At 42.2% G+C, this 144,179-nt stretch overlaps 2 protein-coding genes across 3 annotated transcripts; one reads left to right on the top strand and one right to left on the bottom strand.

Annotated features, from left to right (window-relative positions):
- Nucleotides 1-49,118: 49,118 nt before the first annotated feature.
- On the top strand, nucleotides 49,119-107,780 carry LOC118400256 (apoptosis-stimulating of p53 protein 2-like). Of its 2 annotated transcripts, XM_035796931.2 has the most exons (20): nucleotides 49,119-49,662; nucleotides 68,462-68,609; nucleotides 72,926-73,039; nucleotides 75,893-75,963; nucleotides 76,491-76,592; nucleotides 78,455-78,614; nucleotides 78,749-78,930; nucleotides 80,219-80,383; nucleotides 80,624-80,665; nucleotides 90,874-90,921; nucleotides 91,574-91,769; nucleotides 94,643-94,753; nucleotides 94,983-95,107; nucleotides 95,312-95,717; nucleotides 102,075-102,913; nucleotides 104,545-104,682; nucleotides 105,020-105,153; nucleotides 105,353-105,519; nucleotides 105,659-105,858; nucleotides 105,989-107,780. In XM_035796931.2, exons 1-20 carry the CDS (start codon nucleotides 49,636-49,638, stop codon nucleotides 106,028-106,030), a joined length of 3,417 nt encoding a protein of 1,138 aa, XP_035652824.1. In that variant the 5' UTR covers nucleotides 49,119-49,635; the 3' UTR covers nucleotides 106,031-107,780. The 2 variants fall into 2 exon arrangements, with proteins under 2 accessions (XP_035652824.1, XP_035652833.1); XM_035796940.2 differs by lacking the exon at nucleotides 80,624-80,665.
- Nucleotides 107,781-114,402: 6,622 nt separating this feature from the next.
- LOC118400248 (zinc finger protein OZF-like) lies at nucleotides 114,403-118,252 on the bottom strand. Its single transcript, XM_035796919.2, has 2 exons — nucleotides 117,603-118,252; nucleotides 114,403-115,409 (listed from the first exon to the last, which is right to left on the bottom strand). The coding sequence occupies exons 1-2, from the start codon at nucleotides 117,976-117,978 to the stop codon at nucleotides 114,403-114,405; spliced, it is 1,383 nt and encodes a 460-aa protein (XP_035652812.2). The 5' UTR covers nucleotides 117,979-118,252.
- Nucleotides 118,253-144,179: the final 25,927 nt, after the last annotated feature.

The raw sequence follows: 144,179 nt of genomic DNA, 5'->3' as shown, positions 1-144,179 counted from the left end.
CCTCCCTGAGAGTGAGCGAGAGAGAGAGCACCTAAAACCCTCGACTATTCACTGCCAAGTAGGCTTCTCCTAGCTTCTCTTGGCCAACCTCAGGAGGTCACTGACTGAAGCTGCACTGAGAGCACTTCAACACAGGGGAGCAGAGCTAAGTTATGCTATCTCCCTAGCCAGATCAGCCCTGCATACAGCACTGTTTAGGCTGTTAGGAAAACGCCACTAGCGCTCGTTAGCAATCGACATCTGGGGGTAGGCAGAGTGTGTGTTCAGAGAAAGTGAGAGAGAGCGTGCATCATTTTCCAAATCTGTGTTTTATATCCCCCGTCCGTCTCTTTCCTCCTCTCCCCCTCTCTAAACTACCTAAGGGGAAAAACACACACGGAGCAAGTCTTGTTCTATCTGAAGGGAATTTTTAGCTCTCTCCCTGTCTGTTATTCATCAAACCAGCCTATCTCTCGCCTCTGGATAAAAAGAGGGCCTAGGAGAGATCTGAATTCAGGGTATTTTCTTGAGTGTGACTTTTGTTCTGTCGTTTTTTCCCCTTCTCTTACTTTGATGCTGAGAACGGAGACAGAGAGGCAGAAACAGCACTAACAGGCACATTTAGGATGAAGCTGAGGAGTGGTGGAGAGAGAAAAGAAAAGAGGGGGAAATTATAGGGAGAGCGCGAGAGGGGGGTAAATGATAGAAAGAGAAACATAAGATGTGGAGAGAGAGAGCGAGAGAGAGAGAGAGAGAGAGAGAGAGAGAGAGGGAGACAAAGAGAAAAAGAAAGAGAGGGGAGTAGATGACAGAAAGAGAGAGACAAGATGCAGAGTGAGAGAAAGGGGGAGAGAGAAAGAGACAGGGATATAGAGAAAGAGACTCAAGACAGTGTGTGAGAGAGAATGTGAGAGAAAGGACAGTGCTGGTGAATGATATAAAATATGTTGGTATCAGAGGCAGGTCAGGAGTGTAGTGTTTGAAATGGTGACCCATGTGACAGCCTGTTCTCTGTTGAGGGGTGGAACACCTAACTGAGGAGCCCATCTCTACAGAAACCCTGTTTGTTTTTTATTTAATCTAGCTAGGACAGCATCTCTTTAATTGGCTAGATGACATTTTCACTATATAGGAGATAGATACTGATTTTGGGATTAGGTGGATCTCTTTATCTTGTACCATTATCTCATTCTCAATCCCCTTGTCACTATCTTATTCTGGGCATTTGGAGTGAACTGATTGGCCCAGTAGTGTCAGGTGGTCTTAGACAGCAAGCTTGTGAGGTCTTGTTGACTTCAGTAAAATTGACGTAATGTGACATGCGCACTTGCCCACTCGCACAAGCACACACAGGTCATACCATGTTACTCATGGCAGAACAATGGGCTCATGCATGGACTGCTAGATCAGATGTGTTCATCCACAATGGATCATTGTTTTCTGAGTGATGTTGGACTTGACACAAGGGCTCTATTCTCTCTCTCTCTCACACACACACACACACACACACACACACACACACACACACACACACACACACACACACACACACACACACACACACACACACACACACACACACACACACACACACGCACACACACACACACGCACACACACACACACACACACACACACGCACACACAAATTAAATTCACATATTCGCAAATGAACACATTAACATGCACATACAGTACACACCCTATGCACAATCTATGTACAAATTAGACATATTTTCCGAGCTCTCTTAACAGACACTCTGTACCCTCAACCTCCATCTGTGCAAAACGACTTAAAGGGGAAGTTGACCCGGCTACACTTCTGGGCACTTCTGGCTGTTTGTCAGTACCCCAGACAGTTTGTAGGTCCATTGTTGGAGTATTTAGATTTCTGTATTATTATTATATCAAAATGCTGAAATTCCAAAATGACCTAAAAAGCATAAAAATAGTGTAGTTATTATTACATAAAAAATGATTGGTGTCTTGGCATTGATTTGCCAAAGTCCTACTTCGTGCTAGTGCAAAGGTCTTCCATATAGTTTGTTATCTCGTAGATACTCTTCTTCGTGGTTCTAAAATGGATAATTACAGGAGGCAGGGCGAATGAGCGTCTTAGTATCAGTCTTCATGAAAGGAAATCAGAACAAAAGGGACTGAAAACAAAGGCAGTAGCTAGCTAGGCTAGCGGCTAGTAATCTCGGAAGTAATGTAAGTGTAGGCGAATAGCGTGAGTAGTCGAGTAGCTGAATGACGTTGGCCAAAATTAAGTGCATTGTACCCGGGTGCAATAATGTTCCAGTCAGATACAAATACACTACACATTTCCACTCCTTTTCCTGGCTGCAATGGAGCTTTGCGTCAGGCATGGCTGCAGGCCATCTGATATCTTGCTTATGGTGTCGATTCGACGCCTGAAGTCATTCAACAGCTGCGGTTGACCATGACCAATGATCACTTTGTGGCCACTGACTACAATCAGGACCGGTTGAAAACTGCTTCTGTTCCCACTGTCTTTCCACTGTGGACGGAAAAGCTCCAACCAGTCAAGGTACACTACGTTAACAAAAGTATATGGACACCTGCTTTGTAAAACATCTCATTCCAAAATCATGGGCATTAATATGGATTTAGTCCCCCCTTTGCTGCTATACAGCCTCCACTCTTCTGGGAAGGCTTTCCACCAGATGTTGGAGCATTGCTGTGGGGACTTGCTTCCATTCAGCCACAAGAACATTAGTGAGGTCGGCCACTGATGTTGGGAGATTAGGCCTGGCTCACAGTCGGTGTTCCAATTCAGCCCAAAGGTGTTTGATGGGGTTGAGGTCAGGGCTCTGTGCATGCCAGTCAAGATCTTCCACACAGATCGACAAACCATTTCTGTACAGACCTCACTTTGTGCACAGGGGGTTTGTCATGCTGAAACAGGAAATGGCCTTCCCCAAACTACTTCCGCAAAGTTGGAAGCACAGAATCGTCTAGAATGTTATTGTATGCTGTAACATTAAGATGTCCCTTCACTGGAACTAAGGGGCTTAGCCTGAACCATAAAAACAGCCCCAGACCATTATTCCTGCTCCACTAAACTTTACAGTTGGCACTATGCAATCGTGCAAGTAGCGTTCCCCTGGCATCCGTCAAACCCAGATTTGTCCATCAGACTGCCAGATGGTTGTTAATATGTGTATGTGAATAACTCACGTCAGAGAGTTAGATAAGATACAAGCATAATCCTTTACTCATGTATTATATGTTACAGGTCACTACACCCTAATCAGACACTCATAATGCACCTGTTTATCTATCCTATAGATCGGTGTCCCACTAGCGCCATCTCTCGGTTGGCATCATGTCCATTATCAACATCTTCCTTTTCATGTAGAATTAGCTTGAGCACTTCATACCATTTTAATACCACAGGTGAAAATACCTATTTACATTATCAACACCGTATTTTATTTTTAAATACAAATAATTGTCCATCTCTTAAGGGACATAGACAGGGGCGGTCTTATGTTAGCCCTTGTCCTAGTGTGGCGCACTGGTAGCATATTGGGCACCTCTGGGAGCCTCATGGCCTCTCCTTCCTCTTCCACATGTTCCTGAAATTGTCGAGGCACAGTCGGCAGAGATAACTGCCCTGGTGGGGTCTTCCACGTCTCCTCATTAGGTGTCCTGCCCACACCACACAGATGATATTCACAATCTTCCAATGTGGACCTCCTGCGCCCTATGCTCTCCTAAACTGTGCCCTATTCTCTCCTGAACTGTGCCCTATGCTCTCCTGAACTGTGCCCTATGCTCTCCTGAACTGTGCCCTATGCTCTCCTGAACTGTGCCCTATGCTCTCTTGAACTGTGCCCTATGCTCTCCTGAACTGTGCCCTATGCTCTCCTGAACTGTGCCCTATGCTCTCTTGAACTGTGCCCTATGCTCTCCTGAACTGTGCCCTATGCTCTCCTGAACTGTGCCCTATGCTCTCCTGAACTGTGCCCTATGCTCTCCTGAACTGTGCCCTATGCTCTCTTGAACTGTGCCCTATGCTCTCCTGAACTGTGCCCTATGCTCTCCTGAACTGTGCCCTATGCTCTCCTGAACTGTGCCCTATGCTCTCCTGAACTGTGCCCTATGCTCTCTTGAACTGTGCCCTATGCTCTCTTCAACTGTGCCCTATGCTCTCCTGAACTGTGCCCTATGCTCTCCTGACCTGTGCCCTATGCTCTCCTGAACTGTGCCCTATGCTCTCCTGAACTGTGCCCTATGCTCTCCTGAACTGTGCCCTATGCTCTCCTGAACTGTGCCCTATGCTCTCCTGAACTGTGCCCTATGCTCTCCTGAACTGTGCCCTATGCTCTCCTGAACTGTGCCCTATGCTCTCCTGAACTGTGCCCTATTCTCTCCTGAACTGTGCCCTATGCTCTCCTGAACTGTGCCCTATGCTCTCCTGAACTGTGCCCTATTCTCTCCTGAACTGTGCCCTATGCTCTCCTGAACTGTGCCCTATGCTCTCCTGAACTGTGCCCTATGCTCTCCTGAACTGTGCCCTATTCTCTCCTGAACTGTGCCCTATGCTCTCCTGAACTGTGCCCTATGCTCTCTTGAACTGGGCGTATGTCCCTCCGGTTCCTTCAATACTTTCGGCCCTTTTACTTCCACTTCATATGACCTATGCATCAGGGATGCAATCTGCTGAGGGCCCAAAAAGGTGACCCCCCCCCACTGAAATATGCAAAAAAAATCCCTGCTAGGTGGAAATGCAGGTTTTAACTAATTAAACAACAAAGAATATGATCTACATGATCAGTCTCTGTGTGTAAAATAAAAAAAAGTGGTTAATGTGAACCCGACTCATAGCTAAAAAAAATGTAAAGAAAGCAATCTAATGTAATTTGTTGCCTAGACTTCACTGCAAATGTCATTCAAGTCTTGAGAAAAAAACAATACACTAATATTGCAGTTAGCTATGACAGCCTTTATAATAGAACGCTTGTGACCACACACATCTAAATATTGCACTTGGGAAAAAAACATCTTAAAGTAGAAAAAGCATGAAACAAATAGGCATTCTATTTTTTTGCTCTATTATAGTGGCCACTATAGACATCGATAAAGTGCACAAGGCTACATGTGCGCAAAAATAACGTTCACAGAGTAAAATAAAGTACAATTCCACCTCACTCACACGTTACTGTCAAGTTCAACACAACAAAAACAATATCTTTGGGCTACAATGCACATTATTCACTATCTGCCTGTAGATCTGTTCTACAATGTGTCAGCAAAAGTGAGAGAGGGAAAGTGTGCGGTGTTCCTTTCACCTCTATAGTGGCTAGAGGTCAACCGATTAATCGGCATTGTCGATTAATTATGGCCGATTTCAAGTTTTCAAAACAATCGGTAATCTGCCTTTTTGGACGCCGATTATGGCCGATTACATTGCAATCCACGAGGAGACTGCGTGGCAAGCTGACCACCTGTTACGCAAGTACAGCATCAAAAGGACCTTGTGGCTGCAAGGAGCCAAGGTAAGTTGTTAGCTATCATTAAACTTATATTATAAAAAACAAATACATTTTCACATAATTACTAGTGAACAACACATAGTTGATGATATTACTATATTACTTGTCCTGCGTTGCAGGGGCGGCAGGGTAGCCTAGTGGTTAGAGAGTTGGACTAGTAACTGAAAGGATGTCATAAGGTGAATGCACCAATTTGTAAGTCGCTCTGGATAAGAGCGTCTGCTAAATGACTTAAATGTAAATGTAATGTAAATGAAAGGTTGCAAGTTCAAATCCCCGAGCTGACAAGGTACACATCTGTCATTCTGCCCCTGAACAGGCAGTTAACCCACTGTTCCTAGGCCGTCATTGAAAATAAGAATTTGTTCTTAACTGACTTGCCTAGTAAAATAAAATATAATCAAAGTGGTGCCTATTAATTTACCATTGAATCATAGCCTACTTCAACTTTGCCAAACGGGTGATGATTTAACAAAAGCACATTTGCGAAAAATCGTTGCACAAATGTACCCAACCATGAACATCAATGCCCTTCTTAAAATCAAAAAACAGAAGTATATTTTTTTTAACCTGCATATTTAGTTAAAATAAATGCAAGTTAGCAGGCAATATTAACTAGGGGAATTGTGTCACTTCTCTTGCGTTCAGTGCGAGCAGAGTCAGGGTATATGCAGCAGTTTGGGCCACTTGGTTCGTTGCGGACTGTGTGAAGACCATTTCTTACAAACAAAGACCGTAATTAATTTGTAAGAATTCTACATAATTATGACATAACATTGAAGGTTGTGCAATGTAACAGCAATATTTATACTTAGGTTTGCCACCCGTTCGATAAAATAAGGAACAGTTCTGTATTTCACTGAAAGAATAAATGTTTTGTTTTCGAAATTATCGTTTCTGGATTTGACCATATTAATGACCAAAGGCTCGTATTTCTGTGTGTTTATTATAATTAAGTCTATGATTTAATATTTGATAGAGCAGTCTGACTGAGCGGTGGAAGTTAGCAGCAGGCACGTAAGCATTCATTCAAACAGCACTTTACTGTGTTTGCCAGCAGCTCTTAGCAATGCTTGAAGCACAACGCTGTATATGACTTCCAGCCTATCAACTCCCGAGATTAGGCTGGCAATACTAAAGTGCCTATAAGAACATCCAATAGTCAAAGGTATACGGAATACAAATGGTATAGAAAGAAATAGTCTACGCCTCATAATTCCTATATTAACTACAACCTAAAACTTCTTAACTTGGAATATTGAAGACTCATGTTAAATGGAACCACCAGATTTCATATGTTCTCATGTTCTCAGTGTCACGCCTTGATCTTAGTATTTTGTGTTTTCTTTATTATTTGGTCAGGCCAGGGTGTGACATGGGTTTATGTTGTTATATTTGGTATTGGGGTTTTTGTATTATTGGGATTGCGGCTGAGTAGGGGTGTTGTATGGGCTTGGCTGCCTGAGGCGGTTCTCAATCAGAGTCTGGTGATTCTCGTTGTATCTGATTGGGAACCGTATTTAGGTAGCCTGGGTTTCGCTGTGTATTTCGTGGGTGATTGTTCCTGTCTCTGTGTAGTTTCACCAGATAGGCTGTAATTAGATTTCACGTTCCGTTTGTTGTTTTGTATTTTGTAATAGTTATTTCATGTATCGTTCCGTTTTCCTTCATCAAAGATCATGAGTAACAACCACGCTGCATTTCGGTCCGACTCTCTTTCGACAAACGAAGAACGCCGTTACACTCAGCAAGGAATTTAATCTTTAGCTTTTTTTACATGGCACATATTGCACTTACTTTCTTCTCCGACACTTTGCTTTTGCATTATTTAAACCAAATTGAACGTTTCATTATTTATATGTGACTAAATAGATTTTATTGATGTATTATATTAAGTTAAAATAAAAAAGTGTTAATTGTTCATTCAGGATTGTTGTAATTATCATTATTACAAATATAAATATTAAAATCGTCCGATTAATCGGTATCGTCTTTTTTTGCTCCTCTAATAATAGGTATCGGTATCAGCGTTGAAAAATCAGAATCGGTCGACCTCTAATTGTGGCATCCAGCTTAAGCCAGGCCCAGCTCCAGCTACACTTGATCCATGAATCCACTTGTTTAACAAGCAACACCCCATTTCAACTAATTCTCTCATTCTGAAAATTAACCACATACTGTTGAGGGAAAACATTAGTTAACAGATACTGGTTATTTTGTTAGCTAGTTAACATTTCACACAGATTGCCAGGGTCCAGTAAGCAACTAACGCATTATAATTTGAACGGCAAGGAGTCGTATACCAGCTAATACTATAGCGAATTGGTTAGGCTATTAATGTTAGCTCATCTGATGTTGTGACGTTAGCTAGCTAACGTTATAGCTGTCTGACTTTATTAGCAAGCTAATTTTCACACCATAAACTCAATTATTTGATCAGATGAGGTCGCTAATGTTGCTCAACATTTCTCTTGCTAGCTAAAGGAGAATTTGATCCAGCTTGCAAGACACTTAACCATGCTAATACTTGTTCCACCACACTTTCTCCCTCAAATCACCTCAAATTCCCAAATTCTAGTTGTTTTTCAGTTACAGCTCATGAAGTACGCTTCATCACCTTCTCACTCCCATCTCGGTGGTCAGGTTTCTGACCGAACATTACCTCTTCCGAACATTACCTCTTCGTTATAAAGAGGGGACACGCTGCTGTAACTGCCTTTTTACTCTATGCTGTCTTTCCAGAGCGTGTGCCGATGCCGTAACTAGCAAATTGGTTGTCTCTTCTCTCTTCAGTCGCTTGCTGCGCTGCATTCTGTTATGTAAACGATTGGCTGAGCCTTGGATATAGCCAGTATTGCTCCAAACGTAGGTCACGTAGAATCACGTAGGTCACCTATTTTGGATTCAAAACGGCGAAGTACGCCACAAAGGTGACTAGTATGCATCCCTGATGCAAGTTTGCATCCCTGGCTTGTGGTGACAGCACAGCTTGGCCTTGTTTTATTACAGGCAGATTTTTTTGCATGTTGGTCATAGTGATGTTTTGACTTGGCTGCACGCTTGTGTACCTAAACATCCCTAATGGCATTTGCTGTGAGGAGCTTGGGAGTTGTTGGCAACAGAGAGCGAGTGCGTCTGGACATTAAGCGCTGTACAGGACTGCTGCCGAAGTCCTCTGTGGGAGTATTTCTCCACGCCAAAATAGCTTGCCAAACAAATGTGCCTTCCTGCACAGCCTTTGTTATGAGAGTCTTTGCTAGGGTGAGGAGGTTACATAATGGAACTCCCAGGCTTTTTCAAACAAAGAGTCTTGACTCCTGAACTGGGGCCCATTATCCGTAACTACACCACTATCAGGCATGCCATATCTGCTAAACTGCTGCTTACAACAGTCAATGATGCAAGCGGCTGTTGTCTCAATCACTTTCTCCACCTCTCAAAAATCTGAACAGAGTAGTCCACTATAATCAGAAAATGAATGTTCTTGACTGTGAACAGATCCATTCCCACTTCAGACCAAGGATGTGCTGGTACAGTATGTCATGTGGCTGCAGCGTTTCCTTTTGCTGCTTAGGTAGATTAGCGTTACATTTGCTGCACACAGCCACAAAATGCTTAATTTCTTGGGTTATGTTGGGCTAGAATACTGAGTCTATGGCTTTCCTGGGACTGGCTTCGACCCCTGAGTGCACTGCATGGATACGAGAGAAAATCATTGGGCGTAGAGTTTCTGGCACTACCACCCTGTCGCCTTTGTAGATGACCTCTTCCTGCATTGTGAGTTTGTCTCTATGTCCAGTAGTCCCTCACCAGGATGGGTGTACTCTTTCTTGTGTCCAGCCAGCCTCTTAGGATAAACGACTGAAGCATTCAACAAGTCGAACTGGTCTGACAGACTGATCCCCCACCAGGTGAAGCTCACATGGCCGAGCCCCCATCCCTTCAAAAACATCATATGTTTCCCGATTCTGCCTGTTCAGGGACGGTGTTCGTCCAGTTCGAGATGAGTAATCGCTGTTCTGATTTCCAGAAGCTCTTTTCGGTCATAAGAGATAGTAGCTTCAACATTATGTCCACAATAAGTTAAACAATGCAACAAAAAGAATAGCACAATTGGTTAGGAGCCTGTAAAATGCCAGCCATCCCCTCCGGTGCCATTCTTTCTCAGTACAGACCTCACCAATCATTATTCCTGGTTATACCCGCCTGGGAGGGAATGGAAGAAGGAGAAGAGTGGTGGAACAGACATGATGATAGAACAATTAACCATACTGTCTCGCATTTTTCTTTGTTCAATTTCATTTTCACGCCCTTTTCAAGGAGGGGACCCAACGTTCCTCCTCCAATCATTTTCCTGTTATACATCTTTCAAGAGAGCCGAGAAGCCGTGTGGAGTTTTCCAAACAGGCCAAGAACTGGGTAGAGAAGAGAGATTCTGAAGAGAAGACATTCAACTAGAATCTGACAGCAGGCTGTCAAGTGGCTGTCAAGCGGAAGGAAGTTAACAGAGCATATACAAAAGACCCAGACTTCAAAGTTGATACACCAGACCTTCCTGAACGCCACCTCTCCTACTCAGCCTTCCCCCAAAAAATATTCTCCCAAGCAGCTGACACCCTGTCTGCCCTGGCCTGTCTCCCCGTCTGGTACAGGTACCAACCACCACACTGCCCCCTCTCTCCTGAGCTTTTGCTCGCCTCCAGCACACACACATACACACCGCAGACTTTGGACTGATCTGAGTTTTAAATGGCCTAATTCATTTGTGAAGCTTATTATGTGAGCTTACTCAGAAACTCTTTAATTAACTAGTATAGGCCTACTATTCATTTATTTTATTTCAGACATGTATAGCCTACTGGATTAATAGAGATATACTTCCTCAAGTTATTTTGTTAGGGTGAGTGACTCAACTTACAATGGCAAGCCCCAAGTCGTTTTATTTCTTTCTTGTGCTATATGCTATTTGCGCCATGACTCCTGCTCGCTTTGTTGACTATGAATTTGCTTGTTTACCCGACCGTGAGACAGATGATGTTTGTTCCCACACTTGCAACTCTTTCTCTCTATTGGTTACACAGCCTCACATCCTATTCTAACCACCTCTTGCCGACTTTGAATTCATGTTACCTGACGTAATTGCTGTACAACATGATCTTGTTGCCATCTGATGCACATTCAAATGTCATTAAAAAAATAAACACTGCAAAGCCTTCCCTGTCCTCTGCCACTCCCTGATTGTTTTACTTCTAATGATATCTGGAATTGTGCATGTACACCCTGGCCCATCTACTGTTGCTAGCCCCAATTCTGACTTGTGCTCTGATTTCTGCTACACTGATTTCTGCTATCGTAAAAGCCTTGGTTTTCTGCACATTAACACGAGAAGCTTATTACCAAATATGGATCAATTGAAAGTGAGTGTGGGTTCACAGCTCCAATCAGATGTGTTGGTCATTACTGAGACGTGGTTAAGAAAGAGTGTTCTGATCACCCATGTGAACCTTCCTGGTTCTAACCTTATTCGGTAGGACAGATATTACAAAAGGCGGTGGAGTGGCAAACTTTACCAAGGAACACCTTCAGTGCTCAGTTGTCTCCAAGTCTTTGCGCTCTCCTGGCCCCTTACACTAAGACTGAAGTTTACCTGCTAGGTGACCTAAACTGGGACATGCTTAATCCACCTGACCAAGTCTTAAAACAACTCCCTAAATCTCTCTCAGATTACATCCAATTCCACAAGGTATGACTCCAAACACACAGAAAAGGCTACTCTCCTTCATGTTATCCTCACAAATAATCCTGATAGGTATCAGTCTGGTGTTTTCTGCAATGACCCTAGTGGTCACTGTTTTACAGCCTGTGCTGTAATGGCTATTTGTTGTGCTTGTTGCATCGCTGCCATGCTGTGTTGTCTTAGGCCTCTCTTTATGTAGTGTTGTCTCTTTTGTTGTGATGTGTGTTTTAACCCACTTTTTTTTATCCCAGCCCCCATCCCCGCAGGTGGCCTTTTGTCTCTTCGTAGGCCGTCATTGTAGATAAGAATTTGTTCTTAACGGACTTGCCTAATTTTTATAAAGATTTAATAAATACATTTTTTTTAAACTCCTAACATCGCCCTGGTTGAAAAACCAACTAAGGTGACATTTTTCAACTTTGCAACTAAATCTAGCTAGCCTAATGATGGCAGTGTGATGTTGCGGAATGCCATTCAATTACATGTCATGCAATCATTGGTGGTTGCGTTCAGTGTGACTGCTATGTACTGTATACTACCAAGAACAGCACCATTCTCTACCTCGGGTGTATTCATTCCGGTAAACTCATGAGCATAGAAATCAGAATGAATAGAACAGGCTTGGAATCTCTAAACCTGGCAATTCGACTGGTCAACTCATAGTTACACTTGCGATAGCTGCCTTGTCACATTTTATTTGTCACGTTTCGCAAACAACAGGTGAAGACTAACCATGCTTAATTACGGGCCCTTCCAACAATGCAGAGAGAAAGAAAATAGACAAATAGAAAAGCAATAATAACAACACGTAATAATAAAAGTAATAAATACACAATGAGTAACAATAACTTGGCTATAGACAAGGAGTACAAGTACAGAGTTGATGTGCAGGGGTACAAAGTAATTGAGGTAGATATGTACATATAACTAGGAATAAAGTGACAGATAGTAAACAGTAACAGCAGAGTATGTGAGGATTCAAATACGTTGGTGCAAAAAGGGTCAATGCAGATAGTCCGAGCAGCTATTTTGTTAAATATTTAGCATTCTAATGGCTTAGTGGTAGAAGCTGTTCAGGGTTCTGTTGTTTCCAGACTTGGTGCATCGGAACCGCTTGCCGTTCACGATGCAGTAATTTCCATGGTAATGTAGAATGTCCATTCAAATGATGCTAACTGATGTGGCTCATGCAATGGAATGTGTTTTTTTATGTCAGTTGAGTTGATTCAACAAATACCAGCACATATTGATGGGTACACTTCCTGCATTTACTTCCTGCTTTGGTCCTATGGGTACACTTCCTGCTTTTACTTCCTGCTTTGGTCCTATGGGTACACTTCCTGCTTTTACTTCCTGCTTTGGTCCTATGGGTACACTCACAATATACCATCATTGTCTTGAATGGGTACACACGTTCTATTCAATGGGGGGATTCAATTAATCTGGCCGGGGCAAGCATGAGCCAGCACATGGAGTAATGAGTAGAATTGGGATCTTCCCTGTGTTTTACATAACCCCACGGTTCTCGAACCTTGTACCTAGAGATCTACCGTCCTATAGGTTTTCAATCCAACCCTAATCAAGCTCACCTACTGGAGTGAAAACCTACAAGACGGTTGCTCTCCAGGAACATGTTTGTAAACCCCCTGTCTAACTAATGCTGAGTGACGGTGTGAATGGAATAGTAACTGTGTAATTGTTGTTTTATAATAACATTAAATGGTTTCGAAAAAATGTTTAACTAGAATGTTATTTCTTGAAAGTGTTATTTGTATATGAGGCTATGAGCCTGGGGTAAGGTTGGTTGGATGTAATTGCTGCCACCACAGAACCTGGGAGTACCCGTCGTTGGCCTGTTCTCCCCCTCCGCATCGACTCCAGGGTGATCAGACGAAGGACCAGTCGGTATTGTCTAGATAGACAGAAAATAAATACATGGCAGTGATATATACAATAGGCAGGCCTACACAACATAAAATAACAGTCTCAGGGATCATTAAGCATATTCACTTATAAGCCGCATTGATGATGTTACAATACATTTAGCTAATTTAGCAGATGCTCTTATCCAGAGTGACTAACAGGAGCAGTTAAGTTTAAGTGCCTTGCTCATAGGCACATACAGATTGTTCACCTTGTCGGCTCGGGGATTCGAACCAAAGAGCTAGCTGCTGCAATACTATTGACAGTTCTCGGTCTTGTATACTTGAAGACTGTATAGCCAACTCAAGTGTGAGGCTGTTTTTCTTCCTCGAGTGTGTGGGTTTACAGGCTCTTTAGGATATTATTGGTATAAAAGCTAAACTGGCAACTGCAAGCAACATGTTCTTCTCTACTACCAGTATTGACTTTATACTTCTTACACTGTTCGGTAATATAAATTCTTGTTTATATAGACCCAGATTGTGAAGTGCGCGTCCCATACATACTATTTCTATGGTGCACATCCACTCGTTCTAGACACTGGTTACCTAGCCAGGATGTCATCATTGTCAGACAAACTTGGAAGGGACTACAATAGCCTGTCACATTATGGGATGCAGGCAGGATACTCAAAAATACAGTTGGATGGGTGTCATTAGGTAGAATATTTATTATCTTAGAGAGTAATATAAATATCCTGTGAGTAATATTAGCCAAAACACTTACGCTTCAAAGAGCTTCCCATTTGGAATGGCAGGTGTGGCACGTCGTTTCCAGTTGTTCCTGGGCATTCTGAAGAACGTCTCCAACACACCAGGATTGATGAGACAGAAGAAATTGTGTTTAGTTACATGCTCCATCTTCTGCTGCATCGTCAGTCCGATGTTCTACCTTCTCAATTATCGGAATAAGCTGGTCCCATTCTCGACAGCCGAGTCATTCACTGTCTGTTGGTGGAGGTTGGCATCTCCAGCAACTGCACCAGCAGTCACTCACTGTGCGTTCTGGGAAGAGCATGTGTTTCCTTCACACCTACTCCCTCATTTCTTTCAGTCAGCCCGCAAATGAAACTCAGCCTCAGAATAATCCATCTCAAACCGATATGGCACAAGAGTACCAAGGCAGGTCTCCAATTCCCTCTTCATTCTTAGTCTGACATTCTTCACTGTAATTAGAATTGACGATTGTTTACATCCTTCAACCACACCCACCTCGGATGTCCCGACCTTGGTCAAAAACAACAAAATACTGGTAAATCTTAGCATACTAAAATAAGATAGATGAAAAGTTGTGCAGAGAAAGTAATTTAAAGGACTATTGGGGTCATGGGAGAGCGTTGTGTTTGGGAGGTATTTATGATGGACTTTGATGTTGACTTTGATGGGAAAGGCAGGGGTAGTATCAGCTTATTACCTACATCGAAATACTCAAGCAACGGACATAAAAACTGTCTGGAGAACAGCCAGGAAATTGTTATAAAGGACCCGGTAGTGTTTTTGGGTGAACTTTCCCTTTAAATGAATAATGAGTCATTTTTAATAATTCATTTGCATATAAAAAGGCAGTGTCTGTGTAGGTGGCAAAGACAGATACTAGATCAGTGTACACCTACTAGCAGAACCTGAGAGAGAGGGAGATTTCATTTTTGTTTATCATCTATTCCACTTGCTTTGGCAATGTAAATATGTTTCCCATGTTAATAAAGCCCTTTGAATTGAGAGAGAGAGACATCTCTCTCTATGATGTGAGAGTCTGCATAAAGTGTGCATACGTCATGAATGAGTGTGTGTGTGTGTGTGTGTCAGATGAGCTATCAGGTGATTGCTAGCTAGCAGGTGTGAGTGGACAGGGGGAGAGGGTTAAGGCCCCTCAGGTGGAAAATGGGCTTTAGACACTCAGTGATCTGAGAGATGTGTGCATATGCAAGCATGAGCATAAGTACAAACAAACACATTCAATCACCCACGCATACTTTACATACCAGTACGCAGCCACCCACACAAATAACTCCCATACGCAGCGGATTCACTTACAAATCTCACACAAATAATGCTACCCCCACACAATGTGCACAGACACACGCCCATTATTCATGCCAATTGCTGTGTAACAGATCAGTGTTATGGACAGTGTGTGTGTGTGTGTGTGTGTGTGTGTGTGTGTGTGTGTGTGTGTGTGTGTGTGTGTGTGTGTGTGTGTGTGTGTGTGTGTGTGTGTGTGTGTGTGTGTGTGTGTGTGTGTGTGTGTGTGTGTGTGTGTGTGTACACTTGCTGGAGCTGTTTTGAGGCCATTTGGGTCATAGTATTTCCTCCTTTCATACTTATCCCAGATGAAGAACTCTACTCCTCTGAGATCAGGAGTTAAGGAATAACACTGTGGTACACACACACACACGCACGCACACACACACACAAAGAGAGACACAGAGACACCAACAGACACACCACTCGCTCCACTAGCTTTATTGTATTATGGCTTGGGGGTAGAAACTTTGATCATAAGACAATAGCACCGCTACTGAACCAGGAGGAAGAGTGGAGGGAGAGAGAAGAGAGATGGAACTGGAAGAGGCGATGGATAGGGGGCAGAGAAGGAGGATAACAGGAGGTGAAAGGTGAGAGGATGGAATGGCGTGAGGAATAGGGGAGAAGTGAGAGACAGGGGAGGAAAGGAGGAAAGAATTGGAGAGACTGAAATTCACAATGCGGAACAGCAAGAGATAAAAGGAGGACACTGTCAGAGCAGCAGGAAGAATACAGACCCTTGACAAAAAGTGTGTGAATCTATTTGGGTGCTTCTACTGTAGGCACATCTTTATTCACGCTGGAATTTATATGAGATGAGTCAGAAGTGTGTGTGTGTGTGTGTGTGTGTGTGTGTGTGTGTGTGTGTGTGTGTGTGTGTGTGTGTGTGTGTGTGTGTGTGTGTGTGTGTGTGTGTGTGTGTGTGTGTGTGTGTGTGTGTGTGTGTGTGTGTGTGTGTGTGTGTGTGTGTGTGTGTGTGTGTGTGTGTGTGTGTGTGTGTGTGTCTGTGTGTGTGTGTGTCAAGACAAATAGAGGGAAACTATCTGACAGAGAAGTAAAAGAAGAGGAGGAGATGGGAAAGATGGGAGCGAAGAAAAGAAAGACCGACAAAGGAACCATGAAACGGGAATGGCACTTCATCAACACAAGAAAAAATTGAACTTCATCAACACAAGAATTTGAAGGACAACTTGAAAGCTAAGCAACACACAGCCTTACATTTTAAATTGTCCAACTACCCACACAGTGAATATACTGTACATAGGCCTACATATTCGTTCTACCTCTATGCCTTTGAGCTACTGTCAGACCTAGTAGTAGCCACCAAAAACTGATGACCACACCAAAACAAAAGCTAGATATCAGGTATGTAACAGAACTATCTTGACACAAGCTGACGGTGTGAATTCAGTCCGAGTTTGAACAGGAACATATGTTATTAAGAACTGCTGTCCCGTCCTCGTTATCAGAACAGCAGGCAGACCAGGTACCATGCTGTCATGCTGCGTTATAAATATGCACTCAAAAGGTGCTGTGTCCAAATGTGTGTCTCATCATAATATTAGTTCCAAAGTGAATTGGGAAAAGGAACTGTGTTTTGTAGAGTAGGGTGTTGGTCAATTGCAGATGCACACAGAGGGATTCATTATTATAACTACACACACACACAAAAGGGACACTGGTCTGTCTGTGGCTGTCTGAAGTTGTCTGGGAGGAGGGCGTCATACAGTTGTTTGGCCTCGGTGTTCCCCATGTCCACTATTCTCTACACACACACAAACACACACAGGGAGAGCGATCTTAAAGTCTTCAATATGTCATAACAGCTGGCAACCTGTTATATAATCTTAACATTACATATATTTAGACCTGTTGTGAGTCCCTACATAAGAGTGTCAAAACCCACAAAACCTACCACGCAAGGCAAAACCGTTAATTACACCATAAACATACTGTTGACATGTAGGCTATATTATATAAAATGCTTTGAAATTGGCCATATTAAATCGTCATTGCAATTGCGCACACATTGATGTCAGACATTCATCTTCCTCGGTGCTCTATTGCTGATGACTGGGATGCATGCAAGGGCAGATTTCAGGAGCAGGACAAGACACTCTCTTTTTGACTGATGACTGATGACTGATATCAGGGCATGTACGTGATAGGCATATCTGGCTTACATGATTATGATGGGCACAATGCTCCTTGACAGTGTCATGTGTATTTCATGTGGATCCAAGATGGCGTAGCAGTCGGACGTATGTTTTGTCTTGTCCCGTCCTGTCTAGTGTAAATATAGTTTTCTTCGTTTTTTTTTCTGTATATATTTCGTACATATTTTAATCTCACTCTCAAACTAGAGCTGAATATACTCTCCTGCAACCCGCATCACCCAATGTGGTACGGATCCGCCTTTTCTATACTTTACATTAGATCCGGAGCCACCATCAGAAGCTAGCCAGCTAACTAGCTACTAGCTCGTACTCAGTTAGCCATTGCTAGCGGTCTTCTAAGCTAACTAGAACACCAGCGACATCAACCCAGAGCATATCAGACTGCTCTTTCTCTACCACATCTCCGGATTCCTACCGCAAGCTCTGAACCTTTACACCGGATCATCACAACTAGCTAGCTGCAAGTCCGAGTGGCTACTCCTGGCCAACGTCTCTGGCCCAAAACAAGCTACAGTTAGCCTTGAGCTAAGCCCATCTCCCGACTAGCCGAAGAGGCCCAACGATACCTCTTTTGCCAATTGGCCTGGACCCTTTACTGCCGACACGGAGCGCCGCCGATCCATCACGACTGGTCCGCCGACATAATCGTCCGAGGTGGTTTCAACAGGCTTTTTCGTTGCGACATCGCCAAAGACCCATCTGCTGGCCAAGGCCCCGAGCTTTCTGAAACGCTGTGTCTCCAGCTCACCCAGCGCACTAGAGCTCCTGTAGCATAATCCTGGGCTACAATTACCCGGGCCACGACCGGTCTGTCGATGTCACCGCAAGAAGAGGAATAAACAGACTCACCCCATCGCGACGTCCCCCAAAGGTTACCTCTCTAGCCCTCGCTATCTCCCTACTTGCTATTCGGCCTGCTAACGGCTAGCTTGTCTAGCCCGGGCCTACGAACTGTTAGCTTGTTAGCACAGGCCTGCTAACCATCTGACTCACCTCATCCCAAACACTTCTGAACCCATTTACTTTCTATCTCTCTTTGATTTTTATTTGTTTATACCTTCCGGAAACCTGCCTCACCCACTGTGATACGGATTCGCTATCACTTTTAATTTTGATTTATTTTTATGACACACTCAAGAACCTCCAGACGCTAACCAGCTAACTAGCTACAAGCTATTTAGTCATTGTTAGTTTAAAAAAATAAAAAAAATAAAAAAAAAAACCTGGATAACACTCGCCAGCCCAGCTTCCCTGCCCATCCACCGCTGCCCCCTGGACACTGATTTCTTGGCTACATAGCTGACGCACGCTGGACTGTCCATTAATCACGGTACCCCATTCTGCTTGTTTGTTTATCTGTCGGCCCAGTTGCCTAGTCAACGCCATTTTACTTGCTGTTTGTTGTGCTAGCTGATTAGCCTCGCCTACTGTTTTTAGCTAGCTTTCCCAATTCAACACCTGTGATTACTGTATGCCTCGCTGTATGTCTCTCCCAAATGTCAATATGCCTTGTATACTGTTGTTCAGGTTAGTTATCATTGTTTTAGTTCACAATGGAGCCCCTAGATCCACTCTGCATACCCCTGTTACCTCCTTTGTCCCACCCCCACACATGCGGTGACCTCACCCATTACAACCAGCATGTCCAGAGATACAACCTCTCTCATCATCACCCAGTGCCTGGGCTTACCTCCGCTGTACCCGCACCCCACCATACCCCTGTCTGCGCATTATGCCCTGAATATATTCTACCATGCCCAGAAACCTGCTCCTCTTATCCTCTGCCCCCAACGCTCTAGGCGACCAGTTTTGATAGCCTTTAGCCGCACCCTCATACTACTCCTTCTCTGTTCCGCGGGTGATGTGGAGGTAAACCCAGGCCCTGCATGTCCCCAGGTACCCTCATTTGTTGACTTCTGTGATCGAAAAAGTATTGGTTTTATGCATGTCAACATCAGAAGCCTCCTCCCTAAGTTTGTTTTACTCACTGCTTTAGCACACTCTGCTAACCCTGATGTCCTTGCCGTGTCTGAATCCTGCTCAGGAAGGCCACCAAAAATTCAGAGATTTCCATACCCAACTATAACATCTTCCGTCAAGATAGAACTGCCAAAGGGGGCGGAGTCGCAGTCTACTGCAGAGATAGCCTGCAAAGTAATGTCATACTTTCCAGGTCCATACCCAAACAGTTTGAACTACTAATTTTGAAAATTACTCTCTCCAGAAACAAGTCTCTCACTGTTGCCGCCTGCTACCGACCCCCGTCAGCTCCCAGCTGTGCCCTGGACACCATTTGTGAATTGATCGCCCCCATCTAGCTTCAGAGTTTGTTCTGTTAGGTGACCTAAACTGGGATATGCTTAACACCCCGGCAGTCCTACAATCTAAGCTAGATGCCCTCAATCTCACTCAAATCATCAAGGAACCCACCAGGTACAACCCTAACTCTGTAAACAAGGGCACCCTCATAGACGTCATCCTGACCAACTGGCCCTCCAAATATACCTCCGCTGTCTTCAACCAGGATCTCAGCGATCACTGCCTCATCGCCTGTATCCGCCACGGAGCCGCAATCAAACGACCACCCCTCATCACTGTCAAACGCTCCCTAAAACACTTCTGTGAGCAGGCCTTTCTAATCGACCTGGCCCGTGTATCCTGGAAGGACATTGACCTCATCCCGTCAGTTGAGGATGCCTGGTCATTCTTTAAAAGTAACTTCCTCACCATTTTAGATAAGCATGCTCCGTTCAAAAAATGCAGAACCAAGAACAGATACAGCCCTTGGTTCACTCCAGACCTGACTGCCCTCGACCAGCACAAAAACATCCTGTGGCGGACTGCAATAGCATCGAATAGCCCCGTGATATGCAACTGTTCAGGGAAGTCAGGAACCAATACACGCAGTCAGTCAGGAAAGCTAAGGCCAGCTTCTTCAGGCAGAAGTTTGCATCCTGTAGCTCCAACTCAAAAAGTTCTGGGACACTGTGAAGTCCATGGAGAACAAGAGCACCTCCTCCCAGCTGCCCACTGCACTGAGGCTAGGAAACACGGTCTCCACCGATAAATCCATGATTATCGAAAACTTCAATAAGCACTTCTCAACGGCTGGCCATGCCTTCCGCCTGGCTACTCCAACCTCGGCCAACAGCTCCGCCCCCCGTAGTTCCTCACCCAAGCCTCTCCAGGTTCTCCTTTACCCAAATCCAGATAGCAGATGTTCTGAAAGAGCTGCAAAACCTGGACCCGTACAAATCAGCTGGGCTTGATAATCTGGACCCGCTATTTCTGAAACTATCTGCCGCCATTGTCGCAACCCCTATTACCAGCCTGTTCAACCTCTCTTTCATATCGTCTGAGATCCCCAAGGATTGGAAAGCTGCCGCAGTCATCCCCCTCTTCAAAGGGGGAGACACCCTGGACCCAAACTGCTATAGACCTATATCCATCCTGCCCTGCCTATCTAAGGTCTTCGAAAGCCAAGTCAACAAACAGGTCACTGACCATCTCGAATCCCACTGTACCTTCTCCGCTGTGCAATCTGGTTTCCGAGCCGGTCACGGGTGCACCTCAGCCACACTCAAGGTACTGAATGATATCATAACCGCCATCGATAAAAGACAGTACTGTGCAGCCGTCTTCATCGACCTCGCCAAGGCTTTCGACTCTGTCAATCACCAAATTCTTATCGGCAGACTCAACAGCCTCGGTTTTTCGGATGACTGCCTTGCCTGGTTCACCAATTACTTTGCAGACAGAGTTCAGTGTGTCAAATCGGAGGGCATGCTGTCCGGTCCTCTGGCAGTCTCTATGGGGGTGCCACAGGGTTCAATTCTCGGGCCGACTCTTTTCTCTGTATATATCAATGATGTTGCTCTTGCTGCGGGCGATTCCCTGATCCACCTCTACGCAGACGACACCATTCTATATACTTTCGGCCCGTCATTGGACACTGTGCTATCCAACCTCCAAACGAGCTTCAATGCCATACAGCACTCCTTCCGTGGCCTCCAACTGCTCTTAAACGCGAGTAAAACCAAATGCATGCTTTTCAACCGATCGCTGCCTGCACCCGCATGCCCGACTAGCATCACCACCCTGGATGGTTCCAACCTTGAATATGTGGACATCTATAAGTACCTAGGTGTCTGGCTAGACTGCAAACTCTCCTTCCAGACTCACATCAAACATCTCCAATCAAAAATCAAATCCAGAGTCGGCTTTCTATTCCGCAACAAAGCCTCCTTCACCCACGCTGCCAAGCTTACCCTAGTAAAACTGACTATCCTACCGATCCTCGACTTCGGCGATGTCATCTACAAAATGGCTTCCAACACTCTACTCAGCAAACTGGATGCAGTCTATCACAGTGCCATCCGTTTTGTCACTAAAGCACCTTATACCACCCACCACTGCGACTTGTATGCTCTAGTCGGCTGGCCCTCACTACATATTCGTCGCCAGACCCACTGGCTCCAGGTCATCTACAAGTCCATGCTAGGTAAAGCTCCGCCTTATCTCAGTTCACTGGTCACGATGGCAACACCCATCCGTAGCACGCGCTCCAGCAGGTGTATCTCACTGATCATCCCTAAAGCCAACACCTCATTTGGCCGCCTTTCGTTCCAGTACTCTGCTGCCTGTGACTGGAACGAATTGCAAAATCGCTGAAGTTGGAGACTTTTATCTCCCTCACCAACTTCAAACATCAGCTATCCGAGCAGCTAACCGATCGCTGCAGCTGTACATAGTCTATTGGTAAATAGCTCACCCTTTTCACCTACCTCATTCCCATACTGTTTTTATACTGTTTTTATTTATTTACTTTTTTGCTCTTTTGCACACCAATATCTCTACCTGTACATGCCCATCTGATAATTTATCACTCCAGTGTTAATCTGCAAAATTGTATTATTCGCCTACCTCCTCATACCTTTTGCACACATTGTATATAGACTGCCCATTTTTTTTCTACTGTGTTATTGACTTGCTAATTGTTTACTCCATGTGTAACTCTGTGTTGTCTGTTCACACTGCTATGCTTTATCTTGGCCAGGTCGCAGTTGCAAATGAGAACTTGTTCTCAACTAGCCTACCTGGTTAAATAAAGGTGAAATAAAAAATAAAATAAATAAAAATTTCTACAATATATTTAATATATGATGAACGAAAACGTGACTAAATATTTAATTACAATCAAAGGATTGAAGAAAAAAACTTTGAAACGAAAGGAATCTTGGCAGGGAAAAAATTACTTTAAATAAATGTGGGTTTTGACACTTTTGCAGGTGCTGTAACCAGCCATAAAATAATGCAATAAACAATCAAGTCAAATTTTATTAGTGACATACACACGTTTAGCAGATGTTATTGCAGGTGTAACGAAATGCTTGTGTTTCTACCTCCAAAAGCGCAGTAATATCTAATAATTCACAACGACACACTCAATAAACAAACCTAAAAGCAAAAGAATGGAATTAAGGAATATATACATTTTAGGATGAGCAATGTTGGAGTGGCATAGACTAAAATACAGTAGAATCGAATACTGTATTTACATATGAGATGAGTAAAGCAAAATATGTAAAAAGTGATTAAAGTGACAAACATTCCATTATTAAAGTGAACAGTGATTTCAAGTCTATGTATATAGGGCAGCAGCCTCTAAGGTGCAGGGTTACGTAACCGTGTGGAAGCCGCCTCGTGATGGCCATTTAACAGTCTGATGACCTTGAGATAGAAGCTGTTTTTCCAGTCTCTCTGTCCCAGCTTTGATGCACCTGTACTGACATAGCCTTCTGGATGATAGCAGAGTGAATAGGCAGTGGCTCGGGTGATTGTTGTCCTTGATGATCTTTTTGGCCTTCCTGTGACATCAGTTGCTGTAGGTGTACTGGAGGGCAGATAGTTGTGGATAGGGGCGTGCTCCCTCTGGTGTTTCCTGATTTCCACAGTCAGCTCCTTTGTTTTGTCGACATTGAGTGAGAGGTTATTTTCTTGGAACTACACTCCCACTCACCTCCTCCCTGTAGGCTGTCTCGTCATTGTTGGTAATCAGGCCTACTACTGTTGTGTTGTCTGCAAACTTGATGATTGAGTTGAAGGTGTGCGTGACCAGGCAGTTCTGGGTGAACAGGGAGTAAAGGAGGGGGCTGAGCATGCACCCTTGTGGGGCCCCTGTGTTGAGGATCAGCAAAGTGGAGGTGGTGTTTCCTACCTTCACCAACTGGGGATGGCCCATCAGGAAGTCCAGGACCCAGTTGCACAGGGCGGGGTTCAGACCCAAGGTCCCGAGCTTAATTATGAGCTTGGAGGGTTCTGTGGTGTTGAATGCTGAGCTATAGTCAATGAATTACATAGGTATTCCTCTTGTCCAGATGGGATAGGGCAGTGTGATGGTGATTGCATCGTCTGTGTATCTATTGGGACGGTAAGCAAATTGAAGTGGGTGTAGGGTGTCTGGTAAGGCTAGGTAGAGGTTATATGATCCTAAACTAGCCTCTAAAAGCACTTCATAATGACAGAAGTGAGTTATACGGGCGATAGTAATTTAGTTCAGTTGAATTTATTTTGGGTAACAGACATATACAACTAAATGTACAATGTGGATCCAGAGGATATCACCTGAAAGTATTAATTAAAATGCCTGTCTCCAAAGTGGTCCTCGATGGTAAAAACAATAACACATATATTGATTAGAAGGCAAGACAAAATTACAAACAACCATAAATACATTCATTTATATTGACATCCTAAAGTGGCACTATTCACTGCACTTCTCCATAACCTTAAAAATCAACCATATTAATTTCACATCACACCGATCCTTCAAATAAATACACATGGCCAGCAGTAGGGGGCACAAGGGGCAGTGGAGTGGTTTCTCTTATTTAGACAAACTTGTCCAAATGAAAACCTGTGCCTGCTTTTCAAAGCTATTTTTACTTTTTCTTTCCTTGATCTCTAAGGGAAGGCTATTCCATAGACCAATGCCTGTATGGAAAAACGTGCGCATCGCAGGACTGTTTACTCTTGGAATTTTAGAAGACATAACACAAGCTCTGGAAGGATGACTGGTTAAAGACCATATGGTTAAAGACCATATAAATGTGGTTTTTCATGTAACCTGGGGCACGATCATTTAAGACATCAAACATATGATTACGTTTAAGTTGGTCCACTCTGGACTCATTTACATTTACATTTAAGTCATTTAGCAGACGCTCTTATCCAGAGCGACTTACAAATTGGTGCAAACACCTATGACAACCAGTGGAACAGCCACTTGCATCTAAATCTTGTTGGGGGGGAGAAGGATTACTTACCCTTACTTACCCTATCCTAGGTATTCCTTGAAGAGGTGGGGTTTCAGGTGTCTCCGGAAGGTGGTGATTGACTCCGCTGTCCTGGCGTCGTGAGGGAGTTTGTTCCACCATTGGGGGCCAGAGCAGCGAACAGTTTTGACTGGGCTGAGCGGGAACTGTACTTCCTCAGTGGTAGGGAGGCGAGCAGGCCAGAGGTGGATGAACGCAGTGCCCTTGTTTGGGTGTAGGGCCTGATCAGGGCCTGGAGGTACTGAGGTGCCGTTCCCCTCACAGCTCCGTAGGCGAGCACCATGGTCTTGTAGCGGATGCGAGCTTCAACTGGAAGCCAGTGGAGAGAGCGGAGGAGCGGGGTGACGTGAGAGAACTTGGGAAGGTTGAACACCAGACGGGCTGCGGCGTTCTGGATGAGTTGTAGGGGTTTAATGGCACAGGCAGGGAGCCCAGCCAACAGCGAGTTGCAGTAGTCAAGACGGGAGATGACAAGTGCCTGGATTAGGACCTGCGCCGCTTCCTGTGTGAGGCAGGGTCGTACTCTGCGGATGTTGTAGAGCATGAACCTACAGGAACGGGACACCGCCTTGATGTTAGTTGAGAACGTCAGGGTGTTGTCCAGGATCACGCCAAGGTTCTTAGCGCTCTGGGAGGAGGACACAATGGAGTTGTCAACCGTGATGGCGAGATCATGGAACGGGCAGTCCTTCCCCGGGAGGAAGAGGAGCTCCGTCTTGCTGAGGTTCAGCTTGAGGTGGTGATCCGTCATCCACACTGATATGACTCCAAAGGCAACAACAAGCCCACCTCCAGGAACTCCTGTACCCCTATGTGGGGGACATTAAGCGTATACCTCTATTTCAGCTTTGTTGATAGCCCACTATACCACGCAGAGCAGGCATAATCAAAATGACACTGAATCAAGATTGAGATAAGCAGTTTCTTAACTTTAATGTTAAAATATCTAGTGTTACGATATGAACATTTATATTTGTTCGCCGTTTTAGAAACATTTTTAGCAGCAATCAGATCTCCAGAAAGGGTTTGATCTAGGGACACACCAAGATAAGATACACTTGTTTTAGACTCAATCTCCTTGCCTGCACAATTTAATGTCATCTTGTTAGCCCTAATCTACCTTTTGTTCCAAACAAAATCGATTCAGTTTTTCCCAAAAGTTGAGACAATTTGTTGCCAGACAACCAGTCTCTAACAAAATGCAATTCCTTACTCAGGGTGTCCTCTATGTAAACGGTATCCTTCCCTGATACCGGTATGGATGACTCTTCAGCATGAAGCAACTTTATTGTATCTGGCATATCATTAACGTACTGTATATAAGAAATAAGAGAGGCCCTAAAATTGATCCCTGCTGTACTCCACGGGATATTTCTTTGGCCTCTGACAGGATATCACCAGCATTATAAACAGTTGAAGTCAGAAGTTTACATACACCTTAGCCAAATACATTTAAACTCAGTTTTTCACAATTCCTTACATTTAATCAGAGTAAAAATGCACTGTCTTAGGTCAGTTAGGATCACCACTTTATTTTAAGAATGTAAAATATCAAAATAATAGTAGAGAGAATGATTTATTTCAGCTTTTATTTCTTTCATCACATTCCCAGTGGGTCAGACGTTTACATACACTCAATTAGTATTTGGTAGCATTGGCTTTAAATTGTTTAACTTGGGTCAAACGTTTCAGGTAGCCTTCCACAAGCTTCCCACAATAAGTTGAGTGAATTTTGGGCCATTCCTCCCTCCTGTGGAATGCCCTTTAAAATCTGTAAGTCGCTCTGGATAAGAGCGTCTGCTAAATGACTTAAATGTAATTGTAAATGTAAAATGTTCCACAGTTTACGAGGCTGATGTAAGTTGTCTATATAATTTTGGAATTTGACCTTATCCATTTTGTATCTTGCCTGGTTTCTACAGTTAATATAACCATCATAATCTTCTTGTAGATTTGTCCTTCTTGTTCAGAAATCGTTCCTGTAGATAATGTTGAAGGAACGCTAATCTTATTTAATTTGATTGCTGAGAAATTTGGCGAATTGATTGCATCCAAATTGGCCCTTTTTATTTATAGCAGAGGCTCTGCATCTGTCCTCGTCTTCCTAGACCTTAGTGCTGCTTTTGATACCATCGATCACCACATTATTTTGGAGAGATTGGAAACCTGAATTTGTCAATCGGACAAGTTCTGGCCTGGCTTAGATCTTCTCTGTCGGAAAGATATCAGTTTGTCTCTGTGAATGGTTTGTCCTCTGACAAATCAACTGTAAATTCCGGTGTTCCTTAAGGTTCCGTTTTAGGACCCGTATAGTTTTCACTATATATTTTACCTCTTGGGGATTTCATTCGAAAACATGCTACCTTTCACTGCTATGCAGATGACACACAGCTGTACATTTCAATGAAACATGGTGAAGCCCCAAAATTGCCCTCACTAGAAGCCTATGTTTCAGACATAGGGAAGTGGATGGCTGCAAACGTTCTACTTTTAAACTCGGACAAAACAGAGATGCTTGTTTTAGGTCCCAAGAAATCATCGGATGGGGCCACAGTGTCTGCTGACCCCTGTCTCAGCCTCCAGTATTTATGCTGCAGTAGTTCATGTGTCAGGGGGCTTGGGTCAGTTTGTTATATCTGAAGTACTTCTCCTGTCTTATCTGGTATCCTGTGTGAATTTAAGTATGCTCTCTCTAATTCTTGCTTTCTCTCTTTCTTTCTCTCTCTTGGAGGACCTGCGCCCTAGGACCATGCCTCAGGACTACCTGGTATGATGACTCCTTGCTGTCCCCAGTTCACCTGGCCGTGCTGCTGCTCCAGTTTCAACTGTTCTGCCTGTGGCTATGGAATCCTGACCTGTTCACCGGACGTGCTACCTGTCCCAGACCTGCTGTTTTCAACTCGCTAGCAGGAGTGGTAGAGATACTTCTTAATGATCGGCTATGAAAAGCCAACTGACATTTACTCCTGAGGTGCTGACTTGCTGCACCCTCAACAACTACTGTGATTATTATTATTTGACCATGCTGTTCATTTATGAACATTTGAACATCTTGGCCATGTTCTGTTATAATCTCCACCCGGCACAGCCAGAAGAGGACTGGCCGCCCCTCATCGCCCGGTACCTCTCTAGGTTTCTTCCTAGGTTTTGGTCCTTCTGGGGTTTTTTCCTAGCGACAGTGCTTCTACACCTGCATTGCTTGCTGTTTGGGGTTTTAGGCTGGGTTTCTGTACAGCACTTTGAGATATCAGCTGATGTACGAAGGGCTATATAAATACATTTGATTTGATTTGATTTGTAAAATTCAATAAACTTTAAAATTACCAAAACCAAATTGAACACTAGCTAATAATCACTAGACAGTCAGGGATCATCGGAAATTCCAAAAAATGTTGGATAGAGGACTCTTTTTGAGAAAAAAAGAGGAAATAACACATTTTCAGTTTGGCCTTCCGGACCTAATGAAGACCAAATGTTCAATAAATATAGTACCCGCCATCCAATTTGGACCAAACATTTTCCTACCAATGAGTATGACATGAGGAAGGCAATAAAATGGTAAAAAGCCACCCACAGAACCCCACACCAATCCCATCACAAGAACCAGTACACAGTATCAGTTCTTTATGTCCAACAAGTAATATGGATCTGCGGCTTGCACTATTGCTTCTTCGTCCTATGTAATGTATTCCCTGTGAAGCTGGTGATGTTTTTTCCCCCCTGTTCAGAGAAATTTGCCATTTAAATGACTTGCATTTCTTTATTTATTATTATTATTATTATTAAGTGTGAAAGTGCCAGGTTTTGCCCACTAGATGCTGCTGCCTTTTATACATTTTGCTAGTCTCTTGTGTTTATTCAATGGAATACAACATCTTCTTTGCAACTTCAGGTAGAAAACACAAGGACACACACAATCTATTTTCATCATGAGCAAAAGTTATTGGTGTTCTACCCAAAGTTGCAAAGACAATGTTGTGATCCATTTAATAAACACAAGAAACCAGCTAAATGGATAAAGGGTGTGGCAGTTGCAGGAATAGCAGCATCTAGCGGGCAAAATCTGTTACTTTCACACTCATTTATGGTAAATAATGTAATCGACTTCAATAGCAAATTATTCTGAACTGGGGGAAAAAAATACATTACCAGATTCACAGGGAAGACATAACATAGGATAAAGAAGCAATAGCCTACTCCAAGCTTCAGCTCCATATGTCTTGTTAGACATAGAGAACTGATACTGTCTACTGGCTGTTGGATTGGGATTGGCGTGGGGGGTCCGTGGGTGGCTTTTGATAATTTTAGTGGATCCTCATCTTACTCATTGTTAGGAAGAATTATGGTCCAAATTGGATGTTAGGTACTATATTTATTGAAGATTATATGCATCCTATCAAATAAAAAGAGACAATTTGGATGCAATCAATTAGCTTAATTTCTCAGAGATGAAATGACACTTAAATCAAATAATCATATCTATATTGAACTACAGAAACAATTTCAGCATGGTGGGTGTTGAAGTCCTCTTGTGCTTTTAAGGTAAAATGACTCACATTCAAATGGTGGGCAAGGTCTTCAAAACAAATGGAATGAAGAGAAACTGAAAAAGTCACAACCTGACTGCTTTGAAATGATATAATTACATTCTAGGCAGTTTGTACTTGGTAATGACACACACACACACACACTTGCCAGACAGATGAGGATGGTGGCGTTGGGAGAAGGAATGAATGAGTTGGAGTTGGAATAATCATCCATCAGGAAATAATCAGGGTTAGCAATTAACATTGAGAGAGAGAGAGAGAGACTCACGCTCTATCTATCCCCACAGATAACAGCTATGCACGCTCTTCAACAAACCACAGATAGGCCTACATTTTGCATTTGCGTGCACAATGATTTTCATTTTTTCCCCCCCTCTGTCACGGGCCTTTCCTTAGAGAGCCTTTTAAGGTCTCTATTTGATTTGGTCAGGGTGTGATTTGGGGTGGGCATTCTATGTTATATTATCTATGATTTTGTATTTCTATGTTTTGGCCGGGTATGGTTCTCAATCAGGGACAGCTCTCTATTGTTGTCTCTGATTGAGAACCATACTTAGGTAGTCCTATTCCACCTGTCTAGGTGGGAAGTTGTCTTTGTTCATGACACAGCCTTTAGTTTCACGGTTTGTTTTGTAGTGTTTATTGTTTTGTTCGGCGTCTTTTCGAAATAAAATAATATGTACGCTCACCACGCTGCACCTTGGTCCTCTTCCTTCAACAGCCGTGACACCTTCACAAATATACCCCCCCCCATTGGTCTTACTCACACTGCCTCACATCCTCCCATACTGAACACCCCCAAAACTATCCACAGACCACACTGTCCGTCACACAACCCCATACACGCATTCCCATTTTACCTGGATCTGTTCTTGGGTCCATTGGTCCAGGTTGACAGATTTGACTCTGGAGATGTGGATGCCCAGGTTCCATCATGCCCATCGCAGGCCTACACAGACACACATAAACTCAGCAAAAAAAAGAAACTTCCTCTCACTGTCAACTGCGTTTATTGTCAGCAAACTTAACATGTGTAAATATTTGTATGAACATTTCAAGATTCAACAACTGAGACATAAACTGAACAATTCCACAGACATGTGACTAACAGAAATGGAATAATATGTCCCTGAACAAAGGGGGGGGTCAAAATCAAAAGTATCAGTCAGTATCTGGTTTGGCCACCAGCTGCATTAACTGTATCTCCTCCTCATGGACTGCACCAGATTTGCCAGTTCTTGCTGTGAGATGTTACCCCACTCTTCCACCAAGGTACCTGCAAGTTCCCAGACATTTCTGGGGGGAATGGCCCTAGCCCTCACCCTCCGATCCAACAGGTCCCAGACGTGCTCAATGGGATTGAGATCCGGGCACGTCGCTGGCCATGGCAGAACACTGACATTCCTGTCTTGCAGGAAATCAAGCACAGAATGACCAGTATGGCTGGTGGCATTGTCATGCTGGATGGTCATGTCAGGGTGAGACTGCAGGAAGGGTACCACATGAGGGAGGAGGATGTCTTCCCTGTAATGCACACCGTTGACATTGCCTGCAATGAAAACAAGCTCAGTCCAATGCTGCTGTGACACACCGCATTAGATCAGGACAGACCGTCCACGTCCAAATCGATCCCGAGCACAGGCATCGGTGTAATGCCCATTCCTTCGACGATAAACGCAAATCTGACCATCACCCCTGATGAAACAAAACCGCGACTCGTCAGTGAAGAGCACTCTTGACCAGTCCAGCGACGGTGGGTTTGTGCCCATAGGCGACGTTGTTGCCGGTGTTGTCTGGTAAGAACCTGTCCTGCAACAGACCTACAACCCCTCAGTCCAGCCTCTCTCAGCCTATTGCGGACAGTCTGAGCACTGATGGAAGGATTGTGCATTCCTGGTGTAACTTGGGCAGTTGTTGTTGCCATCCTGTACCTGTCCCACAGGTGTGATGTTCGGACATACTGATCCTGTGCAGGTGTTGTTACACGTTGTCTGCCACTGTGTGGATGATCAGCTGTCCGTACGTCTCCCTGTAGCGTTGTCTTAGCCGTCTCACAGTAAGGACATTGCAATGTATTGCCATGGCCACATCTGCTGTCCTTATGCATCCTTGCAGCATATCTAAGGCAGGTTCACGCAGATGAGCAGAGACCCTGGGCATCTTTCTTTTGGTGTTTTTCAGAGTCAGTAGAAAGGCCTCTTTAGTGTCCAAAGTTTTCATAACTGTGACCTTAATTGCCTACCGTCTGTAAGCTGTTAGTGTCTTAATGAACATGCACCTGTGGAACCTTCATTAATTGTTTGTGGTTCATTGAACAAGCATGGGAAACAGTGTTTAAACCCTTCAGAATGAAGATCTGTGAAGTTATTTGGATTTTTTCGAATTATCTTGAAGAGACAGCGTCCTGAAAAAGGGCTGTTTCTTTTTTTGCTGAGTTTAGTAATTATTCTGGTAACGATTTTGTTACAGTCCAGCATTGACACCAATTCCTTCAACTAAGCGTGGTTCTGTCTGAAGAGCATTGATTAGGCCATTAGTCAGAACCCCCTGCCATAGATCATCCACAGACAGATTACAGAACCTAAAATCAGCCAACCTAACAAACACATCCACTAAAACACACACACAGGGCACTGGAGGCTCAATGAGTGACAGTGGCTCTTTCCAACTCGGGGTAACAGGCAGTCGAGCTTGAAATTAAAGCCCCTACCGTCAACCAGAGGACAGGGCCTTACATACGTATGTGTGTGTGTGTGTGTGTTACAGGGGAGCTGGTGGCCGTCGGGGGTAGCAGACAGTTCTCCAGAAGACACTGACAGGTTATCTCAGGAGCTTCTCACTACTGGCCTTATCTGTGAGACCATTATTTAAAGCTGTCAATAATTAAATCCACACTGAAAGTGCTTGAAGAACAAGTGGCTGTAGATAAAGTTGCACTCAACCACTCAAACAGGTTTAGGCTCGATATTTTTGTCATACCCATGATTTGATGATTGGCATGCCTATCTGATCCTAGATCTGTGGTTAAGGGGACAACTTCTACCTCTAGTGCTGATGAACAGTGCTCTGCTTCTCCCTGGTGGGGGCTGGATGCTGTACAGTCCAGGTTAGGTCGTGGCTAATCTCGTTCCCAGACATTTCCACCCAAATGGGCGAATAGGTCTGGTGGACCAACGCATCAAACTGGCCAATACAGAAAGATAGGGATGAACTCCCTACGCATAGGCATTGGCTTAAAAAATCGGCTTCCCCCTAAACCCTCCCAAGTATGTGTCTTCTGCGCACCACAAGTTTCTGCCTCCATTTGGAGCTCGCCTCGCTGTCGTGTGATTCGCTAAAATTAAAGACAAATCATTTACTCAGTAAGGTCACTGAAATACAATTCTATGGTCCAACTTAGGCCACTTTTTAATTGTTGATGTTCCAGGATTTTGTGCGCAATAGCCTGGGGACGAGGTTAGGTTGCACAGAAGACCAGCCGTGTTCAGATTAGTTAAGGACTGCAGGAACTCACACAGCACATGCAGTACATATTCTACAAGCAAGAATGCCACATGCATACACACTAGAGTGTACACCTTCCCTTTCAATGACACTTTGATACACATCTAGATATATGGGCTCCGATATGATACATCAATGATACGTTTTATTGCAAAGTGAGTCGGTCGATTTGGTTTCATTAGAGGAACGAAACGATGTGGTCGATTTGGTTTCATTAGAGGAACGAAACGATGTGGTCGATTTGGTTTCATTAGAGGAACGAAACGATGTGGTCGATTTGGTTTCATTAGAGGAACGAAACGATGCGGTCGATTTGGTTTCATTAGAGGAACGAAACGATGCGGTCGATTTGGTTTCATTAGAGGAACGAAACGATGCGGTCGATTTGGTTTCATTAGAGGAACGAAACGATGCGGTCGATTTGGTTTCATTAGAGGAACGAAACGATGCGGTCGATTTGGTTTCATTAGAGGAACGAAACGATGCGGTCGATTTGGTTTCATTAGAGGAACGAAACGATGCGGTCGATTTGGTTTCATTAGAGGAACGAAACGATGCGGTCGATTTGGTTTCATTAGAGGAACGAAACGATGCGGTCGATTTGGTTTCATTAGAGGAACGAAACGATGCGGTCGATTTGGTTTCATTAGAGGAACGAAACGATGTAGTCGATTTGGTTTCATTAGAGGAACGAAACGATGCGGTCGATTTGGTTTCATTAGAGGAACGAAACGATGTGGTCGATTTGGTTTCATTAGAGGAACGAAACAATGTAGTCGATTTGGTTTCATTAGAGGAACGAAACGATGCGGTCGATTTGGTTTCATTAGAGGAACGAAACGATGCGGTCGATTTGGTTTCATTAGAGGAACGAAACGATGTAGTCGATTTGGTTTCATTAGAGGAACGAAACGATGCGGTCGATTTGGTTTCATTAGAGGAACGAAACGATGTGGTCGATTTGGTTTCATTAGAGGAACGAAACGATGTGGTCGATTTGGTTTCATTAGAGGAACGAAACGATGTGGTCGATTTGGTTTCATTAGAGGAACGAAACGATGAGATTCGGTTCGATATGATGCGGTTCGATGCACTAACATGTGTGTGTGTGTGTGTGTGTGTGTGTGTGTGTGTGTGTGTGTGTGTGTGTGTGTGTGTGTGTGTGTGTGTGTGTGTGTGTGTGTGTGTGTGTGTGTGTGTGTGTGTCAATGATGTATATGTCTATTGTGAATGTAGGCACCTGATCCTGTATCCATAAATAGCCTGCATCTTAGAATAGGAGTACATGTGGGGATACCACCCACACATCACACACAAATACTTGCCCATAAATCATCAGGGAAGCTCAGAGCAGTGTGGTAAGTGAACAGAAATAGAATTCATAGATATCCTCTCAGACCAAATTACTAGGCTACTTCTGTCACCTGAAGAAAATTAAGTGCAGTGGTATTATGGATAACACAAAGTACTGTTTGGTTGAGAGCATCAGATTGAGCCTCCGTCAATTCCCTGACTCTCACAGAGTTAATGGGTTTATGTCACCACCTGTTGGCAATGACAGGAACAGTAGACAGGTCTCATGATGAGGACACAGAGAAGATGGCTTCTCTGAACTGGCATGATTTTCTCTGTCTTGGTACAGAAAGCTTGGCAAGAAGGCTAGCTTGGCACAGAGTGTTGTTTTGACTCTCTCTCTCTCTCTCTCTCTCTCTCTCTCTCTCTCTCTCTCTCTCTCTCTCTCTCTCTCTCTCTCTCTCTCTCTCTCTCTCTCTCTCTCTCTCTCTCTCTCTCTCAGCATGCTGTATGAAGGAGAGAGCAGCCAACTTCTGTCTCTACCGAATGTAGGCTTAGCCAAAGTAAACCATAAATACACTAGTAACTAACCCAACACCACCAGTGTTGTTTCTAATTGGAAGCAAATTAAGCATAGTGGGCAGAACAAGCAAGGAGGTGGGCAGAGCCAAACATGAGCTCGTAAGATCCTAGTGGAACCTGTCCGTAACAGATTCTAGTTTTGGGAACATAACTGTATTGAGATCTAATGTTTCATCGAAGAGGAGGTAAGCAGAATGTCGGACAAGTTTCATCTAGCTCCGTCTTCTTCCTCTTCCGCTCTTTGAGCGTTGGGCCAGTAACTGAATGGTTGCTGGTTCAAATCCCAGAGCAGACTAGGTGAAAAATCTATTGATGCCCGTTTGCGCAAGGCTGTTAACCCTAATTGCTACTGTAAGTCGCTCTGATTAAGAGCTTCATCTAAATGATTTAAACACAAAATTTCGACATACCCTGAGAAACACGTACCAGTCCCAGCACAAGGGAGTAGGCTAGTTTAATGAGATAAAGGCCAGCATTCTTTTTTTTAGCTATCACACTCTGACCATTATTTGCGTTGTTTGTTTCTATGTTTTGTTTGGTCAGGGTGTGATATGAGTGGGCATTCTATGTTGCATGTCTAGTTAGTCTGTTTCTATGTGTTTTGGCCTGATATGGTTCTCAATCAGTGGCAGGTGTTTGTCGTTGTCTCTGATTGGGAAGCATATTTAGGTAGCCTGTTTTGTATTGTGGTTCGTGGGTTATTGTCTATGTGAAGTTGCATGTTTGCACTCAGTATTTATAGCGGTCATGGTCGGTCGGTCGGTCGGTCGGTCGGTCGGTCGGTCGGTCGGTTTGTTTTGTTTGTTGAGTGTACTTTGTGTTTTTTCCGTCTTTTCATTAAAATATGTATTCACATCACGCTGTGCTTTGGTTTCCTCACTACGACGATCGTGACATTAGCCTAGATAGGCTTACAATCCTCGACACATAGCAGAGGTACACAAAAACACTGGTTCAATATTTGTACACATTCACGTGCCGCATGCACATGCGGTAACACCTGAGCATACAGGGCAGTGTGCACACTGTACAGAAACGGAGACACAGGCAGGCAGGGTGAAATTACACCTGAGCAGCTCTGGCGAGTCACTTACTACACTGTAGGAGTCAAATCTGCCGGCCAACATCCTGTCTAATCACCATTATTACAGGTCTGTTACACATCGCTCTGGGTGCATAGGAACACACAGCCTAGCCCTCCTCTCCCTGTTTCACAGCAGTTACCCTTGTCACTGTGGTCAGTGGAGGTAAAGGACACAGATTTGGAAAACAGAGAATGACAGAAGTTGATTGAAGGAATAGGAGTGGTCATAGCTGTGGGATTAGGGTTGCTAAGGGTGCTGAAGCACCCCCTGAATTATCTGAATACATTTGTTTTACCATTTCCTACATTGCAGAACAATAGTGAAGACTTCAAAACTATGAAATAAACACATATGGAAACATGTAATAACCAAAACAAAGTGTTAACCAAATCTAAATCTATTTTAAATGTGAGATTCTTCAAAGTAGCCACCCTTTGCCTTGATGACAGCTTTGCATGCTCTGGGCACTCTCTCAACCAGCTTCATGAGGTAGTAACCTGGAATGCATTTCAATTGTGCCTTGTTAAAAGTTCATTTGTGGAATGTATTTCCTTCTTAATGTGTTTGAGTCCATCAGTTGTGTTGTGACAAGGTAGGGGGGTATACAGAAGATAGGCCTATTTGGTAAAAGACCAAGTCCATATTATGGCAATACCAGCTCAAATAAGCAAAGAGAAACAACAGTCCATCATTACTTTTGACTGACCTTCATGTATTATCCGGAAAATTTCAAGAACTTTGAAGGTTTCTTCAAGTGCAGATGCAAAAACCATCAAGAGCTATGATGAAACTGGCTCTCATGAGGACCGCCACAGGAAAGGAAGACCCAGAGTTACGTTTAATAGAGAGGATAAGTTCATAAGAGTTACCAGCCTCAGAAATTGCAACCCAGACAAATGCGTCAAAGAGTAAGAGACACATCTCGACATCAACTGTTCAGAGGAGACCGCATGAATCAGGCTTTCATGGTCAAACTGCTGAAAAGAAACCACTAACAGACACCAATAACAAGATACTTGCTTGGGCCAAGCAATGGACATTAGACCAGTGGAAATCTGTCGTTTGGTCTGATGAGTCCAAATCAGAATGGCAGATTAATTAGGACAGATTTCTAGTTTTCATAACAAATCGGTAATTGGCATTTTTGGACAACGATCATGACCGATTACATTGCACTCGACGAGGAGACTGCGTGGCAGGCTGACTACCTGTTATGCGAGTGCAGCAAGGAGACAAGGTAAGGTGCTAGCTAGCATTAAATGTATCTTATAAAAAACAATCAATCTTAACATAATCACTAGTTAACTACACATGGTTGATGATATTACTAGTTAATATAGCTTGTCCTGTGTGGCATATAATCGATGTGGTGCCCGTTAAATGTATCATTGAATCACAGCCTACTTCGCAAAACGGGTAATTTAACAAGTGCATTCGCAAAAAAAGCACTGTCGATGCACCAATGTGTACCTAACCATAAACATCAACGCCTTTCTTAAAATCAATACACAAGTATATATTTTTAAACCTGCATATTTAGTTAATATTGCCTGCTAACATGAATTTCATTTTAACTAGGGAAATTATGTCACTTATCTTGCGTTCTGTGCAACAGAGTCAGGGTATAGGCAGCAGTTTGGGCCGCCTGGGTTGTTGCAAACTGTGTGAAGACTATTTATTCCTAACAAAGGCAGCCAACTTCGCCAAACGGGGGATGATTTAACAAAAGTGCATTTGCTGAAAGAAGCACAATCATTGCACAAATGTACAGTGGGGTAAAAAAAGTATTTAGTCAGCCACCAATTGAGCAAGTTCTCGCACTTAAAAAGATGAGAGAGGCCTGTAATTTTCATCATAGGTACACTTCAACTATGACAGACAAAATGAGAAGAAAAAAAAATCCAGAAAATCACATTGTAGGATTTTTAATGAATTTATTTGCAAATTATGGTGGGAAATAAGTATTTGGTCACCTACAAACAAGCAAGATATCTGGCTCTTACAGACCTGTAACTTCTTCTTTAAGAGGCTCCTCTGTCCTCCACTCGTTACCTTTATTAATGGCACCTGTTTGAACTTGTTATCAGTACAAAAGACACTTGTCCATAACCTCAAACAGTCACACTCCAAACTCCACTATGGCCAAGACCAAAGAGCTGTCAAAGGACACCAGAAACAAAAACTGCACCAGGCTGGGAAGACTGAATCTGCAATAGGTAAGCAGCTTGGTTTGAAGAAATCAACTGTGGGAGCAAATATTAGGAAATGGAAGACATACAAGACCACTGATAATCTCCCTCGATCTGGGGCTCCATGCAAGATCTCACCCCGTGGGGTCAAAATGATCACAAGAACGGTGAGCAAAAATCCCAGAACCACACGGGGGGACCTAGTGAATGACCTGCAGAGAGCTGGGACCAAAGTAACAAAACATACCATCAGTAACACACTCCGCCGCCAGGTACTCAAATCCTGCAGTGCCAGACGTGTCCCCCTGCTTAAGCCAGTACATGTCCAGGCTCATCTGAAGTTTGCTAGAGAGCATTTGGATGATCCAGAAGAAGATTGGGAGAATGTCATTTGGTCAGATGAAACCAGAATAGAACTTTTGGTAAAAACTCAACTAGTTGTGTTTGGAGGACAAAGAATGCTGAGTTGCATCCAAAGTACACCATACCTACTGTGAAGCATGGGGGTGGAAACATCATGCTTTGGGGCTGTTTCTCTGCAAAGGGACCAGGAAGACTGATCCGTGTAAAGGAAATAATGAATGGGGCCATGTATGGTGAGATTTTGAGTGAAAACCTCCTTCCATCAGCAAGGGCATTGAAGATGAAACGTGGCTTGGTCTTTCAGCATGACAATGATCCCAAACACACCGCCCGGGCAACGAAGGAGTGGCTTCGTAAGAAGCATTTCAAGGTCCAGGAGTGGCCTAGCCAGTCTCCAGATCTCAACCCAATAGAAAATCTTTGGAGGGAGTTGAAAGTCTGTGTTGCCCAGCAACAGCCCCAAAACATCACTGCTCTAAAGGAGATCTGCATGGAGGAATGGGCCAAAATACCAGCAACAGTGTGTGAAAACCTTGTGAAGACTGACATTTTTATCCCCATAATGCAACACATTTTGAAGGCTTGACAAAAGTGATCCTCCCATTTTTCTTTACTGAACTTCCTCTTTAGTTGGTATATTTGGTTGAGTTGGGGATCTGAATCCAACATATATATTTGTTAACTTGACGACAAGTTAATAAGGATCCGCCCCTTTTTTTCAATTTTTGCATAAAATGTCATACCCAAATCTAACTGCCTGTAGCTCCGGACCTGAAGCAAGGATATGCATATTCTTGATACCATTTGAAAGGGAACACTTTGAAGTTTGTGGAAATGTTCAATTAATGTTGGCGAATATAACACATTAGATCTGGTAAAAGATAATACAAAGAAAAACGTGCATATTTTTATTTTTTTACCATCAGCTTTGAAATGCAAGAGAAAGGCCATAATGTATTATTCCAGCCCAGGCACAATTTAGATTTTGGCCACTAGATGGCAGCCTTGTGTGTGCAAAGTTTTAGGCTGATCCAATGAACCACTGCATATCTGTTCAAGACTGCCCAAAGACTGCCCAAACATGGCTAATTGGTTTATTAATACATTTTCAAGTTCATAATTGTGTACTCTCCTCAAACAATAGCATGTTATTATTTTACTGTAATAGCTATAGTAAATTGGACAGTGCAGTTAGATTAACAAGAATTGAAGCTTTCTGCCCATATCAGATATGTCTGTCTGTAACGGCTTTCCTCTTCCTCTTCTGAGGAGGAGTAGCAAGGAACGGACCAATACGCAGCGTGGTAAGTGTTCATCTTGGTTTTTAATAGAATAATGAACACTGAACAAAACAATAAACGACAACGTGAAAAAACAAAACCGAAACAGTTCCGTGTGGAACAAAACACTGACACGGAAAATAATCACCCACAACTCAAAGGTGAAAACAGGCTACCTAAAGTATGGTTCTCAATCAGGGACAACAATTGACAGCTGCCTCTGATTGAGAACCATACCAGGCCAAACACAGAAATCCCAAATTATAGAAAAAGGAACATAGACAACCCACCCAACTCACGCCCTGACCATACTAAAACAAAGACATAACAAAAGAACTAAGGTCAGAATGTGACAGTGTGCTGGGAAATGTTCATGTTACTTACAACCTCATGCTAATCACATTCACCTACGTTAGCTTAACCGTCCCATGAGGGGGACACCGATCCTATGGAGGTAAACCCCAAAGGGTAGCTCTAGATACATCAATTCTCCAATAGGTGCTGTCCAGCCTATAGATTTTTTTCTGACAGTGGATATAACGTTGAAGAGCTGAAGTTGTTTTAAAGGTACAAATCCAACATCAAGTTTGTCTATATTGAACTCTGGTTACCATGATTACAATCCTGTGGTTGAAATTTAACCCTCAAAATAACGTTGATGACTTTTTTTCAAATCCAATGTATTTGACTGTACGTTTGTTTATTCCATGTGTATTGTTTGTGTCGCACTGCTTTGCTTTATCTTGGCCAGGTCGCAGTTGTAAATGAGAACGTGTTAACAACTGGTCTACCTGGTTAAATAAAGGTGAAATAAATAAATAAATAAAAATGTGGTTTGTGATGTTTTCAACTCTCAACTATACAAGTAATTCCTTAGTCTCCCCACTAGGTGTCTCTCTTTACCAAGACACTATTCCCCTCATTTCAAAAGTTTCTACATGACGTGTTAATGGAAAAATCAGTTTCTATCTATTTTCTACTGCAGTCTCAAAACATATACTGTAGCCTCCTTTTCTAATTACAAATGTATATACATCCCACCACAATTTGAGATATTTCCTGGTATTCAATAATCTTCGGTTTTACATGTATAATTAATTACTGAAGATTGTGCCTCGTGAGCTTTGGTACAACAATATTGCAATATCACAACCCAAAACATATTTTTTTTGTATTTTGTCTTTGTTAACAATAGCCTCAAAATATGTCAAATCATGTCAATTATGGACTGTCATCGCTTGAATCCATGATTTTGAGAGTGTTTACGTGTCCTGTCTGTCTCTCTGATATTTGAGACCATCTGTGAGAGAAAAGTGTTGTTTTGCAGGAATGATCAAGTAGGGAGGTCAAGGAGGTCCAACCAAAAGGGTTCGTCGTCCAACTCAGCTGACTCCGTGGCTGTGAAGATGAGTCATGATGACTGCTCATGGAAAGGTGAGATTCATAATACTCAACCCAGTAGCAGTAAAAAAAACACGATATGACATGTAAGCCTATCCTTTTTTACATGGTTGATGAATATTTTAATCTACATGCTAAATAATGTGTCAGAGGCACTCAAATCTGCTTCCATACGTGGCCAATATGTTCCAATGAAAACAATACTGAATAAAAATATGAATGCAACATGATTTTACTGATTTACAGTTCATATAAGGAAATCAGTCAATTGAAAAAAAAGATTATTGGGCCTAATCTATGGATTTCAAATGACTGGGAATATAGATATGCATCTGTTGGTCACAGATACCTTTAAAAAAAATGGGCCTCAGGAATTTGTCACGGTATCTCTGTGCATTCAAATTGCCATCAATAAAATGCAATTGTGTTCATTGTCCGTAGTTTATGCCTGCCCATACGATAATCCCACTGCCACAATGGGGCACTCTGTTCAGATCGTTGACATCAGCAAACCGCTCACCTACATGACACCATATACATGGTCTGTGGTTGTGAGGCTGGTTGGATGTACTGCCAAATTCTCTAAAACAACGTTGGAGGCTGCTTATGGTAGAGAAATTCACATTAAATTCTCTGGCAACAGCTCTGGTGGACATTCCTGCAGTCAGCATGTCAATTGCATGCTCCCTCAAAACTTGAGACATCTGTGGCATTGTGTTGTGTGTCAAAACTGCAGTGGACTTGTATTGCCTCCAGCACAAATCAAATCAAAGTTTATTTGTCACATGCGCCAGTGACCATACAGTGAAATGCTTACTTACAGGCTCTAACCAATAGTGCAAAAAAGGTGTTAGGTGAAGAATAGGTAAGTAAAGAAATAAAACAACAATATAAAGACAGGCTATATACAGTAGCGAGGCTATAAAAAGTAGCGAGGCAACATACAGACACCGGTTAGTCAGGCTGATTGAGGTAGTATGTACATGTAGATATGGTTGCAGATAGCCCGGTTAACCAATGTGCGGGAGCACTGGTTGGTCGGCCCAATTGAGGTAGTATGTACATGATGTATTGTTAAAGTGATTATGCGTATATGATAAACAGAGAATAGCAGCAGCATAAAAGAGGGTTTGGGGGGGGGGGAGACACACAATGCAAATCGTCCAGGTAGCTATTTGATTAGCTGTTCATGAGTCTTATGGCTTGGGAGTAAAAACTGTTGAGAAGCTTTTTTGGCACTCCGGTACTGCTTGCCATGCGGTAGTAGAGAGAACAGTCTATGACTGGGGTGGCTGGGGTCTTTGACAATTTTTAGGGCCTTCCTCTGACACCGCCTGGTGTAGAGGTCCTGGATGGCAGGCAGCTTAGCCCCAGGGATGTACTGGGCCGTACGCACTACCCTCTGTAGTGCCTTGCGGTCAGAGGCCGAGCAATTGCCATACCAGGCAGTGATGCCGCTGTAGAACCTTTTGAGGATCTCAGGACTGCCAAATATTTTTAGTTTCCCGAGGGTGAATAGGATTTGTCGTGCCCTCTTCACGAGTGTCTTGGTGTGCACCTGTGTAACGATCATTCTGTTTAATAAGCTTCTTGATATACCAAATCTGTCAGGTCGATGGATTATCTTGGCAAAGAATAGATGCTCACTAACAGGGATGTAAACAAATTTGTGCACAACATTCTTTCAAAATAAGCGTTTTGTGAATATGGGAAATTTCTAGGATATTTTATTTCAGCTCATGGAACATGTGATCAACACTTTACATGTTGTGTTTATTTTTTGGTTGAGTGTAATTTAATTACTAGTTGAACTACATTAATAACTCCAACATTACACATCCTTTAGTGATTAGCATAACAGTTTACAGTATCGTCATCACAATGACATAAGATAGATTTCTTAAAACAGATCAATATCTTTGGTTTTGTACTGTTGATTTTATCACACGAGCTGGGGTGCACAGGACGTAGAATGCAGAGTTAATTTTCGAACTCTCTACCCACTGAGCACATGTCATCATTTCAATGTTGAAATTTAGGTAATAATTGGTTGAGACTTTAATCAATGAGATGTATTTATTCACACACTCAAAAAATAATTCCCAATGTGTTATCACTATGCTTCAACCATCTAAAAGCACAACCAGTTTACAATGGAAAATTATGTTTGATTTATGTTTTATCTAAATGCCCTTTCATCTATTTTAAAAACACAACAAGGCTCAAATGAGAATACAACATCAGATACACTTTTGGAAAAAGTACAAATCACCCAGTAAAATCAACGTGAGTAAAAGTCTAAAAGTATTTGGTTTAAAATATATTTAAGAATCAAAAGTAAATGTAATTACTCAAATATACTTAAGTATCAAAAGTATAAATTATCTCAAATTCCTTATATTAAGCAAACCAGACGGCACCATTGTGTATGTATATGTATACAGTATATTATGTACATTTGTAATAGTGTGTTATATGTGAAAGTGTGTTTGTATTATAAATTGTATTTGAATGTTTAAGGACTCTTGGAAGATTACTCCAAATGGGGACTAAAAGAGATCCAAATCAAATCAAATCTCGACAAACAGAAAAAAAACCATCTCCTCCCTACCTTATAGGCTTACCCAGTGTCGAAGGCTTGGCAATCTACGAATGTCATTAAACTTGTATGTTTATTTCTTACAGAGGTCTCTTTCCATTCATCATTTGGCCGCTGCGCAGTTTGGATTGACTGATTTTATTTGTCATTTAAAGAAATACATACAGTACATAAAGATACACAAAGATTTTCCTTTTCGGCACATTTGAGAAATTTTACGGACATCCATATACATTCAGATCCGTCCTGACTCAACCAGCTCCATCAATAAACAAGTGATGTTGGCCAAATGAGCAACATTTATGTTCCCTTAAAAACAGCTAAATCAAATTACAAAAACACTATTCCTTGTGTTTTGATATGGAGCATATGCAAAACTTTATAGCCTATTTTTTTGTTTTTTAGACTACTTTCCCAAAACAATAATTGTCCACCTCACAGTTCAGCTTTCATAGATGTGAATACTAAATGTATTGGGGGGTCGACATCTGGAGAGAGAAAAATCATGCTTTGTGGTATTTCGCGAAGGCTCTATGTTAAACAGATCGCACTATACGTTTTTGTGCATGTAGATATGGTTGTCCTTGTTTGATAGACCCATTGGACGTCTTTCAGCGATGTTCCTATCAGCGAATTCATTGCTAAATATACAAGCTGACACAGTTTTTCCACTCTCTGAAAGACTACAACTGGAGTGCGGTGGTGCTTCATGCTCTGGCCTGGTCCCTCCCATAATGTGGGCCTTTTTGAAAGGGATGCGGACAGACCGCAATGGCTTCAAATGATTCCTCTCATCACCACAAATCTGACATTGGAGTAATTTTTTATGTACTACTAGCTACATGGTGACATTCAATACATGTTTCAACCAGAGTAAAAAAATATTTTCATAAGCATGCCATATATCTTTCTATTAGCCTAGTTATCATTCTAAATTTAATCTCTGTGCCTGTGCACATGTATGCATGGTCAACTATTCTACCCTAATGTTGATGTTATGCTGACACAGTTCAACTGTCATTCACACTGTATAAAATATATATATATATATTTTGCCTTTCAGACAATACTGTGTGGTGCCTGGGCTTCTTCCTGCAGTGGATTCTATATTTTTAATATAATATAGACGAAAACAGAATTCCTTTGCCTGCGTGTGTCATCGAAGCAGAACGGTATCCCTTGAACTGTATCTCTTTTGAAGATCATGCTGGATTTCAAGCAGAAGATGACTCAAGATGAGCTGAGTGGCAGTTTGACCATGACAACACTCCGCCCACCTGAACTTTACTTTGTCCTCAATTTGTGGAAACAGGAGGCTCATAAAAGGTCCATGTCCAGTTGCAGGGGCTCAGTTTGAATTTAAAAAAAAGCTCTGTTAATAAAATAAATACCTTTTTTACTCCATTAAGTAATCCAACAATGTGTACGCCACCATCTTGTCTATTTCAAGTCTTCTCTCATTGATCAAGACAGGTGGGTGTCCACCCCAAAGTGTTGCATGTCATGATGACTGACACCCGCCTCGATCAATAAAAATCTTTGGTTAAATCACATTATCTGGTACAACAATCTGTAGCTACAGTTCTCTGCACTTTACTACACCTGAGACACACTCAAACTCACTGAACTGTACTACAATGTTCATACTGTAGTTTTTTGTGAGTTACTTTTCCCATATAACATTCTTGTTGAATACCCAATTCTCTTTTTGAGTTAGTATTAAATAGTGTACACTCTCCTGTATTTTAGATTTTCACAGACATTATTTGGACATACATGTATGTATTTGAATGTCTATCATTTATTCAATGCTACAGAGCCGTGTACAGCTTATATAAATATATTCTGTGAATCTATAAAGGCAGACAACTTTCGAAGGTTGATAGAAAAGATCCATACAAATTTTATGTTGGTTCTACGTGAACCATACTGGCTGCATTTACACAGGTAGCCCAATTTTTACATTTTTCCACTAAATGGTATTTTGACCAATCACATCAGATATTTTTCAGAACTGATCTGATTTGTCAAAAGGCCAATTAGTGGAAAAAATATCAGAATTGGGCTGTTTGTGTAAACACAACCATAGTCCTTTATCCGGCTTCGCTACACTGACAATGGTGTTTGGCATGGTGGGCTGTGGAAGCTGACACTCTTTGTGCTTGTGGCGAATGGTCTTGTCTGAGGTTTATGGCCAGCTGGATAAGATTCTGTCTAAAGTTGTGTAAGGCTAATAGACCTTAACCACCAACTGTTTGGACCTCTTGCAGAAGATTTTCTGGTACTGCACGTCTCCTGGAAAGACATGGTTGTGTTATGTGGTGTTACCATTTTACAATTTTTGTGGAAGGGCGTAAGGCAATTGTCCTTAGGTGTGTTTACAGACATATTCAATATCTCCCTATCCCACTATGCTGTCCCCACTTGCTTCAAGAAGCTCACCATTGTTCCTGGAGCCAAGAAAACAAAGGTAACTGAACGAAATGACTATCACCCCATAACACTCACTTCTGTCATCATGAAGTGCTTTGAGAGGATAGTTAAGGATATATGACCTCTACCTTACCTGACATCCTAGACCCACTTCAATTTGCTTACCACCCCAATAGATCCACAGACGATGCAATCGCCAACGTACTGCACACTGTCCCATCCCATCTGGACAAGAGGAATACCTATGTAAGAATGCTGTTCATTGACTATAGCTCAGCATTCAACACCATAGTACTCTCCAAGCACATCATTTAGCTCTGGCCCTAGGTCTGAACCCTGCCCTCTGCAACTGGGTTCTAGACTTCCTGACAGTCTGCCCCCAGGTGGTGAAGGTAGGAAAAAACACCTCCCATTTGCTGATCTTCAACACAGGGGCCCCACAAGGGTGCATGCTCTGCCTCCTCCTGTACTCCCGGTTCACCCATGACTGTGTGGCCACACACACCTCCAACTCAACCATCAAGTTTGCAGACGACACAACAGTAGTAGGCCTGACTACCAGCAATGACGAGACAGCCACTCAACAACAACAAAACAAAGGAGCTGATCGTGGACTTCAGGAAACACCAGAGGGAGCACGCCCCTATTCGACGGGACCGCATTGGAGAAGGTGGAAAGCTTCAAGTTCCTCAGCATACACATCACTGACGATCTGAAATGGTCCACCCACACAGACAGTGTGGTGAAGAAGGCACAACAGCAACAGCGCCTCTTCAACCTCAGGAGGCTGAAGAAATGTGGCTTTGCCCCGTAAACCACTCACAAACAATTGAGAACTTCCGGTCGGTGTACGACGTCACCAGAATACTAACCACGGGTCCTGGGATTCACCATTACGGACACCTGGAACTTATCATTACGCGCACCTGTTAATCATTATGATTCAGGCCTTGACTCCATTACCTTCATCATTTCCTCCCCTTTATATGTCACTCTCCGATGTTCACTTACCAGTCGGCAGCTCACCATTGATTTGAACACTTTAAAACTGTGTTTTGACATTGGGCTATTTATCAAAATGTGTTATCAACAGGAATCAACAACTGCATCATTTTAAACTTAAGTTTTAGGAATATAAAAATAAATATCCAATGGTATTGTACTTAATCAGGTAAAACCTTCTGAATATAATTTACACTGTAAATGTAAATATTATCCACAAAACATAATGTGCCCCTTATAATTACACACATATCAGTTATGCAAGCTAACAACCAGCATAGACAACAAGCTACTGTAGCTTGCTAGCGAACTAGCTGCATTGTTCCATGCATGTTTGGCTGTGGTCTTGAGGGCGGCATACAACCTGAGAGACCCAGTTGCCTGTCAGGCATCGTTCAGGACTTATACGCCCAGCATCACGATCAATGCAGCCACAGGGCTCATTGATGAAGTGATTATCTTGCATCTGAACAAATAATGGATGATGCGTGATCTCGACAAAACCACTTTTGTTATGTGGTGATCATGAGTTAAATAAGTCATGATCTCGACATAATGAGGGAAATATTTGTTTTATTCATATGTCCTGGACTTCCATCCTTATGTTATCTTGTACACTTCATTTTATAGATTTGTATTTCAATATACTTTAATTTACAAATATTATTATATATTATGATTATGGTGAGGTGTGAGTGTGGAGAAGAAAATAATGACATGTCTCAAGCTGGACACATTGTCAGCTAGGATCTTTAGTCTCCAGAGAGTATTAACAGGAAGGCCAAAAAGATAACCAAGGACATCAACCACCCGAGCTATGGCCTATTTTCCCCGCTATCATCCAGAAGGCGAGGTCAGTACAGGTGCATCAATGCTGGTACCGAGAGACTGAAAAACAGCTTCGATCTCAAGGCCATCAGACTGCTAAAACTTCTTCAGGATCGGTGGGTCCCCTGCAGGACGGTTGAGCTTACGTAGGCTAATGTGATTAGCATGAAGTTTTAAGTAACAAGAACATTTCCCAAGACATAGACATATCTGATATTGGCTTCAATTCTTGTTAATCTAACTGCACTGTCCAATTTACTATAGCTATTACAGTGAAAGAATACCACTCTATTGTTTGAGGAGAGTGCACAGTTTTGAACATGAAAAGTTATGATAAAAAAAATGGAAGAAAAACATTATGGCCTTTCTCTTGCATTTCAAAGATGATGCTACAAAAACAATAAAAAAACAGTTGTTTTTTATTTGTATTATCTTTTACCAGATCTAATGTGTTATATTCTCCTACATTCCTTTCACATTTCCACAAACTTGAAATTGTTTCCCTTCAAATGTTACCAAGAAAATGCATATCCTTGCTTCAGGGCCTGAGCTACAGGCAGTTAGATTTGGGTATGTCATTTTAGGTGAAATTTGAAAAAAGGGGTCCAATCCTTAAGAGGTTCAGCCATCACTAGCATATTAGAGGCTGCTGCATATAGGAATAGACTAGAAAGCACTGGCCACTTTAAGGAATGGAACACTTAATAGTGTTTACATATCTGGCATTACACATCTCATATGTATACTGTATTCTATACTTCTATGGTATCTTAGTCACTTAGTAATGTTTACATATTTCTCATAATTTGTATATACTGTATTCTATACTATTCTACAGTATCTTAGTCCGTTCCGCTCTGACATCACTCATCCATATATGTATATAGTCTTAATTCATTCCTACTTAGATGTATGTGTATTGGGTATATGTAGTGTAATTTGTTAACTATTACTTGTTAGATATTACTGCACTGTTGGAGCTTGAAGCGCAAGCATTTCGCTACACCCGCACTAACATCTGCTAAACACGTGTATGTGACCAATCAAATTTGATTTGCTTTGATTTGCTTTTAAGCACCATGTTCCCCTTATCCTACAGTCGATGGAGAAACCAACTTGAGTGTTCAGAGATAACACTTCCGTTATTCCGACTGGCATGGAAGGTGCTAGAGTCTTCCGAGGGTTAAGGATAATTCGTCTGAAACTAGGGAATTTGGTGCAGTGTGCTTCCTCACTGCTCGCACCCGGTTCAGCTTAATCGAACTCCATCATTGTCCGAAACGAGGCGGGGCTTAAATTCCAATGGGATGAGTTGGATGAGTTTCCTCCTGCTACGTCACTCTGGGATAGGCTGCTAGCACTCCGCCGAACTCGTACGCTGTCAGCGGTGTTTCAGGGCTGGATAGGCACCTACGGCCTCGGAAAACTATTGCAAAATATATACACAAAATAATCGCACATATCCGTGTTATTTGATCGGTTTGGGTAATGGTCAGGCAATAATTTGAGATTCGAACGCAATGCGTTTCCGTCCACGACTACAAACTTCTAAGCAATACAATCGCCACTAAAAACTTTATTTTCCAGAAGGCCTTGCATTTTGTTACAACAGGTCCACGGAATAGAAAGAGAGGAGACTGATTAGGGCTATTAGACAACGAAATACATTGTATTATCTTTGGCCTTTTTTACAATTGAACAACAAGAAGAGGACTCATCTACACGATTATATCGGACAGGCTACGGGACAGGATCCGGATTAAAAATACATTGAGCTACAACGCCCCCAGCTCTCCTAGATACTACGATCCAAGGAATTATTTAACTGGTTAAATGCGGTACGAGGCTAAAATGATGCCGGTGAGTACTTCTGCCTTTAATTGCTTGAAAAAAGTTGTCACTATACTCGCCTATTTGCTTCTATGTTAGAGATATCTAACTCCACATTGTAGCGTTCTCGTCGGGCATTAAATTGACACATGGGGCCTAGCCATACTGTTGGTTACATTGTTGTGATCTCCACCAATGTGTTTTCAGATATAAAGAAAAAGTCAAGTTGCATTACACATTATACATTACAATTTAAACCGTTTTCTATGTATGTATTGTGTGTGACTTTCTTTCTGTAGGGTTGATTCAATTTAATGGTAGGCTGCCTAATTCATGACAAATTATAGACATTTAACAGATTTTCAGATAGTGTTCGTTCTTTTAAAAACGGCAAGTCTTGATGTTTTTGTAGAGCCTGCTAGGCTAAAACGTTTATGGTGGGAAGCCTTTTAATTATTAATTCACTAGGAATCTATTATTATTGTTTACATTGGAAAAAAACCCATCCACAGCACTAAGGACATGCAGAGAAGCCTAATGCGTAATCAATCACCCGAGTGTCTACATTTATGTCCATAGGAGATTGATCATTTCTCATCGATCTTTGTTCAAAAGCTCATTAATCGGATAGTTTTGACACAGATACATAGTTTTGAACGTGGCAGTTATTGTTTTTCCTTGAACAAGTCACCAACCAACTCTGGAGTAGAGGGCTGCATTCCCGACATTTAAGTGCAGGTCCCAACAGATAATTTCCGCGGGGTCTTTTTTTACATGCTGCGGGCGGTCAGACAGAACTTTGGGATGAAACAATTGTTTTCTACCTATTGTTTTAAAGCAGCTCTGTTACTTTATTCACAGACTCGGAATTGGCTGCGTCAAGTTCAAGTAGCCATTATAGCCTGACGAAGACAGCTTGTCTGTCGAAACATTGGTTATTCAATTATTGCATCCGAGCTCCTAAAGTGCGGCTATATCTGAGATACTGACGAGATGCTTGTGTCTCCGCCCTAAGAATGGAATTTGTTGACCACAGAGCGGAACAGCGGGCTGTCAAGGGCACACCTACTCTTAGCTTGGAATTGTTAGATACATCCTGTCATTTGAATACTTTTTTATATTCGGTGAGGGGTGTTGATGTCATCTGTCTGTGTTCCTTGGAGAGTGAGATGTTATGCTAGCTTTCTGAATATGCAAAGACAACTTCAAATTCCAACAGCCCCCCCCCCCCATACAAAAACTGCTTGCTTAATAATTATCTGCTTAAAGTGGACAGAGTGAATGAACCCTCTTGCTTTGCCTCTCCTCTGGCTATATGAAAGAGTAGGCTGCCTTTGTGTATGCATGGGTGTAGAATCAGGTGGCAGTTATCTTTTCAAAGGAAATTAACTAAACAAATGATTAGGCAATAGTGAACTACATTGCCGAGAAATAAATATTGATCCCCATCTGAAAATCGTCCCACTACTAAAAGACAAGTTTTGCATATAGCCTATCTCAAGAGAAAGTGCAAGTGTCCGTTCTCTCTCAAACTCTGCTCTCTTCAAACTGCATCTAGCCTATTGGCTGATATAGCCCAGTAATACCGATAGCCTAATATATTGGGCCACGTGAGAATCTCTAGTAATTTAACCTAATTTAACCTAACCTACTGTTAGCACATTTTGCCTTTAGGGTGCAAAATTGCTGGGACCATGGTTGGCAAGTGAGCTGTGTCACATACACCTAAAATAACATTGCAGGACTGTGGTTGGGTTCGGGTGCGGGTGGGAGTTGGACAAAAAGCGAGCGGGTACGGAATAAAAAGCTGCTGACAGGAGTGGGATGAAGTGATCATTCCCACACATACCAGTTGGTAATGTGGACCCCTGCCAACATGAGAGATCCATTCCTTTTGCTGCAGTGCTGAGCTCCATCTTTCATCACTTTTATTAAAATAGAGTATTACTTACTATACAGACAGGTATCCTGCAGTGTGTGCATCTCTCCCCTCATTCCTCTCTTTCCAGTAACTGGATGAGTGAGTGAATGATTCATGTTGTCAGGCAGCAGTGACCGAGTACTCTCAGGATGACTCCCATCTGCTAGATATAATAATAATAATATATGCCATTTAGCAGACGCTTTTATCCAAAGCGATTTACAGTCATGTGTGCATACATTCTACGTATGGGTGGTCCCGGGAATCGAACCCACTACCCTGGCGTTACAAGCGCCATGCTCTACCAACTGAGCTACAGAAGATATGACCTAGCGCCACTATTCACACCCAGCCATTTATCACCAACCTCCATTCACATGGAGATCAATATATATATATATCTCCTTATTCTTACCATACCATGTAGCTCTTTATAGGCACAGGTGACCTTGGGCCCGCTGAGGTGGGCCCACTGGGGTGTGTCTGTATGTGCACGTCTTTTTGGTGTGTTAGCATCTACTCTGTGCTATTAGTACGATCAGCATAATCCCTATCACAATATAGCCACAGAACGTGAGGTATGGTCTGTGCTTGTATAGTTCTCTGGGAGTTAGAATGTAGCAGCATTGTGGCTGGCTTGAGTGGGGGAGGGTGATAAAGGGGGTCACTGTTTTCTTAAGACAATGGGCAGCGACTCTTTATGATAGTATGGAATAGGTGATTATGTGTGTCTTGTCGGGCTATGAAAAGAGATGCTCTCCATTTGTTGGCCCATTGTGGGTGTAGGCTAGTTGCACACAATAGTTTTACTCTGATTTACCTTCTCTTACAGCTAGCAGTGATTAACACATTTGGTCTTGAGCTGTGTACACAGTTTTGTAATCAAAGCTTCTTTTTCTGCAGGTTTCTTTTAGGGAGGTTAATGCCATGTTACAGTTTGAGGGTACAGAGCTCTGGTTAGCCTAACTTTCTTTTTTGGCCAAATCTCATGTTGAATTATTTAAAAATGTATACTGTTACAATGAGTTCTTAAACCTATGCACATTTGTTCCTAAACAGCAATGAAGTGTTCAATGTTGACTTAAACATATTGTCTTAATCAACCAAAACAACAACCACATCAAACTAGGCTTGTGGTGATATAAGGGTAGGAAAATTAGGTAATGATGTGGGCAGCTCTGCTCTACTTTGCTGTATGTATTTGTATTGTCTTAGTCCAAACAGTGTACAATATTTAAGCAATAAGGCCCGAGGGGGTGTGTTGTGGCCAATATACCACAAGCCCGAGGAGCCTTATTGCTATTATTAACTGGTTACCAATGTAATTAGAAGAGTAAAAATAAATGTTTCGTCATATCCATGGTATACGGTCTGATATACCACTGCTTTCAACCAATCAGTATACTGTGCTCCAACCACAGTTTTATAAATATATTCATTAATTTTAAGCCTGAGACCCAAATTAGAAATTCTGTGTTTTCCTAGGACCCAAGTTTTCAAAAACATGCAACTATATGTACATTTCATTGCCCTTATGCCCATTAACAATTCAACATAGACTACAGTGCCTTGCGAAAGTATTCGGCCCCCTTGAACTTTGCAACGTTTTGCCACATTTCAGGCTTCAAACATAAAGATATAAAACTTTTTTTTTTGTGAAGAATCAACAACAAGTGGGACACAATCATGAAGTGGAACGACATTTATTGGATATTTCAAACTTTTTTAACAAATCAAAAACTGAAAAATTGGGAGTGCAAAATTATTCAGCCCCCTTAAGTTAATACTTTGTAGCCCCACCTTTTGCTGCGATTACAGATGTAAGTCGCTTGGGGTATGTCTCTATCAGTTTTGCACATCGAGAGACTGAATTTTTTCCCCATTCCTCCTTGCAAAACAGCTCGAGCTCAGTGAGGTTGGATGGAGAGCATTTGTGAACAGTAGTTTTCAGTTCTTTCCACAGATTCTCAATTGGATTCAGGTCTGGACTTTGACTTGGCCATTCTAACACCTGGATATGTTTATTTTTGAACCATTCCATTGTAGATTTTGCTTTATGTTTTGGATCATTGTCTTGTTGGAAGACAAATCTCCGTCCCAGTCTCAGGTCTTTTGCAGACTCCATCAGGTTTTCTTCCAGAATGGTCCTGTATTTGGCTCCATCCATCTTCCCATCAATTTGAACCATCTTCCCTGTCCCTGCTGAAGAAAAGCAGGCCCAAACCATGATGCTGCCACCACCATGTTTGACAGTGGGGATGGTGTGTTCAGGGTGTTGCTTTTACGCCAAACATGACGTTTTGCATTGTTGCCAAAAAGTTCAATTTTGGTTTCATCTGACAAGAGCACCTTCTTCCACATGTTTGGTGTGTCTCCCAGGTGGCTTGTGGCAAACTTTAAACAACACTTTTTATGGATATCTTTAAGAAATGGCTTTCTTCTTGCCACTCTTCCATAAAGGCCAGATTTGTGCTATATACGACTGATTGTTGTCCTATGGACAGAGTCTCCCACCTCAGCTGTAGATCTCTGCAGTTCATCCAGAGTGATCATGGGCCTCTTGGCTGCATCTCTGATCAGTCTTCTCCTTGTATGAGCTGAAAGTTTAGAAGGATGGCCAGTTCTTGGTAGATTTTCAGTGGTCTGATACTCCTTCCATTTCAATATTATCGCTTGCACAGTGCTCTTTGGGATGTTTAAAGCTTGGGAAATCTTTTTGTATCCAAATCCGGCTTTAAACTTCTTCACAACAGTATCTCGGACCTGCCTGGTGTGTTCCTTGTTCTTCATGATGCTCTCTGCACTTTTAACAGACCTCTGAGACTATCACAGTGCAGGTGCATTTATACGGAGACTTGATTACACACAGGTGGATTGTATTTATCATCATTAGTCATTTAGGTCAACATTGGATCATTCAGAGATCCTCACTGAACTTCTGGAGAGAGTTTGCTGCACTGAAAGTAAAGGGGCTGAATAATTTTGCACGCCCAATTTTTCAGTTTTTGATTTGTTAAAAAAGTTTGAAATATCCAATAAATGTCGTTCCACTTCATGATTGTGTCCCACTTGTTGATTCTTCACAAAAATATACAGTTTTATATCTTTATGTTTGAAGCCTGAAATGTGGCAAAAGGTCGCAAAGTTCAAGGGGGGCGAATACTTTCGCAAGGCACTGTAATATGAACAACATCAGAAGCCTCCTCCCTAAGTTTGTTTCACTGCTTTAGCACACTCTGCTTACCCTGATGTCCTTGCCGTGTCTGAATCCTGGCTCAAGGCCACCCCCCAAAAAAATCTGAGATTTCCATACCCAACTATAACATCTTCCGTTCCAGATAGAACTGCCAAAGGGGGAGGAGTTGCAGTCTACTGCAGAGATAGCCTGCAAAGTAATGTCATACTTTCCAGGTCCATACCCAAACAGTTTGAACTACTAATTTTGAAAATTACTCTCTCCAGAAATAAGTCTCTCACTGTTGCCGCCTGCTACCAACCCCCTCAGCACCCAGCTGTGCCCTGGACACCATTTGTGAATTGATTGCCCCCCATCTAGCTTCAGAGTTTGTTCTGTTAGGTGACCTAAACTGAAATATGCTTAACACCCCGGCAGTCCTACAATCTAAGCTAGATGCCCTCAATCTCACACAAATCATCAAGGAACCCACCAGGTACAACCCTAAATCTGTAAACAAGGGCACCCTCATAGATGTCATCCTGACCAACTGGCCCTCCAAATACACCTCCGCTGTCTTTAACCAGGATCTCAGCGATCACTGCCTCATTACCTGTATCCGCTACGGAGCCGCAGTCAAACGACCACCCCTCATCACTGTCAAACGCTCCCTAAAACACTTCTGTGAGCAGGCCTTTCTAATCGACCTGGCCCGCTTATCCTGGAAGGACATTGACCTCATCCCGTCAGTTGAGGATGCCTGGTCATTCTTTAAAAGTAACTTCCTCACCATTTTAGATAGTTCTGCATTTTTTGAACGGATGCAGCTTAAGAACAGATACAGCCCTTGGTTCACTCCAGACCTGACTGCCCTCGACCAGCACAAAAACATCCTGTGGCGGACTGCAATAGCATCGAATAGTCCCCGCAATATGAAACTGTTCAGGGAAGTCAGGAACCAATACACACAGTCAGGAAAGCTAAGGCCAGCTTCTTCAGGCAGAAGTTTGCATCCTGTAGCTCCAACTCCAAAAAGTTCTGGGACACTGTGAAGTCCATGGAGAACAAGAGCACCTCCTCCCAGCTGCCCACTGCACTGAGGCTAGGTAACACGGTCACCACCGATAAATCCAAGATTATCGAAAACTTCAACAAGCATTTCTCAACGGCTGGCCATGCCTTCCGCCTGGCTACTCCAACCTCGGCCAACAGCTCCGCCCCGCAGCTACTCGCCCAAGCCTCTCCAGGTTCTCCTTTACCCAAATCCAGATAGCAGATGTTCTGAAAGAGCTGCAAAACCTGAACCTGTACAAATCAGCTGGGCTTGACAATCTGGACCCTCTATTTCTGAAACTATCCGCCGCCATTGTCGCAACCCCTATTACCAGCCTGTTCAACCTCTTTCATATCGTCTGAGATCCCCAAGGATTGAAAGCTGCCGCAGTCATCCCCTCTTCAAAGGGGAGACACCCTGGACCCAAACTGTTACAGACTAATATCCATCCTGCCCTGCCTATCTAAGGTCTTCGAAAGCCAAGTCAACAAACAGGTCACTGACCATCTCGAATCCCACCATACCTTCTCCGCTGTGCAATCTGGTTTCTGAGCCAGTCACGGGTGCACCTCAGCCACGCTCAAGGTACTAAACGATATCATAACCGCCATCGATAAAAGACAGTACTGTGCAGCCGTCTTCATCGACCTTGCCAAGGCTTTTCGACTCGGTCAATCACCATATTCTTATCGGCAGACTCAGTAGCCTCGGTTTTTCGGATGACTGCCTTGCCTGGTTCACCAATTACTTTGCAGACAGAGTTCAGTGTGTCAAATCGGAGGGCATGCTGTCCGGTCCTCTGGCAGTCTCTATGGGGGTGCCACAGGGTTCAATCCTCGGGCTGACTCTTTTTTTTCTGTATATAGCAATGATGTTGCTCTTGCTGCGGGCGATTCCCTGATCCACCTCTACGCAGACGACACCATTCTATATACTTCCTGCCCGTCCTTGGACACTGTGCTATCTAACCTCCAAACGAGCTTCAATGCCATACAACACTCCTTCCGTGGCCTCCAACTGCTCTTAAACGCTAGTAAAACCAAATGCATGCTTTTCAACCGTTCGCTGCCTGCACCCGCACGCCTGCCCAGCATCACCACCCTGGATGGTTCCAACCTTGAATATGTGGACATCTATAAGTACCTAGGTGTCTGGCTAGACTGTAAACTCTCCTTCCAGACTCATATCAAACATCTCCAATTGAAAATCAAATCAAGAGTCTGCTTTCTATTCCGCAACAAAGCCTCCTTCACTCACGCCGCCAAACTTACCCTAGTAAAACTGACTATCCTACCGATCCTCAACTTTGGCGATGTCATCTACAAAATTGCTTCCAACACTCTACTCAGCAAACTGGATGCAGTTTATCACAGTGCCATCTGTTTTGTCACTAAAGCACCTTATACCACCCACCACTGCGACTTGTATGCTCTAGTCGGCTGGCCCTCGCTACATATTCTTCGCCAGACCCACTGGCTCCAGGTCATCTACAAGTCCATGCTAGGTAAAGCTCCACCTTATCTCAGTTCACTGGTCACGATGGCAACACCCATTCGTAGCACGCGCTCCAGCAGGTGTATCTCACTGATCATCCCTAAAGCCAACACCTCATTTGGCCGCCTTTCGTTCCAGTTCTCTGCTGCCTGTGACTGGAACGAATTGCAAAAATCGCTGAAGTTGGAGACTTATCTCTCTCACCAACTTCAAACATCAGCTATCTGAGCAGCTCACCAATCGCTGCAGCTGTACATAGTCTATCGGCAAATAGCCCACCCATTTTTATCTACCTCATCCCCATACTGTTTTTATTGACTTACTTTTCTGCTCTTTTGCACACCAATATCCTGTACATGACCATCTGATCATTTATCACTCCAGTGTTAATCTGCAAAATTGTAATTATTCGCCTACCTCATGCCTTTTGCACACAATGTTTAAAGACTCCCCTTTTTTTTCCTACTGTGTTATTGACTTGTTAATTCCATGTGTAACTCCGTGTTGTCTGTTCACACTGCTTTGCTTTATCTTGGCCAGGTCGCAGTTGCAAATGAGAACTTGTTCTCAACTAGCCTACCTGGTTAAATAAAGGTGAATTTTTATTTTATTTTTTAAATGAAATAGCTATTCATGTTTATTTTTCCCCCTTAAAAACACTCTTACATATCTGTCTAGGTTGGAACTGTTGCTGTTAAAATACAATAAATAATTACAATTCCTAACTGATTGATCACATCAATCAGATGTAGACCAGAAAACACACTCACAGTCCTAATGAGAGGTGTGTGTGTGTGTGTGTGGCTGGTTGAAGTTTTCAACAAGCAGGAATATTCTGGGCTCAGGTTTTGACAGTGCAATTCTGAGGTCATGCTCAGCATGGAGTCTGTTTCTTAACTATGCCAGAGTTGAGAACCTTGACTCGTATAGGTTTCTGGTGCCAAACTGGATCAGAACATCTACTGCTTTCTCAGCTAGGCAGGAGACTGCTTCCTGCTGTAGATGAGCAACCCAGAACTGTGCGTGTTTGCCTCAAAAAGCATCTTGCGTCAATCAGTGTATTCCAGTTCAGAAAAAAATGAATATTTTGTATTTTAACAGCAACAGTTTTTTCCCATCTGCATCTGTACTGTTACTTAGTGAAACACTAGCAGTAGCTAGATAGCTTGCTTTGGATAACGTTAGGTAGCTAGCTATTAGTTGTGTACAAGGGGATTGTTTGAAAGATAAACTCGCATCGACTACTATGAGAAATAGTACTCCCTTCTGCTTATCGTCACCTGTTACAAAATGACAAAAATGCCTTGCCAGCTGATTTACTTTTCCACTGTCGAAGCACTGTTTCCTGAATTCTGCCCTGTTCTGAAAGAACTCTGGGTTTACCGTCATGCTGTGGATGTTTGGTCAGGACCTGTCATTTTAATCTGTTCGTTTTGAGAGACTCATTACTAAGCACTTCCCTGTACAAAACACATTGTGGGCGCTCCTCGTTATTTCTCAAAGTTTGTATTAAACCAAGAGAAACACATCGCTGTATTTGCGTTTTTATTTATTTATTTATTTATTTATTTATTTCACCTTTATTTAACCAGGTAGGCAAGTTGAGAACAAGTTCTCATTTACAATTGCGACCTGGCCAAGATAAAGCAAAGCAGTTCGACAGATACAACGACACAGAGTTACACATGGAGCAAACAAACATACAGTCAATAATACAGTAGAAACAAGTCTATATACAATATAAGCAAATGAGGTGAGATAAGGGAGGTAAAGGCAAAAAAGGCCATGGTGGCAAAGTAAATACAATATAGCAATTAAAACACTGGAATGGTAGTTTTGCAATGGAAGAATGTGCAAAGTAGAAATAAAAATAATGGGGTGCAAAGGAGCAAAATAAATTAAATACAGTTGGGAAAGAGGTAGTTGTTTGGGCTAAATTATAGGTGGGCTATGTACAGGTTTCATGACAATTGAGCTCAGTCAGAACTTGTGGATAACTTGAGTCCATTGCATGATGGCGAGTGGGAATGACAAGCCAGTGGCTGACAGCGCATCTGCTGCTGAAGAAAACTGCAGAAAAAAGATGTGGTAAACCGAAGCACACCGGCATCTTCCACCCACTCCCGCAGCTGCCAAGCTGAGCAGAGACACTGCTGCTAAGCAGAGAGCGCACTGGAGCAGAGTGCAGTTGCACTTGGCCAAAATCAATTCCAGTAATTAATGAAATAATTATACATTTATTGTAACACGTTGCGACCCACCATTAACAGGTTTGCGACCCACTGCGTCGTGACCCATTTTTTTTTTTTAAAGGCTGACATATAACGTGGCATTTGTGAATACTTACAAGATGTAAGTTTACACACTACCAGGAATGTCTGCGTGGTGGGTGTGGAGCCAGAGACAGCAGGGAATCAAACCGTAGAACCGAGTTATTATATTTGAACATAAAATTGATTTTATCTATCAAAACTCTGCTACATTTTATCTCTGGGACCCTCAGGATGACAAATCAGAGCAAGATTACTGTATGTAAGTATGTTATTATCCTTCAGAGGTGAATGTATCAAACCAGTTGCCATGAGACATGTGTTGTTGTGCACTCTCCTCAAACAATAACATGGAAATGTTTCACTGTACGAGCTACTGTATATTGGACAGTGCAGTTAGATAAACAAGAATTTAAGCTTTCTGCCCATATAAGACATGTCCATGAAACGTTTCTGTTACTTACAATGTCATGCTAATTACATTAGTGCACGTTAGCTCAACTGATCCCGTGGAGGTTCACTTGTCCTTTCAACTCTTTTGCCTAGTTAACTAAATAAAAAAAACAGTTTGTCTAGGATAGGGAAGAATAACATTCTTGTTCGTTGGCTCATTCTGATTTAATTTGGATCCCATTTCTCTTTTCTCTCGTGAGGCAACTATGAGCCTTCTACATCACAATATAATATGCAGAATGGAGAGACCATGAAAGGAGGAGTTTGGAGGGAAACATGGTGCAGTGCAGACAGAGACTGGAGGTTATGCTGAATATAAGTAGGGAGTGACGTCGCCTACTGCAGACTACAGCACAAGTTGTTAGCTACCGCTCTCACCAATGACTTTCTCACCTGTCTTCCCCTTTAGTGTAGGTAGATGAACAAGATTAATGCACAGAGTATTCTGCCATGAGTAGATGAAAAGGAATAATGTATAGATTATTTTGCAATTCATTTTGAAGGACTGCCCAGCTGGAGCAGAGCCAAGTCTTCAGGCCCAGAGTTCTGCAGAGAGGACGGAAAAACAGATGCACACACCGAGCGATGCAGCCTGTCTTGATGCGGTCTATTGACTTCCTTAGAGGGGGCTCGCTCAACAAGACCTAGCTGGATCGCTTTATCACCCCAGAATATATGTAATGGACAGAGACTGTGTGCGCTTGCATATGTGCGTGTGGGACCTGGCAGCATGTTGTAGGTAACTCTGACTTGGTGCACACGGTGGTATTGATGTTTGCTCTCTAAGCAGGCCTTTAGTTACTTTGACATTGAAGTCTATAGCTCTTACTTTGCCTCATGTTTAGTCCTGGGGATCTGATAATGGAAACTGCTAAGGGGACAGTTTTGATACCCCCCCCCCCCCCCCTCACCTTCTCTCATGGTAACTCAACAAAATAGATATTGACTTTGTACTAAAGGAGAATAACATACAGTAGTATTGAGCCTTATTTTGCGGGACAGTGTAGCCTACACAAATCATATTTCTCTTGCAGCACCACATGTCATAGGTAACGTGTTAATTCTGTTTGAGTGGGACACACACACTGCCCTCGTCCTACTTCTTGTAATTGGCTATTTTAAACCCAGTAGATCTGAAAGCATGCCTAAACAACTGGAAAGGACTGATAAGCCGTTCCCCCAGCAATCTGCCTTAATGGTTAACGTTAGGATTGGGAGTAGACCAGTCTGATCTCAGATCAGGGCAGTCAATACCTCAATCCCATTGGGCTAGGTCATCATGACTCTACAAGGTGTGTGTGTGTGTGTGTGTGTTGAGAGGGTACGGTAGTGTCATCAGCTGTGGCTGCTCTCCTGCTCTCAGAAGTGCTTTCATAAAATGAATCACAGATAGACAGGGTTTGATGTTGTTCTGCTACCAGCGGCTTTCATCAGACAGACCCATGCCTGTCTAGTCACAACAGGATATTGTGTGCACCTGCTATCTATAATTTGACTGGCAGCGGGCACACTCTTTTAGGACATTATTAGAATACACCCATATTCCTCAATTCCCTTTTTTTTGGTTGTGATACTGAAACTAAACCTTCACTTTCAGGGCTGATTATACTAGGCTATGTTTTTGATAGTGTATAACTATTGTATCTTAGTCATTGCTCCTGATTGCTGACCTGTGCAGGTGTTTGTCCCTGACGTGTCTTATCTCCATTCAGGCCACGTGGTACCCTTGGCCTGTGTGTTACTGGAGATCTACGGTGATGCTGTAGCTGCTGCACTCTCGCTTGGGTGAAAGTGTCTATATGTTTTGCTCTGCTTTGTTAAACAGCTGTTATCCTGTTTTGTTATTTCTTAATCGACTCATTAGGTTTTTATTGACCTGTGCTTATTTCTCCGGCTGTGGCATTAATTCATATATTAATGAGCTCTGGGGTAGTGTCTCAGCACCACTCTCCACGCTTTAGTGCAATTTTCTACTGCACTTCCACTCTGCCGTTCTGCTCTAGCGTTTCTATTAACTTCAACATTATTATAGATCAAGTTGACCTGAGAGAATGTCCGTGATAGAAAATGGTTTCATCAGGACAGGAAATGCTAACAACTTGACATAATAGGGCATTGGGCCACCACGAGCTGCCAAAGCAACTTCAATGTACCTTGGCATAAATGATCGTGTCTGGAACTCTATTGGAGGGATGTGACACAATTCTCCCATGAGAAACTCCATAATTTGGTGTTTTGTTGATGGTGGTGGAAAGTGCTGTCTCAGGCGCTGCTCCAGAATCTCCCGTAACTGTTCAATTTGGTTGATCTGGTGATTGAGACACACACACACACACACACACACACACCCTTTAAACCCCTATGGTCCTTTTTTATACCTTTATTTAACTAGGGAAGCCAGTTGAGAACAAATTCTTACTTTCAATGACGGCCTAGGAACAGGGGCAGAACAACATATTTATACCTTGTCAGCTCGGGGATTTGAACTTGCAACCTTCCGGTTACTAGTCCAATGCTCTAACCACTAGGCTACCCTTGAGACCCCTCTTTGAAAGTCACAGATCTATCCTAGCCATGGTAGCCCAAAAAATGGGTAACTGGACATTTCTATACATGACCCTAAGCATGATGGGATGTTATTTGCTGAATTAACTCAGGAACCACAACTGTGTGGAAGCACCTGCTTTCAATATATGTTGTCTCCCTCGTTTACTTGTGTTTCCTTTAATTTTGCAAGTTAACTGTATGTGCTAATTGTTGGCAACAAATGGGTAATATACTGGCTATAATATGCAGTACTGTATATTTTTAGTATGCACCACTCCTCTCTAATCTCCTCTTCCTCTCTCGTGATATATTCAGAAGTATTTTTTACATACAATGTATTTTGTGTGAAAGGGAGGGAGAGATGGAGGGAGGTGGATGAAGGTCAGGAGGAGAAGTCACCAAGTGCCAACTCATCCAGTGTAGGCTGAAAGAGAGCGCAATGGCATGGTCTGTCTGGATCATTAACTTTAGTGCTGAGCCCCAGAGGGCTTTACCTTATGTCACAACTCTTTCATTCTCTCTCTCTCTCTCATTTCACTCTCTCCCCCCTCCCTATCCCTCTCTCCTAACATTAACAGGGTCCTCTGGATGTCCTACATTCTTTGCACGAGCTGATGTTGTCAACTGCTGCCTGTAGTGATTTCTGGGTGACTTTTCCTGTCCTGCTGGGATTTAAAGCCCTCCTGTAAAAAAGAGCTAATCTATTGCATTGAAGAGTCAAAGGGAACTCCATGGTTGTCTTACATGATTTGTTGCCCCACACAACAACCAAGCAGCCATAAACGATCATGTATCTGGGTCACTGTTATTTGAAACCTTGCAGAGCAAATCTGGCAAAGCCCTCCTACAAAGCTGAAGCTTCTACTCTCCTAGAGCTTTTGAATGATCCACACACACTGTAGTCCAGTGGTTCAAAAATCTAATTTTATTGGTCACATACACACATTTAGCAGATGTTGTAGTGTAATACATGTAAAGAAGTGGAGTGCTGGCTCGAGGTTGAGGTTTCCCTTCTAAGCAAAGGCTGATCCCAGATATTTGGCACAGATCTTGGATAAGCTTTAAGCACAGATCTAGGACCAGCACAAAATAACAACAGCAACTAAAAAACTATTCAGTGTTGAGGAACTTAATGAGGGCAGGGGGCTACCCTTTTAGGTGACGTTTGTGAAAGATTTGTCTGTCATTGTTAACCCTTTCTCTTTATCTGGGGTGGTACTTTGTAGGGTTGGCGTGAATCACTGAAACCACTGTGACCCTTTCATTTACAACCCCCCCCCCCATCACCCTACTGTTGTAAGCCAAGCATGAGCTATGGTTTATTACCTAATTGTTTTATAAAGTGTACTTTTGCGTCCTAATTTACCAAAGCTACTGGTTAGGTCTGGACCACCTAGATTATCTGCATCATCAGCAGTGATTTTATTTGTTTGTATTGGGCGGTTGCTTTTGATGACTTACACCTGCATATTTAAAAAGAGAGAACATTTATGGTTAGAATGGACTCTTAGAAGTATGGCTACCTAGTTAGGACAATGTCAGTGTTCTGAAAAGACAGAATAAGTGAATGGAATGTAGTTGATGCCTTTTTTCAATCTTCTCTAACAGTTCTGGTGCTCTCACATAAAGCCACACAAGGACAGGAACCCATTTTAGACCATTGAGATGCAGTGACGTGTGTAGCCCACTCCTTTGAACATTGTGCCTTCGGAAAGTATTCAGACCTTGACTTTTACACATTTTATTACATTACACCCTTATTCATTTTTTTTATTTTTATCCCTAGCATTCTACACACAATACCCCATAATGACACAGCAAAAAGTTATTTAGAAATTTATGCTAATAAATAAAAAATCATACCGTATTGACATAAGTATTCTGACCCTTTGCTATGAGACTCAATTGAGCTCAGGTGCATCCTGTTTCCATTGTTTATCCTTGATTGTTCTACAACTTGGAGTCCACTTGTGGTAAATTCAATTGATTGGACATGATTTGGAAAGGCACACAACTGTCAATATAAGGTCCCACTGTTGGCAGTTTATGTCAGAACAAAAACCAAGCCACAAGGTCGAAGGAATTGTCCTTAGAGTTTCTGAGACATGATTGTGTTGAGGAACAGATCAGGGGAGGGTACCAAAACATTTTTCTGCAGCATTGAATGTCCTCAAGAACACAATGGCCTCATCACTCTTAAATGGAAGTAGTTTGGAACCACCAAGACTCTTCTTAGAGCTGGCAGCCCGGGCAAACTGACGAAGAACCCAATGGTCACTCTGACAGAGCTCCAGAGTTCCTCTGTGGAGATGGGAGAACCTTCCAGAAGGACAACCATCTCTGCAGTATTCCACCACTCAGGCCTTTATGGTAGAGGGACCAGACAGAAGCCACTCTTCAGTAAAAGGCACATGACTGCCTGCTTGGAGTTTGCCAAAAGGCACCTAAAAACACGATTCTCTGGTCTGATGAAACCAACATTGAACTATTTGGCCTGAATGCCAAGCGTCACATCTGTGCTCTTATGGGAGCTGTCAACTGTAGGACCTTATATAGACAGGTGTGTGCCTTTCCAAATCATGGCCAATCAATTGACAGACTATCCAGGCGAAAGCTGTGATCCCTTATTGACATCACCTGTTAAATCCACTTCAATCAATGTAGATGAAATGGCGGAGTCAGGTTAAAGATTGTAATTTAAAGCCTTGAGACAATTGAGAGATGGATTGTGTATGTGTGCCCATTCAGAGGTTGAATGGGCAAGACAAAATACTTAAGTGCCTTTGAATGGGGTATGGTAGTAGGTGTCAGGTGTACTGGTTTGAATGTGTCAAGAACTGCAATAGTTCTGGGTTTTTCACGCTCAAGTGTCCCATGTGTCTCAAGAATGGTCCACCAGCCAACTTGACACAACTGTGGGAAGAATTGGAGTCAACATATGCCAGCATCCCTTTGGAATGCTTTTGACACCTTGTAGAGTCCATGCCCCGACAAATGTAGGCTGTTGTAAGACCCAAAAGGGAGTGCAACTCAATATTAGGAAGGTGTACCAAATGTTTTTTACATTTTCAGTGTGTTTATATGGACACACCTACTCATTTAAGGATTTTTCTTTAGTTTGACTATTTTCTACATTGTAGAGTAATAGTGAACACATAAAAAATATGAAATAACACATGGAATCATGTAGTAACCAAAAAAAGTGTTAAATACATTTAAATCTATTTTATATTTGAGGTTCTTCAAAGTAGCCACCCTTTGCCTTGATGACAGTTTTCTACACTCTTGACATTCTCACCCAGCTTCATGAGGTAGTCACCTGGAATGCATTTCAATTAACAGGTGTGCCTTGTTAAAAGTTAATTTGTTGAATTTCTTTCCTTTTTAATGTGTTTGTGCCAATCAGTTATTCGGTGACAAGGTAGAGGTGGAATACAGAAGATAGCCCTATTTGGTAAAAGACCAAGTCCATATTATGGCAAGAACAACTCAAATAAGCAAAGAGAAATGACAGTCCATTACTTTAAGACATGAAATTCAGTCAATCTGGAAAAAGTCAATCCTGGAAAATAAGGTTTAAAGTTTCTTCAAGTGCAGTTGCAAAAACCATCAAGCGCTATGATGAAACTGGTTCTCATGAGAACCGCCACAGGAAAGGAATACCCAGAGTTACCCCTGCTGCGGAGGAGGGTAAGTTCATTAGAGTTGACTGCACCTTAGATTGCAGTCCAAATAAATGCTTCATAGAGTTCAAGTCGCAAACAGATCTCAACATCAACTGTTCAGAGGAGACAATGTGAATCAGGCCTTCACGGTCAAATTGCTGAAAAGAAACCACTACTAAAGGAAACCAATGAAAAGAAGAGACTTGCTTGGGCCAAGAAACATGAGCAATGGACATTAGACCAGTGAAAATCTGTCCATTGATCTGATGAGTCCAAATTTTAGATTTTTGGTCCCAACCGTCGTGTCTTTGTGAGACGCAGAGTAGGTGAACGGATGATCTCCGCATGTGTGGTTCCCACCGTAAAGCATGGAGAAGGAGGTGTGATGGTGTGGGGGTGCTTTGCTGGTGACAGTTTCAGTGATTTATTTAGAATTCAAGGCATACATAACCAGCATGGCCACCACAGCATTCTGCAGCGATACGCCATCCTGTCTAGTTGGCACTTAGTGGGGCTATCATTTGTTTTTCAACAGGACAATGCCCCAACACACCTCCAGGTTGTGTAAGGGCTATTTGACCAAGAATGAGAGTGATGGAGTGCTGCATCAGATTATCTAGTCTCCACAATCACCCAACATCGACCCATTTGAGATGGTTTGGGAGGAGTTGGACTGCAGAGTGAAAGAAAAGCAGCCAACAAGTGCTCAGCATATGTGGAAACTCCTTCAAGACTGTTGGAAAAGCATTCCAGGTGAAGCTGGTTGAGAGAATGCCAAGAGTGTGAAAAGCTGTCATCAAGGAAAAGGGTGGCTACTTTGAAGAATCTCACATTTTAAAAATATTTTGTTTAATACTTTTTTGGTTACTACATGATTCCATATGTGGTATTTCATAGTTTTGATGTCATCACTATTATCCTACAATGTAGAAAATAGTAAAAATAAAGAAAAACCCTTGAATGAGCAGGTGTGTCCAAACTTTTGACTTGCACTGTGTGTGTGCGCGCTCACACAGGTAACTGCCAAAATAAAGGAAACACCAATTTAAAGTATGTTTAGTAGGGCGTTGGGACACCACGAGCCAGAACAGCTTAAAAACACATTGGCATAGATTCTACAAGTGTCTGGAATTTTATTGGAGGGATACGATGCCATTCTGCCACGGGATATTCCAAAAGTTGGTGTTTTGTTGGTGGTGGTGGAAATACTATCTCCAGCACCGCTCTAGATTCTGCCATAAGCATACAATTGGGTTTACATTTGTTACCTGAGACAGCCATGGCATATGGTTGACATCGTTTTCAAACCATTCAGTGACCACTCTTGCCCTGTGGATCTGGGAATTGTCATCCTATGGGAGCATAGCCATGGAAGCCAAAATAATGGTCAAAATTACAATGTTTAAGCACTTTTAGTACCTCAGTAGGTAGAAAGATGCTATATAAAGCCAATCCATTATTTATATATATATATATATATTTTTTTTTAAATTTATTTAAGTAGGCAAGTCAGTTTATAACAAATTCTTATTTACAATGACTGCCTAACAAAAGGAAAAGGCCTCTAGATAAAAAAAAAATATATATATATATGACAAAACACACATCACAACAAGAGAGACCTTAGACAACAACATAGCAAGTCAGCAACACATGACAAAACAGCATGGTAGCAACACAACAGGGTACAAACATTGTTGGGCACAGACAGCAGCACAAAGAGAAAGAAGGTAGACAATACATCACGCAAAGCAACCACAACTGTCAGTTAGAGTGTCCATGATTGAGTCTTTGAATGAAGAGATTAAGAGAGAACTGTCCAGTTTGAGTGTTAGTTGCAGCTCGTTCCAGTCGCTAGCTGCAGCGTACTGAAAAGACGAGCGACTCGGGATGTGTGTGCTTTGAGGACATTTAGCAGAATGTGACTGGCAGAACGGGTTTTGTACGTGGAGGATGAGGGCTGCAGTAGATATCTCAGATTATTATTAAGATGGCCTGCCCAGAAATTGTATACATGAGCCTAAGCATGATGGGATGTTATTTGCTAAATTAATTCAAGAACCACACCTGTGTGGAAGCCCCTGCTTTCAATATACTAATTATCCGTAATTTAATTGTTTTTCCATTATTTTGGTTTGTGAGCGCTACTTTCAGAACTACTGGCTAAAAACGATACAAAAATACTGGGAATCTCTTTTTAAAGGATGTCCTCATGTTAATATCCTGTCTTTGTCTCTCTCTGCTCCCCAGATGTTCTTGACAGTGTACCTCAGTAACAATGACCAGCATTTTACCGAGGTGCCCGTTACCCCGGATACTCTGTGCCGGGACGTGGTGGAGCTGTGTAAGGAGCCCGGAGAGACAGAATGCCACCTGGCTGAGATGTGGCGCGGATCTGGTGAGCATTCTCCCCTTTACACCTGCAGATGCCTGTCAATCTGACAACTAACACCTGTAGAGGCCTGTGAAATAAGGAACCTGGACCAGTAACAATACCTATGATCTAGTGATTACTTGAGGAAAACGCATCTAGGCTAATCTTCTAATCAAACTTCAAGAGCGTATGAAACATAAATAGGGAGAGTTTTGAGACAAAATACTATTTTGGAAAGCACACAAAGAAGAGCGGTGTGTTGACTGTGTGCCAACTGGCCAGACTTGATGTGTCTACTGAAGAGCTCAACTTTGTCTGTGTCTCTGTTGCTAATAAGCTGGGTGTGTTATTCCCTAAAAAAACAGTCTGCACTGATGTGAAACTGTCTGTGCGTTCTAGGCTTGGAAGATATACTGTTTGTACTGGTTTTTTTTTCCAGAAATTATTTGGTTTGCTAACTTGCTAGCTGAGTGGCTAGATGTCAAGATCAAGCTTATTGGTTACAGCAGAGACATTCAAACACCTCCTGGATCAAGATCCCTGTTGCCTAAATGGTTTTATTTGTCAAAAACATTAGCACACATTGTGTGCAATTCCGGGAATACCGTATGCCCCGGTATGATACAGAAATGGTATGACAATCTGGATACTGCCCTACCCTAGTGTGTAATGACCTGATTATTTGACTGTCATTTTTTTGTTAAGAGTGACAACATGATCGATGTGGTTGGAACATTCTAACTACATTGGTGCAATAATCAACTATGTGATTAGTACTTCTGTATAATGAAGAGAGGATGGATGAGGGTGTTAAAGGTTGGAGTGGTTGACTAATAGGCCTGTTGGATCAGAACCAGCTCAGCTGAAAGCATCAACAATGTATCTTTGTCCTTCCCTGAGGTACCACCTCTCTGGGACATGAAGTGAAATTGTGACTCGTTTCAGGAAGCTAGGCGTATGTCACATGTCACTACTTCACTGGAGAGGCATTTGAATATAAACATGTTTTTTTTTTTATCAGAATGCGTTTTTTTGTAGAAATGCCTTCTGGAACGGGAACTGCCTTAAAACGTCTTATGAATGGAATCCCGTTAACGGGATCGATATGACAAACAGCCATTTTTCCAGCCAAAGAGAGGAGTCACATAAAGCACAAATAGAGAGAAAATGAATCACTAACCTTTGATGGTCTTCATCAGATGACACTCATAGGGCTTCATGTTACACAATACATGTATGTTTTGTTTGATAAAGTTCATATTTATGTAAAACAAATCTCAGCATACATTGGCGCGTTACGTTCACTAGTTCCAAAAACATCCAGTGATTTTGCAGAGAGCCACATCATTTACAGAAATACTCATTATAAATGTTGATGAAAATACAATTTTTAGACATTGAAATATAGATATACCTCTCCATAATGCAACCGCTGTGTCAGATTTCAAAAAAACTTTACGGAAAAAGCAAACCATGCAATAATCTGAGACGGCGCTCAGAAAAAAACAAACAATTATCCGCCATGTTGGAGTCAACAGAAATCAGAAATAACATAATAAATATTCCCTTAATCTTGGTGATTTTCATCAGAATGCACTCCCAGGAATCCCAGTTCCACATTAAATGTTTGATTTAGTTCGATAATGTCTATCATTTATGTCCAAAGAGCTACTTTTGTTAGCACGTTTGGTAAACAAATCCAAAGTCATGAAGCGCGTTCCTAGTTAAAGACAAAATGTCAAAAAGTTCCGTTCCTGTCCGTAGAAACATGTCAGACGATGTATGGAATCAATCTTTAAATGTTTTCAACATAAAACATCAATAATGTTCCAACCGGAGAATTACATTGTCTTCAGAAGTGCAATGGAACAGAGCTCCCTCATGTGAACGCACATGGTCAGAGCATGGTCAGCTCATGGCAGACCTGACTGATTCCTCTCTCATTTGGTCCCACTTCACAGTAGAATCCTCAAACCAGTTTCTAAAGATGGTTGACATCTAGTGGAAGCCTTAGGAAGTGCAACATAACCAATATCCCACTGTGTATTCAATCGGGGCTGGGTTGAAAATTGACCAACCTCAGATTTCCCACTTCCTGTTTGGATTTCTTCTCAGGTTTTTGCCTGTCATATGAGTTCTGTTATACTCACAGACATCATTCAAACAGTTTTAGAAACATCAGAGTGTTTTCTATCCAATACTAATAATATGCATATATTAGCAACTGGGACTGAGGAGCAGGCCGTTTGCTCTGGGCACCTCTGGGCACTTTTCATCCAAGCTACTCAATTCTGCCCCTGCAGCCATAAGAAGTTAATAAGAAACGTGTATGCCATCTGTAAATACGAATACAGTTGTTACATTTATTTGCCTAGTTGATTTAGCCACTGTAAAAGTCAGGAACCTTCCCACTAGCCATGCTTGGTAGAGATAATGGATGGGCTGGACATGCCGAGAGATGAGTTCGGATTGGTCTGCTATGTAGCACGCTTCTGCCTAATAACAAAGGGCTACTCTATGTGTAGGTAATCCTTTCTAACACAGCTTATTTTTAAGATCTCACAATTAACTACAAAAGTGTTGCTCTCCACTTTCTGGAGGACAGTTTTGAAATCAGTGAAATGCCCGGTGGAAACAGAGTATGATAGCTAAGGAGATGGAGAACATTCTGGCGTTTGATTGCAAATATGTGGAGGGAGTCAAAGGGAACACACGAAGGCAGTTGTATAAAACACCTGTCTCCGGATTACATCTTCAAACTAAGGACAACCATGGCATCCGTGACAGAGAGGGAGAAGAGTTCATCCATGGTTATGGGTAATTGAGTCTAGTTAGCTACATTTTCAGATATAAGTTTCTCTAATTTTGTCCGAAAGTCGTTTCCATCAAGTTAAAGCCTACTGTCAGCTACCTAGTTAACATGACCTAGCTGGCTCGCTAGCTAAAGTTACATGTATGATCTGTGTAGTACTATTATTTGTATCTCGGGGCCATTTGAATTTCTACATGTCTAAACAAAATACTCCACTATGCAAGGTAACATTTCACTGTACCGTTTACACCTTCTGTATCCTGTGACAAATGCATTTAGATTTTAGTTGATATAGTGTGTGTTTACCAGAGATGGTAATGTGAAGAACTACATGACCTGCACCAAAATTCAAATTAGGATACCACCTTAGGCCAAGTTCTAAAATTCTCCGGGAGAATGCCCTGCTTTTATTTCATCATGATCACACCCGTTAGCTATTTTCTGTCATTTGCTTGCTATCAACTTGTAAATAATGATCTTGTTGTGAGGTTATTTTCCTGTAACAATGAATACAAATGAGCTGAAGTTAAGACGTTGTCAGCTATATAATATGGTCATTATTTGAACTGGCTAGCCTGCTAACTTAACATTTTGCTAGGTAGCTAACAAGCTAGAAACAAACCAAAACATTGCTTAGAAAGTTGCATTTTGTTGCCTGGTTTGCTAGATAGACATATACTAAATTCATGTTCAGACGGATGGGTTTATTGGCGTCAAAATATGCAACCCACATTACTCCCACCTGGCAACCATCATTATGCACACCTGGACTTCATCTGTACCTTGATTACTTCCCCTTTTATTTAGCCCTCAGTAGCCTCAGTCTTCAGGCAGTATTGGTTGGTTGGTTTTCATGTTCAGTACGCAGCTCCTGTTTTCTTAATTTGCCTTTCATCATTGTTCCATTTTCTATCTCTGAGTCTCTACTTTTATCCAATGTATAAAAAATAAACACAATTTCCAGCTTTGCTACTTAAGTCTTGATTTAAATGCATATCCTCAAAATGTAGACTAGCCTCCCCCAGTCAGTCAGTGTGGTCTGATCGGATTCACAAACCACACGGCACCTGTCATACGACACACATTGACTGCTTTTCTTTTGAGACTAAATTACTAACATTTATAGATGTATGTTTGTCCAATGTATGGATGCTGGATTGGCAGTCGCATGCGTGTACATTTTTTCTACTCTTGTCACTTTAAATCAACGACATAAAACACATCGATACTGCTAGGCAGGGTTAGAATTAAACACAGATCTTTTTTGGGGATGATAGTGGGTTTAAACTTTTTTATTTATTTTAATTTTATAGGAGGTGCCCATGTCATTATTTCCAAATCTTGGTGGGATGCAATGATTTGTTATGGTTTAGTGGTGCTTGGGGAAACAATAACTTGATTCCGTAACATCCTAAACCTGTGTGTGTGTGTGTGTGTGTGTGTGTGTGTGTGTGTGTGTGTGTGTGTGTGTGTGTGTGTTCTCTAGTCTAACCCCTTCTTCTCTTCCCCACCTCCACTCCCCCATCAGAGCGACCTGTAGGAGATGGGGAGCGGATGCTGGACGTGCTTCAGCGCTGGGGACAGCACAGGGCAGAGGTGCGCTTCTTCCTGCGTCATGACCGAGCGCCCAGCAGAGAATCAGGTTAGTTCCCAACCACCTAACAGGATGAGATGGATACAGAAGAACAAAAGCATGCCACACACCACACATACAGTACCAGTCAAAAGTTTGGACACACCTACTCATGCAAGGTTTTTTAAATATATATTTTTATAACTATTTTCTGCATTGTATAATTATAGTGAAGACATCAATACGATTAAATAACACATATGGAATCATGTAGTAACCAAAAAAAAGTGTTAAATCAAAATATATTTTATGTTTGAGATCCTTCAACGTAGCCACCCTTTGCCTTGATGACAGCTTTGCACACGCTTGGCATTCTCTCAACCAGCTTGATGATGTAGTCACCTAGAATGTTTTTCAATTAGCAGGTGTGCCTTGTTAATTTGTGGAATTTATTTCCTTCTTAATGCGTTTGAGACACTCAGTTGTGTTGTGACATGGTAGGGGTGGTATAGAGAAGATAGACCTATTTGGCAATAGACCAAGTCCATGTTATGGCAAGAACAGCTCAAGTAAGAGAAGAGAAATGAAAGTCCATCATTACTTTAAGACATGAAGGTCAGTCAATCTTGATGCAAAAAGCATTAAGTGCTGTGTTGAAACTGGCTCTCATGAGGACCGCCACAGGAAAGGAAGATCCAGAGTTACCTCTGCTGCAAAGGAGAAGTTCATTAGAGTTACCAGGCTCAGAAATTGCAGCCCAAATAAATGCTTCAGAGTTCAAGTAAAAGACACATCTCAACATCAACTGTTCAGAGGAGACTGTGTGAATCAGGGCTTCATGGTCAAATTGCTTCAAAGTAACCACTACTAAAGGACATGAGTAAGAACAGGAGACTTGCTTGGGCGAAGAAACATGAGCAATGGACATTAGACCGGTGGAAATCTGTCCTTTGATCTGATAAGTTTGGCTTCAACCGCCATGTCTTTGTGAGACGCAGAGTAGGTGAACGGATGATCTCTGCATGTGTGGTTCCTACCGTGAAGCATGGAGAAGAAGGTGTGATAGTGTAGTGGTGCTTTGCTGGTGACACTGTCAGTGATTTATTTAGAATTCAAGGCACACATGGCTTGGCTACAACAGCATTCAACAGCGATACGGCATCCCATCTGGTTTGCGCTTAGTCGGACTATTATTTTGTTTTTCAACAGGACAATGCCCCAACACACCTCCAGGCTGTGTAAGGGCTATTTGACCAAGAACGAGAGTGATGGAGTGCTGCATCAGATGACCTGGCCTCCACAATCACCCGACCTCAACTCAATTGAGATGGTTTGGGATGAGTTAGAGCGCAGAGTGAAAGAAAAGCAGCCAAGTGCTCAGCATATAACTCCTTCAAGACTGTTGGAAAAGCATTCCAGGTAAAGCTGGTTGAGAGAATGCCAAGAGTGTGCAAAACTGTCAAGGCAAAGGGTGGCTACTTTGAAGAATGTAAAATATATTTGTTGAACACTTTTTCTTTTGTTACTATATGTGTTGTTTTAATGTCTTCACTATTATTCTATAATGTATAAAATAGTAAAAATAAAGAAACCCTTGAATAAGTAGGTGTGTCCAAACTTTTGACTTGTACTGTATATACAAATGTTCATAAACAAACGAGACTGTGTAAAGACACAGCCCTCTTATCAATTACGTGACAAGTTGTTAGAAAGTAGAAACTCCCTCCCCACAAGACATGGATTGTACAACAGAAGCCTAAGACCCCCTTGATCCACATATGCCTACCGATTGCTATTACAAGTCTTCAAATACCAGACAAGCCTTCATTGACCTAATGCTCCAGGGCTGTCATTGTGAAGGGGTGTTCAAATCACATCTCTATAAATGAGTTAGTCCTCTGGTGGTGGGGATCCTCTCAGCCCCTTGTTGCGTAACTACTAAGCCCTTGACCCCTCACAGCTTGGATCCGGCTCTGGGATTAGATGGCTGTTTTCCTTTCTTGACATTTTAGCCTGTTCTTTTTTTCCCCCACACTGTTAGCTTGTTTGTACTTAGGCCATGTCTTCGTATTTGGCTCACATTGCGTTCTTTCCGATAGAGTTCGTTAGCCTTGTTAGTTAGCCTTGTGATACAATCCGCTAACTAAGCATTTTGTTCTCTCCTATAGAGAGGGCGTAGCCTTTTTTTTTCTCCCATCTCCTTTCTTCTTTCTCATAAAATGAGCTGAGCTAGCTACCAAAAGAGATGGCTATTTGCTCCATTAAGTTAACTAAGTAGCCTATTAAGTTAATTTGCCAATGTGATATCATTACCTTGTAGGCTAATTATTTGTCCAGAGTTAGTTTTAGTGTATTATTTTGCCCCAGAGTAGTCCCCAGGCATAGCCCATGATTGTAACAGAGGTTGTCCAAATGTTTTATTTAAGTTACTTGGTAAAGGCTTTATCTTGGGCCGGTGCTCAAGGGATTAGATCAGGTTCATTGGCCCCCTAAAACCTCCCCAACCACACAAATACGCTACGCATGTGCACCTACACACATTCTGACTCCACGAGCAGCTCCTCAGAAACCCAGAGTGCTGTAGTAAATTTGGAGATTATGACCTGTCTCTGGCGACACTGATCTCATTGTGCTGGCTGAGTGGTTTAGCTCGTTGCTAATGCTGGCCAGTCTGTATTTGTGTAACCTCCTTGTGAACCCTACTCTCCAGCTGAAGGAACCTTTTGCAGAACGTGTGTCAGTGTATGGTATCTGAGCGAGCAGTCGCTTTTCAGTTTTAATTCCAACGAACACTTTGCAAGAGTTTCTCATAGTTTCCTAAGCAGACTTGGTGGCTTTTTAATGTTTCCAGTCCCCCAAAAAACTTCTGCTACTTTACTCTTCTCTCCGAGTGTCTTTGACTGAGGTTTTGGTGTGTTTCAGGTGGCTCCCGAGGATCAGACTCAAAGAGGAATGGAGTGAAGAGCCCCTCAGATAGACGGATGGAGAACGGGGTGAGTTCAGAAACCATTGACTTTAGACAAACACTTGGAGACCTTTTTAAAACAGTTTTTCATTCAGTCACTCACCGTGTGCAGTATACAGTTGTATACAGTTACAGTGTACATGTACATTTCCTATCCTATGATTCGTTGGCCTGGGCTATGTTTGACCATTTCCTCTCCCTGCTCTTGGTATGCTGGTGTTAGTTTCAGACTTTTGAACCTGTAACAGCTATAGCTTCCAAAGACAAGGAGCGAGAACAACCGGTTTGGTTACTCCTGTGTCACCAATCACGCAAAAATAAATCCCTATATTTGAGCTTGTGCTATTTACCCACATGCAGAGACTGTACTTGTTCTACTTGGCTTCAGGCCTGTCCTGACAGATGCAAAACACATATTTCTCTTGGTTTGGAGTGAGAGAGAGAGAGGGTGTTTGTACGTAGACTATTCAGTGTTTGTCTTACATTACCAACTCTCGTGTGTGTGTGTGTGTGCGCGCGTTGGCGTGTGTAACTGACTCTCTGTCTGTTGTGCAGGTGCCGGCCCCACGGATGGACATGACTCTGGCTGAGCTGCAGGAAATGGCTGCCAGACAGCAGCAGCAGATAGATGCACAGCAACAACTCCTCGCCTCCAAGGTAACAAGGGAGGGAGGGTAGAAAGAAAGAGAGGGAGGGTAGAAAGAAAGAGAGGGGGGTAGAAAGAAAGAGAGGGGGGTAGAAAGAAAGAGAGGGGGGTAGAAAGAAAGAGAGGGGGGTGGAAAGAAAGAGGGGGGTGGAAAGGGGCTAATGAAACATGGATGAAGAAGGAAACCAAGAGAGAGCAAGGGGGGTCAGATGAAAGAGGGAGATGCGGAGAGCAAGAGAAAGTGAAAGAGGGTGGGTAAAGTGATGGAAATAAATGGAGAGATTTAAAAACAGAGATTGGGTGAGAGAGGGAGGGGACTATTAAAGACGAGGACAAAGTGATGGAGAAAAGTTGAGAAGGGGAGTCATCAGGGAGAATATTTTTTAAGGAATAGGAAGAGATTGCAAGATAACCCTTTTGATGAAGCATCTGGTTCATGGGATGGCCTTGAGCAGGTGGAGTGATGGAGAAGGTAACAAACAGGAAAAGTGTGTGTGTGTGTGTGTGTGTGTGTGTGTGTGTGTGTGTATTGTGTGTATACAGCATATACAGTAGTCTAGTGAGTGTGCGTTGGGTCAGTGCAGATAGTTTGGGTAACAATTATTTTACTATTTAGCAGTCTTATGGCTTGGGGGTCTGAGTGAGTTTATAAAAACTGTAATCTCCTAGCATTTTGATAGATTGGAGACTGTCAGAAAACGTGGTTGTAACATTAATAAATGAATATGCCACTTTTAAATGTTAGAGCAATCACAACTAAAACCTTTTCTTGTGAATGACCTCCATTACTGAGCAAAGTTTATTGCATGTGTCTCACTGAAACATGGCTGTCATCAGACTGTTGTGCTGCTCTTATTGAATCTTACCCCCCGGACTACAGCTTTTCATATTCTAACAGAAAAAGGTGTGGGGTCAGCCTCTATTTTTACTAATGCTCTCCGCTGTAAGGACATTTCGTTTGGCAACTTTGGGTGTTTTAAGCATCATGTTTTACTGTTTAAATGTCAGCCACCAGTACTGGCCATCACCCTGTATAGGCCGCCAAGGCACTAACCCACTTTCTTTACTGATGTATCTGAACTATTGTCTATTGTCCTTAAGAATTATGGCAAAGTCATTGTCTTGAGTAATTTGAATATTCATGTTGACAAAGAGACTGACTCCAAGGCCATTGAACGTATGAATCTTTTGAGCTCTATGGAATTTATCCAACATGTTACTGTGAAGTGAAGAAAGACAAAGTTGCAGGTCCGTTATGCTATTCTGAGAGAGCAAGTTGGCATGTACAGCACCAGTCAAACGTTCGGACACACCTACTCATTCAAGGGTTTTTCTTTATTTTTTACTATTTTCTGAATCTCATTCATGCCTTACTGCATTGCATGCCTGAAATGTGCTGCAAGAATAAATATAGATTTGATTTGATTAACCAGGAGAGCGGCCAAGTTAACATGCCTTGCTGGAAAATACACTACTGTTTTAAAATATGACCTTTCTCAGGAAATACATGTCACGTTTATGGCACAATGAGTAGTTCATTGTTAAACATTGACTGTAGTGATATTAAAATGTTCAATTATATCCAATGACAGGTACTGTATGAAAACAGGTCATAGGTACACCAAAATGTACATACATGTACAATTATATAGTAGGCTGTCAATTAAATGATGAAGTAAAAACATGACTTTGTTCGGGGAAGGTGTAAGAGCAGCTGCTATGGTTTATAAAACTACAGGCCTCCGTAACCATCCTCTTTCTTTTCTCTTACTCTCCCCTCCACAGGTGCAGTGTCTGCTACCTGAAGCCACAGCAGAGGCAGCAAAAACACTGTAATAAAGCAATCTCTCCTCTCTACTCCTCCTGTCTTTAGGAGCAGCGTCTGCGCTACATGAGGCAGCAGCAGCAAGCTTCCGAGCAGGAGAAGTTGCAGCGTCTCAAGGAGAATGTGGAGAACCAGGAGACCAGGCTGAAGAAGGTCCGGGCCCTCAAGGGCCAGGTGGAGCAAAAACGCCTCAGCAACGGCAAGCTAGGTGAGCACAATGCTGCTATGAATGGGCAAGGGATTGGTTGTTGTTTGGATTGATTGAGCGGTGAATTGATTGGTGGATTTGTGTAGGATGACTGACTGATCGATTGGTTCTAACCTCTCCTCTCTCGTCTTTAGTGGAGGAGATAGAGCAGATGAACAGTCTGTTCCAACAGAAGCAGAAGGAGCTGGTGGTGGCTGTGTCCAAGGTGGAGGAGCTCAGCAGACAGCTGGAGATGCTCAAGAACGGCAAGATGGACTCCTTCCACGACAACCAGAGCTCTGTGGCTGAACTGGACCTCCTCTACAAGGAGCTACAGGTGTGTATGATTGGAGTTTGCAGATGAGGGACAATTGAAAATTCAATTGTACTTGAACTAAATCCCAGGAGCTCAGTTGTTAGAAAGGGTTTTACATATGTGGGCTATTTAGCCCAGGTCTGATTTCAAATCACGTACATTTTGTATGTGGCTTGTGTGGGACTCAAACCCTGAACTACCATGCCCTAACTAATCAACTGAGCCATCAGAACCACTGGTTCATAGCCTCATACAGTGCCTTCAGAAAGTATTCACACCCCTTGACTTTTTTGACATTTTGCTATTTTACAGCCTGAATTTTAAATTAAATTGCGATTATTATTTTCTTTTTTGGTCACTGGCCTACACACAGTACCCCATGATGTCAAAGTGGAATAATGTTTTTCGAAATGTTTACAAATGAATTAAAAATTAGCTGAAATGTCTTGAGTTAATAAGTATTCAACCCCTTTGTTATGGCAAGCCTAAATAAGTTTAAGAGTAATAATTTGCTTAACAAATCACATAAGTTGCATGGACTCACTCTTTGTGCAATAAGAGTGTTTAACATGATATTTGAATGACTACCTCATCTCTATACTCCACACATACAATTATCTGTAAGGTCCCTCATTCAAGCAGTGCATTTCAAACACGGACCAGGGAGGTTTCCAATGCCTCGCAGAGAAGAGCACCTATTGGGAAATGGGTAAAACAAAACAAAAAAAAGCAGACATTGAATATCCATTTGAGCATGGTGACGTTATTAATTACACTTTGGATGCTGTATCAATACACTCAGTCACTACAAACATACAGGCGTCCTTCCTAAAAACCTAGCTCAGTCTACCTTCCAACAAACACTGGGAAACAAATTCACCTTTCAGAAGGAAAGCCTAAATCACAATCCCAAATATACACTGGAGTTGCTTACCAAGACGACATTGAATGTTCCTGAGTGGCCTAGTGACAAGTTTTGACCTAAAACGGCTTGAAAATCTATGGCTAGACTTGAAAATTGGTGTCTAGCAATGATCAGCAACCAACTAAATCATATATTTCTGTATTTATTTTTCAGTCAATTTGCTAACATTTCTAAAAACATGTTTCACTTTGTCATTATGTGGTATTGGGTGTAGATGGGTGAGAAACAAAATACATTTTAGCCATTTTTTAATTCAGACTGTAACACAACAAAATGTGGAATAAGTCAAGGTGTATGAATACTTCTGATGGCACACTGTATGTCCTCTACCCTGTCCTCCATCCTAGTTCAGCTCTCTGACATGTCATCTCTTGTCCCCTCTAGCTGCGTAACAAGCTGAACCAGGAGCAGAACTCAAAGCTGCAGCATCAGAGAGAGAGTCTGAACAAGCGCAACCTGGAGGTGGCCTCTATGGACAAAAGGGTCAGTGAGCTACGAGACCGCCTCTGGAAGAAGAAGGCCGCTCTGCAGCAGAAAGAGAACCTGCCTGTGAGTGTACACACACGCACATAGTGTACATGCACACATACTGTACACGCACAAACACATGTGCAGTCGCACACACACATGCGCACAGATGAGTGCAGAACTACTACTTTGACATCTCAAGACTTTGTGAAAGAAATGGAAATGTTTATCGTGAAGCACACCCTATCAAAATTGATAACCTGAGCGCCCCCTTGGGGCTGCAGAGTATAAACACAACTGTATTTTGTTTACCTCTGAAAGCCCCAGATGCCCTGGCCCTCAGAGCCGGCCTCTATCAAAAAAGTAAGACGCCTCAAACCTGTCTCTTGTTGCCTTTCTGCACTGACAAACAAATCACTGACCCACAGGACTGAAATACAATCAGATATCTCCTTCCACAGTTCACTTTTTCAATCTCTCTCTATTCAGCGTTCTTCAACCCTCGTCCCTGGGACCCACATTGTGGGGAGATGCTTTTCCCAGCCCAGTACTAACACCTGATTAAGATATTTTAGTGCTTGGCTGGAGCAAAAGCCTGCACCCCGGTGGCTCCCAAAGATCAGGATTGAAGGACATGAATGGCATGGAATGAATCATTGTTTTGATCCTTGTCACGGGTTTGATTGTTCTATCTCAGTTTACATTTAACATTCCATCTCTTCAGCCCAACTTGGCAAAAACAACTCCAGGAGAGGGGAGGAGACTAGAGCTTAGGCAGGCAGACAGACAGGAATGCCAGAGGAGATGGTATCACTGCCTGGTATCTCTCTGCCCCTCTTCCTCTGAATTGTTTTTGACTCCTGTGGTTTCCACTGCACCTTTTAATCTATGTAAACATGGAACTTTTTAATCTGTCTTTGAAAGATTTTGTGAGGAAATTGTCTGGACACAGGAGATTTGCTGTAGCTATTAGTGTACTAGAACACGTCAAATAGAAACTCAGAGTGGTTGTGGATGATTTGCTCAGGCACTCAAATTCTTAAATTGTGTTAGTAAATTCCAGGCATGATTTATTATGATTTTACATGTTTCATGTGGTGGGCAATTTACAAAATCTATCCTCGATCAATGATATTTTAATAGAGAAACAAAACCACTGTCAAATGAATAGCCAACACCCTTTACCTTCCTCCTTTAACTCTATCATGTTGTATCTCAATCAAACTAACTTAATGTGGGGAGTCTAGATGTACAGTGCCTTCAAAAAGTATTCATACCCCTTGACTTATTCCACATTTTGTTGTTAGAACCTGAATTCAAAATTAATTAAATATATATATTTTTTTTACCCATCTACGCACAATACTCCATAACTACAAACTGAACAAATGTTTTTAGAAATGTTGGCAAATGTATTGAAAATGAAATATAGAAATATCTACTTTACATAAGTATTCACACCCCTGAGTCAATACTTTGTTGAAGCACCCTTTGCAGCGATTACAGCTGTGAGTATTTCTGGGTAAGTCTTAAGGAGCTTTCCACACCTGGAAGGTGCAACATTTGCCCATTTATTCCTCTGAAAATTATTCAAGCTCTGCCATTGGTTTTTGATCATTGCTTGACCATCATTTTCAGGTCTTAGATTTTCTTGTAGATTTAAGTCTAAGTTAAGTTTTTGTAAACAACTCTATTGTAGATTTGATCTTTTGTTTTAGGTTATTGTCCTGCTGAAAGGTGAATTAATCTACTAGTGTCAGATGGTGAGCAGACTGAACCAGGTTTCCTCTAGGATTTTGCCTGTGCTTAACTTCCATTCTTTTTTTTTTTAATCCTGAAACATTCCCCAGTCCTTAACAATTACAAGCATACCCATAACATGATGCAGCCACCACCATACTTGAAAGTATGGAGAGTGTAACTCAGTAATGTGTTGTATTGGATTTGCCCCTAACATAACACTTTGTAACCACAATGTTGTTGATCCATCCTCAGTTTTCTCCAATCACAGCCTATAAACTGGTGAAATCCCTGAGCGGTTTCCTTCCTCTCCGGCAACTGAGTTAGGAAGTACACCTGTATCTTTTTAGTGACTGGGTGTATTGATACACCAACCCAAGTGTAATTAATAACTTCACTTTGCTCAAAGGGATATTCAATATCTGTTTGTTTTTTTATCCATCGACCAATACTGTAGGTACCCTCCCTGGTATTTTGTGGTTGAATTCATTGCATGACTGAGTGACCTTACAGATAATTGTATGTGTGGGGTACAGATAAGGTAGTCATTCAACATTTATGTTAAACACTATTATTGCACACACAACTTATTATGTGACTTGTTAAGCACATTTTTACCCCTGAACATATTTAGGCTTGCCTTAACAAAGGGTTGACATTTCAGCTTTTCATTTTTAATTTAGTTGTAAAAATGTCATAAAACACAATTCCACATTATTGAGTGTTGTGTGTGTGTAGGCCAGTGACAAAGAAATCTAAATTGAATCCATTTTCAATTCAGGTTGTAACACGACAAAATGTGGAAAAAGTAAATGGGTCTGAATACTTTCTGAAGGCACCTTATCTGTCCATTTGAGTAACTTTATGCCTACTAATCCAAGTTTTATAATTTAAAGGGACATTTCCCAAATGTTAATCTCCTGCACCACCCAAACAGCAACATCATATTATGTGAAAATGCCAGGATTCTATGTGTTGTAGTCATAAATATACACACAAAGTGTTTTTAGATAATGTCATCGGAAAACCATCTGGGGTGTATTATGTGATTTTAACCAACTACTGCTAACCTTTGCCTACTCATAGTTGGTTAAATCACAGGATGCAGTGACACACAGATGGTGTCACCAGAAACACTTAATTTTTTATTTATTTTTTACTTAACATAGAAACGCACCATTTTCACATTTTGGTATGGTGCTGGAGATGATGTAGTTGAAAATGTTTCCTTAAAAGTGTGCATGATACGGATCACAATATTCCCTGGTTCATATGATATTTGCATAGAGAATGTCATAAAGTATATATTAAGCTGTATATGTGCAACTGTGACCGACTGCCTTGATTCAGTTTTATGTAGCAACATTAGAAAGTGTGTGTTTTTTACATTAGATAAAATAAACTCAGAGCTAGAGCATGGTATATCGTACACTGCAGTTGAGGAACAATAGGAAAGTAATTCTGGTTTTAAAGTTGATAAACTTGTAACCCCACTTTTGAGAAAATGTCCCTTGAATGTTTTGGTACACCTACTGGAGATCTCTTTGTCTAAACCCATTCAGTATCGTTCACACCCTCTTAAGCCCCACCCAACTCTTTAAGGATTCACATGTGAGGCCATGTGGTAATCAAATACAATCTATGTTAATTTGTCACATGCACAGGATACATGTGTCAGCGTTTGAAGTGGAGACTTTTTGTTTAGACATGTAGCTAGCTAGCTAGGTAGCTAGCTAGCTAATCAACGAACCTGCATAATCCCAACTCATACTACTACCAATACAAACATTGTCATATATGTAGTATGAATTTGTAGGCAGCTAAAGCTAACAAAGTAGGTTCAATGTTAGCTAGCTAACATTAGGCTATTACTAGCAATGCAATTGGGTTTCTGATTTTAAAAATATCACTACACATATCATACAAGTAATGTTAGCTAGTGAGCCAGCAAGCTAACGTTTCCTCGCTAACTAACAGTATGCCTTAACTTGCAATTAAAAAAGACTTTCTGACAAAATTATAAACATATCTGAAAATATAGCTAGACTCTTACCTGTTTTCATGGATGAATGCTTCACGGCAGACTGGAACCATTTAACTCCATTTTAATTGTAGCTACATATTGTTTGACCAGCGTTGTGTCAAGTCACTCCGGTTCACATTGACCGTGGTGTGTGCAGAAAGTAGCCCATCACTTTTTCCAACTGATCTGTTGGAAATTCAGAGCATCAATGTTGTTGAGGAAAGTAGAAAACTTTTGTTCTCAAGGGCTAACTTTATTTATTTCAAAAACAGTGAGGTAGAAAAGACTGTCAACACTCATGTTATAGACAGAAGCATGCTACATGGCAGACCAATCCAAACTCATCTCTCAACATGTCCAGCCCATTCATTATCTCAGCCAATCATGGCTAGCAGGAAGGTTACTGTATGTATCCGTGGCTAAACCAACTAGGCTCGTAATTTAATAATTGTTTTCATATTTATTGATGGAATACAAGTTTGTTATCAAGGCATTTCTGACAAAAAAAACGCATTCTGATCAAAAATAAATGTTTACGTTCAAATGCTGTGAAGTAGTGACGTACGACATACGCCTAGTTTCCTGAAACAAGTCACAAATAGTCTGCTTTATAAACTGCTTTGAATGAAAGTGTATACTAAGCAAAACACATTCTATGCCATTAGACCTCCCTCCAATCTGCAGTGCTAAAACTCACAAAATTAATAATTCAACCACATACCGTAGTGGAATTAATCCTCGCCTTCCGTGAGAACTATAAAATAAATGAAAATACAGTTAAGCACACTCTTACAACTGTGTTGTCTTATGAGTCACTTATTAGCTTGATATAACACTGAAGTGCTTACATACATCAAAAACGTTTAGCTGGAGATAACAGTATCAGATTAAACACATGAATAAAAGAAAAATACTTCATTGGATGCTTATTACGTAAGGGAGGAAATCAAACTTCACACCTCTTATTCCTGGCATGAATTCACACTTTATCCTTAATTATTATAACGTTACCATCCTAACATACACGCTTCAACCTTTACGAACTACACCCGAAGACATGAAAAACCTAGCTAACCCAGCGTGAGATTGCCTTCACTCAACAAGTGTGTGGCTACCATAATAATCTCTGTTACAACAGTTCTTGGCCACATAGTTCTGCTTGTCTTACCATTTCCCTCGCATATCGAACACGTAAACAATTCAAACAAAAAACAACGACATAGACTGACAGGTTAATTGTCAGTTACACTCACACCAATCACCTGTGATTTCTGTGAAGGGGTTCTGGGTCATTGTCAGATCTCTCCCACCTTAATTTGTCCTTTGGGATGTTTCTCCTGCCAAAGAAAATCTGTACCTGTGAACCAGTTGGAAGCCATGAGCTGCTCTGATGTGAAACCTCTGGAAGCGTGATCCGCAGGATTCTCTTGAGAGGTCACATATCTCCATTCTTCGGGATCTGTTCTTTGCTTAATGCGTTGAATACGGTTAGCTACAAAGACGTGGAATCTTCTGGCTTCATTGTTGATGTAGCAAAGAACTACCTTCGAGTCTGTCCAGAAGTATTCCTGTAGACCTTGTTTTTCTAGCTCCTTTTTGAGCATGACACGTGTTCGAACAGCTACCACCGCTGCTGAAAGTTCCAGTCGTGGTATGGTCATAACCTTGGAAGGGGCGACTCTCCACTTCCACATAACTAGAGAGCAATGAACTTATCCTGCTGTGCTGATTGTTCTGAGGTATGAGCACTCTGGAACTTGTCTGATGCGACACACCAGAGTTCACCAAGTGCTCTCTCCGTGTGTGGTTCACCCAGAGCCATATCCAGGTCTTTGATACCCTCTGCACGTTCTTCTTTGGGAATTGTAGCTATACATTCATTGCTGTTGGAGATAAACTTGTGCAACCGAAGTTTGCCGATGCTGCAAAGCTCCCTTGCTTCTTTCACCAGCTGGGCCACTTTAGCTACAGACGATACGCTCATCAACCCATCATCAACATAAAAGTTCCTTTCTATAAACTGGATAGACTCCTCGCTGAAGCTTCCTCGTCCTTTGGCAGCAATATGTTTGAGATCATAGTTGGCGCAACCAGGAGATGAAGCTGTGCCGAACAAGTGGACCTTCATACGATACACTGAGGTTTGAGACTCTAGATCTCTGTTCTCCCACCAAAGGGAATGCAGATAATCTTGGTCTTCTGCTTTCACATGAAACTGGTGGAACATGCGCTCCATGTCACACATGATTGTGACTGGACCCTTACGGAAAAGGCAAAGGACACCCAGCAATGTGTTTGTCAACTCTGGACCAGTAAGGAGATGGTTATTCAAGGACGTCTCTCTAAACTTCTCTGAGCAGTCAAAGATGACTCGTATCTTCCCAGGCTTTTGTGGGTGATAAACCCCATGGTGCGGGATGTACCATGCTGGATGCTTGTTAATTTCATCATCGGAGACCTTCTCAGCATCTCCACAAGCTATGGTCTCTTCCATGAAGGTTGTGTAGTCCTTGTAGTACTGCTTGTCTCTCCTTATCCTCCTTTCAAGGCACTTGAGACAGTGAACTGCACATGTCTTATTGTTCGGCAGGTTGGGTCTTTCTTCCTTAAACGGCAGAGGCATCTCGTAATGTCCATTGTCCTTGCATCTGATGACTGCTTTCATTTTTGTCAGGAACCAGATATCCTCTTGAGATATGAGGTCCTCTTCTGCGGCTCTCATGTTGAAGTCAGATTCAAGCGTCTTGATAATGTCCAGTGCTGTCATTACCTCTCTTACGTGTGTTCTACAAAAATAGTTTACTTGATTTGTGAGGTTGGAAGAAGATCGAAGTCTTGGCATCACCTGTCTAACGATAACCCGATGACTCACTCCAATAGCATCGCCATAGTCGATGCATGGCTTTCCACGGCCGACTATGCTCCAGCCAAGGTCTGTTCTCTGAGCAAGAGGCTGATTTCCCTTACAGACACAAGTTCTCTTATAAGGAAAGCCTGGGAGCAGTTGTAGCCAATTAAGAGGCCGACATCATAGTTCTGTTGAGGAGCAATCTCCTCTGCAATGTGTTCAAGATGAGACTGTGTTCTTGCAGTCTCTGGAGTGGGAATATGATCTCTGTTTGCGGTAATAAACTCTCTCGAGTAGGTCGTTGGCAGAGGGATTTTCTTCTCCAAGAAAAACCCTCTAACCTGCAAACCAGACAGCTTCTGGCAGGGCACAATGGTATTCCCTGAAGCCATTGTAGAGAGTTTCAGTTGTACTGGCTCCTTCCTTGTATTGAGAGCTTTTGTGTCAAGAAGTGCGTACATGAGAACTTCACAATCTGGCTCGCTTGTGGTTGACACCCTTACTGGAATGATTGTGGACGTTTGAGTGGTGTTAATGTCCCTGTTAGATATGGCCTCACTTGACGCTCTTGTCCCCTTATCTTGTGGGGGCTCTTTCTTATCCCTTGACTTTTCTTTACTACGATCTTTGTTCATGCAGGATGGATGCCTCCTCTGACACATGTCACAGGTGTTCCTGTTATCACAATCTTTCAAACGATGCCCAGGCCTTAAACAGCCGAAGCACAATTTATTTCCTTGAACAAACTTCTGTCGCTCTGTGGTGGGCTTATCCAAGAACTTCCAACATTTGTGGAGACTGTGACCTGACTTCTCACAGAAGACACAACTAGTAACAGTACCTTTTTCATCAGAATTAGTTGCTAATACCCTTGCTCCAGGGCTTTGAATCCTTGGCGCCTTAGGTTTCCCATCTTCACTTGGTTTCAAAGCGTATAGGGATGTTACAGGATTGCAAGCGATCTTGGCTTCTCTCGTGAGAAACTTCACAAACTGGCTGAAGCTAGGAAAGGTCTCAGTTTCTTCTAAGATGTCTATGACCTTTGTATTCCATCTTGAAGTTAGGCCATCTGGATGTTTAGCGAGGATCTTTTGGTTTTCATTACAGTCATTAAGCACCTCAAGGCCCTTATTCTGAGACATAGCAGCCTCACAGCTGCGAAGAAAGTCTACAAGTTTTCTAAGTTCAATACTATCCTTGGATCCTATCTTAGGCCATGCTTTGAGCTAATCTCTGAAGGACTTGTCGATAAGGAATTTGTTTACGTACCTTTCTTCAAGAATAGTCCACACAGCATGGTAGGCTGACTCTGTTCCTAACCGAAAGTAACTACGGTGGTCTTCTTGGCAGGCCCACCAACATATTTTCTTAAGTAGTATATTTTCTCAGTTGCTGGTATGTTCTTCCTGTCTATCAGAGTCTAAAAAGAGACCTTCCAGTCTGTGAAAGAGAGTGGTTCTCTGTTGGTCTTGGTGCCATTTTCTTGTTGTCTGCTTGTCACAACATGTTGTGGTGAGAGACTCTGAAATGAACAACTTCTGTGCATGACTTCTTTCTCTTTCACAGATTTGAAGTTAGAGTAGTTCTCTCTTCTCGTCCTCTGAGTATTCATCTTGCTCGTACACTCCGCTGTCCTCTTCTTATCTTCCTTCATCTTCAAGTCTCTGAAGCTCTACTAGTTGGCATTCTTGCTTAACCATTACTTCTAAAGCTGCTTGGTTAGCAGCAACTTCTGCCGCAGCCTCTTGTCTCTTGACAGATGACACACTTGAGCATCCGGAGGTGACCTTTTGAGTTGCTTTGAGACTGGGAGAAAGCAATTGAGTGCTGATAGTTGAGACTTGACTTATGTGAGAGTTCGGACATTCACAAGGAATTGCTCTCATTCCAGTGCAGCTCTTCTATTTGGTTACTTTGACCTTCTTCCCTGCTTTCTAACTGACACCTTACATTCTTGATAATAGACCTTGTAATAGCTTCGCAAGTATCAACTCTGCGGCGTATATCATTGTCGGAAATGTCGATTTGACGCAAATTTACATAGGCAAGGTTTAGCTCTGTAGAGGTATGGCTAAAATTTCTTAGGAGATCTTGTAGTAGGTCTTCAGAGCAACAGCCTGTCAGTGACCGTTTTGCCTCCTTTTACCAGAGCCTTCCATTTCTCATAGCTGACCCTGAAACGATGTCAAAGCTGTCTCCACCTTTCGTCACTCAGTTCTCTGCCTGTTTCAGTTAATCTGCGGACCCTCTCACCTCTTAGTGGCTCTTGTTGTGATGTCTCATTAGCAGCCTCTGTATCATCATTCGCTGGCAGCCATGACTCCACACTGGTCTGGGTCTCTTCCTGCTGCTCTGTTTGTTGTGATGAAGGTTTGATGTTCCCGAGGTGTTGCTGCGGCTGCTCAACTTGACCCATCTCATCCCCTGTCACCTTTAGTGAAACTACCTCTTACTGACATTCTAGGTTAAGGTTTGGATAAGTATGCCGGTGCGGCAGGGTAGCCGAGTGTTGGACTAGTAACCGGAAGGTTGCGAGTTCAAACCCCCGAGCTGTCGTTCTGCCCCTGAACAGGCAGTTAGCCCTCTGTTCTCAGGCCGTCATTGAAAATAAGAATGTGTTCTTAACTGACTTGCCTGGTTAAATAAAGGTCAAATTAAAAAAATACTTGAATTCACTGTCATTTAAACCTCGTTATGTGATATAAACACTTATAACGCTTGTAACAAAAGCTTGAACAAACACTTTACCAAACAATTACACTTAACTTACAGGTGAAAATATAATTAATAGGTGTACGCTAACTCTTAATGTATTGTAGCTACAGTGCCTTGCGAAAGTATTCGGCCCCCTTGAACTTTGCGACCTTTTGCCACATTTCAGGCTTCAAACATAAAGATATAAAACTGTATTTTTTGTGAAGAATCAACAACAAGTGGGACACAATCATGAAGTGGAACGACATTTATTGGATATTTCAAACTTTTTTAACAAATCAAAAACTGAAAAATTGGGCGTGCAAAATTATACTTTAATACTTTGTAGCACCACCTTTTGCTGCGATTACAGCTGTAAGTCGCTTGGGGTATGTCTCTATCAGTTTTGCACATCGAGAGACTGAAATTATTTTTTTCATGATTGTGTCCCACTTGTTGTTGATTCTTCACAAAAAAATACAGTTTTATATCTTTATGTTTGAAGCCTGAAATGTGGCAAAAGGTCGCAAAGTTCAAGGGGGCCGAATACTTTCGCAAGACACTGTAGCTACAATACATTAAGAGTTTCTCACCCGAAGACATGAGAAACCTAGCTAACCCAGCGTGGGATTGCATTCACTCGACAAGTGTGTTGCTACGATAATAATCCCCGTTACACGTAGTTCTGCTTGTTTTACCATTTCCCCCACATAGCGAACACGTAAGCAATTCAAGCAAAAAACAACAACATAGACTGGCAGGTTAATTGTCAGTTACAACCAGTAGAAAATAATGTAATACATTATTAAAGAAGTCCACCATCTTTTGAAGTCCTCTTATGTTGAAGGGAAGAGCTGAGGTAAAGAAAGGGAGAGAGCTGAAGAGGTAAAAGTGTAATATGTATGTACTGTAGTTATTACAGATTAAAGCAAAGAAGTTGAAGGCTGAATAGAGCAGGACTCTTTGAGGAGGGGATTTAGTGACAGTCTGCCCCGAATTATAATGAGCAGGGCTTTTTCAGGCGGCCACAAAGAGCTGTTACATTTACCCTTCTCTCTGGCCAACGACACAGCAAGGGTCTGTCTGACATCACCTGGAAGGCATGTTTCAAACACATTGGTTGCGAAACGCCAGCCTAGAATCACCTCACCTCGCTCTGTCTGAACATATGGGAGGAACTGATCAATAGCGACTTATGTTCTTGTATGGGGTTTGACTACTAGTGTGTTCAACTGCTGTTGCATTTTGTGTTTTTGTTTTCTCAAGAATGGCTACCCTGGTAAGGAGAGGGCTTCAAAAGACGCTCATCCCCAGGTACAGTAACTAATGGCAGAGCTGGACCTGACATAGACACACACTGATCTCTTCAGCATGACTTGGTAGAGCAGCAGCAGCCGTAGGATTATCTGCATTTCTGTTTCCAGTAGCGGAGTGCAGTTGATTTGATCTTGTTTTAAAGGGCACAGGCTTGACTTATTTAATCTGCTCTGTTGCGTAAGACCTCATTTTACACAACTGCTAAAGTTTGTTTTCTGAACCAAAAACTTTCAGAGAAAGACTTTGGTTATATTGGAACGTAAAAGAGAGCTGATAGTTTGGTCTGTGTTTTTTTTTCTAAATGTTTCAGAGTTCAACTTGATCAGGCTTTATGTGGGGTAGTTGGAGTATTTTACAACACTGTTTAGCTCCCTTAAATGAGCTTTTATCATATTTTCATCCATAACTTGTGTATTTAGGATAGTGGAAAATAGACTAACAGCTTAATCTACTACTAAGCTGAGGGAGATGCTTAAAAAATTTATTATTTCTGTTTTTGTGCTGTACTTTTCACTCTTTTACATACGGTGTCAGTGAGTGACCCTGTTGTTCCTCCACACTGATGACAAGCTGGATCTGTCTGTTTGGCTTGCTCTGAACTGTCTGTCTAACTCTCTCTCCCTCCCTCCATCTCTCTTTCTCCCTCTAGCTGCCCTCTGATTGTCCGGGGAGTCAGCAGCAGCATCAGGGTCCTTCTCGTGTGGCGGCTGTCGGCCCGTACATCCAGTCGTCCACCTTGCCTCGCGGCCCAGTGAGACACGAGCTGCTGGTCAAACCTGCTGTCTACCCCGACGCCACCGCTAACATGCCTGCACAACCAGATCCCCAGGGCAAGGCCAACACAGGTGCGACAGTGACCTTAACCTTACACATGTTCATTTCACCTTTCCCCTCTCACTTCCTACCTCTTGGCCCTGGTAAACGTCTGCCTGACAATTCTTCTTCTGAAGTCTCCACTCCACCTCTTACGCTCACAGTCTCCTTTTAATGAAGGTACTCTATCTCCACCTCAGCTGAGTGATGCATAAAATCCAGATGACGAGCTTGTAAGAGGTTTGACATGTGACTGAGTTCCCCACCCTGAACAGGAGCTGAGGATTCTGAGATACCCCGGTTGGTAGATGGGCTCCGGTTGTAAAGTGACTCTGAGCTTTTACAACCGAAGGTAACCTATGGACTTGGTGCTCTGGTGTGGCTACTTCCTCTACCAATGCCCCTAACCATAGCTCTAGGATCCCATTACCCTGCTAATTTGAACCTGAACCATTCAGGGGATTGAAAAGATACCAGACCTTGAATCAGTGGTTAAGTTGCTGTGTTTATGGTGCCCGTCTGAGATGATAGCCTACCTTCTCCTTATCTATAATTCTTCCGCCACTAAATGGTGACTTATGTCTGCCAGGGTGGAATACCAGCCCTCATGTTGCTGTGTGATTGTGCATTCAGAGGTTGAACCAGGGAAACCTCAGTAGTATCCTCTTCAGATTGGTCAAATAGCTACTATGAATTTACCTAATCTACAGGTAAAATAAAGGAAACACCAACATAGACTTAATAGGATGGGCCAAAACAGCTTCAATGCCCAGATTCTACAAGTGTCTGGGACACTGTTGGATGTGACACCATTCTTCCCTGAGAAATTCCATAATTTGGTGTTTTGTTGATGGTGGTGGAATATTCTGTCTCAGGCCCAGCTCCAGAATCTCCCATAAGTGTTCAATTGTGTTGAAATCTGGTGACTGAGACGGCCATGGCATATGGTTTACATCGTTGACATGCTCATCAAACCATTCAGTGACCACTCGTGCTCTGTGGATGGGGGCATTGTCATCCTATGGGGGCATAGCCAAAATAATGGCCTTCCCAACATTTTATGCATGATAGGATGATAATTGCTTAATTAACTCAGGAACCACACCTGTATCAAAATACTAAAATACTACACAGGACTGTTAAAGAATTTCATTTAAATGTTAATTGTATTTTATGATCACAGAAACAATGAGGAAAATATGGCAAAATAAATAATTAATTAAATGCTAATTAATTATATAAAGCAGCCTGTGTAATCATCTGCCAGAGAGTAGCCCCAATCGGAATCGGCCTGAGCTGAATCCCTACATCTTAGCCATAAGTAATACTGCCAAAGGCGGCTCAGACTCAGGCCACATAACGTCAGCCGAGTGCTCCGACTTTCAGCCAGAATCGGCCCAGATCCACTGTGCTAGCTGGGTTTTGGTCTTCAGCAAGGTTTTTTATTCGGCTGTTCATGCAAACAAATTTTGGTAGCCGAAGTCTACACCCATTCGTCAGTCATTGGTCAACAGTAGGGTTTCTTCAATTACATTTTTCTTGGCATGCGAAAGGAAGCCTTTAGTAGAGTAGTCATTCTTTCCTGTAATGACATACTTATTCCACCAGAGGGGAGAGTAGTGCAAATTGATACGATGGTCAGATTACCCTATCCAAATTCTACAGTGCTTCTGAGTAGGAATGACAAATCTGGTACTATTTTACTCACAAGTGAGTAATGGATTTGACTCAATTGTTGGGCTGAATAGAATACCGGTGGAGATATTGTCCTCAATTTCCATTTCATATTCAGTCAACCGATTATTTCCCATGAGGTCTTTTTAACTCATGAATTGAATTTTCATTCACTTTTTGAATTTACTTAAATGTAAGGAAATTGACCCAAAGGGGAGAGGGAGAGGGAGAGGGAGAAAATGTTTGTTAGTTATGGAAGAAACATTTTTCTTTAGTATTGTCATCTCTCTTTCTGCCAGATCTCTGTTGTTGTTTGTGTTGCTGTGAGGCAATACTGTCTGTTGGTTGAATTAAACTGTGCCTGTTGCTATTCTCCTTCCACTCTGCATTCTAAATGGGTCCGTTGGAACGAACACATTATCTCCAGAAGAACTGACAGTCTGACAACCATGTGGTTTCGGCTGGCCCGATCAGGTCTAAATCAGTTACTGAGGAAATTAGAAAGATGGAAAGAACTAGCTAGTTCTACCACATTATGCGCTCCTGTACTGTCCTAATTCTGCTGAGAAAAGAGAAGATCCTGCCACATGGTATTCCTATATAGCCACAGGGTATTCCTATATAGCCACAGGGTATTCCTATATAGCCACAGGGTATTCCTATATAGCCACATGGTATTCCTATATAGCCACATGGTATTCCTATATAGCCACAGGGTATTCCCAAATAGCCACAGGGTATTCCTATATAGCCACAGGGTATTCCTATATAGCCACAGGGTATTCCTATATAGCCACAGGGTATTCCTATATAGCCACAGGGTATTCCTATATAGCCACAGGGTATTCCTATATAGCCACAGGGTATTCCTATATAGCCACAGGGTATTCCTATATAGCCACAGGGTATTCCTATATAGCCACGTGGTATTCCTATATAGCCACAGGGTATTCCTATATAGCCACAGGGTATTCCTATATAGCCACAGGGTATTCCTATATAGCCACAGGGTATTCCTATATAGCCACAGGGTATTCCTATATAGCCACGTGGTATTCCTATATAGCCACAGGGCATTCCTATATAGCCACAGGGTATTCCTATATAGCCCACTTTGGCCAGACCCTTTCTAAATATATTTTGCCTTCCATTGGTTTCAATTGAAAGTATTTTTAGAAAACACCCCTTCAACCACAACTTCCTAACCACCACCCTCACCCCCCTCTCTCAGCTAAATTGTCAGAGTGGGGCCCTTCTGGACCAGAGCCCAACAGCAGTATTCATGGGTCATCCTCCACACTGCCCAGAATGACCTCTCACCCCAACCCCAACACAGAGCAAGGTAACCACCCCCACAGCACAACAACCACACATAAGTATGACTGTAGACTCAACAACACGATGACCAGATATGTAGTGGCCAAATCATATCCGCGAACCCAAACATGAAGACTCAAATTGCCATTTCCCTTGAATATGCACTTAATTACTTACACAGTCCAGATGGGGTTTTGCTATTGTTTTCCCTGTATGTTTGCATAGTTATGTTTTACACCTGTGTTGTTGTGTAGATGAGACTGAGGAGATGAAGAAGGACAGGAGGGTGCGTCCCTTTTCCATGTTTGAGCCCACTGAGGTGCCCACCGCCTCCCTCCGCAAGAACCAGAGCAGTGACGACCTGGTCAGAGACTCCCAGGTAAGAACTGTTAATCTCAACAAAAATGCCCCTTAGCTATTTTTACTGCAGACCCAATGGATGGTGCCCAGAATGTCAGAAAACTGAACATGTATTAAACATGAACACTTAACATCAGGAGTTGTCCTTGATCAGTTGTGTGTGTGTGTGTGCATGCCATTCCTCTGTGGTCTAACCAGCTTCTCTCTATCCTCCTTTCCCCAGTCTGCTGCTAAACCCCCAGTTAAGGTTCCCCCACCCGTTGCCAGTAAACCCAAAGCCCACAGTGGTGCCCCCTATGGCAAGCCAGGCTTCAACACAGGCACCTTCCCCAAGGCCAAGCCTCCCAGCCAGCACCAGCAATCCCAGGGGGGCCCACAGGCCCATGTCTCTCTGCCCCCCTCCCAGAGCCAGACCCTGCCCCTGCCCTCAAAGCAGGACCCCCCTCCGGCCGCCACCGTCAGACCCTTCACCCCAGAGCTGCCTAAAGACCTGATCAAGCCCCAGACCCTGACAGCCAGCTCCATCTACTCCATGTACACCCAGCAGCCCACCCCAGGCAAGCCCTTCCCACCGGCCTTGCAGGGGGCTCTCAACAGGAGCCAGAGCCGTGGCAACGGATTTGTCAGTGGTAAGACTACCTTCTGTTTCCTCTTCTGTTCCTGACTTCATCAGGGCTACTGTCTGTCTGGAGTTTGTCTTAAGACTTTGTCAATCAAGAAAGATGTGTGAACCATGGCTCCAAAGCATTTCACTGAACACCAGAGTACTAGAACCAGTCTTGCTTCTGTTCTTTTCTCTTTTACACTTACTGCAAGAGTAACTGCTAATAGAGAGGTTAAAGCAGGCTGCCGTCAGTCTTATGTTAAGTACCTAGAAGAGTACAGTCATTGAATTTAGCCAGTGGAGAAGAGAGGGTCCTGACTCAGAACAAGCTGCAGTTAGTGAATCTAATTAAATGTAATAATCCCCGAGGCATGGCAATCGTTAAGTAAAACATCAAAGTAATCCTCATCATCACCCTGTTACTATTACTGGTTTGCATATGCAGATATGTCTGACTAGGTTTGTAATGAGTTAGTATCACCTGTGGGATTTCTCCTCTTGAGTGAAACAGAGGACATGAACTCTCCGGGATCTGCTCTGCTATGGCCAGGAAAAACTTGATGCCCTGGTTAGGATAAGACAAACTACTTTTAGGATCTGACGAGCACCTAGAGTTTTTACTGGTCAGGTCACATGATCAGAATAAACCCATGGTCCTATCTGAGACTGGCTTTGTCTCAATCTTCAGAAGTGAGGTCTTTAGTGTGCTTGCACAATTTATTAAGAGTCCATAAGCCTGTCATCCCTGTGGAACTCCTTCAGGGCAAAGCCACCAACCTGACATGTTGACACACCACATCATCTCCATCTCCATCGAGTATGATTGTCCTCCATGGGGTCTTCCATGTGTTGAGTCTCTCCTTAGATAGCTGCCGCTTGTCCTCTGCGACACGTTGGAGATCTTTTTAGTGTAGTGCAGCTCCCTCAATAATTGCTTTTTCTTCAGTTGTCTGTTTTAATGCAGCGTGCTCCCAGTTTTTTATTTTTTATATATATATATATATATATATATATATATATATATATATATATATATATATATACACTCAATTACATTGATTTAAGCCACAATCTATCTGCAATATTAAAGCTGATCTATTCCCTAAAAAATCAAATAAAAAAATATTTTTTGGGTGGGAGATGGATCAGCTTGGAGATTGATTGTGGCTTCCATCAATGTAATTGTCTGCATTATTTGCAATCCCCCCTATTTCTTTTGTAAATATATAAATCCTATATTAAAAAAATATATATATTTAAAAAATATATATATTTTTTAAGAATCCCTAACCCTACCATCCCTCCCCTAATTGGAGTAAACTAATGGACAAGAACACTTAGGCTTCTTCTTCCAGCTTCTACGAAATATAGACATTTTACAGACACAGTATATTTTAAAATAGGTAACTTTTGTTTGTTTTTAGTCCTATCCTTCAGCACCAATCAACACCTCCCATCTGTCTCTGAAGACCATCCAGTTTGGATTTCTACTTGCAATATATTTTTCAACTGTTCTGAACCTTTCTATTCTCATAGATTCTACATATTGATAAATTAAAGATACTTTTTTTTTGCTAAGAGTATTATTATATCATTGATCGATTGACTATGACTTTTTAAATCACCCAGCAGTGAATATTTGCAGCGTTAGTTCCAGGTAAATGTTGGAATTCCTTAGCCATTTCTGAAGCTGAGACCAATAACAAGCTACATATGGACAGTACCAAAACAAAAGATCTAATGATTCTGTCTCTTAGCAGCAAAATCTGCAGAGCTGGGATGGTTTTATCCCCCATATATATATACAGTGGGGAGAACAGGTATTTGATACACTGACGATTTTGCAGGTTTTCCTACTTACAAAGCATTTATAGGTCTCTAATTTTTATCATAGATACACTTCAACTGTGAGAGACGGAATCTAAAACAAAAATCCAGAAATTCATATTGTATGATTTTTAAGTAATTAATTTGCATTTTATTGCATGACATAAGTATTTGATCACCTACCAACCAGTAAGAATTCCGGCTCTCACAGACCTGTTGGTTTTCCTTTAAGGATCCCTCCAGTTCTCCACTCATTACCTGTATTAACTGCACCTGTTTGAACTCGTTATCTGTATAAAAGACACCTGTCCACACACTCAATCAAACAGACTCCAACCTCTCCACAATGGCCAAGACCAGAGAGCTGTGTAAGGACATCAGGGATAAAATTGTAGACCTGCACATGGCTGGGATGGGCTACAGGACAATAGGCAAACAGCTTGGTGAGAAGTCAACAACTGTTGGCGCAATTATTAGAAAATGGAAGAAGTTCAAGATGACAGTCAATCACCCTCGGTCTGGGGCTCCATGCAAGATCTCACCTCGTGGAGCATCAATGATCATGAGGAAGGTGAGGGCTCTGCCCAGAACTGAAGAGAGCTGGGACCACAGTCTCAAAGAAAACCTTTAGAAACACACTATGCCGTCATGGATTAAAATCCTGCAGCGCACGCAAGGTCCCCCTGCTCAAGCCAGCGCATGTCCAGGCCCATCTGAACGTAGCCAATGACCATCTGGATGATCCAGAGGAGGAATGGGAGAAGGTCATGTGGTCTGATGAGACAAAAATAGAGCTTTTTGGTCTAAACTCCACTCGCTGTGTTTGGAGGAAGAAGAAGGATGAGTACAACCCCAAGAACACCATCCCAACCGAGAAGCATGGTTGTGGAAACATCATTCTTTGGGGATGCTTTTCTGCAAAGGTGACAGGACGACTGCACCATATTGAGGGGAGGATGGATGGGGCTATGTGTCGCAAAATCTTGGCCAACAACCTTCCCTCAGTAAGAGCATTGAAGATGGGTCATGGCTGGGTCTTCCAGCATGACAACGACCCAAAACACACAGCCAGGGCAACTAAGAAGTGGCTCCGTAAGAAGCATCTCAAGGTCCTGGAGTGGCCTAGCCAGTCTCCAGACCTGAACCCAATAGAAAATCTTTGGAGGGAGCTGAAAGTCCGTATTGCCCAGTGACAGCCCCGAAACCTGAAGGATCTGGAGAAGGTCTGTATGGAGGAGTAGGCCAAAATCTCTGCTGCAGTGTGTGCAAACCTGGTCAAGAACTTCAGGAAATGTATGATCTCTGTAAATGCAAACAAAGGTTTCTGTACCAAATATTAAGTTCTGCTTTTCTGATGTATCTAATACTTATGTCGTGCAATAAAATGCAAATTAATTATTTAAAAATCATACAATGTGATTTTCTGGATTTTTGTTTTAGATTCCGTCTCTCAGGGTTGAAGTGTAACTATGATAACAATTACAGACCTCTACGTGCTTAGTAAGTAAGAAACACTGCCGATTTTGCAGGTTATCAAATACTTGTTCTCCCCGCTGTATAACATTCTATTGGTTGCAAGAATTTTGTATAATCATTTCAATTGAAAAAACTCTACGTTTTTAATACAGCGTTGTTTTGTGTATCAGTTCATAAACCATGGAATCGGTACATCCAACATCTCTTCCCACTATTTTGCAATCTATATGGCACGGCTGTACATTTGTTTGTCCTTAAATAAAAAAATATACCAGTTTCATTTATCACAATTTTCTTTAGCCAATTTGGTCTTTAAAACTTCTCGACAACATTCCGCTGAAATGGCAGCGCGCAAAATTCAAAAATATTTGTTAGAAATATTTAACTTTCACACATTAACAAGTGCAATACACCAAATGAAAGATAAACCTCTTGTTAATCTACCCATCGTGTCCAAATTTCAAAAAGGCTTTACAGCGAAAGCACAACATATGATTATGTTAGGTCAGAGCCAAGTCACAAAAACACACAGCCATTTTTCCAGCCAAAGAGAGGAGTCACAAAAAGCAGAAATATAGATAAAATGAATCACTAACCTTTGATGATCTTCATCAGATGACACTCATAGGACATCATGTTACACAATACATGTATGTTTTGTTCAATAAAGTGCATATTTATATCCAAAAATCTCAGTTTACATTGGCGCATTACATTCAGTAATGTTTTGCTTCCAAAACATCTGGTGATTTTGCAGACAGCCACATCAATTTACAGAAATAGTCATCATACACTTTAATATAAGATACAAGTGTTATTCACAGAATTAAAGATATACTTCTCCTTAATGCAACCGCTGTGTCTGATTTCAAAAAAACTTTCCGGAAAAAGCAAACCATGCAATAATCTGAGTACGGCGCTCAGACGACAAAACAAGCCAAAGAGATATCCACCATGTTTGAGTCAACAGAAGTCAGAAATACCATTATAAATATTCACTTACCTTTGATGATCTTCATCAGAATGCACTCTCAGGAATCCCAGTTCCACAATAAATGTTTGATTTGTTCGATAAAGTTAATAATTTATGTCCAAATAGCTCCTTGTTGTCAGCGCGTTCAGCCCAGTAATCCAACTTCATGACGCACGAGCAGACGAAAAGTCAAAAAGTTCCGTTACAGTCCGTAGAAACATGTCAAACGATGTATAGAATCAATCTTTAGGATGTTTTTAACATAACTCTTCAAAAACTACAAACCTCAGATTTCCCACTTCCCGATTGGATATTTCTCAGGTTATCACCTGCCATATGAGTTCTGTTATACTCACAGACATCATTCAACCAGTTTTAGAAACTTCAGAGTGTATTATATCCAAATATTCTAATAATATACATATATTAGCAACTGGGACTGAGTAGCAGGCAGTTTACTCTGGGCACACTTTTCATCCAAACGTGAAAATGCTGCCCCCTATCCCAAACATGTTAATGCAGGGCCGACAGACAGGTCTATGAAGGCCATTTACAATGGCAGCTTTTGTTCCCACCATTTCTGTTGTTAGCGTGCTGTGATGATCATATCTGCAGTTCCACTGGATGGGCGGAAGCCACACTGCGATTCTGGGAGTACTTCCTCAGACTGGCCTAGCAGTCGGTTGGCAAGGACATGTGCAACTACTTTGCATGTGGTTGACAGGAGGGAGATGCCTCTGTAGTTCCCACACTCTGCCTTGTCTCCCTTTTTTGAAGATGGTCACTATCAGAGCATCCATGAGCTATTGGGGTAGTTTTTCCTTGTCCCAGATCTTCAGGAGCAGGGCATGTATGTGGTGGGGTGCTAAAAATACAAGAAAGCCCATTGGGCCTCTGTTACCAGAATGCTAACAATTATCACAAACTAATAGAAAAATCACATGCACGCTGTTAGCTAAATGCTAACGAGCGAAAATTAACAAACTTATTGAAAAAATGGGTAAATCCAGTTCATAAAGTTATACAAGCATAGCTAGTAGCTACCTCATGTCATTTTTGTGAGTGTGGATGGACATTTACAAGTGAAAGTGAATAAGACACATTGTGCAATTGAACAAAGTAGTGATGCATGCTTTTCTGAAGGAAAAGCAGCATGTGTACAGAGGACAAAGGGGAGAAGAACAGAGGAGGAAAAAGATGCTAGTACAGTGGTCACCAAACGGTTAATCACTATCGACTGGTTAATCTTCAAGGCACTCCTAGTCGATCAATAAACATTTCTGTAGAAAAGCCAATGATGAAGGCGTAAAGGCTTGTGCTCTTTTGTCCGTGTTATTCGTGTTGCGCTGTTGGCAGTAGGTGCACTTGTTTCAGAAGACCTGCGCACCAGGTAGGCAAAGTCTCCCCATTTTGATGCATTTCAATTGTCTGAAAAGATTCACTCCACCTACACGGCAGACTGGGAGATCTGTGGCTAAATTGAGTGTGCCTACTGCGCTGATCAATCGAATAGCTCAAATCACGACCTCGGCCACAGCAAAGTTTGATATTGGCATATGTGAGATTTCATAACTTTTAAAACCATGACCAGAGAGAGACTGTCAAAGAATACAGCAGTGCTGCTGTTTTTATTAGTGAGTTCATGTCTAAGTTTTTAAATTTTGCAGTCAGAATGACTGCTCATTAGCTTGAAGGGGGTCCCTCGGGGCCCAGCGGTGCTTCTGTTAATGTCGGGAGACTGATACAAGGGCAGCAACCACATGGTCCTTAACAGATAGGGACCGGGTCCAGTGGCATGTAAAAAACTGTCAGTGTGCCCTTGAGCAAGGCACTTAACCCTAATTTGCTCAAGAGGTGACCTACTACTGTGGCTTTCCTGTAAAACAACACATCTTTTTAATTTTTAATTATTTAATTATTTTATATATTGCCTGGATGATATTCTTAAAAGCTGATTCAAATGTTACATGTTCTCCAACTCTGGTCCTGGTGTGTCATTGTTTATTAGCAGGAAAAAAGGTTGTCTCTTTGTTGTTTTTATAAAGCTTGCTTTAAATCCTAACCGATTCTCTCTGTTTATTTCTGTGTCTCTCTCTGTGTGTGAAGTGTACGGTAAGCCCGTGATCCCCAGCGGAGGCCCCCAGCACCCAGAGAACCCTTACTGCGAGCAGCGACACTCCCCAGACCAGCACTCTGAGGTGGACCACGGGGCCCCCCATGTCCCCCCCACCGAGGGCCAGCAGGGGGAGACAGAGCGCACCCCTCGTCCCCTCAGCCCCACCAAGCTGCTGCCCTTCATCTCCAACCCTTACCGCCACCAGAGCGACGGGGACCTGGAGGCCCTCAGGAAGAAGCTGTACAACGCCCCACGGCCCTTGAAGAAACGCAGCTCTATCACAGAGCCCGAGGGCCCCGCGGGGCCCAACATCCAGAAACTGCTATACCAGAAGACCACACTGGCTGCTATGGAGACCATCCTCACCACACCCACCACACCCGAAGCTGTGAAGGAGGAGGGAGGGGCAGGGCCTGGTGTTCCAGGGGCCCAGATTGGTGGGGATAGCAGCCAACTGGAGAGTGCAACACTTGAGGCTTGTGAAGTCCTGCCCCCTTCCCCTAACCTCCTCCCCCCACTCCCCGCAGAGCACACTCCCCCACCAGCCATCCCAAAGAAAGACAGAGAGGAGTTCACTCCGCCTCCCCATCCGGCCCATCCTGCACCGCGACCTGACCAGCCCCTGTTCCCCGCACCGCCCCCTGTTGCTGCTGTTGGCATGGAGGAGCCCAGCCCACCCAGCCTGACCCCTCCTCCAGAGACTTTCACAGAGGAGTTCCCCCCCTACCCCCCACCACCGTACCCCAGCGGGGCTGGACAGGAGAGCCTGGGGGAGGACACTCTCAGCATGCAGGCACCAGAGGTCACCGGACAGGTCACATTGCTACCTGTAAGAAACCTAAGTTACACTGTTGTTTTAATGATGATGATACATTTCATTTTAAGTGACATTCATAAACATCAGCTCGCAATCAGAAACATTTAACACCAGTAGCAGATCAAACACATCCACTCTACGTCTTAAACCATAGCATGTATTAACAGTAGCCGACTGTACTCTACAGTACTGTATGTGCCTCATGTTGTTCGTCTCATGGTCGGATCAGGGGTTGTTCTGACTGATCAGATCATACAGTACATGTTCACCCTCCACCCTCTCATTGGTTATATGAGCACATTAGTCCTGATCGAGTGCAGTAGGAAGTGGAACCTATTCAATCTTCGCCCGTCCAAGGGTGACAATGAAATGAGCTTTGGTTATTTTCTAGCCATGTAAGTAAACAACATGTTGCATTCCATTGTTGATCCCATCTAAGCTGGTTTATCAGTGGGGTCCTACTAGGGCTGGGCGATATGGCCAAAATATCATATCACAGTATTTAAATGTAAAAAATGGACGGTATGACTATTTGACGTTTTTGAATAACAAAAGTTCTACATTTTCTTTATGAGTAGTGCGTGACCCTCTGTGATTTTAATGGGTCTTCTCCATTCTGATTGTTATACTGTTCAATTCAACCAAAAATTATTTTCAATTTCTACATTTCCTACACTTATTTGAGATCATTTCCACACTGCCACGTAGGGCTGCGCGATGTAGGCAAACAATCCAAGCCTTATTTTTAACCAAATGTTGCAATTGCGATTTACAAGGCTCGTCGCTTTACAATCGCGCTCTAGCGACTCCTTGTTCCTCATGGTCGAGGAACAACAAATGTGCTCCTTGAGTGACAGGACAAGGCTAGGTCTGTGTGAAAAGCGACATGGAGAGAGAGAGCGTAGAGAGATGACTCAAGTAGTGAAGTAAACTATAAAAATTTACGTTACACACAACGTACCACATTTTAAACAAACATTCAAATACCGTTATAGAAGGTAAAGTAAACACCCAAACCTGTCCGTACATCACTACCTGTAAATTGTAAAAATACGGTATACTACCCAGTAATAGGTCCTACCCTAGGAGTGTTGATGAATGGTCTGATCCATTTTTGCCTCCCAGTCCCTGCTCTCTTCCACTGAACCCAATGGGCCCCTGTTAAGACCCAAAAAGGGCCCTTTCTTTCATGGTGCCAGTAATAAGCATAATCTGGTTGAGTAATAATCAGGTTGCTTTGTGAAACCAGTTGTTTTTTTTCACAGATTTGGTCCCCTCACAATAAGCTCAGTACTGAGCTAGGAGCTGAAGGAACAGGTCACTCATAACTTTTCTCTCTTTCAAGCCAAGGTATTCACATTCAATGGATACTCTGGATGCTCTATCGAATCGTTTTTGCAACGTGTTTATTATTCTTTAGCATGGTGTTGCATTGTGGGCCATTCATATGAACTGAGCATTGATTTGGAATGTGGCTCAATGACCTCCATATATCATCTCTCTATCTGTTTGAGCACAGATGGGACCGGGCACTAGCTAAAATCCGTAGACACTTCCTTGTGAGTGTGTGTCAGTGGCTGTGGGACTTCATCTAGGCATGACATTGTTTGAAAAGTGTAGTCACCTCTGTGTGTCTGTATTAGGGGAAGAGGACCAACCTGCGTAAGAGTGGCTCAGAAAGGATTGACCACGGTATGAGGGTGAAGTTTAACCCTCTTGCCCTGCTCCTGGACTCCTCTCTGGAGGGAGAGTTTGACCTGGTCCAGAGGATCATCTACGAGGTAAGACTATGTCTGTGTATGTACAGATGTATACTCTATATTATTCCCTAAAGTGGCTCTCTATTAAGGTATTTTGTAAGCAAAGATTTTCATAGACAAACAGTGTTTACAAGTGCTTTTTAACAGGCTTGTGTGTAGTGAAGGAACATGTGTAAAATTGTTTTTGTAATAGCAGGTAGAATGGCAGCTGGTAAACCATCCCTCTCAAAGTGAAGTACTGTAGTCTTAATGTTTGTTTTGTAGTCTTAGCTGATTATAATCTTTATTAAGTGGGTGTAAAATATTCTATGTGTAAAGTGAGTTGTGAAATTGTATCCACCTCTCTCTCCCCTCTCAGGTGGAGGACCCTAGTCTGCCAAATGATGAGGGGATCACAGCCCTCCACAACGCAGTCTGTGCCGGACACACGGAGATCGTCAAGTTCTTGGTGCAGTTCGGTGTCAACGTCAACGCAGCCGACAGTGATGGATGGTGAGTGGACCCTATACTACCAACACCTCTGATTGTGATTCTTATCGCAGTCAGTGATAGGAGTGTTGTAAACTGCAGTCCAACTTGAACTCTTACTTGATAGTATTTTGGAATATATATATATTCTTTTCTCTTAATATCACACTCCCTTTTCCTCCATTTGTCTTTCTTCTTTTCCCTCTCTCTCGTTCTCTCTCAGGACTCCGCTGCACTGCGCGGCCTCCTGTAATAACGTGCAGGTGTGTAAGTTCCTGGTTGAGTCCGGAGCAGCGGTGTTTGCTATGACCTACAGTGACATGCAGACGGCAGCAGATAAGTGTGAGGAGATGGAGGAGGGATACACCCAGTGCTCCCAGTTCCTCTACGGTTAGTAGCTCAACATATCTACTGATCCTATAGCCTTGAGTGTTATGTCTGGGGAAAGTTTGTGTGTATGCTTTGTACATTTTTGTATGAGTGTATGTGTCCTTGCTCTGCTAAACCCTCTTTCTCCTCTTTCCTCCAGGAGTGCAGGAGAAGATGGGCATTATGAACAGGGCCGTAGTCTACGGCCTGTGGGACTACTCCAATGACAATTCTGATGAGCTGGCGTTCCGCGAGGGTGACTGCATGACCATCGTTCGCCGGGAGGACGAGGACGAGATCGAGTGGTGGTGGGCGCGCATGGGCGACACCGAGGGGTACATCCCTCGGAACCTTCTGGGGGTGAGTCCCAGTGTCACAACTGAGTTTCCTCAAGTTAAACCTTACTGAATAACTTTGCATTAAGAGGTTCATTATTGTTTGATAATGTTCCAATGTATCTAATAAGCAGTATGTGTATCTTTCTCAACAGCTTTACCCAAGAATCAAGCCCAGACAGAGAAGCCTGGCTTAGACCGGCTCATCCTGAACTGGACACGGTCTGCATCTTAGGCTATCTTTACATAGGCAGCCCAATTCAAATATTTTTTCCCACTAATTGGTCTTTTGACCAATCACATCAGATCTTTTCACATCAGAACTTTTTCAGAGCTGATCTGATTGGTCAGAAGACCAAATGGTGAAGAAAATAAATGCCTGTCTAAATGCAACCTAATTGGTCCACAGTAGCTTTCTCTCCTCGTCTCCTCTCCTCGTCTTTCTCTGCTTCATCTGCCCTGACCTGTCATGTCACGATGGGTACTAGTAATATGTTAGGAGGTTCCAGGGTAATTTGATCTCACTTTGCCAGCTCTTTCACATCAGTGAGGATGGATGAAATGAGGCAAGGGAAGGGAGCCAGTCGAGACAACAATTGATATGGAGATCCATGCAGGCTTTAACAGGACTTTACAAGGCCAACAATCACATGAAGAAGCGTTGAAAGACCAAACCACTTGAAGGATTTTAAACTGACCTATGAACACTACTTGTCAGGCGGGCCTATAACCACTGACTCTATGGCCCGACTGTGGCACTTTTATATACCAGCAGAAGAGGTTTTCCACGTGTATTTTTCAGACCACTATGTGTGTATAAGGCACTAAAGGCATTATGTTTCTCTACATGTTAGTCATATCATTTTCAGATCAGATTTAAGTGTCTGCAGTTATATTGATCGGAACTCTGGGGATAAATGGAACAAACAGTATTTTTATGTAGAAAGGTGATTTTTACACTTCTAAAACAGTCTTTCAAACTGTGTTTTCTTCTGGGTTATTATTTAATTTGAACCCTGTTAGAAAGAGCTGGAGCTGAAGAGAGTATTAGGTGAGTGAATGAATGAGTGTAATGTTTGGTGATGTGTGACATTCTGTCTGAACAGTTATTCTGTTACCTCGACAATCCCTGTGGGGGCTCGGTCTGCTTGTCATTTCCTGTTTTTAGTGGCCGTGTCCCTCTGTGTAACTAAAATGTTTAACCCATGTCTCAGCATTGACCCTACTGTATTGGTAAGAGTTAATGTGTGTGTGTGTGTGTGTGGCGCTATTACCACTGTTCAGCTTATCAAATTTGGGGGGGTATAATGCTAATGGTTGGCAAAATGTAGCCTATGCCACTGTTGATTTAGCAATTGCTATTGACTCTTGTTCTTTTATGATGCCAATATAGCCTGTGATATGTTTTCTATGTGAGCAGATTATTATCATCGCTCATTATGTTTCTCTACACTGGCTTTATGGTTGAGATATAACAAACCTAATTGTACTGTGGTTGTGCTATTATCACAATGAGCATTCCTCTGAAACTAACTCACTTGTCATATCCATGTTTTCTGTTGCTGAAATTATGTCCACACAATTCATTTGGACCATTTAGCCATGTAGGAAGGATGAGACGAAACTTCAAGAGACATTTTTCACCTGTTATACCTGTGTAGCTTTTGATTGAAGAGTAAGAGATGGCAAAAGATTCATGGTTACAATGGCAGACAAGGATGTCTTTGCTTCAAATCTCTCAAGCAGGTTTAATTGAATGAAAACTCGGTTAATCTGCTCATTCATAGTAAGGAATTCTGCATCAACTCGCCTCCACCCTTCCCACTGTCTTACTCAACAGATGTATTTATTTTTGTTACCTTATTATCATTTGTTTTTGTCTCGTCAAAACTATAACCTCACGTGGAGAATTGTAAACTTTTACAATAAAAATACTTTGCAAACGAATGGCTGTGACTGTGTCTTCTAGACCTGGGGCCATATGTATCAAGCGTCTCATAGAGTAGGAGTGCTGTTTAGGATACATTTAGTCTTTTAGATCACCATGAACAAGATTCCATGGACGGGGGGCTGATCCTAGGTCAGCACTGCTACTCTGAGATGCTCGATGCATACAGTCTCAGAAAGTTGTGTGCTACCATTAGAATGATTCTATCCTCTTTTTGTGAGATGAAATAGTGCTCTGCATTCTTAAAAATATGTAAGTATCTTAATCGCCTGTGAATTGGTTTCAGGTAAGACTATTGTTATAGAAGTTTACTTGAGATATGACGCATTCAAACACACATGAAGCAGTGGACTACATAAACTTTAGAATACACAGAGGAACACTGAGCTGGTGCAGTCTGTTATATACTGAACAGAAATAAACATGCAATGAATTTCAAACGAGTTACAGTTCATATAAGGAAATCAGTCAATGGAAATAAATTCATTAGGCACTAATCTATGGATTTCACATGACTAAGCAGGGGTGTAAACAAATTGGTGCACAACATTTGAGCGAAATAAGCTTTTTGTCCATATGGAATATTTCTGGGATCTTTTATATTAGCTTATTAAACATGGGACTAACACTACATAATGCATTTCTATTTTTGGTCAGTTAGGTTTTTCAGAAAATCAAAAATAACAATTTGCCTTTGTCTAGAATACCTCCTCACTGGTAACAATTAAGCCAGCAGGGTCTGCGCAATGAAAAAGAACAAGACTGGTACTAATACATTTCTGCACCTTACCCTTTCACCTTAACCCTACCCGTTCTATTATTCTTCTTCTTAACCCTACCCGTTCTATTATTCTTCTTATTAGTATTATTATATATACCAGTCCTCCCAGATCAGTAACCCCAAAAGATGTAGGTACTAGGGACTGAAATGGAACTGGGCCTGGGTTTGTCATTTCGAGGGACTTCACTCTCTGTTCAGCTGCTTCCACCTGCTGGAGAGAACAAGACCACCTGAATGAGACATGAGTCCCCCTAAAATCCCAATTTTTCTTTCTACATAAAACGGTAATTTTGTCAGCAAGACTCATCAATTCATTCAGGCTACAGGAGTATAGACCGAATGTCATTCCCGGTAATACTAGGCTCATACATAAAGCATCCTCCAATCAGGCTGCATATGCATATGTTTCCTCCTTAGCTAGCTTTAATGGCTAGACGCTGAAAAAAATACATACCAAATATATGTACTGTCTTAATAAACCATTTCCACCGCCATTTTGGGATTTTCAGACAATTTAGGATGTTGAACTTGCTTGCGTATGTATTGATGGGACGATTATGAGATAAGAGTTAAATCGGTATGCCGCAAAGCCGGGAGAAGAGGAATTGGGACAGGGACATGAAAAGGTGGATTTCGAAAGAGGAGGAAGAAGTGTTCGAGGAGAATTAGGAAAGCAGAAGTTGAATCTGAATTTGATGAAAATTACGATAAAAAGGGAGATGACCGCAGTCTTCTTCGACACATCAAGTACAGACAGAGTGAGATGTCCGCCAGACCGAGCTCTGGATGTGAAATGAAAGTGAATGAGGGAGATTTAATTACACTTTGGATGGTGTATCAATACTACTGTTACAGTTTAATGGCAGTGATAAGAGAAAACGGAGAATGGATCAACAACATTGTCATTACTCCACAATACTAACCTAATTGACAGATTGATGAAATGGAAGCCTGCACAGAATAAAACTATTCCAAAACATGTTTTTATTTCACCTTTATTTAACCAGGTAGGCTAGTTGAGAACAAGTTCTCATTTGCAACTGCGACCTGGCCAAGATAAAGAATGCATCCTGTTTGCAACAAGGCACTAAAGTAATACTGCAAAAAATGTGGCAAAGCAATTCACTTTTTGTCCTGAATATTAAGTGTTATATTTGGGTCAAATCCTATAAAACACATTACTGAGTACCACTCTTCATACTTTCAAGCATAGTGGTGGCTGCATTTTGTTGTGGGTATGCTTGTAATCGTTAAGGACTGAGGAGTTTTTCAGGATAAAAAGAAACGGAATGGAGCTAACCACAGGCAAAATACTAGAGGAAAACCGGGTTCAGTCTGCTTTCAACCAGACACTAGGAGAGGAATTCACCTTTCAACAGGACAAAAACAGTGAACAAAAGGCTACATCTACACTGGAGTTGCTTACCAAGAAGACAGTGAATGTTTGTCAGTGGCCAAGTTACACTAAATCTACTTGAAAATCTGTCAAGACCTGAAAATGGTTGTCTAGCAATGAACAACATACAATTTGACAGAGCTTTGAAGAATTTAGAAAATAATAATTTGCAAATGTTGCACAATCCAGGTGTGGAAAACTCTTAGAAACATACCCAGAAAGACTCGCTGTCAAAGGTGCTTCTACAAAGTATTGACTCAGGGGTGTGAATATTTATATACATGAGATATTTCTGTATTTCATGGTCAATAAATTACCAAACATGTCTAAAAACATGTTTTCACTTCGAGGTATTGTGTGTAGATGGATAAGAAAAAAAACTATTTAATCAGTTTTGAGTTCAGGCTGTAGCAACAACATGTGGAATAGGTCAAGGGGTATGAATACTTTCTGAAGGCACAGTATATAGACAATTTCACGGTACCAGAGTAAACGCTGAGACTCATGTCATGGGTCCTTGATCTGTACTAAACAGAGATGCATAACTATTAATGCCCTTCTCTTCATGGTGATGTGTCCTGAATAGGTACACAAATGTAAAACAATTTTATATCCTCCTTTTGCATGTTTAGGTATTATTCTACACACTGGCTATTACTGTAATAACAGGACCAAATCTGTACCAATCATAGACATCTATGTTTCACAAGTTTGGCCATCACAGCAAAGTCAATTAGAGTTCAGTAGAGTACAGTAAAATAGAGTAGAATATTTTATTTAATCTTTATTTTGACAAGTAGTCATGCTGAGACCAAGGTCTCTTTTACAGTAGAGAAAAGTACAGTAGTGCACAGTAGAGTACAGTACAGTAAAGAGTATAGTTCAGTACAGACGAGTAGAGTATGTTACATTATACTGCACTACTCATGCGTGCTCTAGTCTTCTGTACTTAAATATACTCTACTTTTTACTGAATTGTACTCTACTGTACTGTACTGTAACTGTGGTTTGTGAATACCCATTGCGTCCAATTCAGTTGCAGTCATTCAGTTACAGATTTTTCGGTCACTCTGTTACCAATTTTGTACCAGAATGACACATTTGAATCACTTAATAATTCATAAACAAAATTGTTATCAGTAAAAACACGAACTAATTCGATGGTCTATCTATCTTTACTTCTGTGAAATCCTCCCTCATGAGGGACATAAATTAGAGAATATCTTAAAAGATATGTGTTTTTGGTAACACGACACTACGCAATATTTCTTAAACTTACAGAAGGCAAATAATTGATGCAAAATTAAATATAAATGTTGATATTATAGTTGGCAGGGGCCTTTACTTCAAAATGTTTTGAGGCATTTCTAATACCCCCAAAATATAGACTCTTCGCTTTCATTTGACACAAAATTTGATATGCTGCTATAAACTTCACGTTGGTGCTCATGGGTCCTTTTACATGGAAATCACCATAAAATAAACATTGATTCGTGGCTAACACAAAAATATTGCATTTATTTATATTCAGATAAAAATACTCCAGTATTCAAATCCTTTTTTTACAACCAGCACAAGTTTTCTCTGACATAATAATAATGATGGGAATATTCATGAGTTAGTGAATGTTTTTCATGTAAACTTTTCAATGTTATCAGAACAAATCAAATCGAATTGTATTGGTCACATACACATGGTTAGCAGATGTTATTGTGAGTGTAGCAAAATGCTTGTTCAGACAGTGTAGTAATATCTAACAGTAATCGAACAATTCTCCAACACTACCTAATACACACAAATCTAAAGGGATGGAATAAGAATATATACATATAAATATATGGATGAGCGATGACCGAGCGGCATAGGCAAAATGCAATTGATGGTATAAAATACCCTATATACATATGAGATGAATAATGCAAGATGTGTAAACATGATTAAATTGGCATTATTAAAGTGACTAATTTATTTATTTATTAAAGTGGCCAATGATTTCAAGTCTGTATGTAGGCAGCAGCTTCTACTGTGCTAGTGATGGCTGTTTAACAGTCTGATGGCCTTGAGATAGAAGCTGTTTTTCAATCTCTCCGTCCCTGCTTTTATGCACCTGTACTGACCTCGCCTTCGGGTGGTTGTTGTCCTTGATGATCTTTTTGGCCTTTCTGACATTGGGTGCTGTAGGTGTCCTGGAGGGCAGCACTCCACCAATCAATCAGGCCTTCATGGTAGAATGGCCAGACGGTAGCCACTCCTCAGTAAAAGGCACATGACAGCCCGCTTGGAGTTTGCCAAAAGGCACCTAAGGACTCTCAGACAATGAGAAACAAGATTCTCTGGTCTGATGAAACCAAGATTTAACTATTTGGCCTGAATTCGAAGCATCACGTCTGGAAGAAACCTGGCACCATCCCTACGATGAAGCATGGTGGTGGCAACATCATGCTGTGGAGATGTTTTTCAGCGGCAAGGACTGGGAGACTAGTCAGAATCGAGGGAAAGATGAACGGAGCAAAATACAGAAAGAGCATTGATGAAAACCTGTTCCAGAGTGCTCAGGACTGGGGCGAAGGTTCACCCAACTACAGGAAAACAACCCTAAGCACACAGCCAAGACAACGCAGGAGTTGCTTCGGGACAAGTCTCTGAATGGCCTTGAGTGGCCGAGCCAGAGCCCGGATTTGAACCCGAAATCGAAATCTCTGGAGAGACCTGAAAATAGCTTTGCCATGACACTCCCCATCCAACCTTGAGAGGATCTTCAGAGAAGAATGTGAGAAACTCCCTAAATACATGTATGCCAAGTAGACTCGAGGCTGTAATTGCTGCCAAAGGTGATTCAACAAAGTACTGAGTAAAGGGTCTGAATACTTATGTAAATGTGATAATTCAGTGTTATTGACTTTCAGAACATTTGATAAAATAAAACATTTGCTTTATCATCATGGGGTTGTGTGTAGATTGATGAGGAATTAAAACAAAAAAAAACTATTTTAGAATATTACTAACATAACAAAATCTGTAAAAAGAAATGGGGTCTGAATAGTTTCAGAATGCATTGTATAATACCGCGTGGTATGGCCACTGCACCACCCTCGATCGCAAGGTACTACAGAGGGTGGTGTGGATGGTCCAGTATTTCACTGGGGGCAAGCTCCATGCCATCCAGGACCTCTATACCAGACGGTGTCAAAGATCCCAGCCACCTAAGCCATAGACTGTTCACTCTGCTACCGTACAGCAAGGGGAACCAGTGTAAAGTCTGGGACAAAAAGCCACCTGAACAGCTTCTAACCCCAAGCCATAAGACTACCAAACAGTTCATGAAATGGTGACCCGGACTATTTGCATTGACCCTTTTTTGCACTAACTCTCTTACACCGACTTTATGCACACTCACTGGAATGACACAGTCCATTGAAACTCAATAAAATAAGACCGCGGGAGGCCGTTCAAACTGACATTCAAACTGAACATACTCCATATTTAGTTCATGTTTAAAAAATAAATAAAATACAGCTGCATTTTTAAGTCCGCTTTATACAATTTGATTTCATGTGACATCAACAAAAGCACAATTTCTCAGTCAAAAATATGTGATAAGTGTGGGAGCAGCATATGTGTTTTCTCATGAACTTGAAGTCCATTTGATGTGATATATTCCATCCCACACTGGGAGCAGTGGTAAGGCATCTCCCCCGTGTTTATTACCTCGTGGTCTTTCAGGTTCCCTAACTGGGTAAATATAATTCCACACTAACAATGTTTTCATCCAATATTTTTAAGCGAGTAAAGTCATGCCGTATAAAAACAAATTCAAAACAGATGTGATAGAAACAGGGAGTGTTGGTACAATTTCATAAATGCCGATGGACAACTTGTTCGTTCAACTTGGTGGGATTTTTTGTGTCTGTAAAATGAACTAAGGAACAATTCTAGTGAAAACACTTTTATGCACAAATATTGACAGAATAACCATCATGTCGAAGCAAAGTTGCAGTGACATGATGATATGTTGTGCGGTCCTCCCATCACGTCTTCAAAAAGCATGCACTTTATTAAGCTACACATGAAATAAGTTATGATTGAATTCCCATGGTGGTGAAAGTGCACGGTGATGAGCTTGACGCTGTCCAATACATATTGAGTGTATTCATTTGTATGCTGGTGACATGATGATCAGTGCTTGGCTGCCAATTGACAAATAAAAATGATCTTGAGATAAAAATGGGATGGAAACATTAACTTTTTTTATTTATTTGGTAGGCCTAAATTAAAAGATATACGACTTAGTGCTTTTTATGTGCACTATGTCATCACGTATAGCTTTTTATTTGCAACAAGTCAGTTTGATGGAAATGCACCTCTGTTGGGAAAATGTGAATATTTTCATGCATATTTTTGAATATTCGCATGAAAATCTGTCACAAATTGGATGGAAACCTAGCTACTGGGAGCATTGATACATTTTCTCTCTAGTGTGGATTATTTTATGTGATTGCAGTTGCTCCACAGGAGGAGCAGTTGAAATAGGTTTCTCGCTTGTGTGTCTTTGCTCATGTTGTTTCAGTTTCCCTAACTTCTTAAAACTCTTTTCACAATGAAAACAGTGGAATGGCTTCTCTACTGAGTGTATCCGTTCATGTTTTTTCAGGTTACTTGATGTGGAGAAGTGATTTCCACACTGGGGACAATGGTAAGGCTTTTCTCCTGTGTGTGTCCTCTTATGTGACTTCAGGTACCCTGCTTGGGTAAAACCCTTTCCACACTGAGAGCAATGGAAAGGCTTCTCTCCTGTGTGTATTCTCTTATGATCTTTTAGGTTCCCTAACTGGGTAAAACTCTTTCCACACTGGGAGCATTGGTAGGGCTTCTCTCCTGAGTGTATTCTCTCGTGTTTTTTCAGGCTCCCTAACCGGGTAAAACTCTTGCCACACTGGGAGCACTGGTAGGGTTTCTCTCCTGAGTGTATTCTTTTATGTTCTTCCAGATGCCCTAACCGGGTAAAACTATTTCCACATTGGGAGCATTGGTAGGGCTTTTCACATGAGTGTATTCTTTTATGTTCTTCTAGATGCTCTAACCAGCTAAAACTCTTTACACACTCAGCACATTGATAGGGCTTCTCTCCTGTGTGTATTCTCTCATGTTTTTTCAGGCTCCCTAACCGGGTAAAACTCTTTCCACACTGGGAGCATTGGAAAGGCTTCTCTCCTGAGTGCGTTCTCTCGTGTGATTTCAGGGACCTTGATGAGGAAAATCTCTTTTCACATTGGGAGCAGTGGTAAGGCTTCTCCCCTGTGTGCATTCTCTTATGTTCTTTCAGGTGCCCTAACTGGATAAATCTCTTTCCACACTGAAAGCAGTGATGTGGTCTTGCTGGTTTGGACGTCTCTGGGTCTGGTTCCTCTGAGGGACTCGTCCCACTTTCAGAGTAAGAGCCTGGTCTCTCCCCTGCCAAAGTAAAACAGAGTATTTAGTTAAACAGAGGGTCATTCCATGTCATTTCAGCAAGCCATGTCGCCCACCATCTCAGATTGTTCTGAAATCGTTTCTGTGGTTAGAAACAGATAAGTTTAGCATTCTTGAAACATATTTGTTTTTATAGAATTTGATCTCTGAGAAATGAGCCAAAGCTATTGTTTTTTCACCCAAAGTTGCAAAGAAAATGTGATGATCCATTTAATAAACACAAGAGACAAGCAACATGGATAAAAGGGCGTGGTGGCAGCAGAAGGAACAGTAGCCACTAGTGTGCAAAACATGGTACTTTCAAACATATTTACGGTAAAGAATGCAAGCAACTTCAATGGCTAATTTCTCTGAACAGAGGGAAAAACATCACCAGATTCACAGGGGATACATTACGAAGGTTGAAAAAGCAATACTTCAAGCTGCAGCTCCATACTTCTTGTCAGAGATAGAGAACTGATACTGTATACTGGTTGTTGGGGGAGGGCTATTGATCATTTTATTGGATTCCTCATGTCTTACTCATGTCTTACTCATTGTCCAAATCAGATGTTAGGTACTATATTTATTTAAGATTATAAGATAAGAATCGCATAAATTAATATGGCCAATTTGTGTGGAATCAATTTGGTTGCAATCAATTAGCTGACCGTGGACTTTAGGAAAAAGCAGAGGGAGCACACCTCTATCCACATCGACAGAACCGCAGTGGAGAAGGTGGAAAGCTTCAAGTTCCTCAGCGTAAACATCACTAACAATCTGAAATTGTCCACCCACACAAAGAAGACGCAACAGTGCCTCTTCAAACTCAAGAGGCTGAAGAAATTCAGGTTGGTACAGCAACTGCACCGCCCATAACTGCAGGGCTCTCCAGAGGGTGGTACGATCTGCACAACACATCACCGGGGGCACATTGCTTGCCCTCCAGGATACCTACAGCACCCGATGTCACAGGCAAAAAGATCATTAAGGACATCAACCACCCGAGCCACAGTCTGTTCACCCCGCTATCGTGCAGAAGGCGAGGTCAGTACAGGTGCATCAAAGCTGGGACCAAGAGACTGAAAAACAGCTTCTATCTCAAGGCCATCAAACTGTTAAACAGTCATCACTAGCACATTAGAGGCTGCTGCCTATAGGCATAGACTAGAAATCAGTGGCCACTTTAAGGAATGGAACAATAGTCACTTTAATAATGTTTACATATTGCTTTACTCATCTCATATGTATATACTGTATTCTATTCAATTGTATTTAGTCAATGCCACTCCAACATTGCTTGTCCTAATATTTATATATTTCTAAATTCCATTATTTTACTTTTAGATTTGTGTATTGTTGTGAATTGTTAGATACTACTGCACTGTTGGAGCTAGGAACACAGGCATTTTGCTACACCCGCAATAACATCTACTAAATATGTGTATGTGACCAATAACATTTGATTTGATTCCTCAGAGATCATATTATATTTAAACAAAATAAATGGTTTCAGGAATGCTAAACTTGTCTGTTTCTAAGTGCAGAAATGAAGTCAGAACAATCTGAGATGGTGGGGGTCGAAATCCTATTTCTTGTGCTTTTTTAAGGTGGAATGACTCCAGAGACCAGGGTTGTGTAAACGGAAGCAAACAGACCGAAATGGGGGAGGAGGGGGGCAACTACCTGATCTTGTCTAATAAGAAATGCTTGTTTTCCTTTTAAGTTGCAAAACGTTTTGCTACGTTGTGCACTAATGAATATGACCTTGAATGAAACATTCATATGATAAACCTGTCTTCCTGTGAGGTTTCATCCAAATCAGATTCATCAATAATCTGAGGCCAAGTTTTTCACTACGACAAAGACAAACTGCAACAGATGAAAACCAAGTCTGGTATTGGCTTTATACTAACATGTAGCATGTGTAATATTCTATGAACATTACCCTCGTTTTGGAACATAGAAATTAAACTAGTATGAATAAACAACTATTATATTCATACAGTGTGCAGGGATTCAAATATGATAGCTACCTTTATCATAGAAAGCATAAAGTGCTATTTTGTATGTATTTGATACATTGTTATGTTTTGTTGGTGGTCCCCACTCTTTGTAGCTTTAACAAAATAGTACAGTAAAACGTCAGTAGAATGACCCTTTTAAACCACACAAAGTTTTTGAGACAGTACTTACTGGTGCTAATCAGATCGCCAGTCTCCTCCTCCAATGTGACAGTAATCTCCCCCTCATTCACTCCAAAAACGTATTCCTCTTCCTTCACTGCGACAGGCATATCATTCTCTTCCTCTTTAACTCCAAAAACGGCATCCTCATTTTTCTTTTCCCCTTTGTCTTCTTTCACATTAACGTCCTCCTCTTTCACTCGGAAAGCTTCGTCCTCTTCTTTCACTGCAACTCCTTTCTCTTCTTCTTTCACTGTAACGGACTCACTCTCTACCTCTTTTTTTACGGTGACGGCTTCTTCTTCGTTCTCCACTTTCACGATAGTTTCTTTCTCCGTCCAACAGACCTCTTCTTTAGCAGGGGGGTAGTACATTAGTGAGCTCATGGTCGATGATGTTAGTTAGCTAGCGACTAGCCTAGTTCTTCTTTAATCCAACAGTTAAATTAGCTGACTAACAACAACAATCGCAATTAAATGGGGCAACTAGTAGATAAGACGGAAATGTTTCAAACACAGTGGCTAATAATCATCGAAAGCGTCTAAAGAGCTCCAATATTTCGGGTATGTTGGCTAGCAAGGTACCGAGATGGTTGACCAGATTTAGTTGTTGTTGAAGAATCGTCCCGTCCACTAGATTAGACGTCAGACTATCAGCATCGCCTGAAAGACGCACATTGCCATCTGCTGACTAGAGTGGGTAACGCAGTTGGTAATTTATATGTATTTATTTTCTGACAAAAAGTGTTTCATTAAATACAATTATTATTTGGAAACGTACAAAATGAAGCAAGTGTTAATCAGTCCAGACTTATGGATGCAACGACGAGAAGAGGAAGACAATTCAGACTATTGAGGTGAACAACAGGAATACCCAGCCAGCAGTAGCGGATTATAATCGTTTCCTATATTGTGACGTCTGCGTCCAACTCACACTCTCAAACACGTAGATCCCCTGAACGCAGCTCACTCTCCAGATCCCAAATCCCCTGAATTCTAATCACCTGTTCACACATCTCTGTATGTCATTATCACACACTATTTAATTCAAAACTATCATACACGGGAGGATCTTCTACCTACAGTATACAGTATTTGGCTACCATTTATACACGTTTTATAAAAAAGAACATCACTTTTTTTTTTATAAAAGGACATCAAATAGCCTAACAATAAGGGGGGTGGTGTCTTGTGGATATTTATTGCCACTATTTACTGTTGAGCGGGTTTTGTCTGGCTAATAACCTACACAAATAGGCTTCAAATGTTTTCACCACAACCTGTAAAGGTCCAGGTTGTGAGTCCGACTATTGCGCTGCACAACATTTTAACTACACCAGGGATAAAGGACTGTTGATATGCAACCACTCAACTCAAACGCGGGTTCACCATGTATGAACGAAATCGCAAACGGCATTTTTTGTTAAAATCTGCCAATTTATTAGCTGTCCAGTATCCAGACGAACCTACAGCTTCTTATACAGTTTATCTGTCCATAAGGTGTTGAGGCCGGCAATTAAGGAGAACTGCTGTATTTTAAGCACAACTCCCTTCTGCCCAATTTCCCTGATGTTGCTCCGGCAATCAAACTGTTTTTTTCCATCCCTGTAACCGTGGCTTCCTTGGAGAGATTGTTTTTTAAGCTAAAACTCATACAGAACTACCCTAATTAAGCATTAGGCTCTCGGGCTGCGCTTTAAAATACCAGAATATGCTCCACTCTTTGCACTGGCGCTGGCATAGCCTGAACCACAGGCATTTGTTCACTGATAGCCCCTCATACTTTCAATCAGTTTATTTTTTATTTTTCACCTTTTCAATCACAGTCCTGAAGCTCAAGTACATGTGGAAATTAAAAACTTTATGAATGCCTTTTTGGAGGATTACTGTCAATTATTTATTAAATAAATCAAAATAGACATGGATGACAGGAGCATGGCACCCAGAGGTGTCTGGTACACCAGTGAAGTAGACCTATTTTTGAGTAAACTTTCATACATACAATTTGATTTCATGTGGCACAAACAAAAACACATTCTCAGTCTAAAACACAAGTCAGGACACAGCCTCTCTAATCGCATGTGATTGCAGGTCCTCTGACTTGGAAAATGTGTTGTGTTTGTATGTTGGTAGAGTTTTTCTTGTATGTATCCTCTCATGCCTTTTTAGGGTCCCTAACGACTTAAATCATTTTTTTTTACAATGCTAACAGTGGTAAGGCTTCACTCCGCAGGGTATTCTCTCGTGCTCATTCAGGCCACCAAACCAGGTAGAACTCTTTGAATAGTGGGAACAATGGTAGGGCTTTTCTTGTATGTGTGACCTTGTGCATTTTCATCCTCCCTAACCAGGTAAAAGTAATCCCTTACAGTGGAGCAGTAAGTAATCCCTTACAGTGTATGCCTTTATGTATTTTCAGGCTCCCTAATGTTGTAAACCTCTTTCTACACTGAGAGCAGTGGTTGGTCTTATCCCCTCCTGTGTGTGTCCTTTCATGTCCAGTAAGGGCTCTTAACCAGATTAAACTATTTCCATACTGGGACCTTTGGAAAGGCTTTTCTCCTTTGTGTATGTCCTATCATGCTCTTTTAGGTGCCATATCTTAGTAAAACTCTTTCCACAGTGGGAGCAGTGGTGTGGTTTTGCTGGTTTGGATGTCTCTGGGTCTGGATCGTTTGAAGGACTCCTCCCGCTGTCAGAGCAAGAACCTGGTCTCTCTCCTACTGAACACAAACAGAGTATTTAGATAACCAGAGATACCTGAATAAAACCTCTGTCACACCCTGACCTTAGTTATCTCTGTCTTCATTATTATTTTTGGTTAGGTCAGGGTGTGACGAGGGTGGGTATGCAAGTTTTGTATTGTCTAGGGTTTTTGTAAGTCTAGAGGTTTAGTAGGTCTAGGTATTTGTATGTCTATGGTGGCCTGATTATGGTTCCCAATCAGATGCAGCTGTTTATCGTTGTCTCTGATTGCAGACCACATTTAGGTAGCCATTTCCCTTGGATATTTGTGGGGTCTTGTTCTATGTTTAGTTGCCTGTCTGTACTATCCATATTAGCTTCACATATCATTTTGTTAGTTTGTTCAGTGATTCGTTCTTTGTTAAAGAGGAATGTACGCATACGACGCTGCACCTTGGTCTCCTCCTTACAACGGTCGTGACAACCTCCACATAATAAAACCTTTTGTATGAGGTTTAATCTAGAACGAGATTCCTCAATCACCTGAAGTCAGTTTTCACAACATTTAAAAAAACTGCCATCAAAATGATAATAAATATAGCTGCAAGCAGCAATGACCTGGGGTCCAAGCATTTTTGCCTGTTTTGCCCTCTCAAATATAAGTCATCATAATCACAAGCGCCATAATTGCAAGTGGCAAAGTTGGAGAAAAACAGCATGTTAAAGGGGGAAGAAATGTTGGGTTCTTTATAACATAAGTGTTTATTATTCATTATTTAGCTGAAAAACAACCAATGTTTTTTCCTATGTTTGAGGAATGGGAAGAGTGGACCCGGAGGTTCCCAGTTTAAATCCCACCTCTGCCAGAAATAAGATTTCTAAACAACCAGTGTTATTCTTCTTCATATTGGTGAATATAAGATCACCTGAGTTAATAACGATTATATTAGTATAATCATAATGACGTTGGTTTATTACTGTACTATACTCCCGTTACCTTGTTTATACAATTATTTTTAATTATCATTTCTCTTGCGGTTTCTTGTGGACAGCATATTACTTGATATGATTATAAATAAATCACATCCCACTGGGCTTAGATGTCAATTCAACGTCTATTCCACATTGGTTCAATGTAATTTCATTGAAATAAAACATTTAATTTAATAGAAATTAAAAATCTATGACAATTTACTCTGATTCACATTTTAGTAATTAAAAGTGAAGAATGATTGAACTACAATCAAAAGTCATTCAAAGGGTTGATTGAAATTGTCACGGCAGATTTCCTCCTTTTCCTCTGAAGAGGAGAGGCGAGAAGGATTGGAGGACCAATACGCAGCATGGTAGGTGTCCATGGTTTTTAGTAAGAAAAACTAAACATGAACACAAATACAAAATAATAAAGTGAACTGGCAGCGAAACAGTCCCGTGGGGCACAAACACTGACACAGGAAACAATCACCCGCAAAATACTGGTAGACTGGCAGCTCTGGCGGATCCTGGCGGCTCTGGAGGATCCTGGCAGACTGGCGGCTCTGGCGGATCCTGGCAGACTGGCGGCTCTGGCGGATCCTTGCAGACTGGCGGCTCTGGAGGATCCTGGCAGACTGGCGGCTCTGGCGGATCCTGGCAGACTGGCGGCTCTGGCGTCTCCTTGCAGACTGGCGGCTCTAACAGCTCTGGACAATCGGGAGACTCTAGCGGCTCTGGACAATCGGGAGACTCTAGCGACTCTGGACAGGCGGGAGACTCTAGCGACTCTGGACAGGCGGGAGACTCTAGCGACTCTGGACAGGCGGGAGACTCTAGCGACTCTGGACAGGCGGGAGACTCTAGCGACTCTGGACAGGCGGGAGACTCTAGCGACTCTGGACAGGCGGGAGACTCTAGCGACTCTGGACAGGCGGGAGACTCTAGCGACTCTGGACAGGCGGGAGACTCTAGCGACTCTGGACAGGCGGGAGACTCTAGCGGCTCTGGACAGGCGTTACACACTGTAGGCCTGGTGCGTGGTGCTGGCGCTGGTGGTACTGGGCCAAGGACACGCACCTCGGGGCGAGTGCGGGGAGGAGGAACAGGGAGTACTGGGCTCTGGACACGCACAGGAAGCCTGGTGCGGGGGGCTGCCACCGGAGGACTGGTGCGTGTCGGTGACACTGGATAGACCGGACCGTGCAGGTGCACTGGAGCTCTTGAGCACCGAGCCTGCCCAACCTTACCTGGCTTGATGCTCACTCTAGCCCGGCTGATACAAGGAGCTGGAATGTTCCGCACCGGGCTATGCACCTGCACTGGAGACATTGTGCGCTCCACAGCATAACACGTGCCTGCCCGGTCCCTCTCGCTCTCCGGTAAGCACAGGAAGTTGGCGCAGGTCTCCTACCTGGCTTCGCCATACTCCCTGTGTTCCTCTCCCAATACATTTTTGGGGCTGATTCTCAGGCTTCCTACCGCGCCGCCGTGCTCGTTTCTCCAAATCCATTCTCCTGTAACCCTCCTCGCACTGCTCCAGCGAATCCCAGGCGGGCTCCGGCACTCTCCCTGGGTCGACCGCCCACCTGTCTATCCCAAGTTGTATAGTCCAGATACTGCTCCCAAGTCCAATAATCCTGACATCGCTGCTCCTCCTGCCGCAGCCTGTCGCCACGCTGCTTGGTCCTGTTTTGGTGGGTGATTCTGTCATGGCTTTCTTCCTGGGAAGGAGAGGTGGACCAAAATACAGTTAGAGTTCATGGTGTTTAATAAGTGAAACTAAACATGAACACAATTACAAAATAACAAACGTGGCAAAACCGAAACAGTCCTATCTGCTGCAGAGAACACAAAGACAGGAAACATTCACCCACCAAGTACCCACAGAATATGGCTGCCTAAATATGGTTCCCAATCAGAGACAACGATAAACACCTGCCTCTGATTGAGAACCAATCTAGGCAACCATAGACTTACACAAACACAACCCCATAAATCTACAAAAAAACCCTAGACAGTACAAACACCCCAGATGAGACTAAAACCATACATCACCCATGTCACACCCTGGCCTAACCAAAATAATAAAGAAAACAAAGATAACTAAGGCCAGGGCGTGACAGAAATATAGAAACATGTTTATTAATGACAAATGTGAAATGTTACGGCACGTACACACACAGCCCCTAGGGGCCCAAGCTAATAAGTGGTTATGGCAACTGACTGATTCTGAGACAATAACACAACAGGATCCAAACATTAAACATCCATGCAAACAGAGGAAAAAATTCCATCTGAACGTTCTAGGGCTCGATTCAATCAAATTAACATCGGTCGACACCAGCATGCATAGCGGTTGTTTTGTCGCTGTCGGAACTGCGTTCAAATCTACATGCAGCTCCTTGTGTTACCTTATCACCTACACTGCCATTGGATGCAACGAAACCACACGACTTTACATCCAATACATCCCATGCAGCCATGTCAGAAGTTTCTGCACACGCGTTACAAGTACAAACACTTGAATGTGTGACGTTCTATTGTAGGCTGTAGACCTTACTCTAAATTCGACTGATTGGCTTTAAATCCCCTGATCCAAATTAATATAACTACTATGCAATAGCCGACACTTTCTTTTTCCGTTTTGATCTTTAAAAGGAAAACTACCCACTGGGCACAGACATCAATTCAACATCTATTCCACAATGGTTTAACGTAATTTAATTGAATGGATGTGGAAACAACGTTGATTCAGCCAGTGCCCAGTGGGGAGGAAGGGAGTGGATTGTGACACAAGCACAACTGCGGGTTAACGCTCGATCTAAATGAATCAAGCCCCTCATCTTTTAGAAAGAAGATAAAAAGGGCTGGTGACACACCAACACACACTTCCACACTATTCACATACACTGCTGCTACTCTGTTTATGATCTATCCTGATTGCTTTGGAACTTTTACCCCGACCTACATGTAGATATTACCTCAATTACCTCGTACCTCTGCACAATGACTTGGTACCAGTACTCCTTGTATATAACGTAGTTTTTGTTATTTTACTGTGTCACAATTCTTTTATTTTTGCAAATCTTTTCTTACTTTTCAACTCTACATTGTTGTGAAAGGGCTCGTAAGTAAGCATTTCACTGTAAAGTCTACAGTCCTGGCCAAAATATTTGAGAACGACACAAATATTAATTTCCACAAAGTTTGCTGCTTCAGTGTCTTTAGATATTTTTGACAGATGTTACTATGGAATACTGAAGTATAATTACAAGCATTTCATAAGTGTCAAGGCTGTTATTGACAATTACATGAAGTTGATGCAAAGAGTCAATATTTGCAGTGTTGACTCTTCTTTTTCAAGACCTCTGCAATCTGCCCTGGCATGCTGTCAATTAACTTCTGGGAAATATCCTGACTGATGGCAGCACATTCTTGCATAATCAATGCTTGGAGTTTGTCAGAATTTGTGGGATTTTGTTTGTCCACCCACCTCTTGAGGATTGACCACAAATTCTCAATTGGATTAAGGTCTGGGGAGTTTCCTGGCCATGGACCCAAAATATTGATGTTTTGTTTCCCGAGCCACTTAGTTATCACTTTTGCCTTATGGCAAGGTGCTCCACCGTGCTGGAAAATTGCATTGTTCGTCACCAAACGGTTCCAGGATGGTTGGGAGAAGTTGCTCTCGGAGGATGTGTTGGTACCATTATTTATTCATGGCTGTGTTCTTAGGCAGAATTGTGAGTGAGCCCACTCCCTTGGCTGAGACGCAACCCCACACATGAATGGTCTCAGGCTGCTTTACTGTTGGCATGACACAGGACTGATGGTAGCGCTCACCTTGTCTTCTCCGGACAAGCTTTTTTCCGGATGCTCCAAATAATCGGAAGTGGGATTCATCAGAGAAAATGACTTTACCCCAGTCCTCAGCAGTCCAATACCTGTACCTTTTGCAGAATATCAGTCTGTCGCTGATATTTTTCCTGGAGAGAAGTGGTTTCTTTGCTGCCCTTCTTGACACCAGGCCATCCTCCAAAAGTATTGGCCTCACTGTGCGTGCAGATGCACCCACACCTGCCTGCTGCCATTCCTGAGCAAGCTATGTACTGGTGGTGCCCCAATCCCGCAGCTGAATCAACTTTAGGAGATGGTCCTGGCGCTTGCTGGACTTTCTTGGGCGCCCTGAAGCCTTCATCACAACAATTGAACATCTCTCCTTGAAGTTCTTGATGATCCGATGAATGGTTGATTTAGGTGCAATCTTACCGGCAGCAATATCCTTGTCTGTAAAGCCCTTTTTGTGCAAAGCAATGATGACGGCACGTGTTTCCTTGCAGGAAACCATGGTTGACAGAGGAAGACCAATGATTCCATGCACCAACCTCCTTTTGAAGCTTCCAGTCAGTTATTCATTCTCAATCAGCATGACAGAATGATCTCCAGCCTTGTCCTCATCAACACTCACACCTGTGTTAATGAGAGAATCACTGACATGATTTCAGCTGGTCCTTTTGTGGCAGGTCTCAAATGTAGTGGAAATGTTTTTTGGGATTCAGTTAATTTGCATGGCAAAGAGGGACTTTGCAATTAATTGTAATTCATCTGATCACTCTTCATAACATTCTGGAGTATATGCAAATTGCCATCATACAAACTGAGACATCAGACTTTGTGAAATGTAATATTTGTGTCAAAACATTTGGCCACGACTGTACACCTGTTGTATTCGGCACATGTGACAAATACAATTTTATTTAAAAAACATACAGAATGCAAAACAAGACAGAAATAGATATGATTACTCACAATGTCTTCATCAAATCAAAACACTGACCGTTTTGTTTCTGCCATGTTTTAATGGACATAATGATATTAGTTTAGAAATGACAGTGTTTTAGGTCATGCGGTTCCTCTTAGAGGCTATAGCAATAGGAGACCACTTAGAGGCTCGAGCAAAGCTAGCGGTGCTCTGAGAGACAGCAAAGGTAGTGGTGGTCTTCACAAAATCTGTAGCAGAGGGGGTCTGGGAGAAAGTTGAGGTGGTCTTCACAGAGGCCTGTAGCAGGGCTGGAGAGAGGCCCGGAGAAAGGGGAAATGGTAAAAGATTATTATATAACCTAATATGAAAATGATTTTAGGGTAAACCGCATTAAAAACAAATATGTAATCAAACCAGCTCTTGACAGGTTAAGTTATATAATATTTACCTGAACAGGATCCGTAGGCACATCATGCTGAAATGATCAAGGACATAAAGACAAAAATGAATATGAATACTGACAATACGATCATGTGATATTTAAAACATGACACTCAATAGTTTTTTCTCCATGTTTTGATTGATGTAAGTTCTAGATATTAGTTCTAAAATGAAAACATGATGCATGATGTAGTAGGTAAAATGGCACTTACAGACAGCGGGTTGGGGCACACAGGCGGGCAATGGACATGTTGTGTCTGGAAAAAAAATCTGTAGTTGCTTTAAGATGATTTAATACTGTTATTAAAACAGATCAATACAAACCAACCTTTTGACAGGTTAGCATGTATTGTATTTACTGGAGCAGGCTTCCTTGCCAAGTTAAAGTTTATTATTGCTGCAGACACATGAGCCTCCAAAACCTTTGCTTATTGAACTGCAAAAGAGAGTGAAAAACAGAGTAGGGAACCAAGTCACCTGTCAAAAGGATGATCTGAATCAGTGTTCCATCATAGCAACAGAACCATAGTAGTTGAGAAGAAATTATGTATTTACCATTAACAAGTTCAATGCAGTCCTCAATGGAGGATTCTGAACAGCAGACACAGATGCATGTGTTGGTGGAGCTGTAGGTGCTGGTCTAACAGGTCCCCTAGTAGAGACCTGGTTAAAATATAAGGGGAGAAATACAGACAACAAAAGAGTATGGTATCTTATCCCGAGCAGAGTTGTCCACGGACCTGCATTAGACAATTCTCTATCTGTAACAATGCATAAGGAGGCCTGTGTTAGGAAGTCCCCTGCCGTTGACCTTACCATTTCACACCACTCTCAAGAAGCTCACCCCACTATCTATTCCTGACACTGTGACTCTAGGGCTTATGAACTCTATCTCTCTCTGGAACTTTCCCTAACCTGTTGTGATTGGTTGACAAGATCACAGTTTAGGACTTTGACAATGTGTATACATACTCTTTCTTACAATATGCAATGACAACTTGATTGCCAAATATCATAATAACGTTTCTGTTCATTAGTAGTAAAGGCAGTAAAAGTAGTAAAATTGAATGACAGGTATTTCTCGTAATACAGTATGTTTTCTAGATGAATGCATGTTTTACCATGATCTCATCATAATACATACCTTCTGAAGAGGTCATACCACCTCTTTGATGTCATTCGAAAACATAATGCTAACTTTCACTGCTATGCGGATGACACACAGCTGTACATTTCAATGAAACATTGAAGCCCCAAAATTGCCCTCACTATAAGCCTGTGTTTCAGACATAAGGAAGTGGATGGCTGCAAACTTTCTACTTTTAAACTTGGACAAAACAGAGATGCTTGTTCTAGGTCCCAAGAAACAAATAAATCTTCTGTTGAATCTGACAATTAATCTTAATGGTTTTACAGTTGTCTCAAATAAAAGTGGGAAGGACCTCAGTGTTACTCTGGACCCTGATCTCTCTTTTGACGAACATATCAATACTGTTTCAAGGACAGCTTTTTCCATCTATGTAACATTGCAAAAATCAGAAATTTCTGTCCAAAAATGATGCAGAAAAATGTATCCATGCTTTTGTTAATTTTAGGTTAGACTACTGCAATGCTCTACTTTCCGGCTACCCGGATAAAGCACTAAATAAACTTCAGTTAGTGCTAAATACGGCTGCTAGAATCCTGACTAGCCTCCTAATTGTCCCTTGAATTTCTATGCAAACAGCTGGAGGCAGGGCTTTCTCCTATAGAGCTCCATTTTCATTGAATGGTCTGCCTACCTATGCGAGAGACGCAAACTCGGACTCAACCTTTAAGTCTTTACTGAAGACTCATCTCTTCAGTGGGTCCTATGATTGAGTGTAGTCTGGCCCAGGAGTGTGAAGGGGAACGGAAAGGCTCTGGAGCAACGAACCGCCCTTGCTGTCTCTGCCTGGCTGGTTCCCCTCTTTCCACTGGGATTCTCTGCCTCTAACCCTATTACAGGGGCTGAGCCACTGGCTTACTGGTGCTCTTTCAGGTCATCCCTAGTAGGGGTGCGTCACCTGAGTGGGTTGAGTCACTGATGTGATCTTCCTGTCTGGGTTGGAGCCCCCCTTGGGTTGTGCCATGGCAGAGATCTTTGTGGGCTATTCTCGGCCTTGTCTCACGATGGTAAGTTGGTGGTTGAAGATACCCCTCTAGTGGTGTGGGGGCTGTGCTTTGTCAAAGTGGGTGGGGTTAAATCCTTCCTATTTGGCCCTGTCCGGGGGTATCATCGGATGGGGCCACAATGTCTCCTAACCCCTCCTGTCTCAGCCTCCAGTATTTATGCTGCAGTAGTTTATGTGTCGGGGGGCTAGGGTCAGTTTGTTATATCTGGAGTACTTCTCCTGTCTTATACAGTGTCCTGTGTGAATTTAAGTATTCTCTCTCTAATTCTCTCTTTCTCTCTCTCGGAGGACCTGAGCCCTAGGACCATGCCTCAGGACTACCTGGCATGATGACTCCTTGCTCTCCCCAGTCCACCTGGCCGTGCTGCTGCTCCAGTTTCAACTGTTCTGCCTGTGATTATTATTATTTGACCATGCTGGTCATTTATGAACATTTGAACATCTTGGCCATGTTCTGTTATAATCTCTACCCGGCACAACCAGAAGAGGACCACCCCTCATAGCCTGGTTCCTCTCTAGGTTTCTTCCTAGGTTTGGGCCTTTCTAGGGAGTTTTTCCTAGCCACCGTGCTTCTACACCTGCATTGCTTGCTGTTTGGGGTTTTAGGCTGGGTTTCTGTACAGCACTTTGAGATATCAGCTGATGTGCGAAGGGCTATATAAATAAATTTGATTTGATTTGATTTGATTTGATTCTGCCTTGGAGCGGGCCTGTAGCCCACATCGGCAGGCCAAACCCTGTGGTGGCAAATGTCTGCAAGTGGGACATTGACTAGGCTTATGGATATTTTTAGACATCTGGAACCAACAGGATGAATGTATCACACTATCACTAGAACAATTAGCAATACGTTGCAAACCTAAATGTAAACTAGGCTAATATTGTCAGCCAACAAGAATGCATGGTGTTATTGGGAAATTAGTCAGTATTCATGCAAGTAGGCTAATCAAGCATCATGGCAAATTAGTCAACTTAGGCTATATCTAGCTAGGCTACATCATGAACTGACTGATTTGAATGAATAAACAAATACATAGGTATATAGGGTCATGTTAGCTATGGCATGCTTATAACAAAGTGCGTCCCCTGGATATCAAAGGATTATGTATACTGAAGAAAAATATAAACGTAACATGTAACAATTTCAAAGTCTGATTATATTGGCAAATGAGTAATGCCCACTAACAGGGATGTAAACACATTTCTGCAGAAAATCTTCTATTTCAGCTCATGAAACATGGGACCACCACTTTACTTGTTGTGTTTATATTTTCGTTCAGCATAACTTAGCTGGCATAATAATATAGCTACCTAGCTAAAAATGTCAAAAGAAAAATCCGGTGACACTAACTCTGACAGCTCCCCCATTGAAAGTGAATGCTACTGCAAAGTTTCCAAATGATATGCATAACCGTACTGTAAACTGTTTACATAGATATAAAACATTAGCTATATAGCTAATACAATTAGCTAGCTGAATAGCATGTACTAAAATGGGCAAAAACAAACTTATATTATTGATCTCACCAATTTTGACAGTTGAAAATGAAAACTAGTGCTACTGTAACTTTACTGTACTGTTACCATGCTAGCTAGGTAACGTAAACTCGTACATCGCCCTTGGTCCGTACAATTGCCCTTATTTTAGCGCCCCAAAAACGTAATACTTCCAGATCAACTGTAATGTCAATACCATTGTAAAGAACCATGTCTCCCCTTTCCAACAAAATAAATGACATGACCTAAACGCTGCCCGTTTCTGCATAATTCAAGCAGGCAATGAGCCCTGTCGGGTCTTTTTTTAAAATAGCGGGTGGGGAAGCGAAACTAATGCGTGATAGTGAGAAGGAGAGATGTCTTGTGGGGAAAAAAATTCACTCGATCTGTCCAACTTATCACCTTATCGCCTCTAAAAGGTAAATAAAACACTATAAAGAGTTTATATAATGTGTCATTACATACCTATTTGAAGGTTTGTGTTGAATTTGAATCGGGTTTTTAGGGCGGTGCTAAAGTGATCTCTGCATTGATGACGCTAAAAATGACTAGGTATCTCCCCTTACCCCCGTCACTGTCCGTTTCTTGTTTCTAAAGGATGAGAGAAGTGCTACACCTGGTGGAGAGAGATAGTTGCTTTATGCGTGCTGTACGTTACAACATGACACATCCCGATGTAACGGAGGGTCCTTTTTTTCAACTTGTCTCCAATACTATAGAGCCTTTACCATGTCTGTCAACGCTTGAATAGAAACCTAGTTCACACCCCCAATTTTGAAGTCAACACAGTCGCTACAGTCCCATTAGTTTTCTTTGTAGCCTCGTTTGAATGTTTGCGCACATTTGTACGGAATGGGGTGAGTTTACGTTCGCTTGCCAGGCAGCTCAGCTAAGCAGCAACTAGTGATAGCCACAAGTTAGTGGCTGCTATTTAAATTCTACTGTTGGAAAACAAGTTGGCTCTGGTTAATATCACCATTGCAGTATATTTCATGTTTTTAATCTTACCTTGTGGTATGAAAAGCTGATAGTCCAGGAGAAAGTTGGATTAGACAGTTGGAGAAGGTTGGCTAGTTTGCTACAGTTCTGTCTCGATCGTGTACTGTGTGGACGTCGCTTCTTTTCTTCCAGGTGGTTGTCTAAGTCTTTCGAAAAATAATGGGTGCGACGCTATAGGCTGTTTTCATCTTCCAATGAATGAGAGGCTGTACGTTATTGGCTTTTGAAACATGGACATGGAGATGGTGATTGGACATGGTTGACAGCCTAACGTGACTAATAAACTGAGCTACAGAGAACCCAGTTGCGGGTGGGTAGTAACGCGTTACAAGTAAAGCGTTACACGTACAGTACCAGTCAAAAGTTTGGACACACATACTCATTCAAGGGTTTTTCATAATTTTTACTATTTTCTACATTGTTGAATAATAGTGAAGACATCAAAACTATGAAATAACACATTTGGAATCATGTAGTAACCAAAAAGGTGTATATTTTAGATTCTTCAAAGTAGCCACTTTTTGCCTTGATGATAGTGTAATGAATCAGGGAGGGAGCAGGTCTCGATCCCTCAACCTTCTAGCCCGTAGTCCAGCGCGCTATCGACTGTGCAGCAAAAGCGTGCTCAAGTGGCAGAGTCGATATCTGTGCTCATAAACCCAGGGTCTTCCACTACTCCCTCCTTTTAAAGAACACGTCCTCGCGCTAGCTTGCGACTATACATCTTATAGGAATGCGCTCATTGGCCAAGCACACACACTGTCGTGGATGCAAGGTCCGATCACTTCTGACACCAATGTAATGAAACAGGAGGGAGCAGGTCTCAAACCCTCAACTTTCTAGTCCCGAAGTCCAGCGTGCTATCGACTGTGCCGCAAAAGCAGGCCAAGGGGAAACAATCTCACCACTGGGGAAGAGGTGGTGGGAGATGTTCAAGAGGAGACACAAGAACCTGAGCATGAGGAGGACGGAAACCCTAGACAGGGGGAGAGCTGAGTGTGCCACACGTCTGACGATCGACACCTACTTTATTTCTTATGAGAAGCACTTGGAGGAGAGTGGGTTGAGGGAGGAACCCAGACAAATCTATAACTGCGATGAGTGGGTTTCGTAGCGACAAGAGCAGGCACCAAGTGCTGGTTCCCCGGGATGCAAAACACGTGTACCAGCAGGCTATAGGGACCAACGCAGCTGGGGAGGATGTCCCCCCATTTATCATCTACCCCAAGTGTTTCCCTGGTGGCCACTACACACTAGGAGGCCCCCCAAAGCTTTTTCTGGGTGGTCAAACAGTGACTACATTGACAGGGACCTGTTCAGGAAGTGGTTTCAGCATGCAGTGAAGGAGTGCCCTCTCCTTCTCCTCTTCGATGGACACAAGAGCCACATGGACACAGAGGTGCTCGCGGCAGCACTAAGGGAAGGGGTTGTACCTCTTTGTCTTCCACCACACTGCACCCATGTCCTGCAGCCCCTGGACGTGGCATACTTTGGCCCTTTAAATGCAGAGTTTTCCAAGGTAGCTGGAGACCTCAGCCACTCCTACATCGTAAACAATTCAGAATTTGCTAGAGTATTCCGTTACCCATACCAGCGCTGCAAGGCTATGTGGTGGAAGGGTTTAAGAAGTGTGGCCTCTTCCCTTTTGACCTTTCAGCCATTGAAGGCTCCCGTCTTGGTCCCTACCGGGTCCCACTACCGCCTCTCCTGGAACCAGCAGCACTGTGTCCTCCCAGCAACCCCAGGAGGACCCTCAGCCCCTGCTCCACTCCCAGTCCCTGCCCCAGCCCTAGCTCTAGAAGAACACCCCTAAAAGATGGGGCGACAGGGTAGCCTAGTGGTTAGAGCGTTGGACTAGTAACGTAAAAGTTGCAAGTTTGAATCCCCAAGCTGACAAGGTACAAATCTGTCTTTCTGCCCCTGAACAGGCAGTTAACCGACTGTTTCTAGGCCGTTACTGAAAATAAGAAGTTGTTCTTAACTGACTTGCCTAGTTAAATAAATGTAAAAAAATATATATATTTTTTTTTAAATAGATGAAGGGCTGATAGTGAAGGACCTGGGGCACATCCTTACTGTCCTGAAGTATCGGCTAGACCGATACAGAAAACTCTCTGTGGTTCAGAATGCCTCGTTAAAACGACACAGTACAACAACTGCAGACAGACGACTCACTGGGGTTAATCAGAACTTTAGTCTCCTCCTCTCCATCCACTCCCAAAACTTATTCTTCCTCCATTGTTCTTAAGATGCCCCCTCTTCCGCTTTCTCGAAAGGTTCTTTCTCTTCTTTGACTATAACCTCCTCATTTTCTTTCAATGTGATAGCCCCCGCTGTATCCTTTTTAATTTGGAAAACTTCTACCTCCTCTTCCGCTTTCACTCCAAAAGGTTCCTTCTCTTCTTTCACTGTAACATCCTCCTCCTCTTCTTATTTTATGACAATATTCAGCCCCAGAGATTCTTTCTCCGCCCAGCAGACCTCATCTTCTTCAGCGGGGGGGTGTATCTTAGTGAGCTCATGGTTGGGGATTTTACCAGCTAGCTTGTTAGCATTGACGAGTAGCCTGGTGCTAAGCTCACTTAGTAAACCAGTTTGCTACCTGATTGACAATGTAAATATTAAATCAAATGGGGCATGTAGCTACTATAAACGAAAGTATGTTTAAAACACAGGGACAAATATAAACCAAAGGCGTCTAAAGCGCTCCAATGTTTTGGCTATGTTAGCTAGCAATCGACCGAAAAGGCTACATCACAGTGGCTGACTTGTTGATTAATGTTGTTGAAGAAGCGTCCCGTCCACTAGATTACACTTCACAATAACAGTGTTGTCTGAAAGACAAACATCGCAGTCGGCTGACTTCTTCTTCGATGGAGTTTAACAGCGGTTGGCATCCAATATTAATGGTGCATTACCGCCACCAGCTGGACGGGGTATTAAATAAGAAAGAAACAAACAGAAAACGACATAATGTACACTGCTCAAAAAATAAAGGGAACACTTAAACAACACAATGTAACTCCAAGTCAATCACACTTCTGTGAAATCAAACTGTCCACTTAGGAAGCAAAACTGATTGACTATAAATTTCACATGCTGTTGTGCAAATGGAATAGACAACAGGTGGAAATTATAGGCAATTAGCAAGACACACCCAATAAAGGAGTGGTTCTGCAGTTGATAACCACAGATCACTTCTCAGTTCCTATGCTTCCTGGCTGATGTTTGGGTCACTTTTGAATGCTTATTTTCCACCATAATTTGCAAATAAATTCATTAAAAATCCTACAATGTGATTTTCTGGATTTTTTTTCTCATTTTGTCTGTCATAGTTGAAGTATACCTATGATGAAAATTACAGGCCTCTCTCATCTTTTTAAGTGGGAGAATTTGCACAAATAGTGGCTGACTAAATACTTTTTTGCCCCACTGTATATATTCTGCTCCGGCCTCTACCATGAGCCCAAATCAAATCCCAACTTATTTACAGGTTAGTCGAGGTAATTTGTAAAGTGATAATAAACCGCGAGTAGCAGCAGTGTAAAAACAGCGGGGACGGGTCAATGTAAATAGTCCTGGTGGCCATTTGATTAGATGTTCAGCAGGCTTATGGCTTGGGGGTAGAAGCTGTTAAGGAGCCTTTTGGTCCTAGACTTGGTGCTCCAGTACCGCTTGCCGTATGGTAGCAGAGAGAACAGATGCCAGATGCCGAGCAGCTGCCATACCAGGCGGTGATGCAACCAGTCAGGATGCTCTCGATGGTGCAGCAGCTCTATAACCTTTTGAGTATCTGGGGACCCATGCCAAATCTTTTCAGTCTCCTGAAGGCGGAAAAGGTGTTGTCGTGCTCTCTTGACAACTGTCTTGGTTTGTTTGGACCATGATTGTTCGTCGTTGATTTGTACACCAAGGAAATTGAAACTCTTCATCTTCTCCACTTCAGCCCTGTGGAGGTCAATGGGGGCCTGTTTGGCCCTCCCTTTCCTATAGTCCACAATCAGCTATTTTGTCCTGCTCACATTGAGGGAGAGATTATTGTCCTGGCACCACACTGCCAGGTCTCTGACCTCACTATAGGCTGTCTCATCATTGTCGGGGATCAGGCCTACCGTTGTTCTGTTGTCAGCAAACTTAATGATGGTGTTCGTGTCGAGCTTGGCCACACAGTCGTGGGTGAACTGGGGACTAAGAACACACCACTGAGGGGCCCCAGTGTTGAGGATCAGCGAGGCAAATGTGTTGTTGTTTTTAGTTCGTGTGGAGCAGTAACAGAGTCAGAGGATCAGGTGCAAAAATAGGTGATATTTATTTATTCTATTTATCACTGCGCAGGTGATAAGAAAACTGGATTTAGCACAAATCTGTATTATTTACAAAATATATGTGGAAGAAATTTACATGAAAACCAATAAAGTAACTTGGCCAATAACAAAATATCTAAGGCAAAGGACTAAGGCAAAATGCCCATAAACACACATCTGAGTATATGGCAGAGCTATAGTAACATCCTGTTATCTAGACAAGCAGCTCTCCAAGAATGAGCACGGGCATCCTTAAAGGAGCTTCCCTAACCTGCAATAAATCATTCATACATTTAAAAGGCCAATCTGTGAATCAAACAGTAACAAAATGGGCACCCCGACACTAATTTGGTAAACAGCTCAGCTGATGGATGGGGCTGTCACGCCCTGACCTTAGTTATCTTTGTTTTCGTTATTATTTTGGTTAGGTCAGGGTGTGACAAGGGTGATATATGTGTTTTAACCTGTCTAGGGTTTTTGTATGTTTATGATAAATGTAACCACTCTCAAATTCATAGACAGAGCTGTGGATGCTATGACTGACCATCCATATGATAGAAATTATAGTTTTAACCATGTTTTGAGGCTATGCAGTGTTTGTTAAGTGATAATGCCAGAGAAACCAGTGTTTGGAGGATACATTTGCATGGGAATCTTTCAAACACTGGCTTCGAGGGCATTATCACTTTTATGCAACAGTTACCAACTTATTCAAATAATGATTGACATATTTTACTTAAGACTTTATTTTTATTAATTTATTCATACTATTTCATCCTTCCACAAGACATAGTCCTGACACAAATCTAGGGTTGCTAGAGAAGCGACCCTGTCGTTCAGTCTTTTTGTTCTGTATCTATAGACGCAAACCAGAGTTATTCGTTCTAATGTTCCATTGCCATTCTGGCTGGCAACGTTCTTATCCCTTGCTTGCAAGCTAGCCAACTACGGCTAACTTACGGTCACCTCAAACATTGCAGCCAGAATAACCAAAGTATACATTTGTTAGTTGTTTTCTATGTTAAATGTATTTTTGTATACATCCATAACAGTGATCTTATGATGTGCAACTTTGCCTGGTAGAGAAAATGTGCTCTCTCGTCAGGACACTGTTCAGACAAAATAATGGCAATCCAATACATTCACTTGAGCTGATTTTAATAAATGAAAACATGCATTATCCTTGTTATCCACCACAACTGACATAGCTATAACTACTTACTGTATGTCACATTTAGTGTCTGTGCTACCACTTCTGCTGCCTTGCTTCAGCCTTTTGGATGTTGATGGTGCTGCAGTGTTCTCTTTTGTTTTCAGTCAGGATGTTGCCCCAGTGTTTTTTGTCTGTCAGTGAGTGACGCCAGTAACTATGGAGCGAACCTTCACACCGATGCCCACTCACTGACATAATCCCCCTCGCTTCTAAACCAGCATTGGCCAGTTTCTGGACTGACGTGGTCCTGATGCTGTGATTTCTATATGTAGTTGCTGCTCCCTGTAGATCTTGGGTAGAAGTGCGAGAGTGGCGTATCTGAGAGAGAGAGAATGCATTGTTCTATTGTTTTCCAGTAGCCTAATTACGGGTGTAACTTAGAAAAAACACAAATACGCTATGAACAACATAACTTACACTGTTGTCATTTGTTTTTACGAGGAATGAGTTGGGTTTTAGTTGTCTATTCCCCTATTTTCCTCTTTGACCCAGATATAACTGCAGGTTGAAGTACACTTTATGGACCAGACCCCTTGGTGTACCAGGATTCAGAGCCTGGGAGTTTTGGAGCTGGACCATTTCCTTATCGTTGATAGGAGGGTGGCTGTTTGTGATATCTTTTCCTTGCCTTCTTAGCTGTTTGATGTTGCCCAGAAATACATGATTTGAGTTGATAAATTCAGTGTCCTTCATAAGGCACCAGCTGCGACCGATGGGTGGGTCATTTAGAAACCGGTTGAGCCCACTATGGAATGCCAGGTAGCTACTTATGCTGTACTGCTCCCCTTTCCCATTTCGTACATTTCCATAAAACAGTCAGAGAAGGGTGTTAAACTCTTCTTAAGTGACAGTTTTGAAGTCAACAACTTTTTTATTCTCACTAGCCAGCCCTCGATGCAACGCACAGCCCAGTTTGTATTCTTAACTGTGTTTTTTGTTGTCGCTGTTTTTCTCAAGGTCATTCAATGCAGTATCCCCCAAATCTGCATGCCCGTGTATTATCGCCATATCTTTTGTCCATTTATTCATAGTCATGCCGTCAAAAATATCAAAAGAAATGTTCCACTCATCCATTTGAGTTTTCGCAACAAAGTAGCGATTTAGCCAGTCAACTGGAAATAAGTTTTGTATGTTGCTATGACAAGCAGCTCAATATGCTGTCAGTGTTGTTCAGACACATTCACCCTATAGCGGAGATCGCAATTCAATACTGAAACAATATTGAAAAGGTCGGAGAGAAAGACAGCAGGTTTTATACTAATCTCTGCTGGTGAAAACCAAATGCTAGTCTAAAAGAAATAGGAGATAATGCCTAGATGATTTTTATAGTGGAGATCAAGTTTATACATTTCCTGGCAGGGTTGATGAGACAGTGGATTACGCAGTGATATGGAGCAGAGTAAATAGGCATTTCAACTTCATATATTTAGTCAGTGGAAATTTATGAAATAGACACCATTTGGAATGCAGTTTTAACCAGTCAGCATTCAGGATTAGACCCACGAGTTCTATAATTACAATTACATTCGTAAAAAACAATGGAGAAAAAAAGCTTTTGGGTTCCGATGGGGTACGACAGTTGCATTAAGCTCATGAGGTATTCACAAGTTATATTCTTCAAAAATCTGTGGGTATATATCAACCTCTTAAGGATCGGAACCTTCATCTCAATTTCTGCCTAAAATGCCATACCCAAATTCAACTGCCTGTAGATCAGGAACTGAAGCAAGGATATGCATATTCTTGATACTATTTGAAAGGAAACACTTTGCACTTTGTGGAAATGTGAAATGAACGTAGGAGAATATAACACATTAGATCTGGTAAAATATAAAACAAACAAAAAAACATGCGTTTTCTTTGTATTTTTTGTTGTTGCATTGTCTTTGAAATCCAAAAGAAAGGCCATACATTGACTTAGAAAGCTGGGTGTAATTTAGATGTCCACAAGAGGGCAGCAGTGTGTGTCCAAAGCTCTACATAAAATTGTGTTTCATGTTTAATATAATAATAATAATATATGCCATTTAGCAGACGCTTTTATCCAAAGCGACTTACAGTCATGTGTGCATACATTCTACGTATGGGTGGTCCCGGGGATCGAACCCACTACCCTGGCGTTACAAGCGCCATGCTCTACCAACTGAGCTACAGAAGGACCACATGTTTCCCATGTGTCCCTCACGAGTTTGCCTAAATGTACCCAGGTGGCCAAAGTACATAACTACAGAGAACCTACAAAAATGCTATGATAATAAAACATTTAAGTTTACACACTCCCAGGAATGTCATACATGATGGATCATTATCTTCCCTACATAAAAGGTGCTAACAACTCTAGATGGCCGGGTGGGGGGGTGGGCGTGGAGCCAGAAACAGCAGAGGGGTCAGATGAGTGGGGGACTCAGGACAAAAATGTGGTGTCTTTGAAGTTGGCTCCCAGAGGTCATCTTACTCTCTACCATTACTGAGGATTTTTTTTTAAATGGTTAAAACTCAAGTTTACTATTAAACTTATTTAACCTTTATTTTAGAAGTGCGTGAGCAATACATCAATACATCAAATACACAAAACATATCTATAAACATATATATACAGTTGAAGTACGAAGTTTACATAAACCTTGGCCAAATACATTTAAACTCAGTTTTTCACAATTTCTGACATTTAATCCTAGTTAATCCTATCTCAGTTAGGATCACCAATTTATTTTAAGAATGTGTAATGTCAGAAGAATGAGGGAATTGCCCTGGCCCGTAGACCCTGGGCCAGACCGCTGCACCTGCGGTAGATGAGCAGTTCGGGAGCGAGGAGGAGCTGTGGAGCGACGTGCACGTGAGACTCTAGCGCTCTGTCCATTGTCAGAAGGAACCAGAGACCCCTGTGTTTCCATCCTGGGCACCGCGTCTAGCTCTCTACCAGGAATCTCCCACTCCACCTGCCCTGCAAGAAACTGAGCCCCCGGTTTAAGGGGCCGTTCAATGTTCTCCGGAGGGTCAACACCTAGGTGATATATAGGTTACAACTACCCAGTCACTATCACGTCTCCCTTCTGGCTGGTGGTTCCTGGTCCCCTAGCTGATACTGTCCCCCACCCCCCTGGACATCGAGGGGGGTCCGGCATACGCTGTCATATCCCTCCTGGACTCCCGATGTCGTGGGTCCGGCTCTAGTATCTGGTGGACTGGGAGGGGTATGGCCCAGAGGAGTGGTGTTGGGTTGCGGTGGAGGACATTCTGGACCCCAACATCATTTGTGATTTCCAACTTCGCCACCCGGACCGACCCGCTCCTCGTCCTCGGGGTCGTCCCTCTGGCCGGTTTCGTCCTGCAGCTGGAGCCTCGCATCAGGGGGGGTACTGTCACATCTTCTCCTGCTACTCCGCTCCGGTGTATGTTAATGATTATGATTCACACCTGGACTTCATTAGCTTCATCATTCCCTCCCCTTCATATGTCACTCCCTTATGTTTTCTCACCAGTTAGTATTGTTCTTTTGTACCGGCGTGTAGCCTTATGTCAATGTCTCGTTACTGGTTTTGTTGTTTTATTAATGTGTTAACATTAATTATGTTTCACCTGCACCTGCTTCCTGACTCACAGCTCCATTATTACAGTGGGATGTTCTCATCTTCATGTTAGCTCAAACCCTGACTTAATGGGAACGTTAGCTAATGACCAGGGAATGTTCCCAGTGCTGGTAAATAGCCAAAGGTTTCGATTCAATCCGTATCATGATTGTTCATAGCTATAGCGCTATCGAAATGTAAAGGTAATTTCCGTTTGAGCCGACATATGCAGCATTTACTGCAGCCTCCACGAACATTGCCTTTAAATTTTAATCGCGCTGTAACATTGAACTTTGATGATTATCACAGAATCATTTCCGCAAATGTGGATGGCAGGAGGAGGCATGATCAGGCAGGAACATTCTAGCCAATGAGAGGGCAGATACAGTTCCGATATATAATATTTTTTCTCAATCTAAGCATTACTAAACTTCTGTTTGATCAAATAAGCTTCAAATTAGCAATGTTAACCAAGTTCGACACTTTCATTGACCTCCATAAAAAAATCCCGACTTCCTCTGGTTCAAGAGATTGAACAAGATCTTAAGCACTTACAAATTCTCAACATATTGTACAAATTGGAATTCGTAACATATTATACGAATTCAGGTGTATTATTATGAATTTTTGGAGGCAGGATGTAACATGTTATATGAAATGGATGACGTTGTACACAATTGTGCACAATTTTGGGGGACCAGTTTTGACTCGTGAGCGCCACTTTCAATACTACTGGTCAAATTCTACCAAACCTTAACGCATCTTCAATGCTCTATTTTTGTGCAACAGATTTTGGGGCGGAGTCAAGCCTCTTTCATCGCCTCTTCTTTGATGGCACAGCTCATTGTCTTCCTGCATGTGGCAGTCACTCCCTTCCCTCACCCGGCAGGCGTATTCGTCGTGCTAGCTGCCGTAAGACAATGTGCACAGCTAGCTCAACAGTTAATAGCTATTCCCTGAGCAACATAATGCTATTATGTGCTCATAGATACAAGACAATACGTCAGCCACACAAAACTAATAGAGTAAACAGATCAGAGCTCCCTGAGGAAAAATCAGGCACTTCACAGTAGCTTTGTAGGCTCACTGACAATTATCTGGTGTAGGAGAGTGGGATGTTTACAGGGGTTATGAGACAGGTCAGTTTGAAATGATAGAATGCTCTGTGTAGTAGACTGTGTGGTGTAGTAGACTGACTCACAAGTGTGTTGGCTGATGTTTCGTTGGCCTTTTCACACTCATTTTGGAAACACACAAAGAAGGCATTGTTGATGCTGTCATGTTATTACCATGAACTGCAGTTTAATAAGATGAAATTGACTGTGGTCAACATTAGATAAATTGACTGTGAAAATGAACATAAGCCTGCTGCTTTCAGCAGCCTCTCTATGGAAAATTATAGTTTATTATCCACTTCCAACACTTCCATAAAGCATTATACATACTTTTCCTTGCAATTCTTGTGAGCCATTTGCTGTCTGGAGTGAAGACCTTTAGAGTTTTCCCTTGTTAATGTAAAATGGCAACTCGATATCTGAAAATCACCACCTAACGTGACATCAACTTTCCTTTTCCAGTGTTTGGAAACGGCATAGCTGTCACCATGACGATAATGATTTCTCACATAGATTCTTAGAAGTAAAGGTGCCTCTGGAAGAACCTTTTGGGTTGCCACACCAGCAGAAACCTTCCTGTATAAAAAAAGGTATGTAACGAGAGGTGTTACATTTTGAAGCTTTTGAATATCCTGTATATTGTAGAGATAGCCTATTAGATTGGAGATGTAGCTTATTGGAGGTGTGGCTTTGAGATAGTTATTTTTGGTCACACGTTATGTTAAATGTCATTCTTGTTCAAGATGTTAAGTTTGTTCACTGTGTTCCTTCAGTATTTACGTATATTACATATTCTAATTTAACATGAACCATTGCTGATTACATACAGTAAAAATGTGGTAACTATTCCAACTTTTGGGATTTGCATAGACTATTGAGGAATTCATACACCTGTCAGTCTCATTCAAGCCCCAAAGCTGTCAGTGTTCAACCTTAAAATGTGATGACAATACAACAGAGCAGATTAACAGGAATGACATTTACTCTAAAAGTGGCCAAATAAACATACTGTATATATATATATATATATATATATACAGTTGAAGTCGGAAGTTTACATACACATTAGCCAAATACATTTAAACTCAGTTTTTTCACAATTCCTGACATTTAATCCTAGTAAAAAATTCCCTGTTTTAGGTCAATTTGGATCACCACTTCATTGTAAGAATGTGAAATGTCAGAATAATAGTAGAGAGAATTATTTCTTTCAGCTTTTATTTTTTTCATCACATTCCCAGTGCGTTAGAAGTTTACATACACTCAATTAGTATTTGGTAGCACTGCCTTTAAATTGTTTGACTTGGGTCAAATGTTTCGGGTAGCCTTCCACAATCTTCCCACAATAAGTTGGATACATTTTGGCCCATTCCTCCTGACAGAGCTGGTGTAACTGAGTCAGGTTTGTAGGCCTCCTTGCTCACACACGCTTTTTCAGTTCTTCCCACACATTTTCTGTAGGATTGAGGTCAGGGCTTTGTGATGACTACTCCAATACCTTAACTTTGTTGTCCTTAAGAACTTTAGCCAAAACTTTGGAAGTGTGCTTGGGGTCATTGTCCATTTGGAAGACCCATTTCGGACCAAGCTTTAACTTCCTGACTGATGTCTTGAGATGTTGCTTCAATATATCCACATCATATTCCATCCTCATGATGCCATCTATTTTGTGAAGTGCACCAGCTGTTTAAAGGCACAGTCAACTTAGTGTATGTAAACTTCTGATCCACTGGTATTGTGATACAGTGAATTATAAGTGGAATAATCTGTCTGTAAACAATTGCTGGAAAAATGACTTGTGTCATGCACAAAGTAGATGTCCTAACCAACCTCTCAAAACTACAGTTTCTTAATTAATAAGAAATTTGTGGTTGAAAAACAAGTTTTAATGACTCCAACCTAAGTGTATGTAAACTTCCGACTTCAACTGTATGACTAGCAATGTTTCCTTGAGGAACTCCGGTGTTCCTCGAGTTACCACAAATTCTAAGAGCGTAGAGTGCATCTATGAGGTGATTGAGTGAGTGTGTGTCCATATGTCAGTGTAAGGGTTTAAATTGTGTAGTGGCCATTTCTCTTACTCATCTATCAAATGGGTTTCTTGATGAACAGTCAACTATTTCACACCTGATGAAACTGCATCAGACATGAACCCCGGCTCCCAACCAAGTCTTTCTGTTATGAATCATCCCCATGGTTACCATAATGATTCAAGGCATTGGCAGCAGGGGGTGTGGTTTAAGGTGAGTGCTTTGTGGAAAGGAAATGGGCCAGAGACCAATAATGGAAGGCTCTCCTGCTTTCCATTTACAGCCATTAACAATGCTGGCCATTCAGTCTTTAACTCAGAGACGTAGCAACATTCGTCTTTGCCTGTGGTAATGAGGTCACCAAGAGTGAAAGGTTAAAAGTCACGTGCTGAAAATATAAGACCTTAAGAACAATGGAATGAAAACGAGAGGCTATTTGGCCACACATTTGCCTGGAGCAATAGAATAACACATTCAATGGGAAACCATAGAGAATAAATATATTTTAAATAGATAAGACATGAAAAAGTATTTCATAAAATCATGTAAAGTTCAGGTGTATAACAGCACATCAATCAGAAAAGCTACAGTGACTTGCGAAAGTATTCACCCCCTCGGCATTTGACTATTTTGATGCCTTCATTTGATTTACACAACATGCATACCACTTTGAAGATGGAAAATATTTTTTCATTGTGAAACAAACAAGAAATAAGACAAAAAGACAGAAAACTTGAGCATGCATAACTATTCAGCCCCCTCAAAGTCAATACTTTGTAGAGCCACCTTTTGCAGCAATTACAGCTGCATGTCTCTTGGGGTATGTCTCTATAAGCTTGGCACAC

Source organism: Oncorhynchus keta, chromosome 2 (assembly GCF_023373465.1).
Source record: "Oncorhynchus keta strain PuntledgeMale-10-30-2019 chromosome 2, Oket_V2, whole genome shotgun sequence".
NCBI lineage: Eukaryota > Metazoa > Chordata > Actinopteri > Salmoniformes > Salmonidae > Oncorhynchus > Oncorhynchus keta.
This window is presented reverse-complemented; position numbering and strand designations above follow the sequence as displayed.

Coding starts and splice junctions, on each gene's coding strand:
- LOC118400248 (XM_035796919.2), bottom strand. CDS start 117,978: ATGAGCTCACTAATGTACTACCCCCCTGCTAAAGAAGAGGTCTGTTGG. Junction 115,410..117,602: donor TGGCGATCTGATTAGCACCA/GTAAGTACTGTC, acceptor TTACTTTGGCAG/GGGAGAGACCAGGCTCTTAC.
- LOC118400256 (XM_035796931.2), top strand. CDS start 49,636: ATGCGGTACGAGGCTAAAATGATGCCG. Junction 75,964..76,490: donor ATAGACGGATGGAGAACGGG/GTGAGTTCAGAA, acceptor TCTGTTGTGCAG/GTGCCGGCCCCACGGATGGA. Junction 90,922..91,573: donor CAAAAGACGCTCATCCCCAG/GTACAGTAACTA, acceptor TTCTCCCTCTAG/CTGCCCTCTGATTGTCCGGG.